Source organism: Bombyx mandarina, chromosome 09, assembly GCF_030267445.1.
Source record: "Bombyx mandarina strain Sakado chromosome 09, ASM3026744v2".
Lineage (NCBI taxonomy): Eukaryota > Metazoa > Arthropoda > Insecta > Lepidoptera > Bombycidae > Bombyx > Bombyx mandarina.
This window is the reverse complement of record NC_143216.1, coordinates 6180495-6321064: the sequence shown is the minus strand read 5'-3', so window position 1 is coordinate 6321064 and position 140570 is coordinate 6180495. Positions and strand designations below refer to the sequence as shown.

Genomic DNA, 140570 nt, shown 5'->3' with positions numbered 1-140570 from the left:
GCTATCTTTTACGCCAGTGATTCTCAACCTTTTATTTGTTGCGGCACATATTTAACGATTTTAAAATTTGGCGGCACACAAAGAAAAAGATTTAAACTATTTACTTTCTAAAATACTGCATAAAACGTTTATAAAAAACCATTAAATATACGAAATAAACTAATATATGCTTTAATAATATTTAAACGTTTAAAAAGGGATTAATTACAAGCTAATAATTAAAAAAAAAATATTTGATATAATTTAATAATATTAACATCATTATATATTGGCAAAATTTGGCGGCACACTTTTGAAATATCGCGGCACACAAAAGTGCCGCGGAACAGTGGTTGAGAACACTGTAATTTACGCTATCGAGAACGTTAAGAAACTCGCACCAAGCACACTGATCCGGACTTATGTTTTTTTTTCGATCTAGACTCTTTCACTTTCTGTTGGCTGGGAGAGTAGAGTGACGTCACCCATAGGATAGCTTTCGGTTCTTCTGCCACAAGCAACATTCTTAGCACGTTCCCTGGGCGTGCCACAGCACAGTCGCTTCAATACGCACGCGTAACACATGAGCAATGAAAACATGAGGAGTAACCCCACCACGACCGTCACTACCAGCAGAATCCGGAGTTCGCCATTCGCGTCGACTCCGCCAGAGTTGCGACCCATTTTCGTAGATTAAATTCTCATCTGAAAACAAGAAGGTTTCATAAGACTAATTAAAGTTTCGCCGATTGATAAATCAATAAAATAAATGTCCAAGTAATATCATCAATATAATCCTTCTATTAATTAGTAAACATTGAATCAAAAAAAAAAGTTCGTGTCGTAATTAAACTAAGACTGTTAATGTTAACATACACTAGAGGTCCCGCAGTAGTCGAAATACGACTATAATTAATTGAAATTGTAAGTTTGTACACTAATATGATTGTATTTTATACTTCTATAATCACAAATTTCGCCAAGACTACACTATAAAAAATATTAATAAAGACTAACAATATTTAATCTATTCTCAATTTGACAACAGACGCCAAGAACAAAAGTTTGACAATAAATAGTATGCATGCGTGTGTGCGTCAAATACATGGTATGTAGTGTGTGTAATGTTTTCTTTATTGATTTAATATATCTTTTATGCATTATTTTAAAAAATATTAGCATTGTGCACTTCTTCTCTATATTCTCTATAAGTGTGGAAAATTTCATACTCCTCCGTCCGCGCAATTTTCGTAAAAAGGGATACAAAGTTTTTGCTTCACATATTAATATATAGATAACTGTCAAACTGGTTTTGTTCGAAAATGATTCCGAAATAAGTGACTGGTATCACAATTATAAAAAAATACAATAGAAGTCACTTTTACTATGTTGAAATAAATATTTTATATATGTATGTATACGCAACAGGCAAGCTATTTTCCAAAACGAATATTTAAAACTACTATTGCTCGTCCGATATTCAAATACGAGTGTAAACACTGACACCTTCAGGCTTAGATTCATGCCATGTATTAATTACATTTTCTATTTTGCTTTGTTATTGGTATTAATAATACTGGTAATATCATAGCAATAGCTACAAATCTACAGACGCAAAAATATCACCAGCCCGATCACCCGCTCTGACCAATATCCTGGGCCAGAAAGTCAAGTATCTGCGATTCACTATGGATAGCTCCATTACCTTCCGACATCACATTGAATGAATCTCCTACCGAGCAGAGTTCGTCCACGGCAAACTTTATTTAATGAATTACAAGCAGAAGAAACCTTCTCTTCGTAGTAATATGATACTACAAAACTTGCATTATCAAATGAATGAAAATATCACATAAAGTCGCCGTGCCCTAACCGATAGGACTCCCGGTTTATTCGTATTGAACGATGCGATTGTACCGGTGTTCGAATTCCGCAGGCAGGTACAATTTTTTCTGATTTACCAATAAACTTCGTACCTACTTAACACATGTTCACAAATGATTTCCATAATTAAGGAATAACATCGCGTGGTAAAAATCTAACCCGTAAAAATTCTCCGTCTTGTGAGCTGGTACGGATAGGTTGTTGATGTCTATGGGATCTGGTGACCACTTTCGCATCATCTACACTGTGAGCTCGTCCTCCCATCTAAGGAAAAAACATATTTTTCTACAAGTACCACACTAGAGTGGGTGGGCAGGTAACTTCGAATCAAAATTCAAAGACGCACTTACTTTGAAATCTCGGTTATTTTTCTGTTGAACATACGACATTGGTATCAATTAATCTTGTACACACTAATAGGTTGCCTACTAATGCTACCAGCAAAACGTCCGGAATGGGTTTAAATTTTTAATCTGATTTTAAAATCGATCACCTTGATATTGCCATCGATGGCTAGTAGTATTATATCTAACGGGAAGTAGTTACAAGTGGACACAGACAAGCCGCAGCACTAAAGTTCAGACGTATAGTAAAACCATAGTAATTCATAGCCTCGCTTCGGTACATAAAGCGTTCTAGAGGATTCGTCACTTTCACGACGTTTTATGATCACAATAGTAAAAGAAACGAGGTCAATTCCGTTTGATCGTCATAATCCCAGACGGCGTGAACGTTCGAAACGACAACAGACGTCTTTAGTCTACCATTTTCTAAGATAAATGTCGATATTTTCAATTTAATTTTGTTGAAAACTATATTAATATGAGCCGTATTATTTCGATTTTTTCAAAATTATATGTGAATAAGTAAACAAGAACGGAGACCGTTGGTAGTGCTGGTGTCTTCTAATACGATGACATCACAAAAAAAACGAATTGCAAATCTATTAATATATAAACATCGAGAGCAGCTATGTACCATTTTCTTTTCTTTTATTATGCGTACGTAGTAGTTAATAACGAGAGAGAGAGAGAGTTAACATTTTATAAATATATAGAAACAGTTTTTACCCACCTTTACAAACCAAAATCTCAATAATGAACAAAAGAGTAAATGTAATACATTAAATAAGTCTAAAGTCTAATTAGCACTAGATTAACCAATTTGAATGAAATAATAAAACAAATTTAACAGTAGGTACATAGCGTTTCTTGTATATTGACGTATTGTAACGCATTTAAAAATCAACTCTCCATTATTTCTTCGACCAGAAATATCAAACCCACCATTGCTTATTCTATTTAATTAATGTTGACAAAGCATGTCGTTACCATTTAGGCTTCCGGAAAGCTCCTCTGACACACTGTAATATATTCAACCTATAATTAAAACTACGTTTACGTCACGTTTTTTTGGAATCATTATAATTAATATTATTTCGACGATTGGTAGTCGTGCCCAAGAAACTAATGTATTCGAAATGTTGGAATTAATTAATGACAATAAAAAAAGCGAGATAAAATCGTGAAAGTGGTTTTAATTATATACGAGAACCGAAGACACATTAATTTTTATTTTTATACTTTATATTTTATTTTATTTAATATTTTTATATTTTATTTAATAATTACATTAAAAAACTCAAATTAGGTATAATAATAAAGTAGAAAAAAAGTCTTGTGTGCTATATTTGAGCTATGATAATGAAAACTCCAAGTTGAACATTAGAAAATTGTGAATTTCTTGTTTTCATCATAGTATCTACCGCTCATGTGTTTATATAGTGCTATAAATATGTACGGTACTATTTACTGTCTAACTTGACTGAATGTGATGTCTAAATATTGGAATTTCCCCGAAAGTTTGAAACATGATATGTTGACCTGATTTTATGACGAATAACTCATAACTCTAACTAAGCACTATTGAGCACATATCAGGTAACTTTTTGACTTCACATCACATTTTGATCGTTAGTTAATGGATATAACGTGGGCTATTTTAATGCTCTAGACGTAAACCGACTGACAAATAAACTTAACTTCAAAAGCCTAATAGGCGTGTGGTATGTAGTAATAGAATCAATGCTTTTTCCTAAATATCCCTCTGTTTGAGTTAGCCCGGAGTTGGTTATCGGTCGATCTATCTTCGTCCGGCATAGCGAGGCTCTGCGTCATCATAGTAAAGGCCGATCGAGTATGTTTACTTTACTATCAATATTTCAGTGTAAAGGCATTCATAAATCATCCATACAATGTACCCACTAACATAATGTTTGGAAAGTAAGAGAAAATAGTTATTTTTTCAAGACGCCTAATATTTTCCTTTAGGTCTCTCTTTGCTCCTCGGTAATGTCTTTTATGTCTGTCTCTCAAATAATGAATAAGTGAAAATACTGAAAATAAAATAAAACTGATTTTACTATAAAATGTTCTCAACGGGTTGTAAGATTTTACTACTGTTCATTTTTAGATTTAGACTACCGCAATTGTGCAAACGTGTCGGAAATCAGTTCTTGAACAATAACGCTGATAGTAATGGGTGTTTTACTAAAAAGCACAAAATAATCAAGTCTTCATCAGTTCGTCTAAATTCTTCACGCACGAAAATAACTTTGCGCGTCAGAATGTTCAACTTGTAATAAAAGATCTGGTGGAATACACGAGACGACTTCGTATTCATCCCGATAAAGATATGATTATACTAGAGAAAGATGCTACAGTACCGCAGCAAAAACAACAAGTATAAAAATAAAATGAAATGTATTGTTTTAAAGGAAGTGCTTAAGAGGAACCTTTGTTAATAATCACAACAACATTTATTTGTCAATATAATCTAGTACAGAGTTTTCTATTAAGTACCGTGTCAATAACCTACGAACTATTGAATCACGATTCAATGTGATCTTCAGAAACCAAAAAAAGTATACATTCTCTCTCTATTTTTATGCTCCATAACTTGTATTCCTTTACGAAGGCCTAAATAATTTTATGGGATGAATATAATTACGAGTATTATTGTTCAAATTATTGATATTTCAATAGATTTATAATTTATTTTCTTTTTTCAATCAGTAAGTACATAGCGCTTAATTGATTTTTTTAGATGATTTTCGTCCATCAGATGGTTGTCTCGAAGAGATTTCCATTGGCGATAAGATCGCCCATTGTACTTTTGTCTTTAATGTTTTCCACTTGTTTTGATTTATATTGGTGCTATAAAGCATACTCTGCTTTACTCTGTACTGTCCCGCATTTAATTATTTTATTAAACTTCTATATCGTTTAGTTAATATAAAGGACCGATGAAGATCAACCAACCGATAATGATGTCGATAACTATCAAAAATATCCCAAAGAAATTGAAAGAAACAAAGTAAATACCTGCCTGAAATTTGAGTGCTATCTATTAACCGAAATTGGCACTCTCATAAATAGGACGTGGGTAAATGGAAGGGTCAGTGCCATCCATGATTTGGGTCACCAAATAATTTTGCTAGCGGGAAGGCTGATTGAATATGATACGTGGATCAGTAAGCAGGTTAATTAAGCACTGCCCTAAAAATCAATAGACTTATTTATAATACTATAAGCATAGGTGCATTTTATCGTTAAAACGGTTAATACGCTTAAGACGATTATGAGATAGATTTCTGTTATAATTAGTTAATAGCTTCGATTTCACCGCGGCTGCTTAGAATTAAAATTGTGAGCAATGTGAAGTAATAAACAAACACAGGTCCAGACGAAGTGAAAACGGAACGAAGCTCATTACAAAAAATATATATGTACATATTATGTAGGTATATCATTTTCTTACAAGAGTTACAACGTCAGTGCGTCCAACAATTAACAGCATTGCGTGTTTATTTTCAAAAACCCAACATTATTATTAAATTTATCGAAATATAAAATTGTAGATAGTCAGCAATAAACGTTGGTTTTCCCTTTTCTCAATGCTAGGCATTTAACTACCTTGAAAATTTAAAACCTACCTTATCTTTAATTTCATTAAACAAAATACTTATATATAAAACAACGCGCTCTATAATAAATAAATAAAATAAATACTTGAAAGGATCCATATTTTTCAGCCTTTCATCTTTTTTTTATAATAACGTTGTCAAAAGCCGATTTCGACATTTTCCAAAAAAAACAATTTGTAAGACGCGCCGTGAACTCATATTGTACCTAACACTTTTCGGATTTTTTGTTGTTACAAACCAATTAAACGCTTCAGTTTCAAGCGTAGGATAACGACTATGCTAATGTAAGTCGATTTTAGGAAATTTTACTAGTTGATTCACGTAAATCAGATATTTAACTAAACCGCAAATAAGGAAATGGTACGGTGTTCAATCACATTATCTTGGTGGTTAGTTGACATCAGAATTTCGTTACTGCAATAAATCGATTTGTTCCTACGCGGTTTGGCAGGTAGCGTGGTTCTGCTGAAACCCCATGTCGTCCATTGGAAGCCACAAGAATTCCGTTTTCATATTCCTCTAAAGAATTCCGTGAAGTTTGCGAGCGATCTCTGCATAACTTTTCCCGTTTTTGTAATTAGTTTTTATAATGACAACGCTTTTTTTCTACTGTGTAGCACATCCTTTTTAATAAGTGGAAAAAATATAAGTAAAAAAAATAGGATAATGTAAATTTATAGTTCGGTTATGAAACGTGTTTTTTTAGTATTCAAATTAGCTTTGTTCAAGAATTGCCAACAGAATTTACAGTTGAACAATATTTACAATTACATAAACACTACGAAATATTTAGTAATACAGAATATTTAGACACTCGGTAACTGTAACTAATAACGACCGATCCAGGGTATTTAATTCAAACGATTAAAAATACGTACATACGTATTATTTATTTATTTATTAATCTATATCAATAGGCTATATATACACTAAATAAAAATAAACAAATAAAAATTAAAAACCAAAATTAAACACAAAACTATGTTCATAATATGTATTATACTCGTAGAACATAGAACTACTACATTTAATACCCGTAAACGCGGTTGAAGTTAATTTAATCTTATTCTTTAGCTTAATCATTTCAATCTTGACAGAGTGGTCGGTATCGTTATGTAATTGTAATAGTATTAATAACTAGCTGACCCGGCAGACTTCGTAGTGCCACAATCGATAAATAAAAGACCTAAGCTTTTGTATAAAATAAACTTAAAACAAACAAAAGGAATCCGTCCGACAGGGGACACATCAAAGGATAAACAAAATTGTTATTTTTATTTAATTCCGAGTATTTTCATATTTATCTACCTTTTAAACCTTCTCTGGACTTCCACAAATAATTCAAGACTAAAATTAGCCAAATCGGTCCAGCCGTTCTCGAGTTTTAGCGAGACTAACGAACAGAAATTCATTTTTATATATAAATATTTAATAATAAAGTAGAATGTAAAACGCTATTTTGTAGATAATTCTATCGCATTGTTTCATAAATCAAATCATTCAGTAGTTAGAATTATAAAGATATTTCCGAATTTTCAAACACTTGACCTTGAACTCAAAGAACAATTCCATAAAGTACTCAACAAACTCACTATTTTACGCAGCTCACGTTCATAACAAGTACTGTTCGGATATTGAATTTAATTTACAAAAACTCGAATGTATAATAAATAGTACAAATTCAAGGAATTTGTGTTTTTTTAAAATTAATTATTCAAAGCTAATACAAATAAACATACATAAAAACTAGAACGACGACGTTAAAATAACAATGAAACATAGAAAAAGCATTCAGCACACTACACACTATTATTTATTGGACCATTGGTGTTTGGTTGCGTAATAACTCTAGCTAAATCATTATTGTTCAAGATTATTCATAAAACTTGTAGCAGAATGAAGCAATATTCCTTTTCATAAATACAAACATTTTAATGCGTGTATTTCTGAGTTTCGATCACTACGTCCGAGATTATTTTAAGAAATCGAATAAAAAAGAATTTTGCCGACCGTCGAGGTTTCATAGAAGTTACATCTTTCCTAACAATAATATCTTCTGGAATCAATTTGTACTTAGTGATTTTGATTTCATATAAACTTATCGAAGCAATTTGAATGAGTTGCTGGTATAAATAGCCCGAGCAATAAAAAATAAAAATAATAAAATACAAATAATTAAACTAGAAATAATTTATTAATAAAAATCGTAATATTCATGAGCTATTTCTCTTGGATGGTAGGCCGTCTGAGCACACACATGTATCCCCACCTAGGATTTTTCTATCGCGAAGCAGTACTACGTTTTGGTTTGAAGGGTGGAGCAGCCATTGTACTATAGAAATAAGGTTTGTAACTCATGTCTCAAGGTGATTTTACGATGTTAATGCCTATGGGTTCCAGTAACTATTAAACATCAGGTTGGCTGTGAGGTCGTTCACCCCTCTCAGGAATAAATTAAAAAAAACCGTCTATACAAATTCACTTTTAACAAAGTAACGGTCAGTTATCGAATTAAAACAAACAATCAGATACTATTTTCTTTTTTAATGAACATTTTGTTTTCACCAAATACAGAAATAACAGTGTAGAGCAGTGATTATCAAACTTATTTCTTTTACCGCCCCCTTTGAAAATCAATTATTTTTCAGCACCCTGTATTTTTTATACACCCCTAAAACTTAATAACAACAATTTCTTTACTTTAATTAATTTAGTTATATTAGTCGTTTCTGATGTTTAAACTCACATTCTAAACTAGAAATTTTTACCAGTGAGAGCAAATAAAACCTAACTTTATAATATTAACAAAATATTTTAATGAAATTAAAATAAAAAATATAAATATTATGTAGTCTGTTGTCGTTTTTATACTAATATAATGAGATGAATGAATTTGATGATATTTAATAAGTTTGTTGATATCAGGTTCGATTTTACTCAAAAACAATGGTAAGTCGCCGCGTTTGGTAACTTGCAAATGATTTCTCTTTTTAGTAAGCAACGTTGTCACAGCGCTAAATCCACGTTCACACAAATATGACGATGGGAATGCTAACAAAAATCGTTCAACGATAGACCACAATCCAGGGAACAACTGTGGAATTGACTGTTGTAGTCAAAATTTTTGGTAGCCATTTTTTTTTTTTCTCGTTCGTTGTCAGTTCTGTAAGTTCTTCTTCCAACTGGGCTGATACTGCTATCTTAACATTTGAAAAAGGATCTAACACCCAGTCTGGTATTTCCAATTTCAAAATGTTTTAATTTTAATGAAATTTAAAATACTATATAAGGTAATGAAATTACAAATTATACATCGGCTCCCTAACCCACATCAACGCCCCCCATTTTATCTGGGCCTCTTAACGCCCCCCTGTATGTTTCAAACGCCCCCAAGGGGGCGTTATCGCCCATTTTGAGAAAGACTGGTGTAGAGTAACGTCCGCAATTTTACCACAGACTTCACCGTGGTAAAATTGCGGACGTTACTTGTTCAAACACTTGTTAAAACGGAGCGGGCCCGTTTGTTTGTACTACCGAATCGAGGCTTTACTGGACCACGGCTGTATAAACTATCCAAACAAAATTGTTTTATCTACACAAGTTTTCAGTTTTCACCGAAAACCATGGTTCAATCAATTAAATCTTTGTTGAATAATCCCACAAGACCCGCATTGGTAATTAGCTTCGTTCTGTCTGTGTTATCTTAACTCCTACCTTAATAACGATAACTTTACCGCTGAATTAATCAATACATAAAATGAGATGTACATATATTGACAAACATCAACTCGTGTTGTGTAACCATAAAAAGACGAGTGGAACTTGTTACCAATTTTGTTAAGTGTTTAATCAAAAATGTATCTAACATTTATTTCCCGAAAAACAAAAAGACCTTTCAGAATTCTATTTCATATTCCCAGTTGTCCATTAGCACACTTTGAATTCGAAGTTACTCAAAGAAATTGAATGTCAACAAACGAGTGAACTTTGCTCCGAATGGATTGTAAAAAGAAAAATACTTTTTCATGAAAAGATTTTTCGTTACAATTGTCGTATTTGCTATCGGTTCTCTGATTCTATATTTTATGTTCAAATACTTATGGTAAAATTATGTTGACTTCACTCTTCAATCATGAAACCTTTTTATTAAAATGTTTTACCTGTTTGTTAACATTTTATATTATGTGTTTCAGATGATTTTCAGAACTTCTAGCATAATAATAATTGGAATTAGTCAATACGTTTTATATGTAATAAAAATATTTTTTTGTCACTTATTAAAACGGTTTATGTATAATAAAACAGATACATCTGTTTATCTCTCTATCTAATAGTATCGATTTACATTGGTGGTCATACTGGCTTGGTACGTTTTACGCAAAAAATTCATACATTTTCGTTGCAAAAATAAAAAGAATTGAAATAAAAACCTGCTGCATTATTATTTATGAAATGTTGAAAATATGGAAATTTTAGGTGTGCATGTTACAATGGTTTTTTTGCCTAGCTATGCTGGTAACCTCAAATGGCTATATCAGCTTCAGCGAATGTGTAGGCGAACTCACGGTGCTCAGCCCGGCGAATTTGCTAATACTGGCCCAAGCATGAGCAGTACTTCGCAGCATGTACCACCGAATCGGAAACGCGACCCACCGAGAAAATCCGGCGAGAAATTCTTTGGTCTTGTTATAATAAATTTACATTCCTGTAAATAAGCTGTTTCAACAAAGGCATAAATTAACATATCGTTATGAAACCATGTTTTAACCCGGATTAATGACCTTTTATTGCCTTCGTAAGTAGATCAGTAGGTACATGGCACACCTTATTTGCAGATGGTCGCCGTGCCTCATACTCATCTTCAACGCCAGAGGTGTAGCCATTCCGCTGCTCAACGCAAAAGCCTCTGCACTGACTAATTTTGCCGTGAAGCAATCTTCCTTTTTATTAACGGGTTCGCCGTTCCTAATTTCAATCAAGTCATCGACATTAATCTTATTGTACTTATGGAGCCCGGTAATAACTTAGCAATATACGGCCATAAAACATAATTTCCTCTGACCGCCTACGATAAAAACATTTATCTAGTAGAGTAGAAAATATACAAATGTGTCCAGATGATTTAACAGTTTCTGTTACTCTGTGCCGCGCCGTTTGCTGAGTGCTTGTGTAATTGCATTTTCCCGTTGCCTGGAGCGACGCCGCAGGCTGCGGCTGGAGCTAAGTCAACTAAGCCAAAACTCCACAATTCGAGATTGCGAACGGGTAATATCGACACGTGTAGAAATAGCAGAATAGTTCGTAAATAAGACGGTCATTTAAGCTTCGGACAACAAAAAGGAGACGTTGTCGAGTGTTTTTTTTACATTAACATTTTTATTTTAAACTAGCTGACCCGGCAGACTTCGTAGTGCCTTAATCGATAAATAAAAGACCTAAAGTTTTGTATAAAATAAACTTAAAACAAACAAAAGGAATCCATCCGACGGGGGTGACGTCAAAGGAAAAACAAAATTGTTATTTTTATTTAATTCCGAGTATTTTCATAGAATCTACCTTTTAAACCTTCTCTGGTCTTCCACAAATAATTCAAGACCAAAATTAGCCAAATCGGTCCAGCCGCTCTCGAGTTTTAGCGAGGCTAACGAAACGCAATTCATTTTTATATACCTAGTCAGGTCATAAATTCTGTCACATGTTTAATGTAAAATAATTGAAACAAGTTTATTCATTATGTAACCATTCATATACCAAAATGAACTTAACAAAACATAGATTCTTATGACACTAAAGTTTATTCAAAATGACCTCCGTGATTTTGAATACAGGCCTTCAATCTGCGCCGCCAGTCGTCTAACGCAGCACGAACGAGGTCCATGTCAATATCGGCGGCTGCCTTAATCAAGGATGTCTTGAGTGACTCCAAATTGGGATGAGGCTTTGAGCACGCCTTTTCCTCCAAGTGTTGCCATATTTTGTAATCTAACGGATTCAAATCTGGACTGGAGGAGGGCCAGTCTTCGGCCCGGATGAAGTCGATTTCACGCGCCGCCAGCCAGTCTTGTGTGCTCTTCGCTATATGAGCTGGTGCCGAATCTTGTTGGAATACCCAGTGCCTGTTATTGAACATGGTATGAGAAACAGGTTCCACAAGGTTCGTCAGGACTGTATTTTGATACACAACTGCATTCTTTTTTACACCTTTCTCACAAAAATGTACCTCTGTTAAGCCCCAATAAGAAACTCCCAACCATACCATGAGCGAGGATGGAAAATGACCTCGTTGAACACGCGGAATACGGTTGCTCGCTTCTTCACTACTGTGTGCGTACACCTTATCATTTTGTTTGTTGTAGCTCTCTTCTACGGTAAAAAATTTTTCATCCGAAAAAAGAATTTCCCGATATTTTTTTCCCGCGTACCGCTTCAACACAGTGCGGCATCTCTTCAGTCTCAGGTCCATTAGACGAGCATTCAAACGATATCCTGTTTTTCGTCGATATGCCCGAAGCCCTAAGTCTTCATTTAACACCCTTTTCACCGTGGTTCTGCTTAACCCCATCTGAAGGGCCAACAGTTTCTGCTTACGTTTGGGATTTCTTTGAATTCGCGCCTTCACAGCTTTTATCACTGCTGGAGTCCTAACAGACCGAGGGCCACCACTTCTTGACCTGTCATCTACACTAGAGTCTTCATTGTATCGTTTGATGGTACGATAAACGAATCTTTTGGTTATATTAAAATTTTTCAGTATGTAAAAAATTTGAATTGGCGCGTAACCGCAACGATGCAACGCAATAACTGCAACACGGTCTTCTTTAAGCGTCCACTCCATATTTAAAAATGAGTAAAATTCTAAAAGTATACATTTTTATTTTCATGAACAATTCGAAATTCGAATTCAATAAACTTTTTTGTGGCCAGCATTCTAAAAGAAAAGTTTTTATTGTGTGACAATACTTATGACCTGACTAGGTATATAAGTATACATAGATATATATATTAGAACAACGTCCCTAATGGCACGTAGTCTATAAAAAAAAGAGTTGAAAATAGATGCAAAGCAGCAAAAGTTGTTTTATTTACCTATTGAACTTACGCATGACCTGGCTACATTAAAATGACATCACTCGTTGCCAAAAATCCACGTAGATAAGAATTTAATCAAAAGATTATGTTCGATCCGTCGACGCTGAAATTTCAACACATTTAAGGCCCGATTGAGTTTTTCGGTCGGTTTAAGTTCCTTTATAATGCGGAATACGAATATTTTGATCGTTATTCTGGTAGACATTGAGCCTAACTATTGTACCATGGTCCGAGTTCAATTCCCGCTCAGTTACTTATTTATTACCTATTAAAAATGTTTTTGAAATTTCGGGTTTGCATGTATTTGTGAGTTCTTTTCTGTGTTTGTTTTCTCCACTCAAAGGAAATCCTTACTAGGGCTATTCAACATGATAATGATGAATTAATATGTTGTCAGACTCGAATAGCGCCATCCCATTTTCCCGTGAGTGTCATAAAAGGCTAATGAGGAATTCACATGAGATTGGGCAGCAACGCTATATCAGTAACGAGACTGAGAGGCCTCGAGCTTTTATGGTAAACTACAGAAACTGCAGAATACTGCGAAAGTAAGAGTATGCTCCAAGCGGAAAAAAAAAGGTCATTAAATGTTTTTTTTTCTGTGGCCTTATTTTGTGTAGCACTTGATTAGTGTTTTCAATTTTATGTTTATCCACTTTTATTTTACTGTTACTAGTATATTATACTACACTATTATTAGTAATAATTAAATTTGTTCATAAATAAATAAAAATTCATCAACTGCAATCTACTGTTTGTAGTAATTATGCTTTTTTCTCTTTCTTTTGATTAATTTATTTCATACACTTTGATAGTTTGGCTATAACTAATCAGGCAGAAGTAAGATTTTATCTTAATATTTATCGCACATTAATTTCCTGCTTTTGTCTTAGTTTGTTTCCTTTGTAATTTATCTCTTGTCCCTCGTATACAAGTTTTCATTAATCTGATTCAAATAAATCATGTCAGAATTCGAGGACAAAACAATTATGAGTCATGGTGATATATCGACTAGGATGAAATCCATGCGTCAATATCGATGTATCTGTATTGTCTTAAACACATTCTTACGAGATTTTCCTTTTTTTATATGTTAACGACCTTGTTATTTTCATATTGTAACTAAAATGTATGACGAATGTACATAATAGGTTGGGGAAAAAGATTTTCCGCATTATAGTATGTATGAACTTGTAATAAAATCTCTTTGGCTATACTATTTGTATCTGGCTGGTTTTGGTATTATTAAAAGATTAAATTTTAAAGAAGATAATTCCAAATTCATATTAGGAAAGGTGTGGTTTTTATTTATTTTTCGTACTGTCGTCAAGATGAGTGAATCTAATGACTGAAGAAATTCGATACATTTTAAAATTTTACTACAAAAAAGGTAAAAATGCAACGCAAGCCGTGAAAAAAATTTGTGATGTTTATGGACCTAGTGCAGTGTTTGTGAGAGTAGCACAAATTTGGTTTAAGCGTTTTCAATCCGAAAATTTTGATGTCAAAGATGCACGTCGCTCTGTTCGCCCTATTACGGATAAAATTTATGCCATTTTTGGAAAAGTGGAGCAAGATCGGCATATCAGTAGTTACGACGTAGCTGAAGAATTTGGGTACCTCATCAACTCACTGAAAGAAACCTAATGAGCCGTGTATTCATTTGTGATTTTTTATTACAACGTAATGAAAACGAACCATATTTGAAGAAGCTGATAACTGGTGATGAAAAGTGGATCACGTACGACAAGTGGCGAAACCCGAGTTAACTCTCAACAAGGTGATGCTGTGTGTGTGGTGGGATTGGAAGGGCATTATTCATAATGAGCTGTTACCACCAGGCAGGACCATCGATTCTGAACTCTACTGCGAAAAACTGATGAGATTAAAGCAAGAAGTTGAGAGAAGGGGTGTGGTTTTTCATCGTGATAACGCTAGACCTCACACATCTTTAGCCACTGAGCAAAAATTAAGAGAGCTTGGCTGGGAGGTGTTAATGCATCCGCCGTATAGTCCTGGCCTTGCGATTTCCACCTGTTTCGGTCTCTTTCAGAATTCTTTAAGCAGTGTCAGGTTAACATCACGAGAGGACTGCCAAAACCAATTGTCGCGGTATTTTGATCAGAGGCCCCAAAATTTCTATAGCAATGGGATCATGTCTCTACTTACAAGATGGCAAAAAGTTATCGAACAAAATGGTACCTACATAATTCAGTTAAATGTAAATAAACTATATTAAAAAATGTTGTGAATTTTCTTAAAAAATGCGAAGAAACTTTTTTGCCAACCTATTATGTATACAACAAAACGAACATATAGAGCTGCTACGCGTGTTTTAGCATTTATAATTATAAATTTCATTTCTTCATTATCTATAGGTGTACCTGCAGGCCGTGTGTCTCAAAATCTCCAAATCTCAAATCTCCAAAACCATGTTTTGAACCGATTTAACATAATGAAGTCTATTAATGATTAGAACATTTACTGGTGGTAGGGTGCCTTGTGAGCCCGGACCAACACCTTCTATTTCTTCTGTGAAACAGTTATGCGTTTCGGTATGAGGGGTGGGTCAGCCATTATAACATTATAATATATAAAACTGAGATTTGGAAGTCACCCACAAGGTGGGTAGCATTTACATTGTTGATGCCTATGTACTCCCGTCACCATTTAACACCAGTAAGGCTGTGAACTCGTCCACCTGTTTAAGCAATAAAAAAAGATTACGAATCATAAAGATATTAGACGATTAACAATGTTATTATATTATGTTCTACTGTATATCTTTGAACATTTTGTATCTTACTTCCTATTTGGAATCCGGGTTTGTTGGAGGAAAACTCTCAGTTAAATTAAGCCCACAGTTAAAGAAAACATCCATAGATACATAATAATATTGTATGAAAAAATGAAAATCAAACTCGCAAAATATATGAAATTTTGTAATTATAGCAAATTGCTAAGTGGGACAGCGGTTATATGGTTAAATAGAGTTTGAGAGAGTTAAGTTGTGATGTCTACAGGTTTCGCTAACCACTTAACACCAGTTGGGTTTTAAGCTTGTTTACACATGTAAATAATAAAAATGAAGATATATACGAACTCCTAATGAGAAGATCTAATATGACAACAGACGACTTTAAAAATTCTCAGAAGACATGTATGCGAGACCCAAGCCAACATCAATCATTACTGTCATTCTTATTTATATTCTCATCACAAGTCTGTGGCAGTAATATAACTTATTTACTAACGCAATAATGAGTCTGATACCTATCTATGTTTCCCAATCTCACGCCTAGCATTAGAAAGGAGGGTTAATGTGAGGCAAGTCATGAAACTACAAGCCAAATCAAATTACAAATTGTATGAAAGAAGAAGAAGAGTTACGTATATTGTTGATATTATACTGAATGTATTTTCACTAGCTTTCCAAATAGCGTTCGGGCGTACAAGATAAATTGACTTTCCTTTTACTATTCAAAGACAATAACAAACTTATTCTCTTCAGGGTGGTATGGGAATAAGAAAATCGTCTAATTTATCACACGGGTTGTTACGACTGCTCTTGCCTTAAGTTCGTTGAGAAATATGCTGTATGATATCTCGTGAATAATGATGTACGGCGGTATACTTAGGAAACTAGAATACAATAGCCTACCATTACCATAACGCTGATTTGATTATTCATGACAACCATAGCTACTTACGAAGTACCTACTTATAATTTTTATTATAAAAATTATTAATTAAAAGATATATTTTATTTATTTATTAAATTTTTATTTTTAATTAATTAAATAAATTAGCTTCTGATATGAAATTGAAGTAAACAATAGCTTCACGTCATTGTGCTACAGTTACTATTTATTATTAATTGGATTGAGATACTTAACATGCAAGATGATACATAGACTACTAAAAGAAAGAGAGTTGAAATTAGTTAGCGTTTTTAAAATGAAAAGAAAACATTTTTTTAAATTGAATACTTGGAATCATCCGGTCACTATTTATTGTTTCGATCGCCAATTGTATGAAAAATTTCGATTCCTTGAAATAACTCACACGTCAGCTATCATTCGTTGATGAGATCGTACTTTGACAGAAATATCCTCTGAAATGCTAACAGAAACTACATCAAGATTCATCATAATAATTTATATTTATAAAGATACCCATAGAAGAAACCAGGTGGACTGACGACTTAGGACGCACGGCGGGAAGTCGTTGGATGCGGAAGGCGGAGGACAGCATTATGTGGAAGGCATTGGGGAAGACTTATGTCCAGCAGTGGGCAGATAAAGGCTGATGATGATAAAGATTTCATTAAACATTTACGAAATGAACGTCCAAACAATTTCCAAAAAAATAATATCCAACTATTCTTATGACCAGACTAAGCTCTTTTTTTTTTTTTTTTTTTTTTTTTTTTTTTTTTTTTTTTTTTTTTTTTTTTTTTTTTTTTTTTTTTTTTTTTTTTTTTTTGTTATGATTGAAAGTTTACTGGTGGCCCGAAGGCCTTTCCAGTTTCACCAGGACAGGTGGGCGAGCTAAGGCTCAGCCAAGAGGGGTGGGATTTGCTAACAACTGCCCGAGCGCCTCCGAAGGAGACCTAACAACTCAAGAGCAATTGTTTCGCGAATGAATCTACTACCGGATCGGAATCGCGACCCGCTGAGAAGATCCGGCGAGAAACTCAGCGGGCTGATGCATGGGTTAGGTTGCACGTCGACCTCTTTGTCGAGTTCGACGAGTACGGTTACCGGGGTCCCTAAGCCTGCCCCTAGTATTAGAGCTGAAGGCATCTAATGCAAAGGTTATTGGATCTGATGGATCCGTAAGGACGTGTCTAGGGCGTCGACGGTGACTGGCTCCTGCATGATCAGGATTCGGAGAGTAGTCAGCGGCGGCAACGATAAGGCGATTATCATGACGCATAGCCTTATCGAAGTATCGTTCCGACGCTGACTTCATGTATTTCCGAATTGATTCGAGACCCAGGTCGTCGTGTAGGTCAACGTTCCTCACGAACCACGGAGCGCCGACAGCTAACCTGCAAAAGCGGGATTGTAGGGATTGGAGGGTGTCTATGTGTGTGCGGGCCGCGTGAGCGAACACCACACTCGCGTAAGTCATGACGGGAGACTAAGCTCATGAAAGCCATTAAACTATGAGAGAAACGTTGTTGAATGGCGTTAATACCATACCATGATTTTTATAAACAAGAATTACTGTATTCAGTTTAGATAAAAGGCATAATTCAGTTTCTTTAGACGTAGTGTTTTCGAGGGTCATAGACATAATTAAAGCTACTTAATTGTTTAATCTTGACTTTATTTTCATTTTGTTGTACGGAAACGTCGAGATTCACAACGTCTGTAATTTTACGCTTTACAAGCAGTTGTAATTACCCTTTTAGACGAAATTAATATTATTACACACAATGAGTAAAATATTTACAACCTTATTGTCTGTGCGCTTTGTTCAGTAGGGCGGCACTGAAAATTTCGGGAATTAACGAAGTGACACAAAATTACTATTTAAAAATGTATTTATTGCTTTTCGAAGTATTCTCCGCGAAATTTGACACATTTTTCCATACGATGGAACCAATCATTGAAGCAACCATTGCATTCGGAAGTTGGGGTCTCCAAAATGGCCGTTTTGTAGGCGTCCACAGCTTCTTCAGGTGATGAAAATCTCTGTCCACGCAATTTATTCTTTATTTTAGGGAAAGTATAGAAATCATTAGGGCTTAGGTCGGGGCTGTACGGCGGATGGTCTAATAATTCTATGTTTTCTTGCTCTAAAAACTCTTTTGTTCTGTGCGCGGTGTGAGAACTCGCATTGTCGTGATGGAGGATGATGCGGCGGTTGCAGTTCTCTTTACGGAGCTCAGAAACGACCTGTGGCAAACAAATGCTAGCATACCATTCTGCATTAACCGTTCTTTGTCCCTCAAGAGGAATAGTCGTAACATGGCCGGTTTTGGAGACAAAGGTGGCCACCATTTTTTTTGCAACACTCCGTGAACGAACAATTTTTGTTGGCTTTAACTCATTTTCGAACACCCAAACTCGTGACTGGTTTTTTGTTTCGGGTTCGTACGCGTATATCCAGGATTCGTCACCTGATACAATGTTGTATACAGCATTTGAGGATCCTGCGTGGAATCTTTCGAGAGTTCTGACGCACCAAGTAACGCGAGCCGCTTTTTGCTCTTCACAGAGCGAATACGGTATCCATCGGGAAAACAACTTTTTTACACCTAATTGTTCATGCAAGATTATTTGTATTTGACTCATGCCAATGTCTAAAGTTGCCTGAATTTCGCGGTATGTCACATGTCGATCTTCCTCAATCAGCTTACGCACAGCATCAACGTTTTCTTGGGTGACTGCAGTTTTTGGACGACCTTGACGGGGATCATCACTGAGCTTGACACGTCCACGTTGAAACTCAGCAAACCAGCGATAAATTGTGGTTTTGGATGGGGCTTCATCACCAAATGCAGAAATCATCCGGTCAACACACTGTTTTTGTGTTAAACCACTTCGAAAGTCATAATAAATCATCGCTCTTGAATTTTCTCGAGTCAATTCCATTTTCTCAACGACTAAACAAGTTTGACAAATCCTCGTGACAGGACCGAGAATCTTTTTTTTAATAAATAAATGGTATTCGATTTATAAAACCAAGGAGTTTTCAATTAAAAAGATTTCAATATGACAGGAACAGTGGAAATATTCCATTCCCGATACTTATAGTGCAGCCTAGTGCAAACTAGCTGGATCAAATTGGAACAGGTTTTCATCGATATTAAAGCTTACGTTGTTGTAATGTTAAATATCTTCACCATTTAAATAAATTAGAAGAAAATATTACAGTAAATACAAAATCGCGAGCACTCATTTTTTATAAATAAATTTTCATTAATTTTACACATTGATCCACAAAGTAGATATCTGATTGAATTTAAAAAAAGGACATAAATATCACTTTTCCAACAAGCAAGTTTTTCATTCCCAACTCCCCAATATTTTTTTTTGTACAAAATTATTTTTTCAATTGCAAACAGAAAGGGAAATAAAACAACTATACTCGTAGTTCAGTGAAAATATGACGTACCCATTTATTTATGCCAACACCATCGCGCCATCAATGTGCCGCAACACATGACATGTAACGGAGCGGGTCGTTACATGTCTTGTTTATTCGCTTCACGCCTATTTCAAACAACAAAGGACTAATAATGTTTAGGCATGTATATCGTAATCGTTTTATTTCTCCCGAAGTAAAGGTCGTTATATATAGTTTATTCTGTTCTATAAAATATTTTTTTATTAGATCATATGTAGATCTTATAGCATTATATACCTACATAGTAACGAAAAAAAAAGTGAAATTTTATTTTCATTTTGTTTAAAGTATGTTTTAGTAGCTATTATATCGCCTATCATGGAAAATAAACAATTAATAATAAAATTAAGAAGGCAGCCTTAATATAAAGTCGAATTCTATACTCAGAATTTCCACGTCTTCAGTATACTACTACAAGCTATCTACATATTTATGTTTGTGTTTAACTCGTTTATTTTTGCTTAATATTTCTTAATATAATGAATAACTCTTAAATTACGAAAATAGATCGGAACGCTTTTCGTAGTTTTATTGCCACGACAGATACGACTGAACGTAAGATGAAATGTTTTCATATAAAGCTGTTGTATTGACTGTAAAAATATTTTAAGCCGAAGACGACTATTTTTATTGAAAGATTTATTGAGAGTATACCGTTTTAAACATTATATTTGACGATCGTGGTTCAAAAATTCTGCCTAATCGTACTGTAAAGACCACTTTCAAGTTGAGGATATCCATTGTAGAAATGAAGTAGAAACTTCATTAGTAAGTAGACTTGTAGTGCCTTTGGCCTCCTGTCGTCGGAGAGAGTAATTAGAGAGAAATAATTTTTTTAGAGTTGTAGAAAATTACCTGATTTCCAAATACATATTGTCGGCCTATGTCTGAGTTGAACTGACTAATATCCCTGTCGTTCAGTAATCCGCATCCGAGTCCAATAATGACCTCACCTGAGGAAGGCTGGTGGTAAAGTGAGTATTGCGCAAGGAGCTTATACCTCCACCCCTCCAACAACGGTAGCGTCTCCACCACTTTCGTTGGGCGTACTATCCGAAGCTAACCTAGAAGACACTGCCCTGCCCACTAAGTTGAAACCAATGTGGTCTGGGAGTGCAGTCATCCGTCACACAATTGTTCCTTCCCAAGACATTTACGAAATGGCGGGGATGACATTAATTATGATTTGAGTTTAATGATTAGATAAGCCTTAAGCTTGTCTGCTTATAATAGAAAAAAATGCGCAGCTCACACGCAGTAGAAGTGAAACCTTTAGATATATTTAACCTCACTAGAGGTCCCGCAGTAGTCGAAATTCGACTATAATTAATTGGAATTGTAAGTTTGTACACTACTAAGATTGTATTTTATACTTCTATAATCACAAATTTCGCCAAGACTACACTATAAAAAATATTAACAAAGACAAACAATATTTAATCTATTCTCAATTTGACCACAGACGTCAAGAACAAAAGTTTGACAATAAATAGTATGCATGCGTATGTGCGTCAAATACATGTTATGTAGTGTGTGTAATGTTTTCTTTATTGATTTAATGTATCTTTTATGCATTATTTAAAAAAAATATTAGCATTGTGCACTTCTTCTCTATATTCTCTATAAGTGTGGAAAATTTCACACTCCTCCGTCCGCGCAATTATTGTAAAAAGGGATACAAAGTTTTTGCTTCATGTATTAATATATAAATTCTCTCGCAGGTTAAAATACTATAGGTGGCTGTATGTATAGGTATATGTTGGATGCGTGTATGCTTCTATTTAATGTCGCTTTTTCGTTTCATGCTGTTTCAAACCACAACAGTATTGTAAAAGCGTTCACCGCAAAAAATGCACTAATTTTGAAACATCAAAATATTTGTTACCCCCAATACGGATTGGTTGTCCATTATATCCTAGCTATAATCCGTTACCTCATAACTACTCGTAAATGGATGTAAACATGCGTAAGCACCTCTTAGCTGTCTGTGATGTATACATTATGTTAATAAAGACATAATGATGTGTCTGCAAAACACTAAGCTTAATATATTCAGCCTAAGAGCAGACGTTGCCCATTGTCTTTAGTTATTGTTATCTTACTCCCATGAAAGCATTTAATTTGTCTGTACTAAAAGGGGATATTTAGAAATGGTTATGTGTTTAGTGGATGCCATAGATATTACAACGTAAGTCTAAAAATTTATATTAACTCACACTTGCTGGTAATTGGTACAAATGGCCGAAATTATATGAGGTAAATTTAAGGAGTTAGTGGAGTTAGTAAAAGGCAATAGGGAATAGGATTTAATGTCCCAAGAAATGTGAATGTCTGTCTATACATACCCAAAAAACTCGATAAACATGTTTGAGAGGCGCCTTTGAAAGATACTTGAATGGAAAGGAAAACCATCGAAAATAATATCGTCTCGCGCGTACTTGCCTGAATACGATAATAGAGACGTTTATAGGCACATAGAGATGTACCGGGTATGAGCTTTACTGTGTTATCGACTGTTATTCGATTTACTTGCGCTAAGCCCTGTACTCTGCAGATGTTTGCGGTAATTGCGCTACTTTTGATATTTTAATTTAACGATTTCTATGCTGCGATGCGTGATGAACCTAAAAGATCTTAAAAAATATTTGAAAAATAACACAATCATTAAATGACATTTCTGACAAACAATGAGGCGCGTAATGTGTGAAGTACGCTGAGCAGACGGAACTCTGTAGAGAGATTAAGGAATTTCATGTAGACAACTTTTGAGTGCAAATAAGAACACCTCAACAGATATATTATATAAGTGTATACCTACTACGAAAATGTGAAAATTTTAAAAGCACATAATTCAATTCCCTAAAGTTTCACTCGATAGGACCTTCATACGCGCTCTATTTGAAAATTGGTATGTAGACCAAAGTAATACAGGAGTTTGTGAGGAATTCAACTCTGAAGCATTTATCGTTTTAACATATTCCAATTTAACGTCTTGCACCGGATACGAAGACAGCTGACGGATTCTCCCCGCGTCGTATAATACCATTGGTCTTGTATTAGCTAAACAGAATCTAGAATAGCAAAATCTCTTCGCTTCCCGTGGGTGTCGTTAAATGCGACTTTGGGATTCACGGGAAAGCCAGAGCAGTAGCCGTCTTTGAGTAGTATATCGCCATACTACGATCGCCACCCGACTTTTACTAGTGATAACAGACAGGGTAGGTACCATCATCCTTCAAATTCCTGCCACAATGACTTCGTGGATTCCTGTTTAAAAGACAGAAGTGGGATATATCGCGATATATTCAATATATATTATACAATTGAAATTTTGACTTAAAGTCTCAAGGTGGATAGTGTCATTCACGTTGCTATGTCTATGGTCTCCCATGAACACTTAATACCTACTAGATTGGCCAAGAGCATTTTCACACACCTACTCAATAAAGAGAAAGAAAGAGCGCATACGTTCGATCGAAGTAGTTTCAGACTTAGACTCAGACCACCGTCCCGTCGTTATGAAGCTCGGTCGCGCTCCTGATTCCATTCCCGTCACGAGAACTGTGATAGACTAGCACAAGCTGGGCTTCAGCCTAGCTGAATTCACCATCCACCATTGCTTCCGTTCATCTCGAACTCTATACTGTTTCCTCAGGATACCGCTGAATCCATAGGCATCGTGACGTCACACATCACCTTGACATTAAGCACCAGATAAATCATCGAAGCAAGTCAAAGAGCAGGACTTCCTTCACCGCTTCAAATTACCCGATGATGCTAGGGAGCTCCTAAGAGCCAAGAACGTCTCGATCTACGACTACGATAGGTATCCTACGGAAAAAAATCGAATTCGAACGCGTGCCTTACAACGTGACGCAAAGTCTCGCATCACCGAAGTCCGAGATGCCAGATGGTCTAATTTCTTAGAAGGACTTGCGTCCTCCCAACTACTCATAGTACCGCTTAGCTCGTACTCTCAAATTTTTTTTATTTTTTATTGCTTAGATGTGTGGACGAGCTCACAGCCCACCTGGTGTTAAGTGGTTACTGGAGCCTATAGACATCTACAACGTAAATGCGCCACCCACCTTGAGATATAAGTTCTAAGGTCTCAGTATAGTTACAACGGCTACCCCACCCTTCGAACCGAAACGCATTACTGCTTCACGGCGGAAATAGGCGGGGTGGTGGTACCTACCCGTGCGGACTTCCAAGAGGTCCTACCACCAGTAGGATACGGTAGTAACTATGCCCCCCCCCTCGCAGACCCCGCAGACCGACTCGCGGCGTTCGATGAAGACGAAAAAGCAGAGCTGCTGGCAATCCCAGTGCACGCCCATCAATCTCCGGACACTGTTAATGTAGAATTAATAGACAGTGAGGTCGAAAGCAGTGAAGTCAGCGTCGGCACGGTACTTCGATAAGGCAATGCGTCATGATAATCGCCTTATCGTTGCCGCAGTTGACTGCTTCCCGAATCCTGATCACGCAGGAGCCAGTCACCGTCGACGCCCTAGACACGTCCTTACGGAACCATCAGATCTAATAACTCTTGCACTAGACTCAGGCTTAGGGACCCCACTAACCGTACTCGTCGAACTCGGCAAATAGTTGGACGTGCAACCTAACCCATGTATTATGTATCAACCCGCTGAGTTTTTTGCCGGATCTTCTCGGTGGGTCGCGATTCCGATCCGGTAGTAGATTCATTCGCGAAACAGCCGCTCTCGAGTTGAAAGGCGCTCGGACAGCTGTTAGCAGATCCCACCCCTCCTGGCTGAACGTCTGCTCGTCCACCTGTTCTGGTGAAACTGGAAAGGCCTCTGGGCCGTCAGTAATACCCCATTCATAAAGAAAGATAAAAAAATAGAAAAACCTGTACTTCAATAAAACTACTACCGATTTACTTATGACACGATTCTGGAATGGTTTCCTAAGCTGGGAGCCTATTTTAAATCAAGAGAGAGCTAGATGACATAAACTGAACTTGGAATTAAAATACAAGCTATTCTCTATATAATAAATAACTAATAACATAATAAAGACTTAACCAATAAATCAAAAAATAAATGGTATATTGAAAATCTCATAGCTAATGGTACTTACGCACGCATAAATATTGAATTTCATCCGATAAGCAAATTAGTTTCTATCGACATGCAATATCTTATCTATGGAACACACAATATAGGACGTTCAATCAAACGAAATTCACAGTCATATACGTTAAAGTATATAATTTATGTTTAATTTTTTCGACGGAATCCACAATGACATATTTATGACTACTAGTGGTCCCGTAGTCGAAATTCGACTATAATTAATTGGAATTTTAAGTTTGTACACTATTATGGTTGTATTTTATACTTCTATAATCACAAATTTCGCCAAGGCTACACTATTAAAAAAATATTAATAAAGACAAACAATATATAATATCTATTGTCAGTTTGACCACAGACGTGAAGAACAAAAGTTTGACAATAAATAGCATGCATGCGTGTGTGCGTCAAATACATGGTATGTAGTGTGTGTAATGTTTTCTTTATTGATTTAATGTATCTTTTATGCATTATTTTAAAAAGAATATTAGCATTGTGCACTTCTTCTCTGTATTCTCTATAAGTGTGGAAAATTTCATACAATTTCTCCGTCCGCGCAATTTTCGTAAAAAGGGATACAAAGTTTTTGCTTCACGTATTAATATGTAGATTACGATTAATTTTTACTTCTATAGAAATTAGATATGAATTATGAAATCATTTAATCTACAACTAATTCGAAAATTCTAGAACAAGACCGATTTAAAATAATAGCAAACTAATTTGTATTTCACGAAACATTTAATTTTTTTTTCACAATAGCCAGCTTTTGAAGTATTAGTTTTTACCTTTAACCTTTCTAGGAATTAATTTTAGTAATAAACCAATTATACTTTTATTTCAAAAGGGTAAGGAAATGCTGAAGGATGTTTGAAAATTACAACAAAATTGTCCTGATCAAATTTCTTTCTGCCAGCTAAATAATAACAACGGCTAGATAAGTCTGATTCGCCTGTTTTCGTTTATGTTGTAATAAGTTCATATTAAAAATTGATAGATTAAAACATAATACATCGAACTATGGGAATTCAAAATAGAACGAAAGGTCGAATAATATTTAAACTTTTTGAACTTATTGAAGTTTAAAATTTTCAGAGAGATAGTGCAGTTATTGAACTAGCTATTAATAATGAAGTTATACTAACTAAGAATATGTAAATGTACTGTCTTACAAAGAATAAGCTATAGTATCTTGTAAGATATACCTAAATTTGTAAATCAAATTGTAAATAAAAAATTAAATGATACTTATTCACATAATTGTAAATATCTACATATTTTGAAACTTCATCTGACATGAGATTTTAAAACTAAACAAAATGAAAACATTATTCAAATCATAATCCACGTCATTAATACAAGCTTCAATGCGTCTATGAAAATAAAGTTTCACACTCGAGATCTTAAGTCGAATAAATAAACGCACGCACCAGGAAAACGATAAATGTTTCAATTGAGCCATTTACATAAATTATCCAATGATAAAATTAACAGACACCAATCAAATGCTTTGTCAAAACATTACGTTAATATCGTATTTAGTCGTGAAAGTTGATATTTTGATTGTCAATGAATTTTTAATAAATAAATACATAATAATATAGCCTATCTATACACAATTTTTAACAAACAATAACCTACCTCATTATTGTAAGTGAAGAAAAATGTTGTTTGTGGCGAAAACGTTAAAATTCTTCTCCAATCCAATTTTGATTCCACTCGGCTCTCTTCAGGCAAAAATTTTATAGGCGCGGTGGACGGGATTGTCAAATATTAATCTAAAAGTTTGCAAATAGTTTTCCTGACTTTGAAGACGGATGAAATTTAATTAAGCCGCTCGAGAAAAGTTGGCTCACACTTCGTTGATTTTCAGACTATTTATGAAAATGTAAACTTTGTGTTTTGTAATGTTAGAACCAAAAGACATAAAAACCAAACGTCCTCTCTTAGTCGAGTCCGGAATAATACTGATCAGTGTCCGTACAGACTCGGACTACGTACTGAGTATATTTCGATTTTCATTCCAGTGCGATAAGTTTATGAATTTCGTTTTCCATTTCCTCTTTGCTACCATACTGTAATGCAGCGATGAACTGAGACTTGCTTTGGATATAACTGAATCAGTTTTTGCGTCATCTAAAATAAAATTGAGAATACGAAAAGAGATGTAAAGTGGAATATAAAGTAATAGATGTTCGTCGAGTAAAAGGGACGAAAACCAGCTCCAAATTGTTTCGAACGTAGCTTTTCATGAAAGCTGCCATTCGTCACCCATTGTGTTTTTATATGAGAAATATCTTGAAGATTTCAAACACAATTTAACCTCACGGCATTATAAGAAAACGGCCTTTTTAAGACATAATTTGTCTTACGGAATTATTCGTCCTGGCCATTAGTGCCGTAAGTAATCGTGAGTTCTGATTTAAATTTGAAGATAGACTTTTCCAAGTCAGTTAAGTATTTCACTTCAATTTTTCTGTTTTCGTAAGAATACGAGCGCACGGTTGATCTAATATTCATCATCTTCGCTCATAAATGTCAGCAATACCAGTGATATAATCAACCTATGAGATGTCTACGTATTGTTACGGTTTTAGTCATGACTTATGCAATTATTGTATTCGCTCATGCGGCCTGCACTCGCATACTCCACGTCATCCAATTTCGTGTCTGCAGGATGCCAAGCGGAGCACTGTGGTATGTGAGTAGTGTAGATCTTCACGACGATATCTAATTAGAATATGTCAATATCTGAAGACAGCATTAGAACGCTTCTTCAAAAAAAGCGACATGATGGAACCTCTTATCGTGGACGCCCCTAACTACATATCGGACCCAGGCAACGGGACATCAAAAATCCGCAGTCATCCTAAGCTTGTCCTATTGGATTGTTCTGATCCACCCTCGGTACTTTTAGGCTCTTTTAAGCACCGGCACTGTTCACTTGTCGAGCAGTTCTACGTGCAGCCTAGCTCATAGACACAACTCAGTGAGTTCTTCGGATCTTCTCTAGTGCTTAGTGTTAGCAAGTTCCCTCCCATTAAGCCCGGTGCACTCACATACCCGTTCGTATGTAGTTGAAATAGCCGCTTATGCTAGCAACGATTACGTAAGGAAAAAGGGGTTTCGATTTTGTATTATCTGGTCCATTTATTAATAAATTAAATTATCCATTTTAGTTGCACATTAACTGAATTATCCATTTTTGTTGAATGTCATGTTATAAGATTAAGTCTAAAAATAATTCCCAAAAAATTCTGGCATGACCATTTGGAACTAAGAAATCAATTTCAATTTCAAGCGCTCTATCATCATTTGTCAACCTTGTGAGGGTGTTGCATTAGGCCTTCACTCCAGAACCATCTTTCCCTCAAGACTTGGATATGTCCGTTTATCGTCAATTCAACTTCCTAGCCTATGTCAGCGATATCTACATATCTTCTCATTTCTATGTGGATATCCCGAGAAACATCAATAAATTTCATTTGTATGAAAATAATAGGCGCGGATACTGTTAGGCTTTAAGAAATATTCTTTTACAAAGATACGTCAATAGTTGGTAATGAAAATGCATTTATGTTCATTCAATTCATGTTAAAATGATTTTAATTTCCTCTAATTTTTTACTAACAATAAACTAAACTATATATCATATATAATATAAAAACTAACATACGTTTCCATAAAGTGTTCCTTATTATAGAGCGTATAGCCTTCCCCATAGCTTTTCACATTTCAAGGTCGTAACTTCATACAAATATACGTATGTACGTACTTCAAACCTTTGGTTCTTCACTGTTCGTGACGCGTTTACGTGTTCATGATAATTTTGATTAAAACATGCTTTTATTTTTTTTTAAATCACATTTGATGACGATCATAAATTAGAATAAATATGATTATCGTAATATAATGTTTGCTTAATAATAAAATTGTAATCACTATTTGTAGATATTATTTTAATAAACATTAAAAATAGAGTATTTAGTGTCTAAATTTGTGTACATATTTAAAAACGCAATCTATACATTAATCATCAGTGATTCTAACTAGGAGTCAACGGAGTCATAAGGCAGAGCCTAAACAGTTTCAAACTTGAAATTTTCGCAACTAATATATATTATATTGTAAGTGTGCAATAATACAAAGAAGGATTTTTAGCAAAACTCACTTCAAAAAAGGTTAAAGAAGGTTTGTGAGTCTCTGGTTAGAAATAAATGTACACGTGCACGTTTTTTTCAAAATTTTCAAAATTTTTGAAAGAAGTAACATTAATTTAATATCAAAGGTCCTCATATAAAGTTCCGGAAAAGATATTATAATCAGTGTTTCTATGTATAATAACAGTTATATACTTTGTAAATATTACCCCGATCCACCCATCCGCGGAAAGCCGGAAGCGGGTCGTTAATAACAGCTATTTTTCATTAACGTACTAAATAATTTTGGTTTCCGTACTGGAATCCAGTCTTAAAATTGCGTTTATAAATAATCAGATTGTACTGTGAATTATAAAAGGTAAGTTTTATTAACTGTTTTGTCTTATCTGTTTTATTTTAGCTATCGTAAACTATTTCGACGTCTGTGTGTGAGTGTGTACTAGTGTTTCTCACATTAGTTTTGCATTTTCATACCCTTTGAGTAGTGGCTGTACCAGATGTTTCTGTCCCTACAATTCAGAGACTGGGATTTTATGTGTTTTGGATAATATCCAGTACGATGTTATCATGTATATTAGGGTTGTAGCTGTTTGCCAGTTTTACATCCTTAAACAATAGATGATGCGGTTTCGTTTCTTATACCTGTCGCTTACCATCTACGGCTCCTTTTAGGTTGCCGTCTGGATTCTGAGTAAATAGATGAGGGGGAGAACGATGAGGACACCAGGTGTTTTTAAGCCATCGAAATAATGGTATCCTACCTATATATCTATATATTACGTAGTCGTCCAGAAATCGTCCTAGATTAAAGGATAAGACTTACAATGCGCACAAGAAGAAGATTTGAAATGCTTATGTACGTTTTGTAATTTTTTTTATTCAACCATATCAAAATTACATTCAAAGCTGAAAAAAAACAAATGAAATCAAAATCCTCTACAGCACTACTATGTGAAATACAATTTCTTCTTTTATTTGTTTTCTTGTAGCTATTTTCTGGAATGGTTAGAACAAGTGACGTTCACCGAGAGAATTTAATTATTTTATCTTATGAAAATAAACTGAACGAGTCAACAGTATAACAGTATCTATTAATACATTGTGTTCAGATTGAAAATGAAGATTTATGAAGATGAATAATCCCAGATGACAATAATACGTTTACCTGTTGATCAGAAGGTTTAGATATGAAGATTGACCACTTTGAGATTCGTAGGTACTCAATTATGAACACATAGAAAAGTAGTAATAATGCTACCACCATCACGCCGTGGTTTTGATAGATTACCTTACTGTCCAACTTAGGTATCTAGAGAAGAACAAAATTGAAGTATTTCGCTACATAATAAAGATCTCTCAATACTTCTTATCTAAAAATTTATGGCACTTAAAACCAAAATTTTATGATAAATAAAACAGAATGTTTGAATCCGTTCAGAATTTACTAAGTAATAAACTAATGATTAAGGTGTGTGAAAATTGTCAAATAACTAACAATTAGTTATGACGTCACAATTATCGATCTGGATGTGACGTTATGAATCAATAAGCTAGCGTTTCAGAAAGCTAGCTAGTAGACCTGTTCCTACTGGATTCCTGCTTTGAAACAATAAAAGCAACTTGACAACTTGCACATTATAACGAAAATGTTTTTCCAAAACAAAATAATTTTAGAATGTTTTTTGGCCCATCTAAAAATGCAAACAATACTAAATAGGAACCATATCTATTTAGCTATGTTTTAATGTTGTCAGTGGATTGTATCTATTATCTCTTATCCTGTCTATTATAGTACAAACCCGCATTCCTTCCGACTTGAAATGTGGTATAGCTGTCACAAAATACAATTGAGACCTCGCTGTGTCAATGTGAGTGGTGGCATTCACGTGGTGGTAACTATAGTTTCGGAAACCATTTCATATGAAATAAGTCGTAAAAGATTATTAATGAACTAAAAAATATGGATGGAATTATAGAATAATATAAGACAATCATATTATAGTGCAGAATAAATCGCACAGAAGAAAAGTCGATAAAGAGTTTATGTTCAATCTCAAATTGTGAATTGTTTTCATGGGGAATATGTCATCTATACTAATATACCTATATAAATCTACAGTGGTTTGTACGGATGTTCCGTTATAACTACTGAACCATGCATCCGATTGACTTGAAACTTGGTACCCATGTAGAAAATACATGTACTTAATGGATATGCTAATATTTATATTATTTATATAAGTGTTGGACTCCCTACACCAGTTGAGGGGACGTTAATGATAAGAATCTTTGTGGGGGTGAGAAATAATAATGTTAACTTTAAATGCCCAGCGAAGCGGACGGGTACAGCTAGTTATTTATAAATTTAATTGAATTAAATAAAAATGAAATCACAATTTCGTCCACAAAGCCAACATTTTATTTATATGTAATAATACATTTCGTAAACACGACAGAAATTCTAACTAATACTTCGTACATCCCAGACGACTGCTTTTTTTCTTTATAAGAATGTCTAAAAATAATTACACGAATCGACGATTAAATAAGTTTACAAAGTACCTACTCACAGAAACTGAGAGCTAATAAACAAAAAGCTAATAAATTAATATTGTTCAATAATTTTACATCGAATCATACATTTTTCACAAGGTTATTCCTCCTTTGTTATTATTTCCTATATCCACTAACTTTAACGTGAGAAATGTGGTTTTAGATTGGCCTTCTAGATCACGACCTACTTGGTGTAGTCTATAGACAACGAAGCTTGAAAGCCACTGCCCACTTTAAGACTTTCGTGTGATCTGTGTATTTAACACGAAGAAATAAGCTAGGTTAATTTTCAATCTAAATTTTCGAATTAAAAGTAAGAGCAATTGTATGTTTCTCAACCTGAATTTTTGGGGTCAAATTTTAACTGCGTTTCTTAAAAATTAACTTCTTTCTTCAGAACAAAAATAAATAGTTTGAGCTGCATTTTCAAACCGATGGCTTTGTTCGTATTCAGAAACTAGGTTGGAGCATTTATAAACCACATGCATTTCTTAATGAAAAGACGTTTGATAACTTCATTGACAAACATCTGGGTAGTTTATTTATACTGTAATCAAATGGGAGTACATACAATATTAAGAGCTAAATACTACGCTATAAAAGTTAGACATTCACAGAGGGTCAGTAAAAGTAATAAACATATCGTTTTGATGATTCAAAACAGCTTACTTAATGATAATACTGAAATTCGATTTCACAAATAGTTAAAGTAATTCTTTGTAAGTACAATGTTCTTACACTAAATAGGTAAATTAAAAGGTTTGACCTAATAAAAAAATTTACCTAAATTTACCTTCAATTACATTTTAGAGGGCAAAACTGTTTCATGTTCACTAGGAACATTCTAAATTAAAACAGCGCTAGTCAAACAATTTTGTGCGAAGTTGTGCAATAAGTTTTTATGATTTTAATTGAATGGAAAACTGTTTATCCCTTACATTAATATGGCAAAGGCAATGGCAACATGGCATCTTTTGTCAAATACTTAATACTTAAAGCTCTCTCAGATAAATAATGTTTAAGCACCTAATTTACAGTTGTTGTTAGTGTCTATACAGCATAATATGCTACTTAAATGAAACATTAGTCACGTATTGAAACGATTGTAATAAATACAATGTAAAGTACATATATTCTACAAATTATTCCTAGTGATTGCTGTTGCTGTTGCAATCTAATTACAGTCCTTTAAATTCATTCTATAGGAACCGATACATCAGTACACGATCATAAAAACATGATCTACATGCTGGACGATGACGCTTACAACAGGTCACTTAATAATACACGTTCATTAAATACTGCTTAGGGGATCTGTAAATGTTGTATATACGCTTGAAGGAACAATAACCTTAATTTTTATTATTAGCATTTCAGTTCACACTATCTTGCAACAGTTGAGGACTCTAAATTAAAAATAAGATATTCACGTTGTTTTTAAATATATACTTACACTAAATTTAAACATCAACTTTTTAAGATAGATCTATTACTTTTAAATTAAAATAGTGTATCGATTTAATCACTACGCTGAGTGAAATACATTTAAACAAAACATGATCAAGTTTTTCATATAGAAAAACAATCTGAAGATAGAGAATAAAAATTAAGGAAGATTGAGAAAAAAAATAAACCACAACATAAGGAATAAATAGGCGTTAGAAAGTCAACAAAAAAAAGAATAAGTTAGATCTAAATAATTTCGTCAGTTCATAAATAGACACCTAGCTTATAATTAAGAATAAATAAAAAACTTAAGGCACTGTTTTAGGTACCAAAATCACAATTTCATTAACAATTTGTGTATGTTGGTAAAAGATTAGAGTCATGGAATGTCTGGTTGCGACCGAACGTCGTGTGTCCCGACAAGACAATAACATTGAAACCTTTTCTAGAACAAGGTCTACTCAATTGGATCTTTTCGATTCACCGAGAAAGTGAAACTAATAATAATTATAATAATACGGTTTCTTAAAAAAAAAACATAAGCGCATACATTAAAGTATTTCTGCATTGTGCAGAATAACAATACCGACACAATTTACAAATATACGTATTGTTAATCGATTAATGCGTAATTTGCATAATAATGATCTTAAAAATTACTTAATAAATAAATTCTTACGGGAGGGTAAGCTGCGATCGTTGTCGATTTTATTATATAACTAAACGTTCAAATGTCCACAAGTGATATTTACACTATCTATGATGTCACATTTGTGTTTATATGTACACTGTCTATTTCAATAATATATTTACATGTGTCCTTTGCACGACCTGCGCGCGGTTTCCTACTCCTTCTATTTTCTTGAATTAATATAAATTTTCACAGATAAATCTAAACGGACCTGCGACGTATATATGAAAATTGTATATTAATTCTTCAAAACTTATCGATATCTATACGATGCCGGTAATACGTAGTCGCCGAAAGAGTAAAGCGCGCTCGCGTACCAGTGGACGCCTTTGGTCGTTTCTGAAGAAGTGCTCCAACTGGAAAGCCATCGCAATGGTGCCATCGCAACATGCGCAAGCGAATGACTGCGTACTAGCGCGTAGCATGACGCCAGAACGTCATCCACTATGATAGTGCCGGCTTTGGTAAGCGGGGCAAAAACACCTCGTTTCGTGAGGATACGAGTTCTCGTTACTCTCGAGGGCCTCATAACATCACTTCGACCTCTTGTCAATAGTACGTCTCCCTCTTTGATGTTAGCCGCAAAGACCTCGCGCCAACCGTCAGCTGCAGCGAGAAGGAGCAAATGCGACGGCGTCGTTGTGATCGCAACACCATTCTCCGCAGTTATCTCGATGAACTGTCGAGTTGCATTAGGATCACGATCGATGAATGTTAGCACCTGAAAATTTTGTATTAATTATTGTTAAAGACAGCTGAATATTAAATTATAGTAAAAGCTCCGAATATTTTGTTTGGAAATCAAAGTATTAAATGTAAAAATTTACGGCTCATATTTACGTCAGTTTTCAGGAGTCGCAAACAAAATTAACTGTTAAAGTTTAATCGTGCATCGTTTTATTGTCATTATATGTTTTTCGACGTTTTGTAGGTATACGTCTACGTGGTCACACAGACGACCGTGTCGATCGTGCAGTCGAGATTAAAAAGTAGTTTTAATCAAGCTCATTGTATTTTACTGATGAATTATAACATACCTTAGAATAAATCATCATGCCATTATCGTCAGCTGCTAAGACCTTGTCTCCCTTCCGCAAGCTAGCTATATCCTTCGGCCCTTTCTCAGTGTGAACTACGGAGCCGCCAGGGAAACAGCCAGCACCAGTTCCCACAGATGATTCTGGAATTTATATGATTTACAGATTGTTAAATAATCAGAAATAAAAAATAATCAAGATACAACAATCGGACGGATACAGAGCGGGTGAAACACACCATGAAACGATGCGTGCGTGTCGAACCTACATAAGATTACCAGGTAATAAAATAAACTCGAGAACATAAAATCGTGCAAGGGACGATAGTAAATTAGTTCGGTGCAGTCATATCCCTTTAAGGTATAACGAGATTTCTCTAGACTCGTAATTAAAATCTGATAAGTTACGAAACAAAAGGGAATCGCGTAGTTATTTGATCCTGTCCCCCGACCGAAGACTACCAACAAACTACCTTTAATTTGTATTGTTAAAATTTCTGTGAATAATACACACTATTCGATTAAAAGCAAAACTCAAAGTGAGACACAGTCTTTTTTCTTCAAAGTAACACAAAGGGTTGTCTAAGCTCATCTACAAACTTTTTAAGCGTTATATAAGCTCACTTGATCCGTTTTGCAAATCCTTTTGCCAATTGTCCGGTCTCGAAACTATGGCTAAAAAGTGGACACAGAAGATTGGTTTTACAAGTTTTGTTTGCTTTTTGTCTAATTTTATTTATTTAAAATCCTTGTTCAACTTAAAATGTACCTGTACATTTAATCTTCTCCTCGGTTTGACGTGAAAAAAGTGTCCATTTACGTGCATCTAAATGTTTTTCTAAGTTTAACTTTCAATAATTGCAGTTTCATAGAAATGCAACAATTACTACTTAAAGTGGCTGTGTGAAAGAAAAAAAAAAGAATAGCTTTGTCAAAGATAGGAAAATCAAGAGGACACAGTCTACCGTCCGAATTCCGTACCTTCTGTTACAGCGGGCGTACATGCGCAAATGAACAAAGAAAAAAATGTAATTGCAAAGCCTCAAAAATCGTTTGCGTGAGCTTGTTAAGTTTTAATTTGTTGTGTAACCGACCGACAAATATGTTGAGCCCAGAACGAGGCTCCCTCAAAGGTATGACGCCCGGCCAGATCGCATTACACAATAACCAGACAAATTAGATTTCGTTCAAAGTCAAGCGCTTATTGTCAAATTTTGTTTGTTGTTGCTCGAATACATCACACGACCAGCACAATGCAAGGCGGCGTACCTTTTATTTATTTTGTCGGTATCCGCTAGATTCGTAATACATATCAGGCGACTTGTGAGCGTAAAATTTTCCACATTTATGGGATATAGTTTAAGCACACACATAGTATAGTGATAGTATATGATCAATTGTGTGGCATGTGTTCAAATCTAACTCATCGAAATTTACAATTTGGATGACAGCGCGCGATTACATTAACACTATAGTGTTCTCTTAATTATCTGTTTACTTATTAATATTTTGAATATTAAAATAATGCTATGGGTTTCTTACATTAATAATACTAAAGTTCTTCAATGGCTATGTAACAAAAAAGAAAAAGAAAACTGATTGACAACCAAATGTAAAAATGTACTAAGCACGCATATATAAATTCAATCTTCTAAATTACGTTAAATGGTGAAAAGAAAGTATATTAAAATAAAATATTATTATTATATTTAAATAGTCTCATCTACGAAATGTAAATTCAATAGATTCGGCTTACAATGTTATAGTGACGTACGTAAGTAGCATTAGACTGAAGATGCGACGATAAGCGGCGCGGAAACAGGCGAGGGCGCGGGGCGTGCGGGAGGCAGCGCGCGCGCAGCCGAGTGGCCGCTAAGACCCCGCCCCGCGAGGACCACCGGGAGAGCTAGGCGGTGCGGAGCCCCGCCGACCATCGTCAGCGGTGCGTGACCATACATTGCCACCACGACAAACGCATACACCTCACTATTCATTATTTATCTCCTTTATACATACCACTACCATTATGTGAATCGATTTTAAAACATCAACGCAATAACGAAACAATACCGAATGTAATTTGCAGACCGCAAACAGTCTAGGGGGTTCAGAGTTCTTTGTATTGTAACCACGGTAGGCCAAAGCCGATAACCCTGTTACGGATCTTTAACAATGTAAGGTTATCGCGATGTTCTGCTCGAATCCGATCAGTGGAATTGTAGCCGATTTATATCGTATATATTGAATAGCAATTAGCCGAAGCGTAGTCATGCAAATGCCAAACAACACCGGTTATGAATCACGCGTGTTCGAACGTTTGCTGTATCTCATATACACCGTAAAATATGAAAACAAAGAACTTGAGCATGTAACAGATTTGTTTTTTCTGTTGGTAATAGACTCCTTATTCATAATGTAGTCTATAGACTGTGTAAATTATAATTTATAATTCTATTGGCATAAACATAATCGGGAGTTTACGTTAAAAAAGGATAGGTACAAGTGCTTTAGTGATACAAAATTCATTCATTAATAAGACAACTTTAATGCTAGTGTTCACTAACTATATAATATTTTGATGTTCAACTATCTATGTGTTGTAACATCTTATACATAATGTATCATTTATCTCTGCTCAATAAATCTATCTATGAATTTCAATCCTAGGTAAAATAAATTATATATCTTGACTATTTTTGTTTCTTCATGAATTTTAATAATGTTTTTTTAAGATGTTTTCTTTTGACTTCTGACTTTATTTATTCAGTAACATGTAAAAATAATTTCATATGCTGTAGTACATGCTTATTTTGATTCTCATTTTACTGTATGAAACGAATTCGTAAATTTAAAACAACGCCGAAAATGTTCAATAAAATTCACATTACATATGTTACTCTGTAAGCTAGAAAGTAAAATGAAATTGAATATATCCACTATGCATTTATTTATCGTAAAGAAAATATTATGTAGGAGAAGAAATTTACGACGTTCTATTGAATTAGAAGATTCACATTATCGTAAACATGCTTTATTGTAAATTTACAGCATAATGTATACGTAAGGGTGTACGTACAAGTCTTGTCATTAATTACTTTGATTCATTTAACATTAACCTTTGAGATATATAAAATATCAATACAGAAAATATGTGTATGAAGTTTCACAAAGCAATAATTTCACATTAAATTTGAAATAGTAATACCATATTCTTATTTATTTACGAGCCACGCGGAATCTGATTTTATTCAATTTTAATGCGCCTTCACTAAATGTTAGTTTTATTTTGTGTTTATTTATACCGTTTTCATAGATAATAATAATATTGTAACGAACACCGAATTCATATATCAATATTAAAAAACCTTACCAGATTCCGTTAACACATTTCTCGAACCTTTTATTAACTGTTAGGGATATCTACTAATGTATTTTAGATATTATTAAAATGCGACGCTCCGAATTGGTTGTGCGGCAAAATTTTGTGATGTTCTCTTAAAAATTTATGACCGCTTTGATCGGAAGTCATCGCCCTCATACGTGCGGACCGAGATTAGGTTATGAAATGTCACGGGTGTGGGAACGTTGAGGGCCTCAGCCGCAGCCTTCCGGGATGTGGCGTCTCGGGTATCGCAGTGCCTCCGAGCCTTTCGCACTACACATGCCACGGGCGCGCTCGAGCGCACAGCATCGCTCACTCGCGCTTCTATCCTTTCACAAAACTACCTTTGCCCTACGACGGAAATACATTATAACTGAGGCCTATAAAATCAAAGGCAACTAAACGCCTTAATTTCGTAAAATGGATTAACAATGGCGCTATCTTGTTTAGTTAGTTGGACACGCTTTAGTGTTTTCATGTTATAACAAATGCAGCTAAATCTCTAACAAATTCAGTTAAAAAAAATATGTTTACTCTATACTAAGTACTAATAAACGAAGTATTATCATTTAAAATTCAGATTATTAGTAATATTCTCATTCGTTATAAATCTGCTTTAAAATAAAGAATATCGTAGCTATCCGAACAAAGTTATTTCAGCTTCTCAAGCCGGGAGTGTTGCTAACACTGGCCCTAGCAAGAGCAGTACTTCGATGTATCGGGAGGATCAGTAATGACGTGTTTAGGGCCGATTTTTGTAGTTTACCTGAATATTTGACAGACTTGGATTTAGCTGCCTTTGATTTTATAAGCCATTTTTTTATTGGTTAGATGGGTGAACGAGCTCACAGCCCACCTGGTGTTAAGTGGTTACTGGAGCCCATAGACATCCACAACGTAAATGCGCCACCCACCTTGAGATATAAGTTCTAAGGTCTCAAGTAAAGTTATAACGGCTTCCTCACCCTTTAAACCGAAACGCATTACTGCTTCACGGCAGAAATAGGCAGAGTGGTGGTACCTACCTGCGCGGACTCACAAGAAGTCCTACCACCAGTAATAAAAAGTAAGTACTAAGTTGAGACATGAGTTCAAAATCTCAATTGTTTATTGATCAACTCTTATCTAATCATTCGAATCCGAACAAATGACTTTTTGGCAGCTGAAATAGACAGGTATTGAGGTAAATATAAAAATAAGCAGAATCTTCTTCTTTTTCTCTACCTTATCCCACTAGGTGGGGTCGGCACAGCTAATTTTTCTGCTCCATTCTCTTCTATCAGCCGTCGTCTCAACACTCACTTCTCTCTTTCTCTTTCTCATATCGTCATTCACACACTCCATCCATCTCTTCTTCGGTCGACCTCTTCCCCCTCTACCTTGCACTACCATTTCCATACATCTCCTAGTCACATGCATCTTCTCTCTACGCATCACATGTCCATACCACGCTAACCGTCCGTTCTTTAATTCGTTGATTTTGTTAAAAACAAGCAGAATACTATTTTAAATATTTAAGAAATGTAGTCTATATTTTTTTTTAACTAAAACAACTTTACAAGCAAACGGTACGGTAAGACTAGGGCCGTGTGTCGTGACCCGCGCCGGTCACCCGCGGTCACGCCCCATTAACCACGAGGCTCTTCCACACTCAGACTTGACTGCTCGGCGCCCATCACATCGCGTTCCAAGAATTACTTTTAAAATCGTATAAAACACTTGAACACGCATTGTATAATGAAACGTTTTATGTAATGTAATGTAAATGTTATCAAACATGTATCTGGGTGGCTTAAATAATTTACTGTCGAACTTTAAAGCCCTGAGTTACGCGGTATTTTTTATTATATTATTATATTTTAAGGAAAGTATTCGTTTCTTCATTTAGCATAGAAACAATAAAATGCAATAGTTACTAAATAAAAACATAGAATAAAAATTAACTAAAATAATTACTATTTAATAAATGTTAAAAATCTTTTAAAGATACACAACTCCGGGCATTGAAGTCTTAACAATAAATGCGCGCATATTTAAAAATTATGAAATCCAAGGCGTTGTTAAGCTCATAAATAATATAAAGTAGACAACCTAGTCGCTCTCTGAAATATTAATAAATTCCCTCCATAAATCTTCAAGAAGTATCGATCTACACAATGCAACTCAAGTTATATAGTGAAACTAATTGTGGTCGCATGTTGCCTCTACGGCATAATAAAATTTTATTATTACTGTAAAAGTACTATCTATAGGTATTAAACTGAAAATTTCCTTGTCGATAAGAACTGGTTTATATATAATATAATTCAAGTCGAACTAAAAGTTAGAAGCGGCATGTTTGATTAAAAAAAATTATACCATCAATTTTTTTCATAGTTTACAGACGTTGATAATCGAATAACTAATTTAAAGGCAACCGTGATTTAAATTGATAAAATTATTATTTTTATAAAAATATAATTGTCAGTTTTAAAATTGTTTATTACAGTACATAATAATTATGTATGCCGCAGTGGTGTTATATTACGCAAGCGGTCGCCACCTACTCAGTCAACTTTCACTATTAGAGCATCATCGTTTTGTTCTAATATTTACGGCTCTGACGTTTTGTGACGATTCCCGACCTTTAAAAAACTATCTGCATATTATCCATTATTGATACAAAACAGTCGTAGAATTCTTTTTTAGCCTAATACACCCACGTCTTCATCGTTCAATCAAGTAATATTTATCGAGTGATTTATCTATACGTAAATACCACTTACTATAAAAACGTTTATCATTTTCCAGTTTGAATCAGCACTTAGAACGAACAGTAAATTTGTAAAAAGCAAATGGGTGTGTTTGTGATGAGATAAAATTGTTGAAAGAGTTAAACAAATCCAAGAGAAAGATAGTTTACAACGTGTCGAACATTAACAACATATGGAAATCAAGATCTGAAAACCTGACATCGATCAACTTGAAAACGTGAAAATAAAGATGGGATATCGAAGGAAAACATATTTATTGCATGCATTATTATTAAATTGTACTCAAGTAGGATTGTATCGGAATTCCAGGCGCGTTTAATTTTACATATATTAACTTGAATGCACTTGACATGGGAGTCCGTCTTTAACTGGAAAGTTATAGGTAGGTGTGAAAAAAAGGAGGTTGAAATATTACTACTGGTGGCAGAGCATATTGCAAGTCCAAATGTATGTACCAATATTCTGCCGCAAAGCAATCATAAATACCGGTTTCAAACTGGGACTACTGCTGATTATTACTACTGAGAGTACGACCCCCTGTTTCAAGTTTAATAAAGACATTCACGTTGTGATATCTGTGGCTTGCGATAACCACTTAGCATCAGCTGAGCCGAGAGCTCGTTCACTCACTAATCTAAGTAATAAAAACTACATACTAATTGCTTTCTTATTGGTCGAAATTAATTTTAAGTTTTAAATTCATGTTTGTTCTTTTTTTTCGATAATAAAAATCGTCAATAGCTACTAAATAAAATAAAAACTATGTCAAACAAAAGACAAAAAGGTACTGTTTTGTTGTTGCCTATTGATTATAGATAATCCTGCTTCCTTAATTATAGCTAGACAAAATTATCTTTGAAGTCTAACTATAAATTTTTAAGCTTGTTTAAATTCGTAATTTTATGAATATCGGTCAACAATTTTTTGCAAGATGTTTAAACGAATAAATAAATGTAAAAAAATGCTGCTTTGATTTATTTTTAAAACCTTCATGAGATCGTCGATGGAAATTTATGTATTATATTTTCATGAGACTAAATTATATTGGTACATTCGTATGAGAAGGATCGTGGTTGGCGCGTCCTTGACCGCGGGCAGCCGAGGGCTGTGTCCGCAACACTCATCTACAACAAGCACATTAATTATTTATAAGGTCCAAATTAAAGGTTCCGATCGTACAAAACCCAGGAATAAATGAATAAACATCGGAACAAATTGACCGCGACGATTCAAAAGCCAGGCGACGTATCACCGCGCGCCACTGAAACAATGGCTGCCCTACGTCGTTTGGGATCATCTTAAGCGTTTTTTTTAACGATTCTACAATTTTAACAATATTTTTTATGGTTAGACGACATTCTTAAATCCCTTATTAGTTAATTTTTGTATCTCCTATGACGCTATACTACATAATGTATATACATAATATCCGCAGTAAATGCTTTTTTTTATTAACTTCCAAATTTATGTATGCACGTGAAATATGATTTTAAATTATATTTTACCAAGTCTGCTTGATTTATATTTTACTCATTTAGAAACAAATTGTTAAATATTTTTTTATTGCCCTTATAGGCAGACGAGCGTACGGCCCACGGTGAGTGGTTACCATCGCCCATGGACTTCAGCAATGCCAGGGGCAGAGCCAAGCCGCTGCCTATCGTTAAGTACCAAAGAAACTCGTGAAATCTATAATGAAAAATGAAATTCATAAGCCTTATCTCTAATTATTCGTAAGAGACAAAGGAAGATAGGCACCAGCCTTCAGAACCGATGATCCATTAAAAACCTAAAATCATGTTTGCATAAACATTATTATACTATTAAGTCCATGTCAATTTCTCGGATAATTGGATCCTAAAGCAATTATACAGTAATTTGCGAAACTAATTAGGACAATGCGAATCCCTGGAATGCCATCATAATACCTACAAACATACTTACATTTCGATATACGTTTCTCTCATCGTTATGCCGCATACGCATACATATAGAGATATAAGTAGCCATTGAATCACCGCTGTAATTATAGAAGTGGGGGATTGGCTGCGATGCGGCCGTATTCGATCGAGACAGATACAGTTTTGACGATACGTGGGAAAGGGAGGGACGCTAACAAGAGGCTCGTTCGTCCGTTTGATCGACACCGCCGGGGAGCGGGCGCGGGAAGCTGTCTGAGATGCATTCTTCTTGTAAAGTTCAACCATATATTTGGCCCGTCCCGAAGCCTCCAGGCCACGGTTTACAGTTATGTACCCGAACACTGATAGTAAAGTGGATTTTCCCGTTTGACAAATCCAACTCGAGTATCTAGAAGCTCTCAACAAAAACAACTCACCTACAAGATAATTATATTATATTTAGCCAGAAATATTAGACTTTGTCAGTTTATTACAATTTCAAAACCCACGAAGAGGTTGATGTGCCTAAATATGGGATAATTACGACTGCGCCATACAAAAGACTTAAACGCGGTGGAGCGAGTACTAAAACTGTAATGCTCTCGTAAGTTTTAAGATGTAGATAAATTAGGTACATGAAAAATCTTCAGGTTATAATAGTTGTTGTGAAACAGTCGTTCATTTAAGGAGGATATTATCTGAATAATTTTAATATATGTATTTAAATGTTGCGGTCTAATGCATTATACTGCCTGCGAGCAATAAACGCGGGAAATTTAATTAATTTCAAGTGTAGCCGCGAGTGAAATGTAAATTAGTTTTATCAACGCTTTTCCATCATGCTGTAACCATGATGCTGCAATAAACTGTTACGTAATCAAATATCCACTATCCAAATTGTCACGTCACGTATCTAACATCGTATAAGTTATTGATCCAAATATATTAAAACGAATAAAAAATTTTCATCGTTATCATAGTATTTGGGTTTAGCTGAACGTAAAAATTTTACATTGCATATCATAGCCGATCTCGTTAATGGTGTTAAAAAAAATATAGTTACTCATCACAGTGGTGAAGTTATTTATGACTCAGTTAACCTGAAGACGCACGTGTCGTCAACCCCGAGACTGCGAAGTGTGACGCTGCTCGATCAGCAGCGCATTTTAAACGCGAAAAAGCGAAATTCAATTGAACACCCACCTGTTTTAACAGAACAATGAATGTAAGACCGGCTTTCATAGAAGACCCAGTCAAAGCCGGCTTCGACAGCGAGGCGGGCCAGCATACCGTATTTGCTGCGGTCTCGGTCACTGGTGGTTAAGTCCACAGCCCGACCCTCGTAGTGGAGAGACTGTACAAACAAAAGTATAAAATTATTTACTTACGACCAACTCTTTGTATGTTCTGCCGGTGGTGGGGTGTCTTGTGAATATGCACTAGTAAGTACCACCGCCCCGGCCATTTGTCGCGAAGCAGTTCCGATATACAAGGTGAGGCCGCCGTTGTGTTACAGAACTCATGTCTCGAAATAAGAGGCGGCGTTTGTGTCGTCGACGTCTATGAGCTCCGGTAAGCACTTAACACCAGATGAGCCGTGAGTAGGTTCAGCGGTCTATAAAAAAGTTGGTAGCTGTAGCCCATAGAAATCGTAAATTTTGCTACCCATCTGGAAATTTCAATTCGAAGTCTCCATTGTATTAATGGTTTCTCCTCTGAAACGCATGAATGATGTGTCACATAAATAATCAGGATTTCATCACCTACTCGCTCGGACTGGCTAATTAGACCAATGCTTATTGCTCTAGACGGGCAGACGAACTCAAGGACCACCTAGTGTTAAATATTTATCGGAATTCATGGAAATCATAATAAAAATTCCATAACCTATCTTAATATGTTTAGTTTTGGTCTCAAATCGTATAATAGTCGTCTTTGCCATTCAAACCGAAATACTTGGCAGTACCAGGATGGTTATACCTACTAGTGCACGATTTTAATTCAATCTACCATCAGTAATAACCCAAATTATTTTATTTACTTCTATTCTTCAATCTAAACAAACAAACGTAACGAAATGTTTAATTTAAATAATATTAAGTGGAACAGTTGGTTATCTGACACTGAAAATATATAAATCCCTAATAATAAAATATCCCTAATAAGCAGCAATCTATTCTAGTTATGATAAGTGTATTCAGTTGTACTAGGTTATCGGTACTCATTGGCAGTATACATAAATACGATTGGAATAGTGTCTATATTTCCTTTTGTTTTGCAGCATCGACAGCGCTTACAACATGCCTCATCATTCAATGATGAAATGAATAATGTACCTTGTCTAGATGATTATTCTCTTCGTCCCAACCTTCGATCACACGGAGCCGCACTCCCGGCCACTGGTTCATAACGCTGATTGCGAGAGTGTTTAATTTCTCCTTGCATCTCTGAAAATTTTAATTATCTTGATTATGATAGTGTTCAATTATCGATTCATTTTAATTATATAATTTTAGAAATCCAAACCGAATACAAGACACCGTTAAAGCAATTAACATTAAAAATAAGTTGTGTGAATTGAAATAGTGATTCCAATAAATGAAGAAACATTTTCAACAACCAAATATAATATATTATCAAGGGATGTCCTAGCAAATGGCTAACAAACGTTGCCGCCTAAACCAAAGAACAACGCAGGATGTCGGACATTTTGCCATGAACGAATAAATCAAATTAAATCACGTCATACAAAAAGATCGACACAATTTATTTGTAAAGTGACTCTGCCGCACGAATAAAGGAAATGTCACAATATTTAGAAAGAAAAGTGGACAAAGCCGAGCGCGCTGCGTGGCAGCATTGTGCCGTGGTGTCAACTCACTCTATGCAGATTTGTTGTGAAAAAACATAGAGATTGACGTAACGAATCGAGTACACAGAGCGGCCCCGGGGCACCCCGCTTGGCCGATGCGTTCGGTCACATACAACAACAGATACTTCGAGCACCGTATATAATTATTTCCACGAACATTTAAACCTCCCAATGAAGTGTTACAAAAATAGTGATTTACTTCGAATCTCGAATGTATAAAATTATATCTATCTATATATTAAAACGTAAAGCAAAAACTTTGTATCCCTTTTTACGAAAATTGCGCATGCGGAGGAGTATGAAATTTTCTACACTTATAGAGAATATAAAGAAGAAGTGCACAATGCTAATAGTTTTTTTAAATAATGCATAAAAGATACATTAAATCAATAAAAAAAACATTACACACACTACATACCATGTATTTGACGCACACACGCATGCATACTATTTATTGTCAAACTTTTGTTCTTGACGTCTGTGGTCAAATTGAGAATAGATTAAATATTGTTTGTCTTTATAAATATTTTTATATAGAGTAGCCTTGGCAATATTTGTGATTATAGAAGTATAAAATACAATCATAATAGTGTACAAACTTACAATTTCAATTAATTACAGTTGAATTTCGGCTACTGCGGGACCTCTAGTATATATAAAAATGAATTGCTGTTCGGTTAGTCTCGCTAAAACTCGAGAACGGCTGGACCGATTTGGCTAACTTTAGTCTTGAATTATTTGTGGAAGTCCAGACAAGGTTTAAAAGGTAGATACATATGAAGAAAATGCTCAGAATTAAATAAAAATAACAATTTTGTTTTCCTTTTGATGTGTCTCCCGTCGGACGGATTCCTTTTGTTTGTTTTAAGTTTATTTTATACAAAAGTTTAGGTCTTTATTTATCGATTGAGGCGCTACGAAGTCTGCCGGGTCAGCTAGTTCAGTTATAAAATATGTATTACAAACGTATTCAATCTTTGTTTACTTGGATATATGCGAGAATCGTCCGGCCAGGAAGCTCAATGTTTGTTTCTCAGCAAACGTCTCGGTCCGCACTAAAACAATCGAATGCTAATTGTTTGTCCAAACACGAGGTGCATTTAAACGTGGGAACACATCGGTGGCGCAATTAACTATCTCGTATCCATCACAATACTTACATCTGACATTCCTATATGAATTACATCTTTAGTAGGTACTCTGAAACGTGTTTTTTTTAATTGTATCAGTATCGTACCCAATTTTAAAATCTAGAATTTGTAAATAGAATTTGTAGATTTACTTTTTTAGACAAGAAATAAAATTTTCGGGAGAAAAAAGTTCAAATCGATTACATTACGACATTCAATGAGATAATGTATAGTTGATCTCAACTTTAATGCTAATCTATATGATGCCTATACTGTTTGTAATCAAATCTGGTTTAAATATCAGAGGGCTTGTGAGGTACCCAACTCTGGCCATTATAAATTCATTATGCATATTTTTAGTAAACAAGCTGTCGATCACAATGCTTCGTCGCAGCGGGACGCCCTGCCTCCGACACCTTTCCCTGTCCTCTCGAACATACATACCAATCCTAATACCATGATTATCATCAATTCAGTATGCGATCGCATACTTACATTCAAGCCGGTGCAGCCAATGAGAACTCGACGATAAACCAGTTTAAAATCAAAATAAATTTAATGTTGCAAATTATCAAATTACACCACATCAAAGACTCATATTCAATTATACTGATTAACAAAAAATATAACAAGCGTATCGAATACCTAAGGTCACATTAAAGCAAGACAGGCTACCTGGGTTGTAAGCGGACGCACACGGACGTGATCTGAAGGCCGTGATATGTCGCGTTTATTGGAAAGCACATTTAAAAATGAATGAACTGAACTATTTGCAATATTTTAATGTAACTATGATTCTTTAAATCTAGTTCATCATTTAGAATATTCAAAGCGGCCATTACAAATCCAATCGTTACATTTGATTTCATTCGCCACCTCATACTAGAGCGGACTGATAGTTAATTTATAACCGCCTCCCTCTGCGACCATAACAATATATTAAGATAATTAACTGGCTCTTTACATTCCTTAACACATAGTTTTTTTAACAAGGCCACTGGAGTCGAAAAGCACCGACCAATACTGACTGGGTTTTGATGTTCGTTTTTTTTTGTTTTTTTTTTGTGGAAACCACAACAAATAGCTTAAGAGCATTTTTTGTGAAACCGACCGTTGATTTTGTTCACGCGAACCTGCAAGTTATAGCCACCTTATGTTAGGTAGGTAACAATAAAAGGTAAATGCTCGCAAGGCTATTAAAATACTTGTGTCCCGTAACTGTTTTACTCGAATTCGCATTTATTACACAAATAAAAATTTGTCCTCTTATCATATAATTTCCTAACTCATAAAAAGGAGAACAAATGACAATGAGCAAAGTTTTGTTGACATTATTTAGACTACAATCGATGATTTTATTACTAACATTATACTGGATTTGGTAAAGCAATGATTCTCAACAACAAAATATTTCCGACGACTTTTTGCGTAAAAATCTTAAAGATCGTTCAACTTTTTTTTTTTTTTTTTTTCCTACCTATGCTGATAGCCTTGAGAGGCTATTTCAGCTTCACCCTAACGTTTGTAGGTGAGCTCGCGGGGCTCAACCGGAGAGTTGCTAACACTGACCCTAGCAAGAGCAGTGCTTCGCAGAATCTACCACCGGATCGGAAACGCGACCCACTGAGAAGATCCGGCGAGAAACTCAGTGGGCTGTGTCTATGGGTTAGTTCGCTCGTCGAGCCCTTCGTCGCAAGCGACGGGTTCGACAAGGACGGTGACCGGTGCTTGTGGTGCCTAAGAGCACCGTTAATGGATCAGGAGGATCCGTAATGACGTGCTTTGGGCGACGTCGACGGTTTACCATTCGGTCTACTGGGTCGGGTATGTAATTTCCAGCGGCTACGATGAGAGGGTTCTCATGTCGTGCCGCCTTCTCAAAATGGCGCAGCGATGCCGACTGTAGATACTTACTGACAGAGTCAAGCTCCAGGTCATCGTGGAGATCCACGTTCCTCAGGAACCATGGTGCTCCGACGGCTATCCTGCAGAATCGGGATTGAATAACCTGAAGGGGCTTCAAGTTGGTGCGGGCTGCGTGAGCGAACACTACGCTTGCATACGTCATAACGGGGCGTATGCAAGTTTTGTAGAGAGTTACCTTATTACGGAGGGACAGTTTGCTTCGCTTGCAAAGCATAGGGTAGAGACGTCCTAATATGAAGGCGGCACGGTCGCGTACCGTTTTAATATGGGGACGGAATGTCATCCCTCTGTCGAGGGTGACGCCTAGGTATTTGACCTGCGAGGCCCACGGTATGGGCTGGCCAAAGAGAGTGACGGGGCTAACGGCGGAGGTGTTTGCGCGCCTATTAGGGAGTGGGATGCTCGAAGTGGTATTCGGAGGGCGACCCCTTTTGAAGAGCACCGCTGTGCTTTTCGTGGGGTTGATGTCGATGCGCCACTTCCGGAACCACTGTCCCATGGTGGCTACTGCGATCTGGAGTCGCCGATGAAGCAGCGACATCTTCCTACACGAGTAGTAGATAGCCGTGTCATCGGCGAAGAGCGCTAGATGGGTCTCCGGAGACCGGGGTATATCATTGATATACAAACTAAATAATAACGGGGAGAGCGCGGAGCCTTGCGGGACTCCGGCAGTCAGTTGACGGGGACGAGAACGAGTTCCCTCTACTCGATATCGAAACGAACGGTTCGACAAGAAGTCTCGTATGATGAGCACGAGTCTGTCTGGCACTCCCATGTTGTACAGTTTGTAAATTAAACCGTTGTGCCAGACTTTGTCGAACGCCTTCGCGATGTCGAAGAAGAGGGCGCCGGTCGGGATTTGTTTACGCCTATTTAGTCCTATCAGGATGTGCTCCGTGAGGCGGTGCACTTGTTGTACGCACGAGTGTTTAGAGCGGAATCCGAACTGTTCGTCTATGAGAATTTTGTTCGCGGTAACAAAATCCCAGAGGCGTTTCCTAAGGAGCCGTTCGTAAATTTTTCCTATCGTCGGGAGGAGACTAATCGGACGGTAACTAGAAGTTTCGTTTGTCGGTTTGCCCGGCTTATGTATACCGATAACGTCCGCTTCTTTCCACACCGCGGGAAAGATGCAGTGCGTCATAGCGGCATTTAAAATTGTAGCCAACATTGCTATCAGTTGGACTGGCAAGAGTTTTAGCGCGCGGTTGCGGATGCCGTCGGAGCCGGGTGCCTTCCTAGGTTGGAGGTTGTGGATCGCGTCTCTAACTTCGTCAGTGGTAATGGGGGGTAACGCGTCCGAGGGCGGCAGGGAAGCTCTGCGCTCGACCTCCCTGTCGACTAACTCGGTGTGTTCGGGGTCCGCGTGTTGAGTGCTGGTGGTGCACTGCTCTTGCAGTGCATCGGCCAGCAGCTCAGCCTTGTCATCGTCATCGAATGCCGGTGGTTGGCCTGAAGGGCGTACGAGGGGAGGCATAGTAGCGGTAGTTTCGGATTTGAGAGTCCTAGCTAGTCGCCAGTATGCTTGGTGGGAGGGCGGGAGTTGTTCTAAATAACTATGCCAATTATCGTTACGCGCGTCACTTAGGCGGGAGTGGACTTCGCGTTGTAGACGACGCATCCGAATCCGGTTTGAATGCGTGGGAAGACGATCGTAGGCCCGGATTGCCGCGTTCCTAACTCTTAAGAGATTCCTAAGTTCGGAGGACAGTCTGATGCGGTGGAAGCTGTCCTCCACATCGACTTCTTTTGAAGATCTAATGATCGCGGAAGAGATGTGATCGGTAATGATGTTTATGGATTCGACGGTGTCCTCGGGGGATAGATTCGAATCCGGGCCGTAAGGGAGGATTGGCGGAGCGGCTTCGGCTAGGCACGTGCCCAGCTTATTCCAATCCACCATGGTCCTCGTAACAGTGGCTAGGTTGTGAGGGCGACCGAGCTGCATAAGGACAGGTCGGTGGTCTGAGTCGAGCTCTGACAGTGCTTCGATGGAACGTAAGCGCAGAGTTACGTTCCTAAGCAATGCCAGGTCTATAGTGCTCGGACGGAGCGCGATGTTATACGGATAACATGTTGGAGTTGGGGGACCGACTACTTCAAAAGTGAGGTCGTCTATAAACGCGTCGAGACGCCTACCGTTAACGTTCGTACGATGGCAGTTCCACCTAGTGTGGTGGCAATTTAAATCGCCTGCCAGGATGACGGAGTCTCCCATGCCAAACAGTGACTCGATGTCACTGCTCAGGAGGGGCTTGTCCGGGGGGAGATAAACGGATGCGATGACGATCGGCTGGTGTCCCGTCAGCGAGATACGGCACACTGACGCCTCGATATGTAAGAGCGAGGGAGTATCGAGAGGAACAACGTGCAGAGCCCGCCTATAGTAAATGGCAGTCCCGCCTTTGGAGGCGGTGAGTCTGTCATTCCTAACCATGACGTAATTCGCGACTTTCGGGTCACGACGCGAGGGCTTCAGACAGGTCTCCTGCACTAACAAAATATCTACAAGATTATCGCGGAGGAATTCGAAAATTTGATCGCGTTGCCGCGCGAGTCCGTTAGCATTGTAGAATGCTAACGTAAGGGAATACGGTTTTTCTCTACCTTTTTGCGCCATTGATTACCGGTAAAGAATTTTTATAACGTGCGAGACACGGACTCGTAGACGTCCATGTGATCGAAAGCGGCCGCGAGCCGCTGTTCGGGGGTTACCGACCTACGGATAGCATCTGCGAACGATCGCAGACGGTCAAAGTTTACCGCGGTGACGAAGTCGCGCACGAGCGCGAAGTCGTTGACGACTGAGGGTTGCGGGGGGCGGTACGCGGGCGCGGGGCGAGGTGCCAGCAGGGGCTGAGGCGCGTGACGTGTCGCAGGCGGGAGCTGGGGTACGTTTTGTGTTCCCTCCTTCGTATACGGCAGCGGTTTTTTCCACGCCGAGACGGTGGGAACCGCAGCCGGTACGAAGGCTGGTTTCGGCACTGAAGGCGCCGAAGTCTTTGGGTCGACGGTTCGGGGGGCTGGGTGGTTCAGGCGTTTACGCGGAGCCCTAGGACATCCGCGGTAGTTTGCCGGGTGCCCTTGCTTAAGGCATAGGACACAGCTTGGGGGTTCCGTCGCGGTTTCCCTAACACGCGAACATTCTGTGGTTGCGTGATCGCCGAGGCATTTCACGCAGCGGGGGCGCGCGTGGCAATTACGCGCTGAGTGGCCATAGAGCTGGCACCTGTGGCACTGCCCGGGAGTACCACGTTTATGGGGGGCTTCGATGGTGACCCCGGAGAGGCCGCATATCGTTTTGAGACATGAGATTCTTTTCTTTGCCTCCGGGGTTGATTCTAGCGCGACGAGAATCATATTGTACGGCTGTCTGCCGCGTCCGCTGTGCATCCGGTGCACACTAATTATTGGGAGGGACTGACCGATCAGATCCTCCTTTACGTAGTCTATGTCGAGTTCCTTGGGGACTCCACGTATCACTACGCGGAGTTCGCGGTCCTCCTGAAGAGCATAGGTGTGATAACCTATGTTCTCCTTTCGGAGGTAAGCAGAGAGGGCCCTATGGTCGCCCGGCGTTGCGACCTTAATCTGAATCCCATGCGCGACATGCGCGACGCGCATGGGTATAATTAATTTTGTTGGCCTGAAGGGCCTGGGATACGCGATTCCACGCTGACTTCTCCTGGAGTATCAGCGGGGGCGGGACAACTGTTTTAGGCGCGGGCGCGGTTTTTGGGCGCGGCGGTGGGATTACGCGGCGGGCGGAGTCCGACTCTGGCGTTACGACTACCTGCGGTCGGGAGGCGGTCGCGGACTTGGTTTGCTTCGTCATGGAGCTCCGGGACTCCACGACGCGAGTACGCTTTTTACCGCGCGTTACAGTTTGGAACCCATCCGAGGTTCCGGGTTGAGGGCTAGTCGCGGACTCGAAGTCCATCTCCGATTCGGTATCGGAGCCTGAGCTAGACGCTATTGAGGTCGCGACGGACGAAACTGACGTGATTGACGCGGGCGCGGGGGTAGCGGGGGCGGGGGCGTTAGACGCTACGACGGCGGCGTGCGTACGTGCGCTTGAACACGGACCGGCGGCGGGGCACGCGAGGCATGCCTGCGAGGCATGTTTGGCGACGGCGGCGAGAGATGCGGGGGGAGAATAATTACCAAATGAGGCCCTATAGGCTTCGAATTCGGGCGCGATTGACGGATATTTTTCCCGAATGAAGTCGATGAAAAGTTTTTCCTCCATCTTTACGTGATTTTCGCCCGGGGGGGGCGGCCCCGGGACTTAAACACGCGCTCGCCTTGCGGCGAGGCCCCTGTGTCGGTAACACTAAATTGGCCGAAGCGATTCTAGGAATTTTAGAAATTTTAGTGAATAGAACAAGTAGAATAGAATTAGAGTGAATAGAACTACTGCACAGTTCCCGGGCGGCAATGCCTTGCAATTAGGCGCAGGTACAAATTCCGAGAAACACTTGGGCCACAGATGTGCCACGAACAATGATCTATTATCACCGGTAGTCACTTCCGACAAAACAATGAGCACGTCCACGCGCGTCGGTTGCTCAAATCGGAATGATTCGTTCAACAAGTTCCATTTTAAAATACTCTTAAACCAACACAAAGTCCGTTTTATGGTTTTTTTTTTTTTTTTTTTTTTTATTATAACATTTATCAAACTAATGTAGGTATAAGTAAAAAATATGCTTTGCTTTCAACGAGATTCTTAATGCGTTGTCCAATAATATTAATGCCTCTTATTTTTAATCAATGTTCTGGATTTTATTCTAAATTCATAATTACGTTTAAGCCCTCGTGGCTCAAAGGATCAAATAACTTTTATACTTGTACAGACCGATGTATCAGAGAATTAAAATCCATCACCTTGCCTATAACTCCCGTAAAGCAATCATGAATTTGGGTTCAAGACTAGAAGAGTTTTTACCTGATCAATAAAATTGTCACTTCGATCTCATGCCGCAAGGTGGGTTGTGGCATTTACATTGTGATATATGCGGTATAAAGGGTGTTCCTGTTATGATTATAACTAAGTTTTTTTTTATATGGCTTAGATGGGTGGACGAGCTCACAGCCCACCTGGTGTTAAGTGGTTACTGGAGCCCATAGACATCTACAACGTAAATGCGCCACCCACCTTGAGATATAAGTTCTAAGGTCTCAAGTTACAACGGCTGCCCCACCCTTCAAACCGAAACGCATTACTGCTTTACGGCAGAAATAGGCAGGGTGGTGGTACCTACCCGCGCGGACTCATAAGAGGTCCTACCACCAGTAAAAGTCTGTACACCCACAGATTAAATTTAGTAGATACCTGTATGATCTATAAGCCGCTAATGTTTGAACCAAACTAACCTAAAAAGTAATCCATAACGTTTTAGCAAGAACACAATAGAATTTTAGTTTAAAATTTCGTTACTTAAACTATGAGTGTTCTAAGATAGTAACCACACAAATAAATGTTATAATTTAAGCATTAAAGATTTTCTTTTGAAGCTACTAACATTATTATCAAATGTTTATGGATGCAGATAAATGCAACACAAATATTTGACATTGGTATATAATTTCTAGTGTCGTACTAGCTGTCGGACACTTCATAAATATGTATGTTGTAGATGCAGCACCATTACCTGTGTATTTTCTAAGACACTTTGATGTTTGTCCACGAAAAATATCACCCTTTGTTGTCTTAATGCGACTGTCGTCAGAGCTGTGGTTCCACAGCAGCAGAACATTTGTTCAATACTATTTAATTAATATTTCAAACTACCTACAAATATATAGAATATAAGTGTGTAAAATGGAAATTATACTATAAATAATGTCACCATTTAGAACAACTACATTTAAAATGTTTTTTTTCCCTTTAAATATCTATGAAAACTCTATCTAATTTTAGTTTTTTTTTAACAATTATCTGTTGATAATATAATACACTCATAAAGGTACCTTAACAAACAATGACTACAAGGCTTTTAAGGAGACCCGGGCACCTTTCACTCGAACGAAAAAAAATTGAAACACGACACCAATGTGCGGTGTTTGTTTGGGCCAGAGACCTCTGTTAATGAAACGTTACACTTCATTCACTGAACTGAACCAAATATTTTTACCAACATGAGATTAGTTCGTTTTGAGTTTTTAATGATATCGTTTATTAATTCGTCTATCAAATGTTAGATAAATAACAACATTTATGATAATTTTGTTTGGACCTGGAACGTAACATCATTAACATTTATTATATAATTCAGATCAATCCATAGGAGGATAAAATTTAGAATATTTTTTTTTACTTTTCGTGAGAAGTTTTAAAATAGCGGAAAATTATGAGTGTGAGAGATAAGTGGAGGGTTAGTTCGAAAAATGTAATGCAGATATGTACTATTACGAAGAAAATTTAAAAGTAATCGTGGTACCTCGAGGATTTCGTGGAATTGTTATCAATTGGCTATACCATCTTGTGATTAATAATCGACCGACTAAATAACTGAATATTATTTATATAATCTACAATGAAAGTTACTGTCCTACACATTCATGAGCTGAATGCGAAACGAACCCAAGAGACCGATCAGTTAGCCGAGCCAAATTGTAACAATACATCTTTACGGTTTGAAAACTCTCGGGACGGATGTAATTCTATTATTTACATTTTTATGATGGCTGACGCGAGGTCAATGACGAAGTCAATGAGAGCATGTTCGCTGGATGTTGCAAGTCATCCAGGTGAGCGATGGAATCTACGCTTCCGACATCTATGATTTTTTTTATTGCCCTTGTAGGCAGACGAGCATACGGCCCACCTGATGGTGAGTGATTACCGTCGCCCATGGACTTCAGCAATGCCAGGGGCAGAGCCAAGCCGCTGCCTACCGCTTACCGAATGTCTGTTAATTCAAAATTATTGCGATAACATATATTGCTTTTGTTAGATTAATAAAGCCTAAAAGAAAATAGCTCATAGTTTGTTATGAAGCTATTTTCTTTTAGGCTTTATTAATCTAACAATTTTATTAATTTATTATTAATCTAACAAAAGAAAATAGCTCGTAGATTGCTATGAAGCTAATTTTTTTAAGGGTAAATTTATGTTCTACCTTTTACTTAATGTTGCAATCTATAAATTTTCACCAAACTAAGGTAGTGGTAATTTGTAGTTGCAAATCAACTCTCAGTTGGTGGCTGGCGTTTATCGATTTGCATCTATAATCGCGTCAATTTTAATGGACAGGTGATGAAAACGCGACAAGTACATGATAGCAGGAGATGAAGTCCGCCCCTTCCGATACGACCGGTTACAGCTCTTAACTATATTAACTCCAACAGCAATACAATGTTGCCATTAAATTAATAAAAAGAAGATTTATGTTTTTATGTTTTTTTTTTTTAAATGAATCTTCTTCTTCTTAGTCGAATACTTCATTGCTGAAGGTCGTGTCCTTGAAAGCCCTTCGTGGCTCTTTGTACCCTCAGTTTCCATTTGCTTCGGTTTTCGGCTTTTCTCTTAAATGAATCACAAACTTCTTAATCATATTATTATATAAACTATTTCATCTTCAGACTCTTCCCAATCCACACCACTGATTCCGGTCTATATTCATTTATTTTTATATTTATATAAAGAATTTATAGAATAATATTAAATTCAGAAAAATAAAGAGTTGTATGGTAATAAGTTCAAAACCAATAGATTAATATTAGTGAGTGCCAGATGCGACGTAATAAAATAAGTCATTAATTTATCAGTGCATCAAGAGTTCATAATTCGGGCTGTCGCGTCTAGTTTAATACGGCTCAATGCGTAGCTCGCGTATACTAATCTCCAGCCAGGACGGGTACGGTCCGCTGCTGCAATTCACGCCTCTTGATTTTTTCTCATAGACGCCTCATCGGCGAAGAAAAATAAACCATCTTTATTACACCATTGACGAGCAATCGCCGCTTTCATTGTTTATTCCTCGGCTCAAAGAGAAGTGATCACATCGCGTGGGCTTTAAATAAACAGTCGCACTCCTATAATCACACTTTACGTCCTCTTTTGCTGACGGTCCAGAGGAGCCTCTCGATAATATTTTATAAGACAAATAACCCGATAAAGATGTTTTGACGTGAACCCGTGTTCATCGCTCACACTAAAATGCGTCCAGTGAACAAGTATAATAAAATATTTATTTACAATTTTGTGCTTTAGAAAAGAAATAAAAGCTCCAATTTAGTGTCAACTTTATTGGTGGTGAACGGAGCGTTAAGTCGATCGGTCGAATGTTTAATGCGTTGACAGGATCGAGAAAGGCGGTGGACTTTAGGCAGATCCATTAGCATTGTTTTAGAGGATTAGAGCGGTGTTTACGAGACGCATTGTGGGCGACGTGTCGCTCGACACGCATATTTTTATGACACATGTCTCTTTTATTTCATTCTGTAATCAGTGTGAAATGGCTTCCGTCACGATTGTGGGTGACCAGCTTAGGACAATTTTTCGGTTATAGTTTTAAATGCACTCTAGATGATAAATTATTGCTTTTTTTTGTTTTTGAGCAACCTTTTTCATTCTACTGTCATCCGCTGTCGCATCAAACTTGCGTTCACGTGTGATATCGAGTTACAAACAAAGATTAAACATTAACGCTATTCTGGACCCTATATCTGATCCTTTATCCCCGTTAACTCTAAATGTCTGTTGACAGATTTTTTACGGTCCTTTTTACGGAAACTGATACTTTGCAAAGAATAGGAACATATTGCATTTAAGAGAAATAATTATAAATGGTCGTCAAATAGTACGAGGAACTTCAAATTAAGTAACTGTAATGAATTTGTTTATTTTCTTCAAATCTATACTAATAATATAAAGCTGAAGAGTTTGTTTGTTTTTTTGATTGATTGAACGCGCTAACATCACTCTAAGACGATTATAGACAGACAATTATAGATTTTTCTGGATTTCTCCAGGATCCCATCAGCAGATTTTGATGATTACAGGACCATTCGGGAAGTCTACCCTTTCAAATAAAAAAAAAGAAAAAAATAATTATCAGAATCGGTTAAGCATTCTCGAGAAATCGGTGAACATACATAGATAAAAATATGGTCGAATTGATAGCTTCTTCTTTTGAAGTCGGTTAAAAAGCGTGATTTTTGGTACCTTAAATAGCTCCTTAACATTCTGTTATTCAAAAATATTTTCACTTTCTACGTAAATGAAGAGGCGGGTAAAATTTAGCGTTATGCCAAAGTAACTATACCACGCGGACGAAGTGGCGGCCAAAAGCTAGTTTATACTAATATTATAAAGAGGAAAGATTTGTTTGTTTGTTTGTTTCGAATAGGCTCCGAAACTACTGGACCGATTTGAAAAATTCTTTTTCCATTAGAAGCCGACATTGTCCCTGATGAACATAGGCTACTTTTTTTTATTTATTTTTTTGGTTTCATGTGTGTTTTAATGTTTCCGAAGCGAAGCGAGGGCGGGTCGCTAGTCTACAATAAAACTGTTGGGACATAATCGTTTGGTGAGGCAGTCCATCAGGTGGAAGGGTCGATTATTTATGTCGCTTATCAAGGAACAATGCGCGGGTACAGGCAGGCATCAGTCAAGGACCATTGTGAGCAGAGCCCAGTGGCCGCGAGTAAAACTGCGATCGAACGAAACGATTACAAGAACGCGAATTTATTCATAGCATTTTATTTAGTGACATTTAGTCTTTGTTCAAAATAAAGGATATTGAATATCTTACCGTCTTTATAGCTCTACAAGTATTTTTCTATTATTTGTAGATATCTGTGGGAACTATTTATAGTATTAGATAATTGACCGATGTTTTGAAATATTTTGTAATTAATGGTACATTCCAAGGATATGTTAAAAGAACACATTAGAAAAAGGAAAACGCATCAACGTCTAATCTAATCGATCTCACTAATGTCAAAATATTTCAAAAATCGAATATTCATTAGGTGCCGGGCTTTGGTATTTGTGAACTCGCAAGCGATATGACGCGACGATCTCGCGAAAATAATTCGGAACGATCAAAGGTGCCGTACGTAAATTAATTATCAATTTGTCGTGGGTGCCAGGGTGACATAAATCGATCGGGTGTATCAGCCTCCAGCACATTAGCTACGGTCGAACACGAGATAAGGATAACAAATGCTCAGTTTAATGTTATCTTGACATCGCGGACACGAGAGGGCTTTTTGCCACCACATCTTTCGACCTTTCTCATGTTGAATTGGCCGTAGTTTTTCGTCTTCGATAATTTACAAATTTAAGCACACACGTTTCATTGGAAACTTACGAACGAAAACTATCTAGGCTGTGACAAAATCCTATAGTATAATATAATTTTTTTTTTATTACCTTTGTAGGCAGACGAGCATACGGCCCACCTGATGGTGAGTGGTTACCGTCGCCCATGGACTTCAGCAATGACAGGGGCAGAGCCAAGCCGCTGCCTACCGCTTAATACTCTATTATTAATTATAATAATAACACAGTTTTTACTTTTTTTGACCATACTATGACGTAAACTGACTATCTAATATTTTTCCATCCAATAAATTAATAAATTTAACGACGGCAAAAAGATATAGATACATAGTGATTGACATTGACATAGCAAAATGTGTCTTTTATTGTGCGGCCCAGAAGTTAAGGAATTTCTTTGTCCCAACATTACCGACTGGAAAAGAATGACTACGGTATGGCTATAGTCCGCCCGTGTACATTGTATGGTTTTGAAGATACGGTATAAATAAATGTCCAATACGTATACTTCGAGATATTTTGTGAGACTGGAAATAAATGAAACAATTAACGAATTAATGCAATGTTAATAAATGCTTTTAAACATCTCGAGAGTCACATAATCTGTTAAAATTGTTTTACGTAAAAACTTACGTATGTGCCTGAACTCGTTTATAATATAACCATTCTGAAATTTCCAACTTTTTATTAAGCAAATATAGTCGTTTGAATCCAAGAACGTCATAAGTTTTTTGGATAAAAAATAACGTCCACACTTATAAAAAGTCAGATAAATAGCTTTAAATTCCGGAGGGATGACAAGTACATTTTAGATAAATTATTGTGCATCCCACGGGCTCAGAAAAACAAAGGTAATTAATATAACATGTACACATAAGTGCTGACTTGATGTTCACTGTCAGACATTAGGACGGTAATCAAACCATGTTATTTAAAAAAAATCATACGCTTAAAGTAAACAATTTCTTTAAGAGCCCGAGTAGTTAAATATTACGTAATATAAATAATCATGACATATGCATTTTTTTATACATAGTTATGTCTGTCTGTAGGTAATATCCTCAAGGCTGAATTCAATTTAAAATGGCTGCGTTTTTTTCATGCGTGGCTAGCGTGTAATTACCAGACTAAAGGCGCATGCAAAATTGGGGTCTCACCTCGGATCGACGGTCATAAATAAACGAAAATGACCAGCACCAGTGGGAGGATCATCACGCTAATGAATAAACTGTTTGACTCAGACGAACGTCGGTGAGCCACGCCGCGGGATATTCAGGTACGCCTTATCCACTATATAAATATAATCTTTCCTGTTCTATGGAATTCATTCTTAAATATTTTACTTAAGTCTTATATATATATCTATATAGTTATATAAAAATGAATTGCTGTTCGTTAGTCTCGCTAAAACTCGAGAATGGCTGGACCGATTTGGCTAATTTTGGTCTTGAATTATTTCTGGAAGTCCAGAATAGGTTTAAAAGGTAGGTAAATATGAAAATGCTCGGAATTAAATAAAAATAACAATTTTGTATTTCCTTTGATGTGTCCCCCGTCGGACGGATTCCTTTTGTTTGTTTTATGTTTATTTTATACAAAATCTTAGGTCTTTTATTTATCGATTGAGGCACTACGAAGTCTGCCGGGTCAGCTAGTCCTTAATAATAATCAACTAACAACAACAACACAAGAGGTTACATTTTTCCCATACATCAAGAGTGCGAAAATTTGAAATGATTAAAAATCATTAAATTATAATTTAATAATATAATAACAAAAAAAAATTTGTTAAAAATTACTCAACACGAAGTATTCATTTGAATATGAATAGTTAGGCGCCATGTAGGCAGGTACACGAAAAAACCGGCCCGGTATAATAGCAGACAAATGTCCCTCGTACTGAACACAATGAACGGCATTATAACTATCAATTCACTTTTTAAGAAATGCTAATTTGTAAGATTAGTGCAGTTGTCTACTATTTAGGGTCTAGGCTAAATAGAATATATGAATAATAAAGAGGACTGGTTCAAAACGCCACTTGTACTCCTGCAAATTTATATCACGATTGTTAGAAAGTTGATTGGTATATGTGATTAACAATCTATAGGGTCTGGTGTAAATGGGGCTTATGTGCCCTGTTAAAATTAAAAACAAGAACGAATTTATTTGGAAATATGTAATCGTTACTATAGGGTTTGCGCCAGTTGAATGGTTAAATTTATATATAGAATTACCTCACATAATTTACAAAATATAAATCATTATCTTTCCTTACATACTAAAAGAGCATTGTATCATATACAGATTTTAAGATTATTAAACGATCAATTAGAATCTGTCTGTAAAAGAAATTAACGGAACATCTAAAACAGCTATCTATATATTAATACATGAAGCAAAAACTTTGTACCTCTTTTTACACAAATCTCGCGGACGGAGGAGTATGAAATTTCCCACACTTATAGAGAATATAGAGAAGAAGTGCAGAATGCTAATATTTTAAAAAATATATGCTTTATAATACATTGATTCAATAAAAAAAACATTACCATGTATTTGACACACACACATATATTATGAATACCCTTGAATCTACTGAATCTACGACTGGATGGAAATCACGACCCATTGAGAAAATCCGGCGAGAAACTCAATGGGTTGTGTCTGTCTTCGACGAGAATGTCTATAGCCGGAAATACAATTCGCTCAGCAGAAATAGAAAATTCAAACTGTGTCAGTGATTTTATTAACAAAAGTCAGCTGGGATCTGGCACAAGTTTACCATCCTGCTTATTGCAACATACTTGAGATTTCGACCTTGTCACAAAATAAGAAAATATAGCGTATCCATTGTGGCTTCTGTAGGCTACACTTTACACCAGGTGGGTCGTGAGCTCGTCTTATCAAATTAAAAAAGAAAACGGTGAATGGTAGTCAAGCAGGTAGGTCGAAAACGACTGTTATTTTAATTAATTGGACGCGAAACAAAGATAAGGCTTGAGCGTGTTGACCGAATCTGAAGCGCGTCGCTTTTAAATAGAACAACACATCGAACGTTTTAAAATAAAACACAAGCTACTATTTGTTTCTTACACATTATAAAATTCAAGAATCTGCCTTACATTTAATTATAATTTGAAAACAGTGTATATAAGTTGAAAATAATTAAGATACTGGTGGTAAGACCTCTTGTGAGTCCGCGCGGGTAGATGCGTTTCGGTTTGAAGGGTGGAGCAGCCGTTGTAACTATACTGAGACCTTAAAACTTATCATAAGGTGGGTGGCGCATTTACGTCGTAGATTTCTATGGGCTCCAGTAACCACTTAACACCAGGTGGGCTGTGAGCTCGTCCACCCATCTAAGCAATAAAAAAAAGATAGCCCGAAAATTATATCTGTTTCGAATTGCATTCTAAGTTTCAAAATCAATCTTCAATGGTCGAACATCAAAGCAAACTTTGATTCTCGACAGAATTGCGCTTCAGTGGATCCGTCGCGCGATCGTTATCATGCGTCGCCGTGTCGACTTCACAATGCCATCTTTTGTGTTCCGATTCAGTAATTTATCGCCACCAAACACTAAGCTTACAAACCGGCTGAGATAACTTTTGTGATTTCGAATTTAATTTGATTACGCGCTTCAAGGAAAATCAAGCCTTATACAACGCGTGTTGTGATTGGTAATTCAAAATTATTTAAGCTTAATTTCAGCAAAGGGCCAGTAAATTATTTGTATTTAGACAACGCCAACACATTCCAAACAAAAACACTGTTTTAAGGAGATATGATTAGGGATTGCTTTTATTTCGACCATACGCGTTACTTCTTGAAGTAGCATATTTTATTGCAACAATATAATATAATGTTTTTTGTTTATAAGCAAAAAAAAACAAAAAATCTGTATACTACTTATTTATTACTTTAGGTATACTTTTGGATATAGATTTATTTAGGTCTAATGTACCAACATTTTGAAACAAAAATATTGAAATTAGTCCACAGCTAAAATTGAAAAATTCTTTGTCAAACAGTAAAAAATGGTATTCGACTTTTTCATTCGACCAGAATTTCTAGTGGTAGGGTCTTGTGAGCCCGATAGGTACTGTCGTCCTGCCTATTTCTCCCACGAAGTAGTAATGTGTTCCGTAATATTAACGATTTTTAGGGACAGATAATATATTTATATATTCTTTAATTGAGACTTAGACCTCATGTCTCGAGATGGGTGACGGCATTCGCGTTGTATTCTCTACAGGTTCAAGTACATCCTTAAAATCGTATTAGTTGAGACCTCTTTCACACGTCTATGCAAGAAAAAAATTAAGATATTAATATTATTATTATGCTGATCCTATTACAATCAGAAGGCATGTATAATTTAACATACATTTAATTAACTTAATCATGTAAGTTTTTTTATATGTCTTAAGATAAATGATTTAGGACAAGAGTTAGGCCTCTTAAATTATAACAGATATTTCTCCTAAAGACTTTTCAACTAAAACTATAAAAAAATCCAATTGAAAAATAACTTTCAAAAAAATATTATTTCAACAAGAAATTACTCACGATCGGTAATTTTTGTAAAATACCACATTCTTAGTTACACCCTGCACAGTATTAAGTGAAGAAAAAAAAGGAATTTCAAAAGAATCGTAGCTGAAAAATCGAAAACGATTATCTCAATTGTTTGAGTTCAAAAACCTATAAAATAACTAACGATACATAAGAACGGAAGTTTATTTTTGTTAAGGTTTGAATAACATTAAAACAATTGAGTAACGCGTGTGCCTTATCGAATGTACATGGCTTTAATCGTTTATAGTCAAAATACGGAGCCCGGAGTGCACAGAATTACAATCATTAGTTTATTAATCGCAACCAGCCTGAAGCATTGTTCTGTGGTGGACAATCGTCACTAGACCAAATAAAACGAGTTCATGTTACTTGAAAACATTATAATATCTGTGAGAACTATTTAATACGATTTTATTACTTTCGTTTGTATGTACGTAACGGAAACTTGAACCTTATTTTCACTGACATCAATTATTTATCCGATTAACTTGAAAATTTGCACACGCATTTAGGACCGATGACACTCAATAATAATTTTATAACTTCGCTCTAGTAACGCTCGAGGGTATAAAAAATATGAAATTAATTATTAGTTCGATTTGCTATTTAAGCATGTTTTCTTTTTGTTTTTAAACTAGTTTTATTATTCGTAATAAATAAAAATCTCATACTGATATCATTTTTCTAGATAATGTTTACAAACACCAGATTGGTCAAACTAAACGTAAGACTTCTTTCAAGTTCTATCACGATCTATTACTTTTTACGTGTGCATTTTACTGGTGGTAGGACCTCTTGTGTCCGCGCGGGTAGGTACCACCGTCCTGCCTATTTCTGCCGTGAAGCAGTAATGCGTTTCGGTTTGAAGGGTGGGGCAGCCGTTGTAACTATACTGAGATCTTAGAACTTATATCTCAAGGTGGGTGGCGCATTTACGTTGTAGATGTCCATGGGCTCCAGTAACCACTTAACACCAGGTGGGCTGTGAGCTCGTCCACCCATCTAAGCAATAAAAAAAAGCATAAAAATATTAAAAAAAAGCTCTGTAATAATAATTCGAAATATAATTTTATAAAATTATTTCATGCCACGTTATTGATCTAATCAAACGCAACGGAAAACGTTTTTCGATTAATTTGAAACGTAAAAAAAACTGTGCCAGATATGTAAGAATTGTTTACATTATTTTAGGTAACTACCTTCTCAAACGCATAAAAATTTCATCACAAAATCAATTACTCGCTTGGCGTAATTTTACTGTGAAAACATCGTATACTGGCCCAATTAGGTTATGTTGGTGAGGTTGGAGTGAAAACTTAACCCTTTGACTGCCATGTAGGTCACCGGTGCCCTACGTGGCGCACTGAAGTAATTATATCGATTTCTGTTGTTACTATGGCGCCGGAAAGTCGAATTCGATGATACTGAGAATGAATCTAATTCTGAGAAACCTAAAATACTAAAACATACATTAAAAACAAAAGAAGGCATAGCTAGGCAATTGAGACGATTAGTAGCAGAAATCGTCATAATTACTACAGTGCGCCGCGTAGGGCACCGGTGACCTACATGGCGGCCAATGTGTTAACGAAAATTCAAATGGTTTTTACGTATAGTGGATGCCAATATAAATTGTAGGTAAAATAAAAATAAAAATAGATTTTTATTCAAAATAAAAACACTATAAAATATAATTAGCATACCAATTACGTACGTTGCGTAGTAATGAAACTCATCAGTAAGCATTAGTCACAAAAGAGACTCGTGTAACAACCTCGTGTTTCCTTGAACTAGACACCTAGACTCGGTTGAATGGCGCCCGCGTATAGAAAGACTTATCCTGCAATTTACATACTTCTACAGACTTCTAGCAGAGATGAAAAAAACTTTTTCAATTACTTTATGATACCTATATCGATAATAAAATAAGAAACTTATTAGAAGTACTTAGAAAGTTTTTATTTTTATGTTATTCATTTTGTAATCGTCTTTTCCATTTATTTAACTACCACAGATCATTATTTGAAATTTTTCAAATTTTTATAAAGCCATAATTAACAGGCTCTTAAATATAAGTAATTTTAAATTGATCATAAGAACATTCCATTATTATTTTAAATATTTACTGATGATAAAGCACAATATGACTGAGATAGATATTCACGCCCCGTCTGATATTAGCTGTTTACCCGAACACATAAATATCACAATATGAATGCCATTACCCATCTTGAGGCTGGGGCTGAGGCTTGAGGTCGAGTCTCAATTGCATTATTACCACTTAAAACCAGGTCGTGAGCTCATTAGCAAATGCATGTTTATTAGAACAGTTTATTTACAGTTACAAAATGAATTATTTACATAATTCATTCATTCAGCAATTTTTGTCCCAACCAGGCAACACTATACCTTTTACGCATCTGTATTAACGGTTCACGTATTCCAAGTACGAACATTTGTTGTAATAAAGTAAACAAATGAATCATGAGAATGGGCACCCACATTGGATTCCACTGAAGATTTAAAGAGGCACATCGGTATCTGTTCATAATCTGCTACGTTTTTAAAGCATTTTTTGGAAAATTACTGATGAAACACCATATCTAATTATTAGCACCAGTTTTGCAATAAAACAAACTAGTTTCAACACTATAAGTAAAGTGATGATTCATACGAAATGAGTTAGGGAGTGTAGGTGTTGCTAATCTATTATTTAAGTTTCGTTTTATTGACCTATTATATTGTTTGATGACAATATTATTATTTCTATCGAAAGTGAAACTAAGTGGAAACTAATCTCGTTTGCTTAAACTGACGTTGACTTTTGTCAAAACTGGAAATCTATATACATAAAAATGAATTGCTGTTCGTTAGTCTCGCTAAAACTCGAGAACGACTGGATCGATTTGGCTAATTTTGGTCTTGGTCTTATTTGTAAAAGTCCAGAGAAGGTTTAAAAGGTAGATAAATATGAAAATTCTGGGAATCAAAAAAAAAATACTATTTTGTTTTTCCTTTCATGTGTCCCCCGTCGGAGAGATTCCTTTTTTTTATCGATTGAGGCATTACGAAGTCTGCCGGGTCAGCTAGTCACTAATAAAATGTCTAATAGTTTTTAGGTCAACGTTTCTACTGGTGATAGTCTGGCAAATTATTATATAAAAGAACGATAAAATTGAAAATCAATGCAATTATTTTATTACCTGGTAGGCAGACGAACATATGGCCCACCTGATGGTGTGTGATTACCGTCGCCCATGGACGTCAGCAATGCCAGGGGCAGAGTCAAGCCGCTGCCCACCGTAAAGCAATTCAAGATTTCGCAAGACTTCAACCTTATGGTTCAAGATATGCGAGGGCATTCACTTTGTGATGTCCATAAGCTCCGGTAACCATTTAACACCAGGTTGACCGGTTTCATCCATAAATCTGAGTTCCCTTTAATAATTTTCATGATGAAATAATCTTCTTCAGCTGCAACTAAGTACTATTCCGAATCATTTTACCGTAGAAGTATTTCAGTTCTCGGCTGAATCTCTTGCGAGGTTTCTGCGCCTAGGGAGAGCTCTGGGTATGTAAATCTTGACGGTGTGCAAATGTTGGGAGCGGTCCGCGGGTCCTATGATGTTTTTAGGGCCATACCCACCAACGCCTCTCCTTGCACTCTCTCACCCGATGTCCGTTCTCCGCAGAGGTCACAACCCGGGTAGAGTAGACTCCCCCAGTCAACACTCCAACCAGACTCTGCGGCACCACCCCAAAGACACCCGACTGACGGATCGTTAAGGTAAAGTATTTTAATTCCTAAGCCTCCAATTCCTATCTTAAGTTCAGGTGGTGATACACATACACATCTGCCAGCCTTCACACAAATAGGTACCACCAGTCCGCCGCTACACAGTCAAAGGTTATCGTTAGTACCTCGATCAGATGCCTTAAGGCTGACAACGATATGATCATTATCATGATCTGGCGTCTATTACCTCCGTTAACTGCTTAAATCAGTTGGGCCACGAGTTCCTCTGCCAACCTAAGCTTACAGAAAATAATAATGCTACAAATTTCATAGTTTATTTTAATTACAAATGAATGTTAAATAAGTAAACACGTGGCCTTGTTAAATACAACGCGAATTCACACATTCCCGCGAATTGGCCATAACTTACACAAGAATGCACTTTACGTTTTCGAATTCTCAATTGGTAATTTTTCACATGTTATTACGGACGGATCGACCAGATATATACATGACGTAGGACACAGCGAGATTAATTCTCGATGAGGTAGATTGTCACAGTAATTTATGATATACCATTGTCTCTTAACTGACGTCATTTTATGCAAGCAATTCGTACTGTCATCAGATTAAATTTACAAGATCTCTGTAGATGTCCCAAGTGCAAAAATCAATGAAACTTGATCGAATTTATACAATAAGATATACATCAGCATTGGACGACCTGAGAGGATCACCTTCTCATGATCTATTTTCTGCTAAATACAAAATGGTGCCTAAATGGAATTTATGCCAAATAGATTATTTGTCGTTCAAACCGCAGAGTCGCGAGTATGCAACAAGCCAAGAGTTGTCGTCATACAGAATTGGAAACCGCTGCTATCATCTTGTGTTTCAACTAACCACAGACTGAGCCAGTTGAGTCAGTCAACGACCTCTATACTCCCTGATTTGTACAATATGTATCTTTAAATCAAGGATGCTGAAACAAATCAACTAGCGGAAAAAGTTGTTCTAAAACAAACTAGTAAGTTTGTTATAGCTGTTTAAAATTTTAATTTCACTTTGAGTTACTTATTACGGCTCATAGAATTCTATGATGCTAAACCGTCTGGTAACTCATCAATAATAAGGGAACGTAAATCCAGTAAGCTTACTACTTCCAGAAGTACAGTAGAAGACACTAACTAGTACAACACTAGTACAATACATTAACCGTTGTGGTAGTTAGTGTCTCTTGTTCATTTACTTTGTTGTAGTGTTTTTTTAAGATGCTGTGGATGGTTTACTAGTGGTAACCTGGGTGTAAAGTTACCAGGGTGAGCAGAATAGTGATATTATGAGTAAAGACTTCCACCTGAAGGGGGCGGCAGCTTTCATTCTGTAACATCTATGGGCTTCGACTATCACTTCACAAAGATGAACTTGGAGCTCGTCTGCTTTTTTAATGATCTTGTAAAGTAAATCTAGGCTTTTTAATTTAAACCGGGTGCTGAATCTTCTATGATATCCCCGGCAGAGGGAACGCGCTTCATATCACGCTTCGTATCACGCGACTTCTCCGCGCCGAACATTAACGAAGAAGGAAGGCAGATGATTCCTCTGTACTCTTCGCCCGAATGAGGTCACGTGGGCAATACTACAACCAGACGTACGGCAACTTTTATAATTATACGTTCTGTTATATACTCTTAATGACCTTAATGTACCTAAAAATGCAACTTAAGGTGCATAACGTCATGCCGGATAGTCAGATTGCCGATAGATCAGGCAGTTCAATTCTAGCCGCGCTCCCGGTGACACTTGCCCCAATTAATTTCAATTGTTAGTTTCAAATATTTTAAATATTAGAATTAAATAAACTTCTTTTTTTAAAAAGCCTTTCTAATAAATCCTCGTAGCAGTTCGATGCTTTCACGATTTCTGTACTCATTCTAAAAGACTACATATTCGAACCATATTGTTTCTGTATTCACGCGGCGACTTGTTGAATAATCATATTTAAGCGTTAAGTATGCGTATCTTTCGAAGGCCTGTCAGTAATACAAAAGTGTGTCCGCCAGAACAGTACTGGGTGGAGCTAATAAACTATTTGAGCAGAGGCCTCGTGTTGACACTGGCGTTTCACACCTGAACAATGCTCCTCGTTTGCATTAATGTAAATTAGGTTAGGCCGCCCGCCGCCGCCGCGCCTACGTTCAATTAGATGTGCCCTAAAGTAGCGCGTGTGTGCATATGCAAACACTTCTCATAGACTATACCTCACACTCGTCTGTGTTTATATTTTCACTCACATAAAGTCTTTTGATACAAAACAATGTTTTATTTTAAGTCTAAGATATGCGTGTAATGCTGTTGGTTTGAGACAGAATTCACAGCCTCGACCAGAAATACATAGCGACAGCTATTCTAGAAAACAATTCGGTTAAAAAAATTAATAGCCGACGTTAAGGAATTAGCTACTTATCTAGCTAAAAATAAATGAAGCATCATCAGAGGCCAGGAGCGGTGTCAAAGACTGGCCAGATCTGTTCATCGTCCGTCGACAGTGCGCCGGGGATCGCGTAAACACAGCCGCCGCGAGCGCAACTAAACAATTTGCGTTTTTATGATAATCCGCGCTACTTCCTACATCTATTCCACTAATCATAGTTTCGCTGGCGCTATACACATTTCAGGCAAATTTCAACAATGATAAAATTTTCGCAATATTTAAACAAGGCACAGGATATGACGATTGTTAAACATTTCCGAACGCCACAAATCACACCACCAAAATTCGAGATCTATAACCGAAAAAAGGATGTATGTTGGGAACGAATTTTTTTTTATTGTGAAGCGGCTGGGTCGCACGCGCGGCTCGATTGTGGCTGTGTGGTCCTCGCTAGCCACTTTGTAAATAGCGCGGTTTACCTTTTTCAACTTTTGTGTTTTGTTACCTTTTGTGCTGTTGTAGGGCCAATATTACCATAGCTATTTAGGCTGGTCGGATAAATAAATACGCCATTTATCATGATAGATAACAGATGCGTGGAACGTCGCCGCGTTACAGTGTTTCGTTAAAGATTTGATCTTTACCTTTTCTAAACAGTTTGTAGCTATTTATCATTGTATTGTTTTCTCGTCAAATGTTTATAAACAATCATAAATCACACTTTTCATTTATCAAACAGATACAACGCAAACGTACGTATGTACTTGGTAGCAATCCAGTTATTAATGAAAATAATTGGCAACAATGATTCGCTCGGTCTGCTATCGCTTCCACATCAACCATGCGTATTACAAGCATCTAGTTCTTATTATCCTACCCAAAACTATCTTTAGGCTATCTTGAGTACGTAGTAATTCAATGACCGGGTGTGTTATGAAGTTAGACAGATTTCTTCTATCGTTCTGGCAACTCCAAGAAGTATAGAATATATATATATATATATAACTATAGAATCCAGCAGATCTTTAATACCTGGAGACCTCATTGCAAAGTATGTACTCACTCATGTTACAAATATTTTCCAGGGTTTTCATAGACGAGATTAGAGATAAATATTATACTTTAACGGGTTCTATCTCGTATTTAATTGTAAAGGTAGTAGGTTAAAAATAGACAAACAGTTATAGACGTAGTAGATAGATAAATGTTATAAAAATAATTTGCGAATCACGTCAAACAATGCGTGGTAAAACCGTAAATGTGTTTTTAAATTTCTCCACTAGTTTCGATGAAACAATTCGAACAAGTATTTTTCAATGCGTTTTTAAAAAACGAAAATCAATTCAATAAAGGATTTTTTATTTAAAATAATTTAATTAATAGTTAAAATAAAAACAAAAAACGGTATTAGCTATCCCACCAATTAACTTATCGTCATTGGCTTTAAGAACTGCAAAACAAAATGCGATAAGATTCAGAAACGGAACAAGTCTCACGAGGTTGTAGGAATAAATTCACTCAAACCGCAGACCCTTTCACAATATTTGTGTCGGCCGTATTACGACGACAAAAAGGGCCGAAAAGGGCGGTGAATGAAGGGAAGGTAAATAAATATAAATAAAGGTGATGGCGGTGAAGAGTAAGGGGGACACCAGGCGTCCCGCGGCGCCTGCGCAACTTTCGAGGTGAATAGTTCCGATTTCTTGACTTTTATGAAAAAATCTTTGGGTTCCCTACTCGAAATTTTTTCTCTTTTATGACATTAACCTTTTTACGCTTAGTGAAAATTCAATTACAAGCTAATACAATACAATTGTTCTTAACGACCTCCTGTCACACGTCATTAAACGAAACCAATGAGAGTCGTAAATGTATTGTCCGCGATGTTGGCATGTGCCTGTGAACGCAATCGTGTGCTGGAGCACCAATTACGGACCTGTACCCGTGCAAGCCTCACTTTTATTGGGTGTAAGATTTAAGTGCCGATCGCCACGGCCAGATCCGGCCCTGCCTGATTTTTACGGCCACTTAAGTCACTTATAAACTCTTTTGACAGTTACTATTACCGTGCAAACTGGCCACTTTCTATCACGTAATGTTATTATTCCTTTTATTTAAAAAATAAACCCGCTTTTTAATACGACCTCGAAATATAAAATAATTTGTCTTTCTTCACGAACGAGATTGTTCCATGATAAATCCAGCTTGTTTTATGGATACATGATCTGCATAGATACATGGATACATTATGGCTTACATGATCTTTAATAACAAACTTTCTCAGCGACAGCCTAGCAACGCCTATTGTCATCCAGAAGTAGGTATGACAACAGCTTATAATACAATTAAAATGTCAACCTCGAGTCCCATGGCAGCTGTGATGTCCATGGACTCTGGAAACCACTTAACACCGATTGAGTGAAGAAATCGTCTGCCCATCGGCCACAAATAATGCATCACCCATATTTTTAATTAAAGGTCTTCAAGTGTTTTCGTAAAACTTTTTAGTTCGTTTAGAAATGTCCATTAAATTGTTAATTATGTGTATAAAATCTTCTAATCATTTGATAAATGATTTGGGTTTAGTATGATTTTTTTAAATTAGGTACATATTTCGTTAGTGTCCGTTGTCGTCTAGTTCAGAGTTATTTTTGAACTAAATAAAAAAAATAACAGATAATGTGAAAGTTAGTTCAGAAAAATGCGTTTATTCAAATCCCAAACTCATCTGGTATTTCTATTAAATGATTACAATTTTACCGTACTGATGAATAAACATTTACATTACGTAGACAAGATAGCGAATTCATGAAAACTAGTTTAGTAGATTCTTGAGTAATACTAAAATCCTACATAAATGTAGATTTAGAATTTCCCTTGATGTAATAAAGAAGATAAACATGTTACACGAAAGCCGTGTTGATGCAAAATTGGGGAAGGAATTTAAGAGCTCACAACTGTTATCTCGGTAAATCCTAATGTAGACACACTGTATCATTCATAAAGTATTTTGGAATAGGTTTATCTATTAAATCACGCGGGTGCTCTTTCACTATATTATGCAAACAATTCTATAATTTACATATTTTAGAGTCAGCGTGTTTTAGTTGCCAATTTGGTTTTTGAACTCGCGATTGAGACAAGGGACTCGATTCAAAATAGACACAACACGTAGCGAGGCGAGCTTGCTTCATACCCTACTCTTATTTAAAATGGGAAGTAGTTGGTTAGTAATTAGTAAGTTAAGTAGGAAAATGGGTAAGAATACGCACGGATGATGGGGAACAGTAGTTTTTTTTTTTTTCCACAGGAGAAAATCGCCGGATCCCCACCCGCGCGGCAGGTGGGGTATGTGGGAGTTGAACCTCACTAAAAACTCCTGCCGCTCACAACCGGCGCCCTACCTCGGACCAGGCCGGAGCCCAGTCGGGGCTATTGAAACGGCGGGACAGGGTTGACGCAGAGCACATTACATCCATCCCACCGTCCCACGGACGCCGGACCGGCGGCCGCCAGCGACACGACCACCGGTTCCCTCGTTCAGTGGGCCGAGAGCCCGCTTTGATGGCGCCGCGTTACACCTTCCCCCAGAGCGGTCGGGGGAACGCGGTCTACCATCACCCGGCTTCCTACTGCGGGTGAGCGTGCAAAGCACGCCACCCCACGTCTGGGTCTCTTCCCGCACAAAACGGGTGGGACCCCTAGCTCTTAGGGGGCCAGGTCACGGATACGACCCCGGTCCCGACCCCCTGCTCGGCGGCGGCGGGTTTCTGCGTAGTGAGGAGAGCTTTGCCTCACTCGCCCCGCCGCCTCCTTCTGCGAGATGATGGGGAACAGTAGTAGCTCGAGTTGGGCCGGTGTCACATATCTTCTGATGCCTTCTCTATATTAATAGCTGGATATTGCTTTTGAGATCTCTTAAACGGTTTAAAGTATATTTGATATTCACCAATTGGTCGTAAGTTGTGTTTGCGCAGTGGTTGAAATTCTACTATAATCACTGTTACCTCAAGACTATGATTCGTTTATTACATTTTCCGTATTGTTTTGTTGTTGATATTCATTTAATTTTTTATTTATTTATGGTAAAACTGTTCAATAGCTACTAAGATATTGAGAGGAATAAAGAAAATGTTTGCCAATTTATATCTTGATAACTGATTATTATATATAAATCTCGGCCCAAAAACCTATATCGAACGTTTCTTGTGATGTTTTATTACGAAAATATTGTTAGATAGGTACTATATGTGATATTAAACGGCTCCGAACAGAAAGTACATATGCAACTGTGGCCCATTTCTCCGCGCTTCCACACGAAATCCTCTCGATTTACGAGCGATTGCAAGCTATAAGAAATCTTTACACTTGATGCCAATGTAATCAGTTATAAATCGAACTGAGTTTACATTCCGCCATTGGTACACCGTAATTTTTACCAGAAACAATAACTTTATTAAATATTTGATTATTTTATAAAATAGTTTGCATCGCATAGTGCATTAAAAACATATTTGGGCTCTGGTACCGAGGACCTTTTGGTAAGGTTCACTTATTAGACTATATAAAATTGTTTAAGTGTTCTTTCCGAGATTATTGAGGAGATTATTGAGATACACTAGGTATATTTCTCGTACAAGAGTTGTAACTTATAAAGATTTTGTTGAAACGCTTAACGTTTGTTTGAGTTTATTAACTTTATTTAACAGATCCTGACTTTATGAGAGAATGCGAGACAACTTTAATGATAGTCGTATTTTATAATATTTGTAGTTCTGTAGCCCGTGCCTTAGCATTGACTGAGGTTTGACAGATAACGTTAAGATAACGACAAACAGCTGGATGTTCCATGGCAAATATTTGCTGCAGTAATTAAAACAAACGCGCCTCAGACACACGACACGAGTGTAAATATCAGAGACCGCTTTTTGCGACGACTTTTTATTTACATTATAATGGGAAATGCACAAAGGGAAACGCATAAATTGGAAACGAGCCCTAAATAATTATAGCAACATAATCAGTTAACAATTGTTTATTTCGTAACGCAATTAATTATTGGCAGCGGCTGGCTATACCCCTGGAATTAGTGATGTTCATTAACATTGATAACCACTCACCATCAAGAAGGCTGTATGCATGTATTCCTTTTAAATAAATAAAAAGTTAGTAGCTTTTTAAGCTGAAAAAACTTAGTATAGTTACTTTGTAGTTGCCACGGTATATAGCTTTTTATTCCACTTAACAATTACTTATACATATCATTCTTGATTGTTTGGTTGCTTTTCTGTTATGCAGCACCCTGTAGTTAAAAGCCTCCTGTATCCCTCTCTACCTTTTCTAGCCCTAGGCTGTATGCAACCAACTTTTCCTGTCTTATTTATTACATCACCAGCCCATTTTTTCTTCTGTCTTCTTACGCTTCTTTTGCCTTTTGGGTTACTCTTTGGTTTATTGGTAAGTCTATCTCTTGTCTTTGTATCAAAGTGCCCTGCCAAATCACACTGCTGCTATTAAACTAAAATGAACAGCATCTGTTAATTTAGTTTTCATGCGAATATCTGTATTTTTTAGTTTAAAGATTATTTTCATTTTATGTTGATAAGATACTATTTTGGTTTTTTACTTTTCTGTGAAGACTCGTGTCAGGCTAGCGTAGGTTAGGTTTAGAAAATACCTACTATACTTAGGTTATTTTTCCTTAGTTCCCCTTTAAATTTTATTTTTGTGCCAAGTATTTCTTCTGCGTTATATTTATTCGTTAGGCGAATTTTTCATTTCCTTCGACAAACGTTTTCATTACTATTTAATTCAAAGGACACCGATTTACTTACATAGACATACTCGTTTGCATTTACTACTGGGTTTTCTCAATTTTTTTCCTTTTTGATATTATTTTAGTTTTATTCAATAAATAAATTATTTATTAATTACACTTCATGTAAAATTTACATTGGCGGACTTCATGCCTAAGGCATTCTCTACCAGTCAACCAAAGGTAGTGCAGAGTGAATAGTGGTAGGTGCAATGAAATTTATATTAATTTACAAATACATACACACAAAAAAAAGTATATACATACATATATACACAATCACATATACATACATACATACACATATACATACATATAAAACTATACAGTATTCAAATTAAAATTATACAGAATTAAAATTTATGTTCATGTCTGTAACATTTATTTCTCGGTGATTTACCTACAAATCTTTAATTGTCAATTTATTATTAAGTACCCGTATGTTTTTTTTTTAATCAAAGATTTTTTTTAATGTATTCTACATTGATAAAGAAGAAGATGAAATGTCTCGTTGAAAACATTTTAAAGTATACTTAATGCAATTATTGGTCAACGTGGTGGTGCCAAAGTTACAGCATGACTAAGTAGCGAACCAAACCTAAGTAGTAGTAAATGAATGTTTACACGACGCATCATGAGTGTTTACACATTGCAAGTGAAATGCAAATCGTTAATTTATCACCACCTTAAGAAGAAACTATATAAAACAAACCGCAAACACGGGCGCGGTTCAAAGACCTATCACTTGTACAGTTTGGCGTGTGTTTGAACAAGTGTTCCCTGTGAATAACTTGCGAACGTTAGGGGAATGTTGCACGAGCCAATATAATGGACTGTTTACTTTAAATTATGCTTAATTAACGATGAATGACAATCGTAACGATTACACAATTCCATATTTCAATTTTTTTTAAAACATCGGGAACCATTTCTAATACTAAATAAATGTCATTTTGGACGCGATAATTGTTCGTAGGAAATCGCTATAACGCGTTTTTATGTATTACATTTAAAACCATTGTGGTCGTAGTCTAAAGGTGGAATCAGCATTTCTACGCAAGAGGTCGCAGGATCAAACCTATTATTTTAGTTTTCTAAAAGCAAAATATATGTAGGTAAGCAATGCAAATGGTATATGAGTATACAGTGGGAACAAAAGATTATAATGACATTGACGACATTTGTGTCAACCGCTTCTAAACTCTTCTACCGTCGTATAAGACATACATTTATGTAGTATACGGAATTCAGACCGATATAAAGTAGGACCTACTATTTATAAAAAGTGCTTTTATACAGATTCTTGTGTATACAGATTCTTTTAATAATTTTCCTCAGGTGCCGAACTTTAATCTCGACCTTAATTTTAGATTAATAATAATCAAATTAATTATTTACTTAAAAGAGGTAATTTGGAAAACAGACAGATAAGGATCAATTATAATTAAGGATCAATTAATACCCAGATATAATACTACCCAGATAAGATATTTTTCTGAAATTAGGACGTATTGTAATCCTGCGATGGTATAATAGTTAAGCCAATTGGCCTATATTCTGATGCAAAGTAATCATGCGGTTCGGCTTAGAGGATGAGACAACTTTATATAATCTGATATTTCTCACAATTTGGACTTTTTATTTCGAAGACCTTAGACACGCATATACATAGCATTGTTTAAATTTACTCATCCGATATTTTTATTTTTATTTCCCAATTTTTTTTATTGCTTAGTTGGGTGGACGATCTTAGCGCCCACCTGATTTTAAGTGGTTACCGGAGCTCATAGACATCTACAACGTAATTGCCGCCACCTACCTTGAGATATAAGTTCTAAGATCTCCGTTTTTACAGTACAACGGCTGCCCCACCCTTCAAACCGAAACGCATTACTGCTTGACGACAGAAATAGGCAGGGTGGTGATACCTACTCGTGCGGATTCACAAGACGTCCTACCACTAACAGTGATATGACTTAAAAAAACAACTTTATTAATTTGTTGCATAGCGACCCATGTAAAACATCTACATTCTAAATTCAATATTTATTGTAGCATTAGGTTTTGAGTAAAATGCCTATACATATACACAGATATACACAAAATAACAAGACATCCCTTTTTGTCACTTGACTTAGGAGCTCCAAACATCTGGTCACGAAACAATTCCTTATTTTAATAAAATATAAAACGCGAAATTCAAATGTCCTTATTTAGAAAACTCAAAACACAAGCACAGCATTAAAATAGACGAGTACATCTTGCTCGGCACCGTAAAAAGCTAATATGCGGTTACCATGTGCTAATTTTTCAGAGTACTTTTAGAAAATTACCGAGCTAATACGCCCCGCTTCCATAACATTTATAACTGATGTATGTAAGTAGAGGTTGGAACATAATTATATTCCTTTTCAAAGGTTTCGTAGCGAAATTGAAAAAACGGGAACCCTTATAATTTCGTCCAGACGTCCACTACCAATAGTCCACTTTTGACACTACATAATGATATTAAAAATGGGTGGCATTTACGTGTTTTTTTTTTATATTTCATTGAATATCAGGTATAGTTTCGGAGTTGAAAAAATCTGTTTGCTTGAAAGAGATCTTGTGCTTGCATATTCTGAATTCATATCACGAAGCTATTTATTTCTGTTAAGAAAAAAGTTTTTACTATGAAAACAATAATCAATTTTTTTTTATTGCCATTATAAGTTAACGAGGTGACAGCCCGACTGACGGTAAATTGTTACGGTCGCCTATGAATTTCAGCCATGCCAACGGCACAGTCAAACCGTTGCCTACCGATGAGCATTCGCCGCAAGCCTTGTTTGAAGAAAGACGCGTCATATTGATCAAGATATACAGAGGTAGGAGGTTTATTCTAGAGCCAGATGGTAAGATCTCTAAAAACGTACAGTGAATCAACGCAGGGGTTCTGGGTAGTTTAGATGAACTCCGTTCCAATGACGGGCATTAGGATGCCACCCGGTCACCGTCCTCGTCGAACCCGTCGCTTGCGACGAAGGGCTCGATGAGCGAATTAACCCATAGACACAGCCCACTGAGTTTCTCGCCGGATCTATTCAGTGGGTCGCATTTCCGATCCGGTCGTAGATTCTGCGAAGCACTGCTGTTCCTAGGGCCAGTGTTAGCAACACTCCGGTTTGAGCCCCGTGAGCTCACCTACAAGTTAGGGTGAATCTGAAATAGCCTCTAAAGGCTATCAGCATAGGTAGGAAAAAAAAAGAAAAAAAAGAAAAGTATGCCAAAAATGAAATAATGATATTATTTGAAGTTTCCAGTCAATGTGGGTGAACTGAATGCTCAGTAGCGTAGGTACTGTAGGCCCGTGTGGGTACCCGTCACTTCTTTTCCACGCATTTATACCACGAAGCAATCGTGTGTCCCGGTTTGAAGGGTAAGAGCTGTATTGCCACACTATTGATACTGGTCTCAGGATGGGCAGCGGCATTTACTTTGTGAAGGCTCGTAACCATATAGCGATGAATATACCTGACCCGTCTACTAAAATAAAAAGGTCACATAAGGTCACAAATTATTAAGGTGATAAATTACCAATCCGTAAAGAATTAACTCCAAAATTAACAATAAGCGGAACGTTTTGGTGTATTTGTGCAGATATAAATATTATATAACTCAAATTACTTAAATATTCTGGTAGACCTCAAAGGAAAAAAAAAATGCCGGTTCCGAATGAAAATGCGATATGTTATAACACGGCTGTTAGGAGGTCTTTATAAAATTTTACAGCGTTGTAAACCCACCGTAGAATTTGAGAATTAATTTGATTATGGTCAATTATTCACAAAGCGATCGGGCCTCATTCCGTTTTTTATCATGCGTTAATAAGTCGAAAAGTATCTAATTTGGACGGCGGCCTCTTTGTTTTTAACAAATTAAACCACTTTAGCGTATCAGGCAATGAAAATTAAATCAAACCAAATATTAACAATCGATAATTAAGTATCCTTAAGTCGAATCATGTTTATTTGTTTACCTTCGACAACGCTGTTTTTAATAAAATCAAGCCCGTCACCCATGTAACCCCAGAGAAACAATCTCTTCACTGATGCTTTGGCGTGTATATCTCATAAGAGCCGATATCATCGTCCTGTCCTTTTCTGCCGCGAAAAGATCATACATTCCGATGCAAATCAGACTTAGACCTCAAATGAAACCTGAAAGTAGAAACTTATGTTATATGTGACTTCTCTGAGGTCCTATATTCTCTTAACACCGAGCGGCCGTGAAATCTTTGAAGATTTTAACGACAGTAAAATAAACATAGCATACAAGTTGGAGCTTAAAATCAAATTTTATAGAACGTTAAACAAAAAGCTAATCTGGAGATTACAATGGGGCTTAAAAAGCAGATAACAAAAGGGAGTGTGTCGGTCGCGATTGCTACGCTATCTGCGCTCGCGCACCGCAGTAAAAGCTCATTGTAACCCGAGCCTCAAATACGAAATTGAATAATGCTGACCTATCCCGCGACCGCCTCGCCCATAAATCACCGAGATATTTATGTCCCTCAACCCCCGCACATCCGTTGCACCCCTTCCAGTCTCCAGCTCCATTCGCGTCCAAGGATATAAAATATTAAATAAAAACCTACATAAACCGGTAAGTAATTTCGATTGGAATCAGAGAAGCGAGTGATGTGGTTGCACGTCTATTCTGCGGCTAACAGCAGCCATCAACAGAAAAGCTGTTTCACAAACGAATATGTGAAGTATTTTCACTTTAACTCAGGAAACAGGTGGCTATGAAATGTTATTCCAATTTAGTAAGAAATACACCGCGATTCCATTGTAATGTTCATCCAGCTCTCCATGTAGTGCGCACCGCATCGACCAGGATTACAAAGTTGTTAGACGAATAGCCTCTATGTTTCTTTTGCATGTCAAACATGTAATGTAAATAGGTACAATTGTTTGTAAATAAAGATTACAAGTTGCTTGAAACTGAATAAATTGTGTTCTGTCACCGGGCACATTACGCAATGTCGCGACGAACGGAAAGAGCAAGAGCATAGACGACATTTATCTCCGACGCATCTGGCGAGTAACATACCGCTTCCCGTGCGCCTTAACTTTACTTATATTCCCTTTTATTTATGGGAAATAAATAATACTATTAGACGGAGATACCGATTCCTGATAAAAAGTGGTCCCGAGTTAAATGGGAGGCACTGTAGGAGCAGAAAGAAAGTAATGGAGGCTCATCGAACCGGTTTGGAGATTTTTACGAATGCAAGCAAGGCGGCTGCGCCCCGACTATGTGCAGCCTCCGGCGGGCACATAACATCACCGACGGCGGATTCGCGCCGACCTTTCTTCTACACACATATGTATGTGAATCGGATTGTCTGTGCGTACCCCAATCAATTATTTTCTGGACCTATGCAGTACATTCCTTTTAAATCAACATAAAATCAACAGGCATTAAAATACGTAATCCACCGGTGCGTTTCAATAGTTTACCGTAGATGCCCAATTCTCGTGAGTGTGATCCGAACGATTCCTAGCATCCTTAAGCGTAATGATTATTTTCGGATTTGGGTTTGCGTAACACAAAACTCACGATACGAAATGAAGTTTAGGTTCCAATTTGTAAACAAATACACTTTGTTCTCGAAGCGAAATTAAACCGGACGGTTTCGTTATGATTGTAACTTACAACAGATTGACATTGCATCAACCTGACGTGATCAGAAATAGCAGCTTCAATAAACATGTCGAATTCGATTTCTCAACGAAGAGAGGGCTGTTTAGATGTATATTTGGGACATTTTCTACAACTTTGTTACCAATTATCGGGCTGTTCGAAATGGAATAAGAAAAGTATAACTATACTAATATAACTATAAGATTTTCTTGCAGCATTATATCTAGTTTCATTCTTATTTAAGTAACAATTTACCGGTTACAATACCTACATATTTAAATGAAATATTATATATAGCTCAAAAAAATAAAAATTGAAAAAATGCCACAGTATGTGAACAAGAGTTAGGTACTCAAAATTAATAACCTATAGACCACTGTAATATCGAGTATCAACGTCATAAAAGACCCCATGCAAGTAATCGAATGGCAATATGATTGACCTATAATGGGACGATATCTTATTACTAAGTGACCTAAATCGTAGTAGGGATCTATTAACGAGTCACAGACAATTCCCAACTATAACAAAAAATGTATTTCCTTTACCAAGCATTTAATATATTACTATCATATAAATTCATTCGTAACGTATTTTTTTTAGCTCATATTACGTTTATATATGTATTATTATATTTCTACTTCAACTATAAGGTAAAAACATATATAAGTATCCATTGAAATTAAACATTTGATGTTTTTCAGACTGTAAATTTTTTGGTCTCGACATAGCTGGTCTCTTCGAAAACATTTCTACTTTAATTTCTGCCACATAGATGCGTAGATAGATCAGGATGACGGTACGTACCGAGGTTATAATACAAACATTTTACGGACAGACTACTATCATTTGACATTGACCGACCTTAATAAACGTAAATAGGACAAGAAAAGTTTGTCATCATAGTTGGAAGAGTTGAAATGTGGTTTCAAAATATTATTATAAAATTTTTTTTTAAAGCTACTGACGCAAATCTATAGACAATATGTTACCGAAAAAGGATTATTTCTCGAAAACTGTATCTTGTAGTTAATTTTCGTTTAGTTCCTCTTTTTTGTACAAACTCAAATTACTAGGAAAATTTATAGATTGGTTTACACTTTGAGAACTGGTGAAGCACATAAATAACCATTAATGACCTATTTAAAAGTAATATTTAAAAATTTTATATGAAGCTGTATGTACCGTAATTCTAAAAATAAATATTTTGTGCAGAAAATAAATAAGAAATGCAATAATACCCTATAAAGTATATATGATATATATTATATGAAAATGTATTGCCACGTACACTGTCTGTTTATTTTTACAAAATAACACCTTTGTGACTGAATCCTTTTTATTTACAAGGGAAATATCTTAGCCTGAAAATTAATAGTAGTGATAAATAGGTGTAGAACTGGTTAACATTACGTTCGCGGCCTAATGGAATAAGTGAACAAATTGTATGCGCGAAATTCTGGAATTCCTTGCACACGTACTTAATATTGTCTTATTTAATTAATTATAAGTACGTATTCATTGGCATTTAAACTGCGCAATTCTTTGAAGGTGCCGACCATAAAATATTTTTTATTTGCCATCGATTGCCGTTTATTTAATGTAAATATTTTTCGTTCATTAGTGAAGCCGTATACTCGTTACCAACTTAAAGATTATGTTTATGAAAGTAAACATGATGATTCTCTACCACATATAGCATCCAACAAATTTTACAAAAAAAAAAACTTTTACGCTTTGACTCATTTCGTCATTTAAAAAAAATCGCTGGAAATTTTTCGAGACCGACATTTTTTGCAAATTTAACATTACTCTATTTTTTCTTTTTTTTTATTGCTTAGTTGAGTGGACGAGCTCACAGCCCACCTGGTGTTAAGTGGTAACTGGAGCCCATAGACATCTACAACGTAAATGCGCCACGCACCTTGAGATATAAGTTCTAAGATCTCAGTACAGTTACAATGGCTGCCCCACCCTTCAAACCGAAACGTATTACTGCTTCACGGCTGAAATAGGCAGGGAGGGTACCTAACCGTGCGGACTCACAAGAGGTCCTACCACCAGTAATTACGCAATTTATAATTTTGTGGGTTTGATTTTTATTACACGATGTTATTCCTTCACCGTGGAAGTCAATCGTGAACGTTTGTTAAGTACGTATTTCATTCGAAAAATTGGTACCCGCCTGCGGGATTTGAACACCGGTGCATCGCTACATACGAATGCACCGGACGTCTTATCCTTTAGGCCACGACGACTTCTATTACCACTATTAACTGTGTTATAGTGCTGTTTTCGTACTATATATGTAATTGATAGTATTTATCTACAACATCGTACATTCCTTCATGAACATTCCATTACACAGCGGGCTATGATTGCCTTACGAATAGTTTCATATTTTGAACTGAATGACTTACTATGGAAAAAAAAGTTCACATACCTATACTAAATCAATCGAGTTGTAATGATTTAATTACTATTACAAATACTTTATTCAAAACAAATTAAATAATTTATCCATTATTATAATATATTTACTCAAATAATACCATATGAAATAACATACATATAAAATAGTTTACCAGTTAGTTGTTTTTACGTTAACACAAAGCAACAATGACAACGCAAGATACTCAATGCCTTCGACACCAACTTTTATGGTGGTCATATATTCACCGAAATTGACATCGAAATTGAAAAGAATCCATCATTCATCCATTAGTCACAGAGTCAAAATATTTGTTGACAAAGCCTGCGTAATTGCAGTGCTACAATCGGCACACTCGCTACGAAGCTACCGTAACGCCCGCAATTTGTTCCCATTGTTCCTCGAGCGTAATGTTTACATCGACAATTGTCATTCTGCACTCCAGGAGATGTTTTCAAAACAGCGTATGCTTCATCAGAACTGTTGTGTTCAAGGAAATCTTAAAAGCCGTAACGGGCCATGACGTCCTCTGTAGGTACGTCTTCGTATATAATTCAAAATCTACTTTAAAACGAAGGGAACTTTTGTGGCGGGTATCGTCTATCTATGTTATAGTAGCATTTTCTTAATTTATTTGATATCTAAAATTTGTAAATGATGCAACTATAATTTTTAAATAAATTACTTACCTGTGTCATTAGACGATCAGCGCCAGTGCCTTCGTCGTCCCTAAAGTCTATATCCGGATTATAATTAGGCACTAAGTCTTTAAATCTCTCGTCATCTCTGGTGATGCGGCCCTCGGGAGGACCACTGGCGGTGTTCTTATTTTCGCTAACATTCGGATCGTGCTGGCCAAAGACAAGGGGGGTGATGCGGCGCGGTCCGTGGCGACGGTTGAAACCGCGGCCCGGGCCGCATGCCGCCGCCGCACCCAACCACAGAAGCACCAGCGAGAGCCTCATCTCGCAGACATCACTCCACACGCGCTCGACGCACGACCACCGCGCGCCGCGACTTGAGCGACACTGAGAGCAACTGCCACAACCCGACTCAACTGCACGTCCACCACCGAGCCTGAACTTGCATCCCTTGCTTGCCGCCCGACACCCATGAGCAAGCATTCCCACCACCGTTAATCTCCCACTTCACTTATAACTCGTTACCCACAGCACATTAAGCGATGACGCGCTCCCTGGGGAAATCCTATTAACCTAACGCGGACGCAATACAATATACATAATCAACTACCCTAGTTTGTGTCAAGCACGTTTATCTCATTCACGAAATGACACATTTTATGTATTTGAGGTATATAAGTAAAAAATTGAGATTTACATATGAATGTGCTTAAGATATTATAAGCCATTTTCATTTCAATTTTACTAAATGATAAAAAACCCTACTGTTATCTTTAGATGACAAAATTCCAAAACAATTTACAGAGCACCTGCATTTTGAAATCGGTAGATTGATGCACAGATTGAAAAAGAAGAATGTATCTAATATTAATGTTATAAATTGTCAAACACAATCAATCTTGTTAATTAATCAATTCAGTAACGTAGAATGTAGTTGGCGATAAACCCCCAATAGGCACTAACTGTTCAAACATTATGCAAAATAAACATAAATTTAACATAAGCGTATAAAAGCAGAATCATCTTGAATTGATGTGTATTTTTTTTATTATAGGCTTGTTATCTGTATTCGTTTGAATAATTTAGAAATCACGTGTTCTTAGTGCTTATGTGTTCTGAGCATGTATTTAAATATTAGAATGTGTTTAAGTTTGTATGTTATTTATTTATGAAATACACCTACCGTGATTTTCTCTGCATCACCTTTGATTGACTTATAGAGATTACCGTATGTATACATAAGGTCAAGAATTTATAAAATACATAAAGTGTACTAAATAAATAAACTAAACATGATATTAAAAGTTTTTATTGGGCGCTATCGGTACATAGTCAAGAGAGTCGGTGATCAGAAATAATCATGAATAATAATATTAAAATTATTATTTTCATAATTTTATTGATATTAATAAAATTATAATGCACTATTTTAACGTACACTCATACCCACACGTAAATTACATAATAAGGATTTAAAGAATTTGACAACTGGAAGTACCTACCCGTTTAAAAAATTATAAAAATAATTATTACCCCCTATGTAATATGGAAATAAATACACGTGACATAGAGTTTGTTTTTCTAAAGTAATGTTTAATATTTAAAACGAAAGATTTATTTATGATGATTATTAGAATGGAAATTAACATTAATAAATTCAATTTGATGAAATGTCCATGCGCTTTGTTCTGTGTCATTTCTTTGAATTAGTTGAATAAATTTTACCGCAAACAAAACAATACCACGTGAATGCCGCCACCTAACTGAGATATAAATAAGTAGAATGATGATACCCTACCCTTGCAGGATCACAATATGCCCTACGACCAGTGACTTTTTGTAAAATTACATATTAAGAGACTTTCGAAATGTGGCCTAGTGAGGCAACACTTACAAATTTCCATAACACAGAAAACATATTTCGGGCTTTCTATAAAACAACGGCGCATCTACATAACAAATTGCACAGCGGTCACTGCGTACTATACAACACATCGTATAAACAGCTCATAACTCGTACATACATGAGTCTTGTGCAAGTATTTTCCTTTTAATATTACGGCTGCCTTTTATGATAGCTTTGTGAAAAAAAATCCTATCACAATATGGGCTGTCGACGTAATACTTTTGAGTGTTTCTAAACAACTAATTTAGGTATTTATAATACAACAAACACTTTCACATAAGCTATAACTATATTTAGAAATTCTTATAGCTGAAATAGTTTAAAATGATTATTTATCATCAGAAAACCAATTTTATAATTCAACGGCCGTAGAGAGAAATAGTTTGTGTGAGAGTATCTCACCTTAATTGTTTTTATTCAACATATTGAAAAGTATGTGAAACGTGAAAAATTGTTAATATGAATGTAATTACTGGTGGTACTTTTACTGGTGGTAGAACCTCTTGTGAGTCCGCGCGGGTGGGGACCACCACCCTGCCTATTTCTGCCGTGAAACAGTAATGCGTTTCGGTTTGAAGGGTGGGGCAGCCGTTGTAACTATACTTGAGACCTTAGAACGTATATCTCAAGGTGGGTGGCGCATTTACGTCCTAGATGTCTATGGGCTCCAGTAACCACTTAACACCAGGTGGGCTGTGAGCTCGTCCACCCATCTAAGCAATAAAAAAAAAAAGATTAATACGAATTGAAACTATAAAAGTTATTACCTACACGATTAATAACTAATTATGACTTAACTCATAATTTCTACAGGTATACCTATGTACATATTTCAAGAGAAACTCGAATTATCATTGGCACTTTCTTATCTGTTAGTCAGAAGGGATTCATGTGAATCGACCAAGGTAAGGCAAGTTTAACAAAAGGGTGCGAACGCAACGTGCTCGAACTAAACGCATAAAGCTTTGCAATCCTCTGCACCTGATAAGACGCGATAACTCACTTCCGTGTTTATTTTGGAACAAGTTGTGAAGTTTCACATTCGGTTTTTTAACGATCGGTGTATTTTTATGGCTATAGAAGGTAAGTAGAGCCTATTGCTGTTTCCGTTGCTCATGGCCAACTCCAACCCTACGAGCTAAGCCAACGACGGTCTATTACTAAGTACAAAATTATATGTCCTACTGGTGGTAGGTCATCTTGAGAGTCCGCGCGAGTAGGTACCACCACCCTGCTTATTTCTGCCGTGAAGCAGTAATGCGTTTCGGTTTGAAGGGTGGGGCAGCCGTTGTAACTATACCTGAGACCTTAGAACTTATGTCTCAAGGCGGGTGGCGCATTTACGTTGTAGATGTCTATGGGCTCCGGTAGCCACTTAACACCAGGTGGGCTGTGAGTTCGTCCATCCATCTAAGATGGGACTTTGTGGGCCCATCACCCAGTTGCAAAACTCGGATATACCCTCCTCTTTTAATTTTATTTTTCCTTGATATTCGCTGGTAGCCTTAGAGGTTATTTCAGCTACGCCTGGACGGGCAGGTGAGCTCCCATGCTCAACCTGAGAGAATTTGCTAATACTAGCCCTAGCAAGAGCAGTGCTTCGCAGAATCTACCACCGGATCGGAATCGCGATCAACTGAGAAGATCCGGAAACTCAGTGGGCCGTGTCTGTCTGTGGGTTAGTTCGCTCGGCGAATTCTTCGTCGTAATCGACTAGTTCGACGAGGACTATCTATGTAGTTAGCCTGTGCGCCTCTATCTTTTCATATACTTATTACAGAGTATCGGAATATATAATCTAAAATATGTAGGTAGACATGTATGAATCGTTGTATGAGTTTCATTAATTGAGTTATGTAAACGTTCATCCTAACTACGATACTATTTTTAGACGAAGTTTGGAAGATGCGGTCTCTCAACTGTGTTTTAATAACGGTTTTACTGCCTTGCAATAAGAAGCACATTCATCTTTCGCGGCAGATATAAGCAGGAAGGTGGTACATAGCAGGGCCAACCCATAATACCAAATGTAAGTACTTATATAATGCGAGGGTGTACATTGGTACGTAGGTAAACATTTCTTGCTTCAAAATAATTGTGACTACAGCCTTCACTTCATTTTTCGATAAATCAATAAGAAATATTCATTGTTGCGTTCATACATTCTTCGACAAAATCTTCGCATAGGTTAGTGTTTTTGAAACTACCTGGACCTAATTAGGTAATGAATGAAACGTCGTAGAAGACAATGGGAAATAATAATTTAGCGGTTATCGTCACAATGCTTACACTCATCGGCGCCACTGGCGATAGTACAGACAGACCGACACAATACAGTCGTTCAAATACAATGAACTAACCCAATAAAGCAGAGTTTATAGATACCCAACTTACTCATAACTTATGTCGTTCATAGATTCATTCTTATTTCAACAGTACATAGATATGCATATCCAGCGTAACTTGAGTAAAACTACATTCGATGGCCTTTTTTATTGTCGTTGCTGGTAGATGAACAAGCGGCCTACCTGATGGTAAGTATTCACCGTCGCTTCTGGACATCGGAGCCGCAGAAATACCAAGGTTACATCCAAACCGCTGCCTACTGTTGAAGGCTCTCCTTGAACCTCGTATAGTTCATTTCATAGCATTCGGGAAACATCGCATATGGGAGTTTATTGCAAAGACAGAAGGTACGTGGCAAATAAGATCTGTAGAAATACCCTGTGGCATTTAGAAACACTCTCTCCCCGGAAACAGAAACAGTGTTTTTGGTTCATTTATTTTTAGAATAAAGTGAACATATTAATAGAAAATAAACGTATTTTAAACCTTTATTCCTGTTTGAGGGGTAGCTTTTTTTTCTATTACCTATTCGCTGGTAGCCTAAGAGGCTAAGCTCTAGGGCTCAACTTGAGAGAATTTGCCAACACCAACCCTAGCAAGCGCAGTCCTTCGCAGAATCTATCACCGGATTGGAATCGCAACTTACTGAGAAGATCCGGCGAGAAATTCAGTGGGCTTGAAGGATAGCATTGTTAATCCTATACACCTAAGATCCCACCGGTCAAGGTAGGTGAAGGCATCCTCGTAGATAGTAGTGTAAGTGGTCTAGGTTTACTCATCCATTACTATTAATAACTAAAGTGGAACTACGTAATACATATAATAAACTACTTCATAAATTACCCCTACGTAATTTGTTTTTTACATTCACTAAATCCACTATTCACTTAACTTCATGTACAAGGCTCAAAAGTTCCATTAGTACATGTTCTCACCAGTAAAATATTTCTTCTTCTGTTCCTAATTTGTATTTTTGTTTGATAAAAATCCTTAGTTTTAAAATATTTAAAATAAGTAGGCCAATTACCAACAACCCTCTGAAGCAGCCAAAACAAACTGTAGTTAGCTAGGATTGAGTGTCGCGGCAGCACTTGGGCTCTCACATCCCTTTGCTTGAAAACAAATATTATTTTCGACAAAGGACCGTCCCGAGGTGTCGGCGTAGGCTAATGGAGAAGAGTGCTGGACCAATACCTGACGTGTGTGTAGTGTTTTAAACTGTTTGCTCTTCCATAAAGCTCTTGAGTTCGTGCTTACAGATACGGATGCCTTGTCGCCCGACGCCGAGTTTCAAGTGAGATATCTACCCGGACGAGTAAACAACGATCCCCGGCCAGTTAATGTAATCACAGGATAACTTAAGTATTTTAGAGAGAAATTGATCCTTTAAAGTGACGTACCTATTTAAACGTACGTCGAGTTTTGTTTGGAATATAGGGACGAAAATGGTAGTATATATTCGGAAAACTCTCGAAAAAGCTTAGGATAAAGTTAATAGAGCATCCCAACAAATAGGTTTCTCTATCTCGCTTGGTTTGATAGCGAAGGAATCATGTTTTCCGATTTAATGAGCACGAGAGCCGTTAATTCAGTTCACTTGAAGCTGTACTTTTATGTTTCAGGATGTTTTAATGCAAGATGTAGTAAAGGTTCTTTACGTTATCATGTCTATGGGCTTCGTCCAACTATATAACATTAAGTGGCTTGAGAGTTCGTCCGTTCATCTTTTTTCATAAACAAGGACATGGTTTGAATATCTCCGTCTTTGTTATCTATTGGTTATTTGCCAATTGTAATCATCAAGTAGCAGTATATCAAATCGCTTAAGATATTTTATCGCGTTGAATGATGGGTACCGACCAACTTGATACAGGCTAACTGTAATTCGACGCTATTGATAAAAGACACCATGCATTTGATTTGGTTTCTAGGGCCAAAAGTTTGTCTGTTTATCTATAGTAATAAAAATGCCCTTTTTAAGGAATCGATGTTTGTTTCCTCTAGTAAATGGAAGATATTCAATCGAGAGACCATTTTTCTCATTCTAGGGAATCCCTTAACTTCTTTTGTCGCTTCAACAGGAAGAAACAACAATTGGGCTATTCTAGGCCACGCTGCTATGGTATTCTAATTATTTTAAAAATCAACACACATAATAAAACAGTAGCATCTGTTATCCTTATAAGCATTGGCTTATATTCTATTACTCTTACTTTAGTTACCCCCTTTCTATATTTATTACTTATCATCAATGTACCTACAAGGATAACAGATGCTACTGTTTTATGACGTGTGATGATTTTTAAAATAATTAGAATTATTTTCTTTGTGTCTGTTCGTTTGCTTGTTCGCGCACGTCTCCAGAACTACTTAACGGATTTTTACAGGTAGACAAAGAATAATTTGAAGCGCTGTCACTATCCTTTGTTTACATTTTACCAAAATCAGATGTTGCAAAAAGTTAGTCATTTATATATTTTTGGAATTTATTTTTACACTCTCGAATGTAAGAAACTACATTGCATGTGAATAAGAAAATGTCTTTGTCTGTCTCATACGCTTTCACACCCCACCCAGTGAACCGATTTTGATGATAATTGGATAAAATAGTTGACCCTGGAAATTAATATCCGCTGCTTTTCATTCCACTATTGAACCACCCGTGTTATATACTCGTATAGTGTGGTCCATGCAGACAAAGCTGGGGACACTTGGGGGTGATTTTCGAAAAAAAAACAACAATTTTAGTGCCGAAAAAATATTTGTTGGAAAATGTGCTCCAGGGCCACAATATAATACATAAGTGTTTAGTTTTAGTAAGTTTTTTGTTTGGTTGTGCCTATTGGTTGCCATCGTTTAATTTTTTTACAGCTGTTAGGTATTTGATTAACTTTTTTTCCTATGATTTGTTCGGTTCAGAAGTGCAACTATACCTCGATGTCGGCGAATATAAAAATATTGACCCATAATTTTAATATTTTTTGTAATAGTTTGTAATCAATGTATCGACAATTCCACGTGATTAAACAGCTCTGTAATTGAACACTCTTTCTCTTTTAAATTAGGATTTATAAAAAAAGAGCTTTTTCCAGAAAGACAACGAAGACTATGGTTTCCATCAAAAGCGTATCTTTTCTTAAAGATTATATTTGTTTTTTAATTGTTAAATAATATACATATGTAAAAAATATAATATTTATTTAAAATTATATGTTCTAATTAAAATTAGAGAGTCGCAAAACATTAAAAATTTGGAATCGAACCCACGGCTTCTTCAATCCCACTCAACCCCACAATACCCATCGTATTTAAAAGCACTTTTTAAATGAAACTCATAAAGATACAAGGTGTAAAGAAGTCAAACCAGTTTCGTTCATGCGATGCCCTCTAATTGACAAATTGGAATCTTATTAAAATAAAGTTCAAGTTCCTAACTGAACGGGCGCTACTCAGACGCAGGCAAACGTGTGTGATGTCAGAAAGCCTGCCGATCGGGTGCCGACGAGCGCCGAGTGAACACGATCAAGCCTCAAACAGCGAGAATAAAAAGTCACCAGCATTCGAAGCGCGTGCCTCTATGTGTGTGGTCCACTGCGGAGGTCCTCCTTAATTTTTGATTTATTTAAATCAGATTTTCACTCCGTTTTCATCGATTGAGATCATTTAATTGATTTATAATTGATTTTTTTCAGATTCTACGTTAAATAATTTACACGTTTGATTCAACTTGAATAAGATTATTGATATTCAGACGAAACATCATTCAAATTCTATTTAAGGTGTGCGTACCATTTTCAAAAAGTTCCGAATCGAAATTGTTAGCTATATCGTCTTTGAGTGAGTGAAAATCGCAAACTGAATTAGGGTCGAATTCAGGAAATCTCGGCAAAAGCTCAAAATTATTGGTATCATAAAGATCATCGGAACTAGACTTCCATTTACTGGCAATCATCTGTAAAGGCTCCAAGCATTGTAAGCTTTGTTTAACTCTTAATAGTTCAATATTACACTGATTTTCTACTTCCAAAAGTTTTAGTTTAAAAGCTTTTGTTAACATTTGCTTCCTAATAGCGTTTTTCTTTTCCGTTTGAGCTATATTTAGTGTGTGTTGATATCTTTGAAGTTGTTTCTCATACTCGTTGATATTAACTCCATAGTTCATTTTATTGTCGATACACGTACTATAGATGTTTTTTGATAATTCTAGATCATCCAGTTCTTGATTATTAGAAGTCAAAGAAAATGTGGGACTGTTATTGGAAATGGATTCAAAATGAGCAGGGGAAACTTTAAGTGCATTTTGTTTCTCCTTTTCCTCTTTCAATTCTAATTTCAATGATTCTATTATATCTCTGCATTGCGCTATCCTTTCCTTGAGTTTCACTTCACTGTCATCGATCAATTGTGGAGTAACATCATTTCCACACTCATTATTATGGTCTTTGACATTCATTTTATTATCATGATATTTTTCATCAAGTTTAGGTTGCTCGTTATTATCTATAGATTTTGAAGATGTTGATTCGCTGTCACTTGCTGCTAAATCAATCGTATTCATAGTACACTAATTTTATATTCTAATACACGATATGATGCTAAAAAGACTTTATGAAATGGATGCAAAAACGAAACTGGACATAAGAACAAAATATTTTGAAAAACTACACAGAATGTCAATTTTAACAGGTGCTTGAAATTCTTATTCGAATGTTTTTTTTTTTTTTTTTTTTTATTTTTTTTATGATTGAAAGTTTACTGGTGGCCCGAAGGCCTTTCCAGTTTCACCAGGACAGGTGGGCGAGCAAAGGCTCAGCCAAGAGGGGTGGGATTTGCTAACAACTGCCCGAGCGCCTCCGAAGGAGACCTAACAACTCAAGAGCAATTGTTTCGCGAATGAATCTACTACCGGATCGGAATCGCGACCCGCTGAGAAGATCCGGCGAGAAACTCAGCGGGCTGATGCATGGGTTAGGTTGCACGTCGACCTCTTTGTCGAGTTCGACGAGTACGGTTACCGGGGTCCCTAAGCCTGCCCCTAGTATTAGAGCTGAAGGCATCTAATGCAAAGGTTATTGGATCTGATGGATCCGTAAGGACGTGTCTAGGGCGTCGACGGTGACTGGCTCCTGCATGATCAGGATTCGGAGAGTAGTCAGCGGCGGCAACGATAAGGCGATTATCATGACGCATAGCCTTATCGAAGTATCGTTCCGACGCTGACTTCATGTATTTCCGAATTGATTCGAGGCCCAGGTCGTCGTGTAGGTCAACGTTCCTCACGAACCACGGAGCGCCGACAGCTAACCTGCAAAAGCGGGATTGTAGGGATTGGAGGGTGTCTATGTGTGTGCGGGCTGCGTGAGCGAACACCACACTCGCGTAAGTCATGACGGGCCTTATGCAAGTTTTGTAAAGTGTCACCTTGTTCCGAAGGGACATTTTACTCCGCTTACAGATCATGGGGTAGAGTCTACCGAGAATAAACGCGGCACGGTCACGGACTGATTTTATATGCGGGCGGAATGTCATCGATGCATCCAGGGTAACGCCCAGGTACTTGACCTTCCTGGCCCAGGGTATGGGTTGTCTAAAGAGAGTAATCGGGGGTGTGAGATTCCTCCTCCTAATCCGGGAGGAAATCCGTGTGGAGCTTCCCCTCTGAAATAGCACCGCAGTACTTTTCGCTGGGTTGATGTCTATGCGCCATTTTCGGAACCACTGTCCTAGGGCTAGGGCTGCGCTCTGAAGCTTCTTCGCGATTAGGGACTTATTTCTACTAGAATAGTAAACAGTCGTGTCGTCGGCGAATAAAGCTAAATGGGTCGGCGGCGACCGGGGAATATCGTTGACGAATAAGCTAAATAGGAGGGGTGAGAGGACAGAGCCTTGCGGGACTCCAGCTGTGAGAGGTCGTGGGGAGGAGCGGGTTCCCTCGACTCGATATCGAAAAGAGCGGTTCGACAAGAAGTCCCGTATGATGAGCACGAGACTATCCGGCACGCCCATGTTGAATAGTTTGAAAATCAAACCATTGTGCCAGACTTTGTCGAACGCTTTTGCGACGTCGAAGAAGAGAGCTCCCGTGTATAACGGTTTTGGTCGATTAAGCCCCACAAGAATGTGCTCCGTGAGGCGGTGCACCTGTTGAACGCATGAATGATTTGTACGGAATCCGAATTGTTCATCGATGAGAATGCCCTTGGATGAGACGAAATCTCTGAGGCGCTTGTAGAGCAGACGCTCATACAGTTTGCCTAGAGACATGAGGAGGCTAATCGGGCGGTAGCTCGTCGGATGATTTTTTGGTTTACCGGGTTTATGTATGCCGATAACGTCCGCTTCTTTCCACACCGCGGGAAAGATACAGTTCGCCATAGCGGCATTGAAAATAGATGCCAACATCACGATGAGTTGGACGGGTAGAAGTTTAATAACGCGGTTAGATATACCGTCGGAACCGGGAGCCTTGCGAGGACGTAGGTCTTTGATCAAGTCTTTAACTTCCATCGGGGTGATATTCGAATGTATCGATTTATATAACCTCATTGGTACTAATTGATATTTTCTTGTAACTTATGATTTTATTTAAAGGGACAAATTAACTCACGGCTCATCTGATTTTAGGTTGGTGGCCTATAGACCTCACACATTTGCTACTTACCATCTGACAAGAGGTCGAAGTCTCAGTTCTATTCTAGCTGTGGACATCACGCTATTTAATTCAAAATGCATAATTACTTGGCAGCAAAAATAGGCAGAATAGTATTTGGATTTTTTAAAGTAGCAGAATTGCAGGTCGACGGCTCTTTTGTTCTGTTGAAAGGATTGTTTGTGGCCGAAGGCTTTCCAACTTTTTACTTTTCACTTTCACCAATTGCTTGCAATTGGAAGTGTGACTACTCCATCAATGACCACATCTGCTCCGTGCATTCAGGTTCGAAAAACAGAACAGTCGTTATTGGTAATAATTTATTTTAATCATTTTATTATTTCACCAACAATGTGACGAATACGGATTTTTACAATACCAAAAAACTTAGTGTAATAATGTCAACTCGGTTTTAGGCATAAATGAAAATCCAATTAATTAAATTTCGGTACATTGCTACTGTCTTCTTTTTTTTTATTGCTTAGATGGATGGACGAGCTCACAGCCCACCTGATGTTAAGTGGTTACTGGAACCCATAGACATCTACAACGTAAATGCGCCACCCACCTCGAGATATAAGTTCTAAGGTCTCAGTATAGTTACAACGGCTACCCCACCCTTCGAAACGAAACGCATTACTGCTTCACGGCGGAAATAGGCGGGGTGGTGGTACCTACCCGTGTGGACTCCCAAGAGGTCCTACCACCAGTAATTACGCAAATTATAATTTTGTGGGTTTCATTTTTATTACACGATGTTATTCCTTCACCGTGGAAGTCAATCGTTAACATTTGTTGAGTACGTATTTCATTAGAAAAATTGGTACCCGCCTGCGGGATTCGATCACCGGTGCATCGCTTCGTACGAATGCACCGGACGTCTTATCCTTTAGGCCACGACGACTTCACGACTGTCTTGCACTTCACGTTTCAATTATTTCAAGGTGGGTGACAACATTCATTCCATCTTTGATTTCTGTGTGCTTAGTGCGAATTTTTAACGTTCTCTACATGAAAAAGTTAACTCAAATTGGTAGGTATAGAGTTGGAACGTTGGCCTAAGTTTGCCGCTAGGGGCGCTGTTCCAACTGCATTACTTTTACACTATCGAGAACGTTAAAAAACTTACACTAAGCACACAGTAAACACTTGACACCGCGTGGCCTTAATCACCCATGCGTGGAATGTAAAACGTTTGGTGACGAATTTCACGCTGTAAGGCATAACAGATATTTTATGACACCAAAGAATTTTCAATTTTGGCATTTGAGATTTGTTTTTAAGTAGTATTCGTGTCCATTATCCTGATGATCTCCGGATTGCGACTTTGACTATCTTTTTTTATTGCTTTCTTGGGTGGACGAGCTCATGGTCCACCTGATATTAAGTGGTTAACGGAGCCCATTGACATATACAAAGTAAATGCCACCACCAACTTGAGATAGGAGTTCTAAAGCCTCAGTTTTTATAGTACAACGGTTGCCCTGCCCTACCCTTCAAACCGAAACGCATTACTGCTTCACGGCAGAAATAGGCAGGGCGCGGTACCTACCCATGCGAATTCATAACCCTCAAATTCTAGTACTCAACTATTATTTTAGAGTAGGGTATTTTGCAAACCGTACATTTTATAACTTTAAGCCATTTGTTTGCATCTTTTTATCTTTTTCGCATCGCATCCATAGGGATCCATAGCAGTGACACTCTTGACAAAAGCCCCGCGGCCACCTTAAGCGAGGGAACTAGGTACCCGAAAGATGAGCAAATCATCTGGCCCACACCTCCCGTGCGTAGCACCGAGACTAATCCGCGCTCGGTTGACACTTAAATCGGATCGACCGGCACCGTTTCAATGTCGTGACAGTACATTGCCTTGTCAGCCCCTCGGCATTGGGAAGAAACCGGCCTAATGTGCTAGTCATCCTCATCAGTTAAGTACTAGGTCGGAGTTTATCTGGGTCTAGGTTCACTTGTAGGTAGGGCATCTTACGGAGTCTTACGTAGTAAGTCTATGCTACGCAGTAACTAATATATTAATCTATGTTTCTATACTATGTAGTCTGTGAATAAGATTTAAGATCGCGCACGCAGGACTTTTTGGCGGGGAGACTTGGCGAGAAGGATATGTACGTAAATTTTTTGCAACAAAAAATATTTTAATGTAAAAATTGTTTATATTTGTACATTTGTCTTGATTTGTATATAAATAGTAACCGTAAGTTGTTTATAATAAGTGTCTGTATATAACTTGCTGTATATTTGGATATAATATACCTACAAGACCTGGCCTCGGTCTTTTTGAAAATTTATTTCAGATATTATAAAGAACAGATAAGGCTGTATGAGCTTAGATCCCCTTGCCTTTCCTAATAAGGAAAAATGTACCAAAAAACTTTTTGGCGGGAACGCGAGGAGTGAAGTTGTGTGATTTGTTTTATTTTGTCTATTTAGTGTTTCTTCAGGTTTAAATGTGTACATACCGTATAACGGTGGTTTATTAAATGCTTAATATCTGTGAAAGTGCATAAATGTGGGAAAATGAAACAAAGCCGCTGGACGTAACTTCTCGGGATCCTCCGAAAGTCCACTGAAAAAATCTCCGTAAATGACCACCATTTTACCAAGATTATATTTCATCCCATTACATCTCATCTCATATCATTTCATTTAATTTCACTCCATATTATCATTTTTTATAAAAATAAGATTATAAATTAAAATAAGACATGACTTAAAGATCTTAGTTACCAGGTCAAAAAATCCCTTAAAAAAATAATCGCGCGCGCATTATTTGGATTTTGTCATTAACTGAAACTGAGAACGTATGGTAACGCAATTTCGGAGTATATTCGCTACACTTTTTAACCAATGCACAATTTCTAAGATCCTGATACTTCCGAGCAAGGAAAGAATAATATTTCAACTACACTATACTAAAAACTTATAACTTTAAGAAATCGTGGTTATTTGAGCTAATAACTGTATTATAAAAAAATCACAAAATGGGTCTCTTGTATTTATGTGAAAAGTATTTTAATTCATCAAATTTATATGAAGTATTACAAATACCCGAAACTGCTAGTGAAAAAGAAGGTAAGAAAGCAATAAAAAAGTCATTCATAGTAAATTTCGTAAAATCTTCACACTGCTTACAAATATAATTTGTATTGTGTATTTAAACATGTTTCATATTTTAGTGAAAAAGGCCTACCACAAACTATCGCTAAAGGTACATCCTGATCGAGTTAGTGAAGATCAAAAACTAGAGGCAACAGAAAAGTTCAAAGTACTTGGAAGTATTCATGAAATACTTAGCGACAAAAACAAACGAGCAGTTTACGATGAAACAAAGAGTGTTGATGATGATGACTTTAATGTCTTGGTAGACAAAGACTGGACCGTCTACTGGAGGCATTTATTCAAAAAAATTACAGAAGAAGACATAAAAGCATATGAAAAAGAATATACTGGTGAGTTCTGACTACAAAATGCTTAAATAGATTTATTTCCTTTAATGTACCTCATAGAGCCATAACAACCAGAATTCAACAACTAACTTTGATGCCATGAACTTAAACTCTTGTATTGTTTCGTTGCAACCTAAAATACCCTACTATTGCAGTCTACAGCTATTGTGGGGAGGCAGAAGCAACTTATCAACACATGTATACAACACATGATAGTCAGCAGAAGAAAAGCTATTCAGCTATTGCTGAATTTGGGCAGGATATCTTATAGACATACTTTAGAAGACATTTAAACCTTTGGAGTAGTCACAGTAGATCAATATGGGTCAGGGTTACTATTGGATCTAGCCTCACCAACCTATAATAATTATATGAAAAAGCAAATATTTTTTTACTCCACTAATTCTACTGATTATCTAATACTGAAATTATTGGTATTATTCCCATAGGTTCACAAGAAGAAAAGGATGATCTAAAACAAGCCTATCTAACTGGTAAAGGTGACATGGACTACATTACAGATCATGTTCAATTTGCTAGAACTGAACATGAACCGAGAATCAGGGAAATCCTCAATGTAAGTGATAAAGTACAAAAACTTTCAATCAACCATTATACTTGTATATTTTTATTACATAACCATCTGAACATTAGTTTCGTAACTATAGTAATGTGTTAATGTACATAGTAAGTACGAAAGTAAAAAATTTTGTTGGTTCTATTATAATTATAACACAATTGTATTAACTACACTTCATTCATTACAGCAACTGGTACATGACTGAACATGAACATATTATCATTCTAAAATATAATTAAACTCGAGTGTTGTAAGTTAAGAAACTTCTGATTAAGTTTTTTTATTGCTTACAAAGGTGAATGAGCTGCGTTCATGCACCTGGATTAAGTGATTACCAGAGCATATAAACATTATAATATGAATACTAGAGTGCTACCACATGGAAAATATAGACAGGATGATGATAGCTTCTCTTGTGGGTATATGGGCTTACCCTACACCCTACCATTATTAATTATGTAAAAAGTTATATATTTTTACTACATGGTTTTTTTGTTAATACACATTTTCTTTGAAGAATAGTCCTTGCAGGATTAGAATACTGGAATAGTCACAATGCTTGATACAACATCTTTAGACCAAATTAACCAATACTTTTACCTCAAGTTGTATGCGGATCATAATCACTTTGTTCTGGTTATCTTTTAACATCAATGAAAACCATCTAATACAAAAATAATTCTTGAATCATTAGAGTATACTAAATATTTTCAACGAACAGCAACATCTTGCAGCTAACAGCAATTCGAGCTTTAATTTACTCTGCTATTTTTGAAACTCTCATCAGATATCTAGCATTGCATTTCAGAAAATGATAAAAGATGGTGAAATTCCTGCATATAAAATATTTACACATGAACCAGCTAAAAAGAAACAAAAAAGAATTGCAAAAGAAAACCGTGAGGCGAAAGAAGCTGAAGAATTGAAGCAGGAATTAGGAATGACATCAGGTATAAAACTCATTGATCTTAAATTGCTAACAAAAGAATGAAGTTGATGGGAGTTGACAGATTGATTTATATCACAACTTATCAGAACTGCTTCTATTTAGCATTTGAGTAGGAAGGCTTCATAAATATAAAAAATTCTATCTACAAATAAAGTTTATATCTTGAGCAGCTTATGTTCCTGGCATTTCTCATAGCCATGATTAACCGCTTATCATCAGGTGGGCCTAAGCTTGTTGATCTTGGACCACAACAAAATTAAACACGAACATTTTTCACAGGACCCAATAGTTTAGAGTTAATGATCAGACAGAAACAACAATCTAGAGGTCAACAGCTAGATTCGTTTATAGATAACTTGGCAACTAAGTATGGTGGTAGCAATAAACCTAAGGGCACCAAAAGGAAGGCTGCTTCGAAAACAGAGGCAACAACTAAAAATAAAAGAAGGAAATAAAACAATAAGTTCATTTTGAATCCAGATCAATTTATTTCAGGTGTGTTTTTTTTTTTCATTTTCCTTTTTTATATTAAATTGAACATTCTGTATTGAAACAATGTTAAAGCACTGTTAATAAGATTTATATAAAGTGAATAATTTAAAAATATTCAATTACTGGATTAAATATTGACATTTTAAACAATGTTTCGTTTTCTCCTAATCAGCATCTTGCATAGCTACTTCCAACATTCTGTTACAATAGAACGGTCCTTCCTCTACATAAGCCTGTAGCCTGGAAGTTATATTTGAATCAAACACTTCAGAGTTTGATAATCTTTTAATGATGTCGTATTTTGCCTCTTTACATTCTTTTGTAAAATCTACAGAACGGTCTAGTAAGTATTCAATGAAGCCTAAAATAAAATTGTTAACATGAATAAAAAACTTGCAAGTACCTATATCTTAATATGTATGTAAAATGCCCTAGTTCTCTTAACAGTCTGGGTACTTACATTTTACTGGCGATTGGGGCATATTATAAGCCTCAGGAAATTTATTTATTTTGCTTATTTCAGCTTGGTCATGCGTTTTGTTTTAAAGGATGCAACCAGTCAGTTTTTATACAATACAATTGCAACTTCTGCCTTAGGTCTCAAGATTGGAGCAAACAATATGTCTATGAGCTCCAGTAACACTTGGCAAGTTGTTCGTGAGTTCGTCTATTTACGTTAATTACAATAACATACACAAAACTTATTAAAACCATTTTTTTAATTATTAATATTATTAATGATTAAAAAGTAGGAGCAAAAATCAACTATTTATGTTACAAATAATTTAGAAAATATACTCATGTAATGTCAATATTTACCTGCAGTTCTTGCGATTAGTTCGTGTCCCCACTGGTGCTGACTTACTGCATCAAGTAAGCCAAAGGCTGCTAGTCTAATGTCAGGAAATGGGTTTTTGCATATGTCAAACAATAAATCCATTGAAGATGGCTGTTCACTTAAGCCTCTGAACCACTCCCTCGTAATTAGAGTTACTCTATGATCAACAGGCTTAGAATTGGCCGTGTTGGTGTCCTTTTCGATACTTATTAAGTTAGTAAGGCAATTTAAAGCACGAATTTTAATATCACTTGAACTGTTTTTTATTAAGAGATTTACCTTCATCATAGTTTCTGTAAATTTACCCCCTGAAAGTTAATAAAGTAAAATAAATTATTTGTTCCCAGTAGAAAAAATATCATAATCAATGAAATCCAAACCTGAGGCCACTAGAGATAATTTTCCTTCAGTAGTAGAGCCCACAAAACCAAACGTGTCCAAAGCGACTGGTAGTACTGCTTGTTTTCCAGATTCAAATAATCCAAAAAGACAATTTAACAATATCGGATACTTTTCAATTATCTCCTTAGGAAAATAATGAGCAATACATCCAAATAATTTCATGTAACCTGTCCAAAATACAATTTTCAGAATTACCAGCATGCCATCAGGATATTACTTTAAGCATATATTATTGAAGTACGAATGAAAAAAGTTATTTCCGTCAAAAACTTTTTGGGGATTTGTTTAAGTTTACTCTATTAAGCCGGCTCTACACGCTCGTCGAGACGCCACGACTAAGGCCGAGGACGAGTGGGCACATGGCACCCTCGTCTCGCCTCGTGGCTCTCGTTCGCTTTCAGAAGCGTGTCGGTTTTTATGCTCGAGTCAAGGGGTCTCGGGGAATCTCTCTATGAAAACGAGAACGCGCCTGTACACACACGTTCGTTTAGCCGTCCGCCAACTAAGTCAGTTTCTTCTAGATCTATCGCAACGGGCATCCGAAATTCAATTGATACGAGTGTATGCATGGTGTGGTCTCGCCCTAAACACGTCATTACGGATCTTCCCGATCCATTAACGGTGCTTTTAGGTACCTCAAGCACTGGTCACCGTCCTCGCCGAACCCGTCGCTTGCGACGAAGGGCTTGGACGAGTAAATTAACCCATAGACACAGCCCACTGAGTTTCTCGCCGGATCTTCTCAGTGGGTCGCGTTTGCGATCCGGTAGTAGTTTCTACGAAGCACTGCTGTTCCTTGGGCCCGTGTTAGCAACACTCCCGGTTTGAGCCCCTTGAGCTCACCTACACGTCAAGGATAAGCTGAAATAGCCTCTCAAGCCTATCAGCATAGGAAGGGAAAAAAGGTGTGGTCTCGTGTCGAGCCTTTACGCGACGAGAGCGGACGAGAGGCACCTGAGACAACGAGACGAGCGTGCACAGGCGGCACAAGAATAATTTTAATTTAAAACCCCCAACTACAAAAGTTTTATGTGTAAAAAAGTCGGCTTCAACAACAGTCGTTTTTTTTTTAAAAGTTTAAGTAATAGAAATTTGGCCGTTAAGTATATAACAATTTCCATGAATAATTCAGTGCTAAATAGTAAGTTTAGATGCCACCTTGGCTTTACTATCCAAATTATTCTGTCACTGAGCACTTGAAAATTACGACTAAGAATCTACTAATAGGGTTGCACTGATACTCCTTAAACTTGCTGCGCCGTAAGCAACCGCAACCACTCAACATGAAGTAAGCCGTAGGCTCGCCTTCCTACGATAGTAATTAAAAATCAACGTAAGAAGACGTGCGCGTAAGACGATATCAATGAAAGGTATTATTTACGATAGTAGATTGGTAAAGGAAAAACGAATTGACGTTGAAGATTGTTGACGCACAAAGCGAAGAACCTGTGCGGGAAACCCTATGGAAAATATTATATTAAAGTCTTAATAAGGTATGACCTAATGGGTAGGACATGAATTTAAAGCACGAAGACAAGTGAACGACCTCACGGTGAATTGCATAACGCTTGTCCCTCCCTTCAAACCAGCTCAGAATGATCAGCCTGAGAAGATTTGCTAACATCTGACTTTACAAGACCAGTGCTTTGCTGAATCAAAAACCAGATCAGAACCACGACCCACTGAGAAGATATGGCGAGAAACTTAGTGTGTATCTGAGCGTTCGGTTGCGCGTCGAACTCTTCGTCGCATCGAACGAGTTCGACGAGAACGGTGACTGGTGCTTGCAATGTCTAAAAAGACCGAGAATGGATCGGGAGGATCCGAAATAGCTTGTATAAGGCGACGGCGGCTGATCGTTGCCCCGTCGTCTGGGTCGAGTACCTATGTCATTTGAGCCAGCTATGATAAAAGGGTAAACGTGTCGCTTTTTTGAAGAAATAAACCAGAACGTGTTACTTAAGAATGGTGGTGGTATCCATTTAATCTCACAAGACGCCCTGCCTGTCATCAGTAAAAACGAAATCTTAATCTTTGCGAGTTATGACTTAATTTTCACCAGCCAGTGTGTCATTTATATAAAATTTGTACACTACTGACTGAAGTTGACTACTAACATACCAGAAGACTTGAAAGTCCTTCATGGCTATCTTAAAATAATTGTTACGTTTGCTACTGTGCTTCTTTGTCTATTTATACCTATTAATAATTATATACATACATAGCTAATGCTTATAAAACAGTGATTAATCACAATTGTCTGACTCATCACAACTGTCTACTATTTTCTATTCATCCATCTGGAAATATTTTCCTCAAATATCAATTTTACTTCCTATCTAAAGTAATGGAAGTAGGGTAGGTAGCAAGCCCATGGTTACCAGTACCCTACTTATGTCTACCACAAAGCAATAAGTCCCAGCTTAAGCACAATGCGATAGCTGGTTTACTATTACAATTGAGAAAGTTAGTGCCAACGCCCAAATGAGTAACTGCAGTTATATGGTGCATATGGCCTCTATTAAACAATAGGCGTGCATTAAACTGCTGCTGAAATTGTTTATAATTTATTTATTCTAGTTGATAGACAATGAGTCATAATGTTAACATTTTTGAGAGCTTTTTTTTTTCCTACCTAAGCTGATAGCCTTGAGGGGCTATATCAGCTTCGCCTTAACCAGTAGGTGAGCTCACGGGGCTCAAAGCTGATGACGTTGCTAACACGAACCCTAGCAAGAGCCGTGCTTCGCAGAATCTAGCACCGGATCGGAAACGCGACCCACTAAGAAGATCCGGCGAAAAACTCAGTGGGCTGTGTCTGAGGGTTAATTTACTCGTCGAGCCCTTCGTCGCAAGCGACGGGTTTGACGAGGACGATGACCAGAGCTTGAGGTATTTAGAAGCACCATCAGTGGATCGGGAGGATCCGAAATGACGTGTTTGGGGCAACGTCGACTGCTTTTCATTCTGTCCGCAGGACGGGAATATTTTGAGAGCATTACAGTCTTCTGAACAGGTCCTGCATGGATGTGATTGTGGTAGACATTAATGGGGTATTTCACCCCACAGGAGTGTCCACCAATTTTACTGGATTACAATAATACAATGTTTGATACTAACAACATATCTGATATCACTTGAGTAATGCCTGTTTTAAGAAAGAAGACAAAAGTGTCTACATAAAACATAGACTACTTGTTGTAAGGTGGTATATTGTTGCCAAATTGACATTGAAATAGCAGTAGTTAGCATTAGCTGATACCATATTATCAATAGTCTTCTTATTTTAATATTATATCATTATTACCTGGTATCAATATTCCACCAACAGGTGAAGTTTTCAAGTCAATAACAACTGTTACCAATTTATCCATTGCTCCACTATTGAGTAGGTAATTAATACCGTATGGTTTGATTGCCAAGGTTGACATGAGTTCCAAAATATTTAATTGGTACAGTACATCAAGAGATTGGATTTCTTGCACCATGATATCTATGTAACCCAGCTCAAGACAAATTTTGAACAAATCATAAGATTTAATGGAAATGTTAATTATCACCTGTAAATTAATTTTTAATATGATTTAATTGGAATAACATAATATTCTTAGTATGATAAATTTATGAATTCAATATTAAATCTAGTAATTTTATAAAAGTTTAGAGAACAACTAAAAATTTAAAAGACATGGTTTACCTCAAAAACATTACATTTGCTACTAGAAGAATATTGTAAAAGAATTTTCATTTCTTCCAAAACTTTTGTATAAGCCTCTTCTGGCAAATTTGATGTAATCAATATAGCTTTGTTAGCAACGCCTATATCATTATCACCAACAAGCTGACCAACAGCTACATAAACATCAATATACTGTGGTATTGGGAGGGCATTGGAGCTTGATATCACTGCTTTAGCAATCTGTATAAATAAAGTATACAGTTTTATGAATGCTTTATCATACCAATACATCTTTAGAAAGTAACACTTACCTCATCTACAGCAAGTCTACGAACATGTGCATTTTCATGTCGTAGCAAATACATGAAGTTACCTGTAAAACTCTTAATCACTTCTCCAGGTGAAAATTTTTCAAAACACAGTGTGAGCACTTCACATATTAAATCAACTAGGTGTCTGAAAAATAATGAATAAATGAAGTCTCTAATATTCACAAATTTGTCCAATTTGTTTGGTGGTTGGGGATATTGTAAACTCTCACTACCATCCTGCCTATTTCTCTCACTGAAAAATAATGGGCTTCAGTTTGAATGATGAATGATTGATCATACAATCAATTGAGAGGTTAAATTTGTGTCTCAAAATGGGTTCACTTTTGTGATATCTATGGGCTTCAATAACCACTAAACAGCAATTCAGCCATTAGCTCATTAGCCTTAAACATTTTATTGTTACCTCAATCAAATCTTTGTTACATGAGATAGAAATAAAAAACAAAGTTGCATTTGCTGTAGATGTTCCTGAATAAATGATAACTGTAAAGAGTTCTAAAATGCTGACATTTTGTTGAAATGGAAGGATTGCTAGTGGCCTTTCATCTCCACTAGAATAGATGGGTGAGTATGGTTCAGCCAAGAGGTGTGGGATTTGCTATTAGCCACCCAAAAACCTCCAAAAAAACCTAAGAACAGCTGCTTCATAAAGGAATTTACAACTATAATTGGAACCCATTGAGAAGATTTAGCAAAACTTTTGGGCCGATTGTATTGGCTAGGTTTCACATTGAACTCTTCAACCAATTCAATGACTATGATGACCTGTTGTTTGGATGCAGCTATGAGTAGGTTCTCGAAGTGCTTGAGAGTGGATCGCGTAGATCCATTAGGACGTGTCTAGAGCGTTGACGGTGGCTAGCTTGTGCATGAACCAAATCTCGAGAATAGTTAGTGGCGGTCACAGAAAGTGGGATTAGCGCTATTGCGCTCTGCTAAGTAATACACCTCATGAGGCATTTTAGCGAAGTCATTCAAGTTAAGGTTAAGGTGGCTCCAGTAATTCCTTTATAATATAGGGCGAGCAATACCTCGTCTACCCTTCTCGGTTAATGAGAATAATGGCGTAATAACAATTTATAAAGGATATACTATCCCAACTGAAATTTACATACCTATCAAAAATGTTGAAGCATTGGAGTATTTTGGATAATCCTACCTCTAGGATAGTTTCAGAAATTTCAGTTGGTGCGGAAACTAATAACGTTTTAAGCTGATTCATAGCACTTGGTATGTCTTCATCAGTTTGTAATCTAGTAATTAGATCTCTAAGCTGTTCTGCAACTTCAGCATCCATGATTTTTTCAGTAATTGACTATTTACTATTTTTATAATCAAGAAACGAGTTTCCCAAATAAAGTAGATAATAATATGTTTCCTAAAAAAAGATTAAATTTTCAAATATACTTTGGTTTATGTTTGTATTTCCAATATTAATTTATTTATTTATTTAGAACTTGAGGTACATACGGTACTTTTCATTTATGTTTACAAGACAAAAACTGCAAGTCGCCTGTCTCTAAATGTGTGTGTTTATTTGGGTATTATTTTTTTAAGGGATTTTCTGATCTGGTAACTAAGACTTTTAAGTCATTAGGCGTCGATGCGCCACTTCGGTAAAGCGGCACGACACGAGAACCCTCTCATCGTGGCCGCCGGTAACTACATCCCCAATCCTGCGGAAAGAATGGAAAGCAGTCGACGACGCCCAAAACACGTCATTTCGGATCCTCCCGATCCACTAACGGTGATTTTAGGTACTTCAAGCACAGGTCACCGTTCTCGTCGAACCCGTCGCTTTCGAAGAAGGGCTTGACGAGTAAATTAACCCTCAGACACAGCCCACTGGGTTTCTCGCCGGATCTTCTCACTGGGTCGCGTTTCCGATCCGGTGGTAGATTCTACGAAGCACGGCTCTTGCTAGGGTTCGTTTTAGGAACGTCGTCAGGTTTGAGCCCCGTGAGCTCACCTACTAGTTAAGGTTACGCTGGAATAGCCTCTCAAGACTACCAGCTTAGGTAGGAAAAAAAGGCCGTACGCTTTTTCCAGATCAACGAACACCCTAGGCAGATTCCTGTGCACGTCATGGTATTTTTCGCACACTTGGCGGAGTACAAATATGGCGTCCGTTGTCCCGCGACCAGGCATGAACCCGAACTGGTTTTGGGTGATCTCACTTTCTGAAACTAACACTAACTATACTGAGATCTTAGAACTAATATCTCAAGGTGGGTGGCGCATTTAGGTTATAGATATATATGGGCTCCAGTAACCACTTAACACCAGGTGGGCTGTGAGCTCATCCATCCATCTAAGCAATAAAAATAAAAAAATATCAAAATATAAAATAATTTAGATAAAGATTAGGGTAAATCGTAATAAAAGAACTTTTATGTAGCTCATTATAGTGAAGTATTTTAATAGCACATATTATCAACAGAAAAAACTTTTTGTTACGTAAACGATTTTTTAGACCTCCAATCTAAAAATTCGTCTATATCATCTTCGTTTTCTGATTCACAATTTTCGTCTAAGCTCATTTGGTCCATTTCGTGTATTTTCTTTTTCGTCTCTTCTTTTTGTAATTCCAAATCCAGGACTCTGTAAAAAAAGGAAATTAAGTTCATTACTATGTTGAATAATTTAAAATTATTTAATTTAATAAAATTTTAGTTATTTAAAAGTAAAATTTCAGAGTTGTTTTTATCGTACCGGGACCATTTTCTAATTTGTTCGTCGATTTCTTCTATTTGTCGCTCTGCAGTGGCTTCTTCTTGTTCACCTGCTATAATTTCAGCTGATGCACTAGTTTCTTCTTTTATTTCTTTTCTGAATTTTTCCCATTCCTCTTCAATTGGATCTTTATATTCAATCTTACGAACCTAAAATAAAATAAACAATTTTCAAAATAAGCATAACGAATTTTCTCTTACGTAGACGAGCGAACAAGCAGCGAACATCACACTTTGTGTTGGAGTTTAGCATAGATATCACAACGTGTATGTCGTCATCCACATGAAGATATGATGTAGAAATCTCAATTTCATTGAAAAATCGTTCGAACTGGAGCGCATAACCGATTCACCGCAGAAATAAGTGGGGCCTACCTGGCTTATTATCGAGTATGACTTAGATGATTATATTTAGTGAATAAATATTTTTTCTCATTAAAATACAAACAAAATCAATTCAGTTTAGTACTGCAAGTATTTGCAACCCATATGGATCAATAAACTGTTCCCTATATACAATTATGTCGGTGCCGTTCATCATCGTAACGTAGCGTGAAAGCAATGAAATTTGTATCGGTATGATCTTTTTTTTTATCGCTTGTATGGGTGCACAAGCTCACAGCCCACCTGGTGTTTAGTGGTTACTGGAGCCCATAGACACCTGCAACGTAAATCCGCCACCCACCTTGAGATATAAGTTCTAAGGTCTCAGTATAGTTACAACGGCTGCCCCACCCTTCAAACCGAAACGCATTACTGCTTCACGGCAGAAATAGACAGGGTGGTGGTACCTACCCGTGCGGACTCACCCTACCACCAGTAATTACTCAAATTATAATTTTGCGGGTTTGATTTTTATTACACTATGTTGTTCCTTCACCGTAGAAGTAAATCGTGAACATTTGTTGAGTACGTATTTCATTAGAAAAAATGGTACTGACCTGATATTCGAACACCGGTGCATCGCTCAGCACGAATGCACCGGACGTCTTATCCTTTAGGCCACGACGATCTTCCATAAAGTCCACTGAAAACTTCTCAGTAAATGACCACCATTTTACTGAGATTATATTTCATCCCATATCATATTATTTTTCATATAAAAAAAGTTTTCATTAAAATTAAAATAAGACTTGACTTAAAGGTCTTAGTTACCAGGTCATAAAATCCCTTAAAAAAACATTCTCAATGTGTCATGTGGTAATTTGATAATGTTATTACGGTATTTTTTGCGATTTCTATGTACTATACTACAGTCTACAGTATTTTACGAGGTTTAACTTAATAAAATGATAGTTTGTTAACTTTGACGAAAGTGGCATACGTTTCATATGATTCTTTCACATGTTTAAAAATAAAGCAGTATCGTTCGAAGCGTAAGATTTTAACGTCTTTCAATGAAAACAAATTTAATTTTTTTGAAAAGTTTTTCTCTTATTAGACATAGATACAACATGGATCCTACAAGTATGAAAAACCTTATTAAAATATGCATACCACCTCTGGATAAAAGTAGTCATAAAGGGCAAGCCGGAAGAATAGGGGTAATTGGTGGTTCTTTAGAATATACTGGTGCACCTTATTTTGCGGGGATTAGCTCACTCAAAGTTAGTAATTATTCAGTATTGCGTTTTTGTTAGGTAAGACTCATATTTACAATAAACAAAATTTCATAAACATAAATACATCCACATTCTAGGAAAAGAAACATTCATTAATCATGATACTCAACCAAAAGTTATGTGTTACTCTGAATATGAAAACATCCAGTGTAATTTAAAATGAATATTGATAATAAAGAACATATTTGTTAAAATTGCAGGTAGGTGCAGACTTGGCACATATATTTTGTTCTTCAGTTGCTTCTGCAGTAATTAAATCATATAGCCCAGAATTAATAGTGCATCCACTACTAGATAAGCAAGATGCTGTTGAGGAAATATTACCATGGTTTGACAGACTCCATTCTATAGTTATTGGCCCTGGATTAGGAAGAGATTGGCAAACATTTGATATAATAGCAAAATTAATAGAAGTCATCAAGCAAAAGAAAATACCCATTATCATTGATGCTGATGGTTTGTTTTTAATAACAGAAAAACCAAACTTAATTAAAGATTTTGATTCACCAGTAATATTAACCCCTAACAAAATAGAATTTGAACGACTAAGTAATAAAATAGATGTACAGACAATGGGGAAAAATGTTACTATATTAAAAAAAGGGCCCAATGATGAATTAATAAGTCCATTTCCTGAGTTCACTTGGTCATTGGAGACTGGGGGATCTGGACGGAGGTGTGGAGGACAGGGTGATTTATTATCTGGAACTATAGCTACATTCATGCATTGGACTCTCGCTAATATTGATAAAATTAAAATACCAGATATATCTAATAATAAAATGTTAGCAGCTTCTTTGTCTTGTTATGCTGCATGTATTTTAGTAAGAAAGTGCAATGAAAAGGCTTTTAAATTAAAAGGTCGAAGTATGTTAGCTAGTGATATGATAGAATTTATACATGATGCTTTTGAAGAATTATATGACCAGTAATGTTTAGTTTTTATAAGGATAGTGATTGTGAAATAATGGTTTAATGAAATTATCATGTATGTATATAATAATAATGTGTAATATGTAATGTTTTTTACTCAAATTAACTAAATTATGTGCTGTGTTTAAAAAGCAGAAGAGTTATGAAGTAATATGTTAGTTGATATTTTATAACATCTAATATCTGTTACCTTTGCATCTAAAACTGGGTCATCAAAAAAACCTTCTGGTATTGGTACATCACTTGCAGGTTCCTCTTTTTCTTTTTGATCTGTAGTCTGTACAGGTTCATTAACTGAAACATAATACTATGATATACTGTTGGCTATCATCTCACTCTGAGAATCATTTTTAGAAATTATATTTCTAAAGAGAAGACTTATGTCTGTGGTTTGTACTACAGAGAAGTACCCAATGATATGCAGGCGAAGTAAAATGTCCCTTAGAAATAAGGTGACACTCTACAAAACTTGCATACGCCCCGTCACTACCTATGCAAGTGTAGTGTTCGCTCACGCGGCCCGCACTAACTTAAAATCATTCCAAATCATTCAATCTCGTTTTTGCAGGATAGCCGTCGAAGCTCCGTGGTTCGTCAGGAACGTTGACTTCCATAACGACCTGGACTTAGAGTCCATCAGTAAGTATCTACAATCGGCGTCAATGCGCCATTCCAAAAAGCGGCACGACACGAGAACCCTCGCATCGTGGCCGTCGGTAACTACATTCCCGATCCTGCGGACAGAATGGAAAGCAGTCGACGTCGCCCCAAACACGTCATTTCGGATCCTCCCGATCCACTAACAGTGCTTTTAGGTACCTCAAGCACTGGTCATCGTTCTCATCCAAACCGTCGCTTGCGAGGAAGGGCTCGACCAGTAAATTAACCCTCAGACACAGCCCACTGAGTTTCTCGCTGGATCTTTTCAGTGGGTCGCGTGTCCGATCCAGTGGTAGATTCTGCGAAGCACGGCTCATGCTAGGGTTCGTGTTAGCAACGTCGTCAGGTTTGAGCCCCGTGAGCTCACCTACTAGTTAAGGTTACACTGATATAGCCTCTCAAGGCTATCAGCTTAGGTAGGGAAAAAAAACTTGGTCAAGATACTGCCCTGTTTTTACATTCTACCTACTACTATTCACTACAGCTGATGAGTTCATCCATAGTACATTTTTATCATACAATTAGACAATTTTGACTGACATTTAAAATATCATATTCTACTTTTTTAAATTGTATAAGCAGGTGAACAAGCTCACTAAGCCTCAATTGTGATAGCTGCCTCAATCTTATAAACTGGAAAAAATTGTGCTTCTCATCAGGAATAGGTGTGTAATACCATCAGGTGATGGTATGGTAGCTTTGTGAGTAAATATTAAATTTGTTATTTTCTCAATAAAACTAAGGAGAAACAAAAATAGCTTTTTCTGTTCGCTGATACTCTAACAGGCTATTCCAGCTATTCCCGAACGGGTAGGTGAGCTTACGCACTAACCCTGAGAGAATTTGCTGACACCAGCCCTAGCAAGAGCAGTACTTCATTGAATCTACCATTGGATCGGAATTGCGACCCATTGAGAAGATCCAGCGAGAAACTCAGTGGGCAAAAATGGTGAGAAAATAATAATACCTGCCCCGAAAAAAAATCCTGAAATTGAGAACCTGCTTTTCTATAAATATGAAAGAAAAAAAAACAGAGAATACTACCTCAAGGAGGTTATATAAAGTCAAGCTGAGAAAAGATTTTAAAATCAACTAGATTATACAGCCTTACTTATACAGTCAAATCATCAGAATCGCAAATTCGAAGATATGGCCTGCAGCGTACGACATTTGCATTAGTATAAAATGTATAAGCATCATTTTATACACATGTGCATTTGTAGTAAATGATGCCAGTGTCCCGGAGTTTGAATCCCACATGCAGGAATATAATGAAAGGTGCAAGCCGCGCGAGCCAAAATCAAACAGAAGAAGAAGGTATATAATGAAAAACATACTTAGCAAAAGTTCATGATTGACTTTCATAGTGAAACAATAACACGGTGTAATAAAAATAAAACAGACAAAATTATGATTTGTGTAATTACTGGTATTAGGACATCTTGTGAGTCTTGTGTATGAGTACATATCAGTGCGGACTCACAAGATAATTACTGCTTAGTAAAGCAGTAATTATTTGATTTGAAAGGTGGGGGGACAACTGTGGTACTAAGGCCTCTAGGGGGCTGGGTCTTATTTATGTTGTAGATGTCTATGGGCTCTGGTAACGACTTAACACCAGATGAGCAATAAAAAAGACATAAAAAAATTACTCTATGCAGTATTTTTGTTCAGAAGTTCACCCTAAGACCTTTTCCCTTTCAGTTGTCGCTCAAAACAAATTCATACAACAAGGTAACCAATTCTAGTCACTTTTAATATACCATTGACTAAGCAAGTTGTCATTCTGATATCAACCTGTTTCATTAATTTTTTATGATAAACTTAGGTATCAAAAGTAGTTTTTTGTATAAAAATAGTTTATAGGTAAGTAGAGCTTAAAAACAAAATGTATGCACTAAAGAAAGGGGTAGAAAAAATTGTGGATAAGTTTCATTTTAAATACCTTTGTTTAAAGTGGAAAATTATTTGTCACTTTAATTATTATTGATGGTTAAAAATTGAAGAAATCATAGTTTTGATAAATTCATTTAATATTTATCTCAGGAAAAGTTCAAACTCCTACAGCCTGTCAGTCTAGATTCACAGAATGAAATGAACAAATAGATAGAATAATTTTAGGGAATTCCTCAAAATCATTCTATTTTAAAGAATATAGCACTTTAAAGAATATGCTTGGTAAACAAATCTATTTAAGATTAAACTAGTTGTTAGTTTAACGTGAGAATAGTGGTTGAAAAACATATGGAAAGTTTGTTGTATTTCATAATTATCTATGTATAATCAAGCTAAACAAATCAAAACTCAGAACTATTTTTAAAATGTAATACAACAGAATTTTTTCATTATGAGATTTCAAGTACTCTAGTTAAATCATTTAGGACTAACCTTTTTCTGTTATTACAACAGGATTAAGTGGAGTTCTTTTAATTTCTTCATTGTGAAATGCTACCACACTTGGGACATCATTTTTGGGTTTTGTTATCACTGGCACGGTGCCTACATTTTTTAATATTCCTTTTATCTTTTTTTCGGGAGGTGCATCTTTTGGAGGACTGGAACTCTTGTGTTTAACTTTGTTGACTACAGTGAAATTGTTCGTCAGTTCCTTTAGTTTCTTAGCATTTTCAATATTTTCTCGATGTTGTTTACTATTGATATGTACTTGCCAAACATTTTCCGATCTCACGATGGAAGTGCAAAGCAAACAAGTGAGTTGTCCCACATTATTATATCTTGCGAGAGGATGATCTAACTTTACTCGTTTGACATCCTTCTTCTTCCTTTCTGCCATCAAACGACGCATTTCTTCTTGAGCTTTCTTCTTTTCGATTTGCAACCTGAGTGCCATGTTCGTTTGTGTAACGCTAAATTGTTTTATAAACTAATACCATCAACGGAATCACACAATAATACACCAATTTTTCTCAGCTAATAGGCACAATCACTGTAATACATCTACATTATATTAAGTGTTTAAATCTATTATCTAGTTTATATAATTATGTATGTACATACTCCACTGAAGTAGGAAAATAGGTCTATGTAGGAAACCTATGGAAATGAAACGTCAACAAAACATTCGTGCCACTGTGACGTCATCTGACCACAAAACATGGCGGTTTTAGTGCTGTACAAAATATTTCAATGTTATCAGGTTTTATCGATAAACGTTCTTGGCTCATTTTATTTTAAATATTGTTGAGTATTATTTATTTGTAGAATTGATACTTTAATGGGAAGTAAGTAGGTATATTGTTATGTGCAAATATGATATGATTTAGATGTGTGAAATCTAAGACAAGTTCGTCCTTCGAATTTGCCAAGTAAACGATATGATGATTTTTAAAAGTTGCTATACTGATTTTATAAAGTTGTCGTTTGTCACAAAACATAAAGATATGGCGTAGTACAGTGCCATCTGCCCATTTCTAGCATGCTAAATGTTATTTTTCTTAGACTATTACAATCTATTTTAATTGTTTTGCTGACTCTAAAGTCCGTAACACACTACCGCAGCGCACCTCAAGGAAGGTGCGCCGCACCATTTGAATCACTTTCACTTGAGAGTGATTCAAATTTCAAACTTATCAAGGGACCGCGTGAAAAAAAAACACCTACAGAACATTTATTCATTAATTACAAACGTCATTCCTTGTGACTTCCTCTCTAAAATCACTTAATTATTAAATATTTAACGAATTTACAATAGTGTTTTACTCACTGCGGAATAAAACTATTTTATTTAAATAGTTCCGAAGAGATTTTGTCGGTAGCCTTTTCCCCGAAATATTTAAACAGAATGTCTAAATATGTTTTGATGACATATTTTAAAGAGGTATTTATGATTAGTGTCATGATCAATAGATTCCGACCGAAAAATGGTGTCCGATTTTTCAGATGCATAGTTTTCGCTGCATTCGTGGTTTTCCAAGCTGTGTCGGTTTTTTAACAGACATCAATGCGCGCGAACCGCGATCCTTCGCGTAGTCTCCCACACATTCGTGTGACCAATTGCGCCCAGGATTGCGAAGGCAACGGACGTTTCGCTATTTTCATAGATTGTGACATCTACTGTGTAGCGTATCTTCGTCAAAAGAAATCTCATAAAAAAAAAAAAAAAACCAGCATGGCTGTTAATGATGTCTGGGAAAGAATTCAAAACTCTTTTTCTCTTCAATGTTCTATTAACGAATTAAAAAGGAGGAGAAATTCGTGAGACATTCGTAAACAAGTGTAGGAGGAAGCGCAAACGGGTTCGCAAATTGAGTACCGAACCCATTTGTACAGCCGCTAAGTTTGCGAATTAATGTTTGACGGCCCTTCACATGCGCGCAAATATTCGTACATTGTACGAATGTTTGCGCGCATGTGAGTGGGAATGACACCATAGTGACATTGACAATGTACAGCTTAAGAAAATCAAATCTGCTTCCGAACTTTTTGGCGGGAGCGTGAGGCACCAAGCTGTATAAATAGTTAAATTTTGTCGTGGTTTAGGTTTTTTCAGATTTATTATCTACTTAATATCTGTGAAAGTGCATAAATGTGGCTTCAAAAAGTCCACTGGAAAAGTCTCGGTAAATAACCAGCATTTTACTGCGAATTTATTTCATCCCACCTCATCTCGTTTAATCTAATTTTATCCTAATTGACTGAAGTCTCATATTAATCAACTGCATCTCATTTCATTTCATATGATTAATCATTTAGCTTATAGCATATCATTTTTCTTATAACAGAAAATGTAGATATTTGATAATTGAAGATTTTTAGGAACGCGAAAATGGCAACGCACTTATCCAATGGGGTTGGCAACTGTCAGAGTGGCGCTGATGTGCATTGTTCCCATAACATTCAATATTTGTATTGGAATTTTTGATTAGAAATTATTTTAAACACAATGACGGGTTGTTTTGTGCCAATATGCTCAGAAATTGGAGTACATCAATTCCCGAAGGACAAGAAAATTGGAAGACTGTGGTTAAAGGCCATTTGACGCGAAAAAAGTACTCCCACAAAAAGTTCGAGGTTATGTCGTAAACACTTTGTGGAATCTGACTATGAAAACATTAGTAAATACACAGGTATGTTTCTTTCTGTCAAATATTTATAATGCATGACTAGGTGTGGCACACATCTTTGCTCTCTTATAAAAAAAATCCAAAAATAATTAGTTAGTTATATTAATAGTTAGTTGCTAACATATTTTGCAAGTAGATTTATGCTGTAAGGAACCTTTTAACAAACATAAAATCAAACTGGAGGAAACACATTCCTCATGAGCTGTTGTTCATTATCAGCTGTTATTATTGAAAGTTCTATCTAAATCGCTGCATCCATTGTAATAATAAATATTTTGAAACTATGGTCAGGTTTCCTTGTGATAGTATATTTAAATGTTTTTCTTTGTGTTGTAGGTGTCAAACATCAACATAAATATCTGAAGAAAGGTGCTGTACCATCTATACTTTCATGGAATATGAAACCATTTTCTGAAGAAACAAAAAGTAGAGAACAAAGGCTACAAACTCGTAACCTTAAAAACAGCTTTTTAGCCTGCCCAACACTTCCCAATACTGTGAAGATATAGTACCCCTTGAAGAACACAGAAATGTGCATTTTAATTCAAATATCTCTCAAGAAATTTTAATAGAAAATAATAACTCTAGTATAGATGAAACAATTACAAGGCATCATATTTCTATTGGAACTCAAACATCCAATACATTAAGATTGTTCTCTACAGAGCTATTACTTGCAGACGATGAGATAGTGCAATACTACACCGGGTTGGAAACAGCATCTAAGTTTTCATTAGTTTTAATCACACTTTTGCCAATGGCAAATGATATAAGGAATTGTCAATAAAAATAATTAAAAATATTCCTGATTTTTTATTTCGACAAGTGTGTATAGTTATAATACAGATATTTTTCATACAATGCGTCTTTGAAAATATTTTCATAAAAGGTATCTCATTTATTTAACATATTATTTATAAAATTATTCTTTTTCAACATAAATCACTTTGATGTCCTTGTAGGTGTAAATGACCAAGTTGCAGTATGTTTTGCCTGAGCAGTATAACTGCCCTTGGATTTGATAATAATATGGGCAGGTTTTTTTAGAGACAATATCCCGTTACGTTGTTCTAAATAAGGCACCGTTGTTATATTTATTTTATGTTTTCTTCTAGCGTATGGACATTTCACTTCAATTATAGTTTCTTCGCCCAACACACCATCAGGAGATGCAGCAAAATATGGGCGCTCTTGGCTAATGAAAATGGCACATGGCTCCACTAGCAAATCATATATATTAGCATATTTTGCTAGAGCAATTTTTTCATTTTGTTTCAAAAGTAAAATTTTGGTCATATAACTCTAATCTGAAAAAAGTAAAATAATACATTAGTTGGTAGGTAATGTGTGTAATAAGAGCAATTCTTTTTGCACATGCTACAAGGAATAAAGTTCCTAAGGTACACAATTTAATATTATTATTATTATAGCTACCGGAAACAGTTTGAGAGAAGTTTTCTAAGTTAAAATAAAACATCAACATTGTACCTTTCGACAAAATCCACTTTTTTTCCTCGTAAAGATGCAGCACGTTTTCTCAACTACTCCTTTAATTCTTTAACTACCCAGTTGGAATACATGTTGTAAAACTGTTTAGCACTACTTAGAAAGTAATAAGAACCGTATCAAAGTCACAAAATGCCGAAATATCACGAACGCAAAACATACAAAATGGCGGCTCTCTGTGACAAGGGAACAAGCTACGCTGGCGACATCTGAGAAAAGCTTTAACCGGCCAACCCCATTTCCAAACATAAAAAAAAAACAAATATCTAGTCAATTTTGGCACGATAACGAAGGTAATTTGTTTTATGTTGTGATTTTGTGTTTTTTCAGCTGTAAGTGTCTAATACTGGTACCTTAATCATAATTAACTTTATTAGTACCTGTGAAAATATATTATTAACAAATGTATCGAAATGGCTGAACGTGGCTTCCAAAAAGTCTTTTGAACTTTCAATAAACAACCAACATTTACTGAAAGGTTTTTCATTTTATCACATCCTATACCTATGATATTGTCATATTATATCTCTCTTTATTAGGTAATTTTATTTCCAAAATCAATAATAAATAATAATAATCAATAACTTTCATCCCGTTTCATGTAATTTTTCATACAACAGACATGGCTTTGACATTTATTACGAAGTAGGTAGTATGAACTATGTTCCCTATGTCGATCTAAAAATTAATAAATTAAAAAAAGTTTTTTAGCCTAAAAATCTTACTTTGCTAAAGTTTGCTATTAAAAGTAAGTAAAGTACATAGGAGTTATAATAAAATTATGACTTGTTTTTCAGTAAACGATAACTTTATAGTTGCCGCAAGAAATTTACTTCTAGATTATTATGATTATCATACACATAAAATAATAACATTATCAACATCGGAAGAGACCGAGAATGATTGCATCGTAGATATTACCGTTTCGGGTGATCAGAAATACATAGCGGTAATTACATCAATATCGAAAAATTTGGTAGTGTTTTCATCATGTCTTGAAATTCTCAAAAAGATAATCCTACCAAGAAGTGCCAGTAAAATAAGATTTACTCAGAATAACAAACACATTTTAGTAGCAGATAAATCTGGTGATGCTTTGTTGTATAATCTAGAAGATGAAGGAAAATCTGGTATAAAATTGCTGGGGCATTTAAGCATTCTTTTGGATATATTGCAAACTATTGATGAAAAATATATAATCACATGCGACAGAGATGAAAAAATTAGGATATCTTGCTATCCTAACACATACAATATTGAAACATACTGTTTAGGCCATAAAGAATTTGTAAAAAATATTGAAATCTTACCTAATAATTATAATTATTTGATAAGTACTTCAGGTGATGGAACTGTAAAACTGTGGGACTATGTTAAAGGACAATTATGCCACACAATTGATACAAATGATATAATTGATGATGAAAATTTAAAAGAAGTATTCATAAAACAAATGGATTCAGAGGGTGTTGAAATCAAATCTTTGCCAATTGTTGCTTTTGCAGTAACCAAAGTTAATAAACATGTAACTCTAATAGCTATTGCTCTTCATGGTTTGAATATTGTATTTATTTACAATTTAAATTTAGATGATTTCCACGGGTTTAGCCATAAATTAGAATATAAGTTAAAAGTAGAAAAATTGCCATCATCTTTACTATTTTTTGGTTTAAATCTTTATCTGTATGATATTTCAAGTGCTTTTTTGACCATTTATAACATGTCATTATCTGAAAAGATGTTAATAGAATTTAATAAAAATATTGTAATGTTTGGAGATGTACAGAAAAATATAATTTGTAGTAATAAATTGGAATCAATTAAGGTTTTGTATAAAAGAAAATTTGATAATGTTCATGAATATCAAGAAAGAAAGAAACAAAGACTAGAATTGAAAAATAAAGACAATAAATGAATTAACGTTTATTCTATTTTTTATTATAATTACTCATTAAGTCTTACATGTTAGACTAAATTAATTAATGATTATGCTTGACTTCTGCGAGTCCACCACCTCGCAAAAGGAGGCGGTGGAACGGGAGAGGGAGAGCTCTTCTTCCCTCTCGGCGCCGTGCCACCGCCGCCGACCCGGGAGTCGAAGAAGGCCGTTTGTCCAGCTCCGGGCCCTATTAGGAGGCAGTCTCCTCCCGGTAATTGTCACGGTCGCCCTCAACCCCCTTAGGTCGCCACCTAAGGGGATTGAGGCTGCGCCGCACGCTACCGTCACTAGCGTGCTGGCACCAGGAGAACGGGACGACGCGTCGGCGGCTGCGGGTGCGGTCCGCATTGTCGTCGCTGTCGTCGCCGAATATACTGTGGAAGAGCAACCCGGTCGGTGGTGTATCGCGTTCCAACCCGGCAGGCTGGTTCTGGCCCAGCGGGGTATCCCGGAACACTAGCGGCATCGCCCGAGCGGCCTGACAGGGCCGCCGTACCGCGGAGACCGGCGTCGTTGTTCGTCGACTTTTTTTTAATTCTTTTTTTTTATTGTCTTTGTAGGCAGACGAGCATACGGCCCACCTGATGGTAAGTGGTCACCATCGCTCATGGACGTCAGCAATGCCAGGGGCAGAGCCAAGCCGCTGCCTACCATAAAGTACTCTCCGCAAGCCTCGTTTGAAGAAGGACATGTCATAGCGCTCGGAAAACACCGTGGAGGGGAGTTCATTCCAAAGCTGGATGGTACGTGGCAAAAAAGATCTTTGGAAACGCACTGTCGATGAACGCAGCGGTTCCAGATAATATGGATGAACTCTGCTCCGATGGCGGGAGGTGCGATGATAAAAAGGAGATGAGGGAATCATCTCGAATAATTCCTCAGAGCATTCCCCATGGACCATGCGGTATAAAACACAGAGAGAACCGAAGTCCCTCCGTAGACCCAGAGGTTCCAAGCGATCCGCGAGAGCAGGACTATCGACCATCCGAACAGCCCGTTTCTGTATGGAGTCAAATGGAAGTAGCTGGTATTTGGGAGCCCCGGCCCAAAGGTGAGAGCAGTACTCCACGCGAGGTCGGACCTGCGCTTTATAAAGCGCAAGTCTGTCCAGGCGTGAAATACCGCTTCGCTCTGTTGAGAACTCCCAACATTTTAGAGGCCAATTTGGCTTTACCTTCCAAATGACTCTGAAACTGGACATCGCTCGAAATATCGACCCCCAGAATCCCGATACTCGCGGAAAGCTGCAGGGATACTCCTTGAAATTCCGGCGCCATGACGACCCGTCGGTAGGGCGTCGTCGAGGTGGCGCCGCGTGTCTGGTTGTAGTGTTGACCGCGGGAAACCCCCTAGTCGACCGGGTTCTGAACCCGGAGGAAGATCGGACGTCAGGTGTAAGAGTGCAGGGGAGTCGTTTGTGCGGTAGGGCCCTAAAAGTCCTTGGGCCCGCGGTCTGCTCCCAACAACTTGCAGATCGTCAAGTCCCACATATCCCGCGCGCTCCCTAGGCGCAGGAACTTCGTAGGAGGTTCGGATCCGGCCCAAAAAAAAAGTCTGCCGGTCTGGATAAACGCGGCGCAGTGGCGGAGAGACTGTATGGGCAGAATTTCAGGGGTGCATCCAGGATGACTCCCAGATATTTGACCTTTCTGGTCCATGGTATTGATTGGTTAGAGAGGGTGAACGGGGGTGATCGTAAAACGATGTAAAGCTTGCTTTAATTATCATACTTTTAGATTGGGTCGTAAGCTTTAAATAATTCATATAATATTAATAATATGTAATATAATTATTTATAATAATTTTAATTTAATTATTTGGAGTTTGAAAATAGGTAAAAAATGAGAACACATTTTATCAACCATGTAGCTTTTATTTCCTTTACAACTCGAACAAGAAATGTGAAATGTGCAAGTTTTATAGGTTGTACAAAAATAAACGAAACCTAACTAATATTTCAACATTTTATTAGTTACGCTAACAAGTTAATCTAAGCATGTTTTATTTTAACAGAAAAAAACCTATAAGTTCACAATATCACATTTCGCTAAACAACAAGGCTTGTAGGTATAGTTAAGTGCCCGAAAAGACAGTCATTATATTAATATAATACTCATTGCTTTTATTAGACAACCAGGTCAACCTGATGAAAGACTTCAGGAACACATAAACTTAGATATAATTTGTATCTTAATTCATCTTCAGGACATGTTACTCTTACAAACGCCATATAATTTCTAAATGCAATAAATACAGTATGAGCCCTACCTTAATTACCTAGATTTAAGCACATTTGCAAAATTACGAAGTTGGGAGCCAAGATTATCAACTTCATGTAATACGCTATCGACTTCATTTTTGAGATCCATTAAATCAGGTAAGTTTTTACAGTCAGGAACATTTAGAAGGGTTGTAAAAATTTTGTCCCACAAACTAACCTTCATGTACCTAGAAGAAAATAAACAATATAGTTAGGAAACAGGTAGTCCAATGATTTATAAGCAGTCGATTTTGGTTAGTGCGAATTAATAATACGGTTTGTAATAATTAACATATCAATCTACATCTGACTAAGTTACTTCAACATATGAATTTAGATGAACAATTTGTGATAAATTTTAAGTCTGCATTGTTTATAAGTTCGTATAATAACTGTGGTTGGGTGTTTTTTTGCCTTGAAAGACCGAGGAGGATATCTGATGATGAGTGGTCACCAATACCGCAGAAACAACTGAGTAGTTGCTCAGTTGATTCCGCGTGTTGGATCGCCTACGACTTGTCAGTGGTCAGGAAAAACGATGTGGAGGCCAAAACAAAACAACACAGTACATGGAAATAGCTACTTAATATAAAATTTAAAATAAAATCCTACCAATTTCTGCAATGACGCAATCGATAATATCTCTTTGAAAAGAGAATCGTTATAACTATACATTTGAGACATCAAATTTATTTCTCAAAGTTCGTAGCTTATCACTGGCAGCTGCACATCTACTTCATATTGTGATTATTCAAGCACCTTGGGTCTACTTTCCAAATAGAATTAAAAAAAATATGGCCAAATACATTTTTTTTTTGTGGTGGTGGTGGTACCTACCTGTGCAGAGGTAACAAGAGGTCGGTCCTACTACCAGTAAAAACAATATTATCATTTCACATATAAATTTCTTACCTAGGTAGTTTTTTATCTATGTTCCATTGTCCGAGACGATTCGCTACCTTCATGTAGCTCCCCATCAAAATTACATGTATTGTTCCAGCTAAGCAATACAGATCTGTTTGGTATGTCCATGGTTTGCCTTCTCTCATTTCCGTACAGGTAAAGCCTTCGGTTGCAATTAACTATAATAGAAAGATTTTTGATTTTGATGGTGTCTTAATAGCTTTAGTGTCAATTTTCATGTTTAAATATATAATAAAAAAATATTTACCTCTTTAAATGTAGTACCTTCCGGAAATAGTGACATATCTATTGCACAACCTAAATCTATTAGTTGTAATGAAGGAGTTCTCCATTCCTGAGCAGGTCTGGAATTTTTAAGATAAAAAAAATCGTGAGAATTTTCTTTTTTATGACTAATTTCAGAGCAAGTTACTTACATTTTCATCAACAAGAAGTTGTCAGGTTTTATATCCGCATGAATTATCTGGGCTTTGTGTAAATAATGAACGATTGATAGCATTTCAGATGTTAATAATATAACAATTAATTCATTTATGCACTTTGTTGTGGCAGCTTTAATTTTATTGGCAACATCTAATAAAGACCCGTATTTTGAATATTCTGATACAAATAAGCTTGCGTTTTCACCAATAAATGCAGTTGTGATATCCATGTATCCTGGAAGCTGTTGCAAAAGAACCTCAATTATCATTTCAAGTCTACTAAATGAAAGACTATACACTTAAATTTATAACATTTGTTTCATACCATAAATGGATCTTTTATTCTAGACTTGATCTCCTGACAAATGTAGAATTCCCAAGGTCTGCTGGGTTTTTGATATTTTACAGCAGCAGATCTATTAGCATGTAGATCATGACAGAGGAATACAGCTCCATAATTTCCTTTTCCTAATTGTTTCTCAATAGAGAATTTGTTACCTCCAATACTGATTGTGGTGGCAACTTGAAGTTTTGGAACAGATCTCACTTCTACATATCCATCTGCATGTGTTTTGTTCGGGAACTTGACATACTCTAATAAGGAGTCTAAGAGTTTTCTATTAAAAGGATCAATTAATTTTGGAAAATCAACATCTGCAGGTCTGGGTAAATCACTTGTTTCAACCATTGATATAGAATGGGTAGATTTAAATGACGCACATTCCATTGAATTTTCACTATCTACATCCATACCATAGCCATCAGATTGTCTAGAATAAACCATTGAGATCCTGCTTTCTTTACCCATGGAATCTCTGCTGTCTTCAGATTGGAAATCAGTTCTATTTTCAAAATCTAATTGTCTTTTTGATATATCTTTTTGTTTTTCAATTGTATGAGTCACTTTAGCAGATTGAATAGGTGTTGCAGTTTGTGCAGTCATTCCATCCTTGCTGTCAGAATCAGACATACCGGATGAAGGTGGGATTTGTGCTTGCTCAGGACTTGAAACATACAAGTTCTTATGCATTTTTTGAGAAATACTAGGGCTATTGGTAAATTTAGGAGTATTAGCATTGTCCTTAGGTTCATTTCTATTTGAAATAAAGTTTAGGAACTGATTAGAGAATCCCATGTTAGGTGAGTTTTGTCCAACTTTTGCATTAGGTTGAGTAGGTTGGTCTTGTCTAACATCTCTCAAAGTATTTGTTGGGCTTTTGTTTTGCGATATGCTAGGTTTTATTTTCGGTTGCGATTTATTGTCAACATTTGAATCTGCCCCAGTTTCATGATGTTTGACTAGAGCTTCTTGAGATGCGTGAGTTCTATACATACTAGAATTTTGATAACTATTTTGTGATGTTTGAGGACTTTGATATACTTGGAAGGGCTGGTTATTGGTTCCATAAACAGTGGATTGATTTTCAACTATCTGTTTGGGTGACTGTCTATACGAATTTTGCACTGCATTATAACTTTGATTAGCAGGGTGTGAACCATACACATTTGTATTATTGTACTGATTGTGCATAGGATAATTAACATGCTGCTGCTGTTGTTGGTTGTAACCTTGATTTACCGCCATTTGATTAGGTCTTTGATAATATTGAGTATTTTGATACTGCGTTTGATGTGGAGGGCTTTGGAAGACGCCTGACTGTTGAGGTTGTTGATTTGCATAAACATGTTGCCTGTCTGTTTGATTAGGATAGTGATAATCTTGACGGCTGCCATAACCATGTTGTGGACTCATCATTGCATGACCAGGACTGTGATATCCTACTTGGTTTGAATATGTAGGGCTTTGGAAAGCAGGTGGTATGTTGTTACTCATAGCATGTGGACTTTGCATACCAGGATGTTGGGGACTATTATAAGGATTAGGACTTGGGCTTGCGAAACCTTGTTGTTGTTGATTGTTCCCGTAACCTTGTTGGTAGCCATAATTTTGTTGATAATGGCTATGCATAGGCCGTTGCGTTTGTGGAGAATAACCATTATAATTTGAAGGCGTTGGTTTCTGATACTGATGATCGTGAGACAAATAAGGCACTGATGCGGACGGCGTTTGAACAGTAGGTTTCGTTTCCATTAATTCTCGTTTTGGATGAGCTCTAGCAAATTGTCCATTTACATGCCTAGGTTGCGTTGATATAGAGCTTCTTTTTGATGTCATAGGCTGTTGGGGATCATTATTATTATATATAGAGTCGTAGTTTGTTGTATAGCCAGTAAAATTAGTTCGCGTTGACTGGCCCGAAGAACTCGACCCAGACTTACTAAAATCAAAGTAAATTACAAATTTATACACATTTCATCTGTCGAAGGCATTGTTCATAATTACTCTTAATACTATGCAAATTTCACTAAATTTTACAATTTATTTATTTCAGAATACCTGTTGTATTCTCTTGTTGCTTCCATAATGACAGATAACCCAATTCCTTGGTGGTCTACAGTAGCATGTTGATCTGTAAGTAGCTGTCTGGAATTATCTTCCCTTTTATGTAGTCCCTGTTCTCCATGTTCTATAACACTCTCATCTATACTGAACTTTGGAACACCACTGAATTTATTTGAATGATCAATTCCACTGATAGGTTTCTTAAACTGAGACATGTTTGGAGTGCTTGCATCATTGATGTGGAAATTGAAAACTTGTGTGCATGAAGGTTCTTCATAGTATGCTGTCTTGTTTACCTATTAAAAACAATTGTAAACGTATAAATTTTCGAATAGCGACAAATTTCGCAATTACCATATTTATAAACTAACTGACGATAGTGCAAAGTAGATGTCTAAATGTAGTACTTAATTATATGTATACACGTATGCCTCCATTTTTCATATTTTCAACTACTAATTAAACATGATTATAGAAATGATTAATGATGTACCAATCTTTTTTAATAATGTAATATCTGCTTTATACTATATTATACTTTAAAACCCAAAAACTTACATTCTGTTGAGGAACCGCCACAGGCATGGTAAATTTATTTTCGTTTTCTTTATCCTGAGGTGAATCTTCTGAATTACGTAAGTCAGAATTTTTCTTACTATTTATAGCCATCGTCACAGACCTATCCTCATGGATATCAAAATTAGGCACTTCAAATTGTTGCACTACAGGCTGAACTATCGTTGGTTCTGCAAGGAGTAATGATATATACCAATATTAATAATAGCAATGAACAACACTGAACTCACGTAACAACACTTTTCTGTGTGCAGTAAAATATAGGCAGCTTGCATTGGGGAGTCACGGCTCAGTGATGAGAACACGAAATTGAATGGTTTTGGGGATACATGTGAAAAAGCAGGTTGTTCTCTGTGCCAATAAGGCAGTGAGTTAGATAGTAGGTGCTAACCACGAAATAAAGCCTATTAATTTGACTTTGCGGAAGTGTCTGATCATCAACAGGAAAAAGCTGAAATTAGACCATCAAGCCTCCATGCATGCATGCATGATGCTATACACAAGGCTAAACCAAAAGCTAAACAGTGCTGAAGACGACAAGGATTAAAAACCCTGCAAATTGACTTGACTCCATTTTGAAACATGAAATAAAATTACTTACCATTGTCATTAAATAAATTCCTAAGTTCCCACCTTGCTTCTTTAGTGTTTACAGTAACAGAATCTCCAAGTATATTACCCATAAGACTTCTGTTGAATTCCTCCATTAAATTATTTTTCCCATAGTTTCCACCTTCATTTTCTGCACTATAGTTATTAGGTGCATACTGGTGCATCAGATTTTCTTTATCTACATTTGAAGGCCTCATACTCTCTTCAGTTTTCTTACTAGAAAGATCACTTAATTCTTTGGAATCCAAATTTACTAACACTTTTGGTTCACCAGGAGAGTGCATGTTTGTTACTTTGGTAATATTTTGTAATGTAGGTATAGTTAAAGGCATCAATTGTCCTAAGTGGTCTTGTTCGGGATCTAAAGCACAATTGGCTAAGGTTTCTAGTGCACTACATTGGGCTAAAGTTTGGTTAATATTGTTATATGTTTGTTCTAGCTTTGCAGTATCCATTTTTTCCTCAGCCATAGGCTTAAATATCAAGTTGTATTTTCTTGCTCTTATTTCTTCTAAACTATATTCTGTATTATCTACATATACCTGTGAATAAAAATAGTATTTTAATAATGTCAAATCTCATTACATTCATTACAGATCAGATGCAGATGAAATTTTTAAGTAAACTACTAGGACATGTCTAAAGAAAAACTGTATTGTTGACACATATAACATGTAGCTGATAGTGTTTTCCACCCTTTTTTCTTCTGTTGTCTAGCATACACGTGGTAGATTAAGCTTGATTTTTTATTTCGTTATTGAATGTTGATGTCAATATACGATACATTAAAAGCTTTTTACTACCGGGCTATACGTTACATAAATATGCCATGAATACAGAAACTGTGAATATAGAAATAAAAATAAAAACTATTACCTGTATTTTATTATAACAAGATATTTTAGTTGCATCAGGTGGATCAGGTACACTAAGAGGCACATTTAATGTCAAATCATCTGTACAGTATGTCATGTGGTTCGGAGGCAGTCTCAAAACATGGCTTTCATCTTCATATGCTGCAATATGTTAAATGAGTGAAGTATATAATTTAAAAAACATTTTTGACATACAGACTACTGAATTGAAACTTACGAGTAAAAGGTAAAGGCTGGTGTGGTACAACATTAGCATGTACCATCTTAGTTTTAGAATTGGTCCAAATACCAATTTCCTTTTCATTTTCCACATTACTACACGCCTGCACCAAAGAAGCAGTTTCATTTTCTTCTGGCACAGGTAATGATGCTCGAGATGTAGAGGGCCCATCCTAATATAACGCAATTATTCAATTAAGCTCTAAAGGATAACTTTTTTGTAAGGCTGAGAAGAATATACAATATCAACAGCCATAGTTATGATTGAATAACAATTTTTACTGTGAAATAGTTTGTTCTTTATGATAGTCTTTCGTTAATAAGTTAGAAAAGCAAAGATATGTTAATTGATAATTAGAAATTGTAATTGATATATAGGCACCATTACAAAACATTTATGATAAAGTATTTAAGATGGAAATTTAAATTGTAATGCATACATTTTAATTCTTCTTCAAGTGATAGATTTATCAGTTATCTAGAATAATAATTACCTCATATACATTAACCATAACATTAGAATTAGGCATTCTATTGTCAAAGTTTCCAGCATGTTGCCTAATTACACCAGGTACTATACTCTTGACTGTGTCACCGACTCTTTGTATTGGTGCACTGGCTATATTACGTCTCTTAAAAGACTTTAGTGAAGTGAGAGCCATTCTTGTTTCTGCTAGAGCTGATGCAGCCTTTCTTTTTGTTGGAGAATCATCATGTAGCATTCGTTGGGCAAAGAACAGTTGAAAATTCCTGTAAAGGTATCAAGGTTTTCATTTAATTATTAAAATTGCAAATTCTTTAAACTATTGTTGATTTGTGAGAAAAAAGATCGTAGTAATTTATCATTTTTAATTATACTCACATATGTGCTTGTTCCAACTCATCCAAAGGCTGTGCTTTAGCTTGAAGGCCCAGCATGTACACTTGATTGGCCTTCTTATAGTCGCTTGACTCTTCACAGTAACAAGCCCAGGCTCTATAAAATTCTGCACATTCAACACCTATTCCTGTGCTGTACAGCCTTTGGTATATTTCCAAGGGATTTGATAAACAGTCCACCTAAATCATTCACCACATGTTAAAGTAATTAAATAATGATTTAGCTAACTTCTTTAATACACATTTAAGTCAAACAGGTTATTAAAACTGGAATAGAGTTTATGCTCTGATAAATGATTTTTTTTTATCTACAAACATTTTAAAGATAAAAAAAATTTACAGAGATGTAACTCTTACAAAAACAGTAAATGGTAATTTCAAGTATTGTGAAAATAAATTTAGAATTTATAACATTAAGCTTTACTTACATATTTAATCCACAACTTAACAAATCTTCTATCTTGATAATATTTCTTATCATTTTCAAATAATTGAAGGCAATCTTTAATTAATTTATCAATGTGTCCTTCATGTCCATGCTTTGGGAAAGACTGTTCAACCCACTGAATATAATTAAACCATGGTTCCAGAGGATCTGGTCCTTGATAGTTTCTAATAGCAGTTTCATGTTCCCTACAAATAAGATACACTATAAACAGATTTAAGTTGAACCTACAATCTTCACATTGGTAAATTCTTCAATTCATGCATCGAATATTTTATTTTAAATTATGATGTGTGTATGTAATTAGATCGTACAGAAATTCTGATTCAAAATTATTAAAAAAATAAACAAAATTCTTTACTCTTTTTGTATTTGCAGCTGTTTTTGAGCATCAGCGTCCGATTGAGCCTGCAACGCTGTACTCAATTGAACAAGGTTTCTACCACCTCTCAGGGGCTGAATATTCTCCTTGCTAAAATCGATGTCCATTTTACAATTATTTTAACGCTGAAATATTACAGCATAAGGAAATACACTGCCTACTACACCACAAAATACAGATTTAATTGTGCTGAATTTCTGCCACTACTTTAAATGTTAAGCTCCGGATTTACACTTTTATTTTACACAAGCTCAGTTCTTATCAATCATAATAGTTAATAGGATAGAACAACAACGTTTTTGGTGATCTTATGCTTTGAAATTGTGAAAAAAATTAGCGACGACCAACTGAAGCACCAAAAACTAGCCCGTTTTGACATTACTCTATAGAAGTTGTTGTCGGTGACTAGTTTTGAATTTTATAAATGCGTGTGTCCGTTACAAAATGAGACAAAAAAGTAAGCCTCTCAAACAGCCCTGCATTATATATCTGATTATAGCAAATGCACTATGACAACTTTCTCTAAGCAAAAGCATAAAAACATTTACATAATATCTGCAAAATTGTTTCTAATTTAATTAAAATCTGTCATCACTCTGTACCTATTTAAAAAGCGCTCATTATATTCATTGATATATTTTTCATTAGCCTTCAGAAGTCCACTACTAGACCAAGGACTGTCTCAAGGCTCCCCAAACTTTTTTCGATTTACCTGTTTCAATCGTATTATATTGCTTACCTTATTTAGCTAATAGAATATGGTAATCTATAAAGTTCATAAATCCTTGAAAACAAAAAGGCTCAAAATCATATTTCAAGAAGTAAAAATTAAGATATGAATCTTGAAAGTATTACCAGCTGTTGATGTTTTTCAAGATATTCAACTCGAAGCGTCGCCTGTGGGAAAGTTAAACAAATGAATTATTTTCGAAAACATACTCAGGTGGTGGAAGCCATGAAATAACAAAGTATACTTTTATGTTTTTATGCTGTATCAATGTAATACGATTAAAACTGAGTAGTAGTAGATAGTGGGGTTCTATCTCGATGGGATTGTTTTCCGTTCATGTTATAGATGCTAAGGTAATAAAATAATCGTATAAAGGACCTTTAGAACATTTCGATCGTAGGCGGTCAAGGAAAAAGTAGCCTAGTATCAGTGCCGGACGTGTTGCACCCGTGATGGCTTATGAGGTTTTAAGTTTCGTGTATTTATTCCGGGACAGTCTTGATATATGAGTTAGTATAGCAAATATGAATAGTAGAACAGCTACCCAATCTTCAAGCTGACACACATTACTCCTTTACCGCAGGAATAGGCCGGATCGTGGTGCGTGGTGCGTGGACCTGTGCGGGCTCTCAAGAGGCTCTGGCACTAGTAGTAGCGTAAATTATATTTTGTTGTTTAAAAAGATTTTTACTACGCTTAAATAAAATTCTCCTCAACAGGTAAAATTATCCAATCTATTATTTCGAGGTGTGTAGGAACAGGCTCCAATTTAGATACCGAATTATTTATCTAATTGGATTCCTAATTGTTTAAAATTAATAAAGTAAAACTTTCTAAGCATTCTTGTATGCTTTTTGTGATCCTAGGATCTTATTTATGAAAATTACCCGGAACCTCCCACCGTAACCGACAGTAAAATAGAAAGTACATTAGGTTACAAGCGTCACAAAAATGATGGTTTATTTATTTATTACTAAATTTTATTTTTGAATAAAAATAAATAACCTACTTGTACGAGTCCTATAAAATTAAAAATATGGACAATAAACAAAATATTCATTCATTCAGTCTGAAATTGGTATATCGCTGAAACTATCAAAATCACTTTCCAAAATTTGACATTAATTTGAACTATGTTTACGTTATTATCACAAAGATTCTTAGTTTGTGAATTTAGTTAATTACTTAATTTCAGGTTAAATTATATTGGCAGCGGCTTGGCTCTGCCCCTGGCACTGCTGAAGTCCATGGGCGACGGTAGCCACTCACCATCAGGTGGGCCGTATGCTCGTCTGCCTACAAGGGCAAAAAATATATATATATATATATAAACGACACTGCTTAGATTAGAAGTAATAACATGTGACCATTTAAATTACAAGTTACTTTGTTTGGGTAAAAAACACGTAAACAAACAAGTAAATGTAAATAAAATATTAGATACACGAGAAATCAACTAAATTAATATTCCTAATTTGAAAGGTAGCGGAAGGTATTCTGGATGGTGTGTGGCAAAATATATTTCTTAGTTTTTGCACAAATCTCAAAATGACATAGCATGAATTTTATTCCGGTGGTGGTGGAGTAAAGATGAAATAACAGTATCATCTCGAACATTTCCTCTGAGCATTTTCCATGGAACATGCGGTACAAAATATACAGAAGTAATCCAAGTCCCTCTGTAGACCCAGCGGGTCATTGAAATAAGGATTATCGATAATCCGGAAGACTGTATGGGGTCAAATGGAAGTAGTTGCTGACTACCACCATTTACAAATGATTCCGATACTGAACAGCTTTCGATAAAATTCAATAATGACGTACTACATACCGTCACTAGATAATAAGGTCTATTTTTATTTCTTGATAGTTTAAGTGGTATTGCAGCATTCAGCATTCAGCATGCAGCATTCAGCACATGTGTGTACTGAAAGTGTTTGAACACTTAAAATTTTGAATCTCTGTTCCTGCTTAAAACATTATTAACGCTTATGTAAATTTCCTATTTTCAATTATGTAGTGGGCTATTGTGATCAATAATAATTTATTTTCCAAATGTTGCCATCAGGCCATAATTATGAGAAATGCAACTAACAATATGATTAATGAATGAATGATGAATTAACAATATTCACATATGAGAAATGCAATTAACAATAACACACGTTGAAAAAAAAAGTCCTGGATAACTGTCAACCAGTGTCATTTCATGGAGCTGTTGTTTTCTATACGAGTGGATAGCTAGCTTGTTTTACACCATGTTACTATTGTTACAGGCTTCTTTGGATATTTCCGCCAATTTGGAGCAATAATGCACATTACCTATTGCTGCAATAGAGCCTCTAATTTGTGCTAACGGTGTAAAAGTTCCATCATTACGACTCGTTTTTACCAAATAGTAACTAAGCTAATATTTAAAACAAATGGGGACTTATTGATGAAAAAGCGAGGTGTCACGTTGGGTGCATTGATTTGTTTTTTTATTTCAAAGTTTTTCGAGATAAAATTTCTATTAATTGTGGTATATTTTACTGATACTATTAACCATGATTCTATTAAGTGTGGTATATTTTACTGATTTACTTTATTTTATCTCATCAAATTCAATATAATTTAAAATTATGTTAGCATTTATTTAGCTCTATATGCTATTTCTCTTTACCTGTAAGGGATGAAATAAATAAAAAAACACAAACAGCTGACAGCAGATGACAGGTGGACAGGATGACAACGATGACGCGTTAAATGCTTAGGTTTTATTTGTAAAATCTACAACCCAACAAAATAATTGTATAAAATTCAAACGTGATTTTTAAATGTTAATTTAAGCTGATTGCTTAGCAAAATCTCATTAAAAGCACACGCAGAATACGTTCTTATAACAGAGCTTGGATTTATAAAATTCCAAACAAAGTGACTAGACATGGCTAGTATGATAACATCTTGGAATCCCGAAAAGAAGCACAGTGATGTGGAAAGGTTTGGAAATTATATACTGTGATTTTTTTAGTAACATTACCATTGGTTACCACCTGTCAGTGTTCTATTAAAAATGAAAATAAAAATAATGGTATCGAATCGAAAATAATCTTGATTTTACTGTTTTTTTTTGGTAATAGATGGATATGCATTTACCCTGCATATTTGAACAGCAAAAAGACTCTCGCAGAAGGACGCAGACTTCCTAAATCTGTTTGTGTCGAAAACCCTACACATCAAGAAATTAGAGATGTTCTTCTTGCCACTGGGTTACGAGTAGGGGTTGAAAACAAATTGTATTCAAGAGAATGCAGCAAGGTAAAATAGTTAAATTACATCATTCCTAAGTTTACAGGCCAAGATTCAATTGTTTTCTTTTCTCAAAAAACGTTTTATTTATTAATTGTTTTTCTCTTGTATAGGTGAATGAGCTTATATCTCACATAGTGTAAAGTTGTTACCTGAACCTATACATAATACAATGTGAATGCTGCTGCTCACCTTGATACATGAAGTTAAAGTCTCAAATATATGATTCCTGCTCCAACCTCCAATCCTGAATGCAGGATAGTGGCACTGAACTACTACAATAAGCCTACCACCAGTACAGGGTTGGCTATCGTAGTTTGTAGATGTAATACTTACAAAATGATCTTGTGAATCAATCAGGCACCTTTTGGAATCCCCAGGAAGAAATAAAGTGGTGTTATTCTAGGCAGACTACAAACCTAAAATTACTTGTAAACAGATCTGAATCTAACCCCACATTAGTGTGAACATATGTAGTAGTAGACTGAAGTGAGTACTCAACTTAAAATCAAATGCTATTTTCTGAAAAAATATTTTATGTTTTCAGGAAATGTTGTACAGAGGCAGAATACGCGTTCAAATTAAGAATGATGATGGTGCCCCTGTAAATCCTGAATTTCCTACTAGAGAATCTGTAATGAAATATATTGGTGAATCCATTCCAAAGCTAAAGACAAGACAGAATCGGTAATCTTTATATCTACAACTAATATAACCAACAGTTTATTTTTAATTATAGAATGAATTTTTTGACCTTTTTAGATTTGAAGAATTAACTCTATTTTATAATAACTTTTATCATACAAATAATAATGTTATATAAATATACTTTATGATCATAATTTTGTAGTTACAGACATTATAAAAAGCAATTGAGCCAAATGTTTAAGTGTAAAAGTGGGTACTAGAATTCACACCTAGACATGTGATGTCTATGAGCCTAACCAAACACCACATTGGACCAGAGCCTTTGACACAACTCGAGCAGTAAACAAAACCTTCAAATCTATCTAAGTAACACTTGACAAGTGTCCCACTTACATATAACACTGTAGTATTTTTATTTATGAATATGCTATTTATATCCTTCAATAACAAAAAGCTTCTAAATTGTGGAACACAATAGATCTGATTGAAGGGCTTATCTTTGTTCTAGGCCTGTGGAACAACAACCTCAACCAACAAATCAGGCAATCAGTAAGGCAAAAGGGAAAAAAGGAAGGCGATGAAGTGTCATAAAGCAGTCATGTTATCTAAAATATAATACATTTATTGCAATTTTAAAATTTTTTGTTTTCTTAAGAGTGCATGTGAATAGATTTATTAGATACTTTGTTCTCACCATTTTTGTTTCGAGTTACACTATAGCCATCTATAATCATAACCACTGGTGATTTTTTATCAGAATTATTTGTTTGGACTGTATTTTGTCTGCCAGTGGAACTTTTAACAAACATCATTGCTTCATTTCTTGGACGAACTTTTTTATTTTGTGTGGTATTTGTGCCATTTCCGACAAGGATTCCTTGATGACTGGTGCTATTGTGTTGCTTGATTTTTTCATCATCTTCTTTGGAGTGTATGTCGTTTGTGATCTTGACGATTTTTTTCTCGGGTATTGGTCCTCGTAATCTTCGAAAATGTTTTGGTACAGATTTTGTGCTCTCTGTTTTGTTTCCTCCAGTTTCCAATTTATTTTCTTCTTTATATTTCCCACTACCTCTTCTGATTTTGTTGGCTTGCTTCTGATAATCCTCCAAATTGGTCCAATCTCCAGAGACTTCACTTCCTCTAACATCTTGGCTTCCCCATCTTCGATTGAGTCTGTTGCTACTCGAACTGTTTCGTGAAGTACTGTCGGGAATTTCGTCATCATCTTCTGTAATGGACCCATCTTCTCGGAATTTGGAATCATATTCATTATCTCCATTATTCCAGGTGAAATGTCCTTCAGCGCTCCTGTCACGTGTGGGGCTGCTTCTCTCACTGTTTCTAATACTGTTTCGCTGATAGCCATGGGAATTTCTTGGAAGTAGTAAGGGTAAGTTCTGATCGTATCTGATACTGCTGATGTCACTAGTGGTAGGATAATCGGCTGTCGTGGAGGTAGTCTCGGCAATCTCGATCCCAGTCGGGACTGTAGTGGAAGCTGTAAAATCCTTGATAGAAGTTGGCGCTTGAATCGTTTCGGATTCGTTCTCAAAACTTGATTTATGACACGCGTATCCGATTCCGCTGTCATTTTCGAAGAATAACGTTCGATATTTATTCCTTCTATGTTTTCGTGACTTATATTCTTCGGAGCTACTTTGGTCTGTGCCAAGGAGATTATCAAACAACATACCGATAGTCTTAAGAAGCGGTATGTATTTTTGGTCGAGGATTGCGTTTTCGTCATATTTGCTTTTTGATATTTGGTTCCTCCGTTTATTTCGCAGTTTCGGTGAACGTTTTAGTTTTCTTGGTTTTAGAGGACTTCTTATTCCAAAGGTTTTACGATACTTAAAAGGAGATAGTCTTTTTTCATGAACCAGTGAAAATAAACCTGTAAGTAATGCAAATCTCTAAATATATCAACATCAATTTATTTTAAAAACCCTAGTTAAATGATACGCTAATCATTTTTGTGTTAGATGAACTTACAAGTTCATAGTTCACTGGTAAAACCGTTGGCCGTTATCAGAGCCCTTAGTTATTGCAAACTGATTTACAAGCCAATCTTGAGACATGAGGTTGGCAGTCTTTACAATGTAATTTGACGAACGTTTCGCGGCCAAATTGGGATGGTGTTCCGTGGTGGCCTTACAATACCCATATCGCCACATTACCTGATACCAACTTTCTGATCGTGAGAAAACGCTATCTCATTCTTTAAATTAAAACACATCAATTTTAGTGGAAAAAATATAAATAAGTAGGTATTTAACATGAATTTGTGAGTTTATAGGTTTGCACGTCGATACTTACCAGGCTTTTTTAGTTTGTTCCTCTTTAAAGAAGGTAAGGTAAGTAGTTTGTTTAAAGAAAACCGCTCCGATGTTTTCCCTGAAAATTAACGAATGTTTTTAAATCATTAAGTACTTTAAGTAGTTATTAGCCCAAACCTCGGAAATAAAAGAATAATAATAAGATTGCACGATGCAAAACTAAACTAAAAGTGTCAAGAGTCATACCTAGTCAGGTCATAAATTCTGTCACATGTTTAATGTAAAATAATTGAAACAAGTTTATTCATTATGTAACCATTCATATACCAAAATGAACTTAACAAAACATAGATTCTTACGACACTAAAGTTTATTCAAAATGACCTCCGTGATTTTGAATACAGGCCTTCAATCTGCGCGGCCAGTCGTCTATCGCAGCACGAACGAGGTCCATGTCAATATCGGCGGCTGCCTTAATCAAGGATGTCTTGAGTGACTCCAAATTGGGATGAGGCTTTGAGCACGCCTTTTCCTCCAAGTGTTGCCATATCTTGTAATCTAACGGATTCAAATCTGGACTGGAGGAGGGCCAGTCTTCGTGCCGGATGAAGTCGATTTCACGCGCCGCCAGCCAGTCTTGTGTGCTCTTCGCTCTATGAGCTGGCGCCGAATCTTGTTGGAATACCCAGTGCCTGTTATTGAACATGGTATGAGAAACAGGTTTCACAAGGTTCGTCAGGACTGTATTTTGATACACAGCTGCATTCGTTTTTACACCTTTCACACAAAAATGTACCTCTGTTAAGTCCCAATAAGAAACTCCCAACCATACCATGAGCGAGGATGGAAAATGACCTCGTTGGACACGCGGAATACGGTTGCTCGCTTCTTCACTACTGTGTACGTACACTTTATCATTTTGTTTTTTGTAGCTCTCTTCTACGGTAAAAATTTTTTCATCCGAAAAAAGAATTTCCCGATATTTTTTTCCCGCGTACCGCTTCAACAAAGCGCGGCATCTCTTCAGTCTCAGGTCCATTAGACGAGCATTCAAACGATGTCCTGTTTTTCTTCGATATGCCCGAAGCCTTAAGTCTTCATTTAACACCCTTTTCACCGTGGTTCTGCTTAACCCCATCTGAAGGGCCAACAGTTTCTGCTTACGTTTGGGATTTCTTTGAATTCGCGCCTTCACAGCTTTTATCACTGCTGGAGTCCTAACAGACCGAGGGAGACCACTTCTTGACCTGGCATTTACACTAGAGTCTTCATTGTATCGTTTGATGGTACGATAAACGAATCTTTTGGTTATATTCAAATTTTTCAGTATGTTAAAAATTTGAATTGGCGCGTAGCCGCAACGATGCAACGCAATAACTGTAACACGGTCTTCTTTAAGCGTCCACTCCATATTTAAAAATGAGTAAAATTCTAAAAGTATACTATTTTTATTTTCATGAACAATTCGAAATTCGAATTCAATAAACTTTTTTGTGGCTAGCATTCTAAAAGAAAAGTTTTTACTGTGTGACAATACTTATGACCTGACTAGGTATTTTGTTGGTGGATGAAGTAAGTGGATGGTTCGCAATGGTGGACTGTTTTTTTTATTTACCTGATAGTTGTGGTGTATTTGTTGCTTCGGAATGGCGATTTGCAGATTCGGCTGCAATTGCTTCGTTTAATGAAAATGTTTTAGCTTCTAAATCTGTTGACAAAACAGTCGAGTGAGAATTAGACATTACTTTTAATAAAATATGTTAATTGTCACCAATACACTAGTATATTTATTTTTTAGTTATATATTATTAACAAGTCTAAATATTTCTTATTACATTTAAGTCTTACATACATATTATCACAATAAAACTAATTACGACACAGTACAACCAAACACGGATTTCCATCTTCTAACATTTTTACAGAGACACGTTTTAGTCTCATTACAATCATGAATCATTTAGCATTAAACTTAACATGCAATACGAATATTGCTGAATAAGTTTAGTTATTTTGATAAAGTTCACGTAACATTCGAAGTAACACGTAATAAGTGATCCGATTTCATAAACAAAAATCTTGCAGAATTGCTTAAATACTTAGTCTGGCCATAAATACTGTTACATCTATACTAATATTATAAAGAGGAAAGATTTGTTTGTTTGTTTGTTTCGAATAGGCTCCGAAACTACTGGACCGATTTGAAAAATTCTTTTTCCATTAGAAGCCGACATTGTCCCTGATGAACATAGGCTACTTTTTTTTAATTTAATTTTATTTTATTTTTTTGGTTTCATGTGTGTTTTAATGTTTCCGAAGCGAAACGAGGGCGGGTCGCTAGTTAAAAATAAAAAAAATTCTACTGCAAATAACATTTAGTACTTTTACAGTGTGTTAGTTTAATACATAAATATAAAACAATTTAAAGTATAAAAAGCTTATTTTAAGTGGTCTCCGTTAGCTGCAATACAGTCCTTTAAACGTTGAGGCCAGTTTTCAATAGAAGCACGCACTCTCTCCGTGGGAAAAATTTTCACTGCCAATCGTACGGATTGCTTTAGGGACTCCAAATTATCATGGCGTTTAGAGCAAGCCGTACTCTCTAACACTGATGATAAATCATAATCCAGCGGATTAAGAACGGGACTAGACGACGGCAAGTCTTCAGCTCTGATGAAGTCCGAAACGTTCGTTTCCAACCAAGACTGCGTAGACCGAGCTTTATGACCTGGCGCCGAGTCTTGCTGGAAGGACCATTCTTGATTACCTTCTTGAAGGACCATCACTGAAGTCGGATAGTGCCCACGTTGCACTCTGTCGACTAATTGGGAAGCTTCCTTAGAGCTTTGAGCATAAATA

General features: G+C 36.4%; 10 protein-coding genes and 1 long non-coding RNA gene across 12 annotated transcripts; 5 read left to right on the top strand and 6 right to left on the bottom strand.

Moving 5' to 3' along the window:
- Positions 1 to 31735: 31735 nt before the first annotated feature.
- On the bottom strand, positions 31736 to 85135 carry hh (hedgehog signaling protein). Its single transcript, XM_028180574.2, has 5 exons — positions 84701 to 85135; positions 45438 to 45548; positions 44305 to 44455; positions 35067 to 35209; positions 31736 to 34750 (listed from the first exon to the last, which is right to left on the bottom strand). The coding sequence occupies exons 1-5, from the start codon at positions 85133 to 85135 to the stop codon at positions 34283 to 34285; spliced, it is 1308 nt and encodes a 435-aa protein (XP_028036375.2). The 3' UTR covers positions 31736 to 34282.
- A 7053-nt stretch (positions 85136 to 92188) lies between these two features.
- LOC114247585 (uncharacterized) lies at positions 92189 to 93462 on the bottom strand. Its single transcript, XM_028180581.2, has one exon. It carries the CDS (start codon positions 93460 to 93462, stop codon positions 92668 to 92670), a length of 795 nt encoding a protein of 264 aa, XP_028036382.2. The 3' UTR covers positions 92189 to 92667.
- A 4485-nt stretch (positions 93463 to 97947) lies between these two features.
- Positions 97948 to 101191, top strand: DnaJ-10 (DnaJ (Hsp40) homolog 10). The gene is made up of 5 exons (XM_028180580.2): positions 97948 to 98646; positions 98751 to 99023; positions 99470 to 99597; positions 100409 to 100550; positions 100829 to 101191. The coding sequence occupies exons 1-5, from the start codon at positions 98556 to 98558 to the stop codon at positions 101002 to 101004; spliced, it is 810 nt and encodes a 269-aa protein (XP_028036381.2). The 5' UTR covers positions 97948 to 98555; the 3' UTR covers positions 101005 to 101191.
- LOC114247576 (26S proteasome non-ATPase regulatory subunit 5) lies at positions 101014 to 107877 on the bottom strand. 2 transcript variants are annotated; one of them, XM_028180572.2, is made up of 8 exons: positions 107763 to 107877; positions 107408 to 107670; positions 106272 to 106416; positions 105979 to 106200; positions 105589 to 105841; positions 102260 to 102448; positions 101861 to 102187; positions 101014 to 101402 (listed from the first exon to the last, which is right to left on the bottom strand). In XM_028180572.2, exons 2-8 carry the CDS (start codon positions 107587 to 107589, stop codon positions 101206 to 101208), a joined length of 1515 nt encoding a protein of 504 aa, XP_028036373.2. In that variant the 5' UTR covers positions 107590 to 107670; positions 107763 to 107877; the 3' UTR covers positions 101014 to 101205. The 2 variants fall into 2 exon arrangements, with proteins under 2 accessions (XP_028036373.2, XP_028036374.2); XM_028180573.2 differs by having other exon boundaries at positions 107768 to 107822.
- An 803-nt stretch (positions 107878 to 108680) lies between these two features.
- LOC114247583 (zinc finger protein 830) lies at positions 108681 to 115328 on the bottom strand. Its single transcript, XM_028180579.2, has 4 exons — positions 114628 to 115328; positions 111770 to 111873; positions 109005 to 109174; positions 108681 to 108893 (listed from the first exon to the last, which is right to left on the bottom strand). The coding sequence occupies exons 1-4, from the start codon at positions 115088 to 115090 to the stop codon at positions 108746 to 108748; spliced, it is 885 nt and encodes a 294-aa protein (XP_028036380.2). The 5' UTR covers positions 115091 to 115328; the 3' UTR covers positions 108681 to 108745.
- Positions 110206 to 111663, top strand: Naxd (NAD(P)HX dehydratase). The gene is made up of 2 exons (XM_028180578.2): positions 110206 to 110631; positions 110847 to 111663. Exons 1-2 carry the CDS (start codon positions 110422 to 110424, stop codon positions 111576 to 111578), a joined length of 942 nt encoding a protein of 313 aa, XP_028036379.2. The 5' UTR covers positions 110206 to 110421; the 3' UTR covers positions 111579 to 111663.
- A 1845-nt stretch (positions 115329 to 117173) lies between the features above and the next one.
- On the top strand, positions 117174 to 118125 carry LOC149502316 (uncharacterized). Its single transcript, XR_016323544.1, has 2 exons — positions 117174 to 117326; positions 117660 to 118125. It is a non-coding gene; the product is annotated as an uncharacterized LOC149502316 (long non-coding RNA).
- Positions 118126 to 119548: 1423 nt separating this feature from the next.
- On the top strand, positions 119549 to 120755 carry wuho (tRNA (guanine-N(7)-)-methyltransferase non-catalytic subunit wuho). The gene has a single exon (XM_028180576.2). The coding sequence runs from the start codon at positions 119611 to 119613 to the stop codon at positions 120742 to 120744; it is 1134 nt and encodes a 377-aa protein (XP_028036377.2). The 5' UTR covers positions 119549 to 119610; the 3' UTR covers positions 120745 to 120755.
- A 1865-nt stretch (positions 120756 to 122620) lies between these two features.
- On the bottom strand, positions 122621 to 131225 carry Bub1 (Bub1 kinase). The gene is made up of 14 exons (XM_028180561.2): positions 130746 to 131225; positions 130368 to 130572; positions 129923 to 130119; positions 129555 to 129810; positions 129059 to 129233; positions 128843 to 128982; positions 127956 to 128508; positions 127337 to 127524; positions 126773 to 127074; positions 124700 to 126653; positions 124369 to 124616; positions 124200 to 124296; positions 123941 to 124110; positions 122621 to 123216 (listed from the first exon to the last, which is right to left on the bottom strand). The coding sequence occupies exons 1-14, from the start codon at positions 130871 to 130873 to the stop codon at positions 123042 to 123044; spliced, it is 4788 nt and encodes a 1595-aa protein (XP_028036362.2). The 5' UTR covers positions 130874 to 131225; the 3' UTR covers positions 122621 to 123041.
- Positions 131226 to 134199: 2974 nt separating this feature from the next.
- On the top strand, positions 134200 to 136070 carry Srp19 (signal recognition particle 19). Its single transcript, XM_028171477.2, has 4 exons — positions 134200 to 134475; positions 134616 to 134793; positions 135332 to 135471; positions 135941 to 136070. The coding sequence occupies exons 1-4, from the start codon at positions 134420 to 134422 to the stop codon at positions 136011 to 136013; spliced, it is 447 nt and encodes a 148-aa protein (XP_028027278.2). The 5' UTR covers positions 134200 to 134419; the 3' UTR covers positions 136014 to 136070.
- On the bottom strand, positions 136037 to 139830 carry LOC114240795 (uncharacterized). Its single transcript, XM_028171476.2, has 3 exons — positions 139327 to 139830; positions 137752 to 137829; positions 136037 to 137329 (listed from the first exon to the last, which is right to left on the bottom strand). Exons 1-3 carry the CDS (start codon positions 139451 to 139453, stop codon positions 136083 to 136085), a joined length of 1452 nt encoding a protein of 483 aa, XP_028027277.2. The 5' UTR covers positions 139454 to 139830; the 3' UTR covers positions 136037 to 136082.
- Positions 139831 to 140570: the final 740 nt, after the last annotated feature.

Bases quoted from the DNA above. Each gene is read 5' to 3' on its own strand.
- hh (XM_028180574.2), bottom strand. From the start codon at position 85,135: ATGCTTGCTCATGGGTGTCGGGCGGCAAGCAAGGGATGCAAGTTCAGG. The intron at 35,210-44,304 runs GTGGGTGTTCAA...TATAAATTCCAG, and splicing joins TCATTGTTCTGTTAAAACAG to AATCATCTGTGGGAACTGGT. The intron at 34,751-35,066 runs GTATGTTATAAT...CAAAATTTTCAG, and splicing joins GCATGATGATTTATTCTAAG to GTGCTAACATTCATCGATCG.
- LOC114247585 (XM_028180581.2), bottom strand. From the start codon at position 93,462: ATGAATACGATTGATTTAGCAGCAAGTGACAGCGAATCAACATCTTCA.
- DnaJ-10 (XM_028180580.2), top strand. From the start codon at position 98,556: ATGGGTCTCTTGTATTTATGTGAAAAGTATTTTAATTCATCAAATTTA. The intron at 98,647-98,750 runs GTAAGAAAGCAA...TTCATATTTTAG, and splicing joins AACTGCTAGTGAAAAAGAAG to TGAAAAAGGCCTACCACAAA. The intron at 99,024-99,469 runs GTGAGTTCTGAC...TTATTCCCATAG, and splicing joins ATATGAAAAAGAATATACTG to GTTCACAAGAAGAAAAGGAT.
- LOC114247576 (XM_028180572.2), bottom strand. From the start codon at position 107,589: ATGGATGCTGAAGTTGCAGAACAGCTTAGAGATCTAATTACTAGATTA. The intron at 105,842-105,978 runs GTAAACCATGTC...ATTAATTTACAG, and splicing joins GCAAATGTAATGTTTTTGAG to GTGATAATTAACATTTCCAT. The intron at 101,403-101,860 runs GTAAATATTGAC...ATTTTATTTTAG, and splicing joins ACTAATCGCAAGAACTGCAG to GCTTCATTGAATACTTACTA.
- Naxd (XM_028180578.2), top strand. From the start codon at position 110,422: ATGAAAACAAATTTAATTTTTTTGAAAAGTTTTTCTCTTATTAGACAT. The intron at 110,632-110,846 runs GTTAGTAATTAT...TTAAAATTGCAG, and splicing joins CGGGGATTAGCTCACTCAAA to GTAGGTGCAGACTTGGCACA.
- LOC114247583 (XM_028180579.2), bottom strand. From the start codon at position 115,090: ATGGCACTCAGGTTGCAAATCGAAAAGAAGAAAGCTCAAGAAGAAATG. The intron at 111,874-114,627 runs GTTAGTCCTAAA...ATTATGTTTCAG, and splicing joins TGTTGTAATAACAGAAAAAG to TTAATGAACCTGTACAGACT. The intron at 108,894-109,004 runs GTACGATAAAAA...CTTTTTTTACAG, and splicing joins CAAATTAGAAAATGGTCCCG to AGTCCTGGATTTGGAATTAC.
- wuho (XM_028180576.2), top strand. From the start codon at position 119,611: ATGACTTGTTTTTCAGTAAACGATAACTTTATAGTTGCCGCAAGAAAT.
- Bub1 (XM_028180561.2), bottom strand. From the start codon at position 130,873: ATGGACATCGATTTTAGCAAGGAGAATATTCAGCCCCTGAGAGGTGGT. The intron at 127,525-127,955 runs GTAAGTAATTTT...TACTCCTTGCAG, and splicing joins GAATTTATTTAATGACAATG to AACCAACGATAGTTCAGCCT. The intron at 124,297-124,368 runs GTAAGTAACTTG...TAAAAATTCCAG, and splicing joins AACTTCTTGTTGATGAAAAT to ACCTGCTCAGGAATGGAGAA.
- Srp19 (XM_028171477.2), top strand. From the start codon at position 134,420: ATGGCTAGTATGATAACATCTTGGAATCCCGAAAAGAAGCACAGTGAT. The intron at 134,476-134,615 runs GTTTGGAAATTA...TTTTGGTAATAG, and splicing joins AAGCACAGTGATGTGGAAAG to ATGGATATGCATTTACCCTG. The intron at 134,794-135,331 runs GTAAAATAGTTA...TTATGTTTTCAG, and splicing joins ATTCAAGAGAATGCAGCAAG to GAAATGTTGTACAGAGGCAG.
- LOC114240795 (XM_028171476.2), bottom strand. From the start codon at position 139,453: ATGTCTAATTCTCACTCGACTGTTTTGTCAACAGATTTAGAAGCTAAA. The intron at 137,830-139,326 runs GTAAATAAAAAA...GTTAATTTTCAG, and splicing joins AAATACACCACAACTATCAG to GGAAAACATCGGAGCGGTTT. The intron at 137,330-137,751 runs GTAAGTATCGAC...CATTACTTACAG, and splicing joins GAACAAACTAAAAAAGCCTG to GTTTATTTTCACTGGTTCAT.